Source organism: Thalassophryne amazonica, chromosome 8 (genome assembly GCF_902500255.1).
Source record: "Thalassophryne amazonica chromosome 8, fThaAma1.1, whole genome shotgun sequence".
Lineage (NCBI taxonomy): Eukaryota > Metazoa > Chordata > Actinopteri > Batrachoidiformes > Batrachoididae > Thalassophryne > Thalassophryne amazonica.
The window spans coordinates 61486931-61631109 of NC_047110.1; the positions used below are offsets into that span (position 1 = coordinate 61486931).

Below are 144179 nucleotides of genomic sequence, written 5' to 3' on the forward strand. Positions count from 1 at the left end.
GGTTGGACTAACACAAATGATGGGCACTAATCAACATGATGAAGTCCCCTTTAATCGCTATAGAAACTCCCTGTGGGAAGGACTGAGAAGAAAGTACCCTGAGGTCTTGGATCCCTCTAAATTGGATGATGAGGAGTGGACACCTGAAGAGTGCCCAAAGAAGTTCCTGCACCGATTCCAGAACAGATGGGCGGAGGAAACAGGAAATGCATGGAACCATTCTCCAGCAACTGAAATCCTGTTTAAAATAACTGTAAAAAAGGCTCTACCAGATGAGGTTCAGAAAGCCCTAGATGGAGTCGTGGGACTATCGAAAATGAATTGGGCTTTATACTCTGAGCATATTTGTCACCATCTTGAAATCTACAAGAAAGAAAAACAAAAAGAAGAAGATGCAGCAAAATCCCTGAAGAAAAAATTGGTGCAGATGCAGTTGGGAGAGCTAACCAAAGTCAAGAAAGAAAAAACAAAGACCCAGGCACCAATGATGACCCCTGTTCCTTCTGAGTCGGCAAGCACGGGCCCTACGGCAAACACTGCTGCCACCATACAGGCACCTGTGGTAACAGCCACACAGAGCCCCCAAGGAGCAGCAGGAAGCACTCCTACAGGAGAAGTCTCAGCACCAGTGGAGCATCACTATCACTACCATAGCACTGGCACACCCGGAAATGGACCCACCTACAGTCATGGGTGGAGAGGAGAGTTACGGAACTTTCAAGGTCAAAGAGGAGGGTGGCGAAGAGGATCTCGCCAACCTTCATTTGGAAGCAGATTCCAGAACTCAGCTCCCAGGAACAGTCAAGCGGGACCGCCTATGGGATAAACACCCCCAATAGGGGATCAACCCTCTAATGAGTGTTGGAGCTGTGGACAACCTGGACATCGAATGAGAAATTGTCCGGCCCGACCTTGGGTTGGACCCTCTGCCTATTGGCAATAGGGAGGCCTAGAGAAGACAGAGGGGGAAACGGTGGCATTGGCTATTTCGATGATACCTAAGGAAGAGCCAACCGTCACCGTTAATATACAAAACAGAGATTTTCCTTTCATGGTGGATACAGGGGCAACATACTCTTGCATAGGGAAAATGGGCGCTCATCTCCCCCTCTCTGGGTCTGTAATTAAGACCATCGGCTTCTCTGGGAAAACTCAAATAATACCTTTTACACGCCCACTTCCTGTAACGATTGCAGGAAAAACAATTGAAGCACCCCTGTTATACTCACAAAATACACCTGTGAATTTGCTGGGAAGAGACATTTTATGTAAGCTACAAACCCAGATAGTGTGTACCCATCAAGGACTGCAAATACACTTTCCTGACGAAGCACTCGCCAACATTATGGTGCTTATGGACATGGAAAACAAGGTCCGACCTGTGCAACCCATGGTATACTGGCTGAAGTTACAACCAGAAAATTCAAATCTTCAACTGGAATGGGAAAAATGGAAGCCCTGGGCAGAACAACACTATGAAGCAGTATGTACACCTAGTTTACCTTTACATGTCACCCTGCTGTTCGATGCCAAACAAGAACAAACTGACTATGCATGCTGCTGGGATGCATTGATGAATCAACGGCTGTTTCACATAACCACCACAGAAATTTATTTAGGCCCCCAAGGGGCCGCAGCTTCTGTCAAGCTAACTTCAGCTGAACAACAATGGTATCAAGTGCCGAATGCCACGCCTCATGTGACCCTTTTAGTCTCAGAAAAGTACGAATCCCATGACCTAGGTCCAATGGTAAAGACAGCCTCAGAAGTTGAAGAATGGCAAAACATGGAAAGTCCACAAGTACATCTGTCAAAAGACCAGCAGTTTGTACGAATTAACTTAAAAGTAAATGATGAGGCTATAGCTCAAAAAGTGGAGCTCAATCCTAGACCAGAGGGACAGATGGTGTTATCGGCCCAACAAGAGAAATTGTTAGAGCAAATACCACCAGTGGTGTGGTCCAAAAGCAAAACAGATGTAGGACTAGTAAAAACAGCCTTACCAGTAAAAATAAAAGTAAAACCGGGAGCAAAACTGCCTCACCAAAGGCAGTATCCATTAAAACCTCAGGCTATTGAAGGCATAAAACCAGTAATTAAGGGACTAATGGCAGCTGGAGTTTTAATAAAAACTGCAAGCCCATGCAATACTCCTATCTACCCTATCCCTAAAAACAATACCAAAGAGTATCGGCTGGTACATGATCTGCGTCCTATCAATGCAATAATAGAAATGGATGCACCTATAGTACCTGATCCGCATACTATACTATCAAGCATCCCTGCTGGAGCAAAATGGTACACAGTAATCGATCTGTGTTCAGCCTATTTCAGTGTGCCTGTGCACCCAGACTCACAACATTTGTTTGCATTCACATTTCTGGGACAACAGCTAACGTATACACGGCTACCTCAGGGACTGAACCTGTCCCCAGCCATCTTTAACAAAGTCCTGGCTGAAGATTTACAACACCTTGACATACCCAGTACATTGGTGCAATATATGGATGATCTCCTTATTGCATCAGAGACTCAAGAACAGTGTGAAAAAGATTCATTAATTGTATTGCATGCATTGGCAGATGGAGGTCATAAAGTAAGTAAGGACAAATTGCAGTTCTGCAAACAACAAGTAGAATACTTGGGAAGACAGTTGTGTGGGACCACGCGATGTATAGCCCCAAGCCAAGTGGAGGCTATAATCAAGGCTCCCAAACCCCAAACAGTGGGACAGATGCTTTCATTCCTTGGGATGGCAGGGTACAGTCGGCCGTGGATTTGTGATTATGCTATAAAAACTGCACCTTTGCGTGCCATGATTAGAGCAGTGGGGCAAACAAGCAATGCAGCTCTCCTCGTCTGGACAGATGAGGCAACGGGAGCTTTTGAGGCCCTAAAAACAGACATGCAATCTGCTCCCACGTTAGGTAACCCAGATTATGGGAAACCTTTCCATTTGTATGTTACTGAAAAAGCTGGTTATGATTGTGCTGTACTAATGCAGGAAACAAATGAAGGAAAACAACCATTGGCCTATTATAGTACAAAGCTTGACAACATTGAAACAGGATTGCCACCATGCTATCAGGGTCTAGCAGCAGCTGCCTTTGCATTTCAAAAAGCATCATCCATAATCATGGGACATGCAGTAACGTTGTACACGTCGCATCAGTTACATGCCCTGCTAACCAGTCAACGTTTTGTCTTAACACAAGCTAGACGCACTGGATATGAAGTTGTGTTGTCCGCTCCAGAAATAACAATACAACGTTGTCACACGGTGAATCCCGCCACCAAATTGACCACACCGTTAGATGGTACTCCACATAACTGTGTGGCAGAGACAGAGAAATTTTTGAGAGCCAGAGAACATTTGTATAATCACACCATAGATGCAGATCTAACCCTGTTCGTGGACGGCTCATGCTTTCGGGATGCCGCGGGATTGCATGCGGGTATGGGGATTGTTAAACTAAACACAGATGGCGAGACCTTTGAATTACTGGAGTCCCAAGGAATTGATCAGCCTTGTTCAGCCCAACTGGCAGAAATCAAAGCCTTAACTATGGCTTGCCAGATAGCTAAAGATCAACGTGTTAATATCTACACAGACTCAGCCTACGCTTATGGCGTATGTCATGTACATGCAAACATTTGGAAACAAAGGGGATTCCTGAGAGCAGATGGCACCCCTGTCACTCATGGAGAAGCGATTTCCCAACTGTTACAAGCTCTCCAATTACCGTCTGAGGTAGCCATCATTAAATGTGCAGGTCATCAAAAGAATAATAACATCATAGCTCAAGGTAACAACCTAGCAGATGACGCAGCTCGCAAAGGAGCACAAGGAGAAAATATGTTTCCCCTGCTAACCATCCAAGATTGTGCCCCACTGGTTTCACTTGACGCACTGATAGTGGCTCAAAGTAGGGCCAGTGGAGAAGAAAAACAAATGTGGGTTAAACGAGGCGCTATTGAGACACGCAGTCAGGGGCCAGCGGACAAGCTGTGGCGCAGTAGTCATGGACATTTTGTGTTACCCACCAATTTATTACGACATGCAATCATTTGGGCCCACGGACCCAATCATTGTTCGCGAGTCCAAATTATGAACAAACTAAAAGCTGTCTGGTGGTCACCATATATGGCAGCTACAGTGGACCGTTTGTTGAATGAGTGTGAGGTATGTGCACAGTACAATGTCCGGAAATCATTCACAGCCCCTTTAGCCCACATTCCGGTCCCTGATGGGCCATTCAGACATCTTATGATGGATTTCATAGACATGGGAGCTGAAAATCGAGTTAAACGAATGAGATATGTTTTGGTAGTGATATGCAGATTCAGCCGATGGATTGAGGCAGTAGCCTCTGCAAATCAAGACCATAAAACGGTAGCCAAATTCTTGTGCCGAGATGTCTTTCCAAGATTTGGCATTCCAGATACTATCTCATCTGACAACGGTAGGGCTTTTGTAGCCAAGGTTACACAAGAAACATTCAAACAATTGGGTATCAAACAGAAATTTGGGTGTGTTTATCACCCTCAATCAAATGGGGCGGTGGAACGGGCTAATGGCATTTTAAAGAACAAACTAGCAAAAATCATAGCAGACAGCAATGGCAAACTAACCTGGCTGGATGCGTTGCCGCTTGCTTTATTGTCAATGCGCTCACAAACTAACCGACTAACCCATTTGACACCATTTGAAGCTCTTACAGGTCGGCCGATGCCTATTCCATACCTGAGAGGACCCTACGAAGGACCATCGCTGGAGCAGCTACAAGACGAATGGCATAATTATCTGAGACAGTTAACCCAAATACACAAAACTATCTTTTTGCAGGTCAAAGGTGCTACAGAAGACAGAGAAGCAGAGATTCCACTCGAAAATCACAGCATCCAGCCTGGTGATCTGGTTTACGTCAAAGTGTTCAAAAAGAAGTGGGACAGGCCCCGCCGAGAAGGTCCTTTTAAAGTTATTCTTGCCTCACGTACAGCAGTCAAAGTAGACGGTAAGGACACTTGGTTTCATTTAAACCACTGCTGTAGGGTTGGTGGCCCAGCGCCCCTGCGGCCTCGGCAAGCTCGTCTTGGCAGAGCGGCCGGGCCAAGGGGGGAAGCAAGAGAAGCCAGAGACCCTACAGCAGCACCGAGGGACGGCCACGCCTCCCTGCAGCCAGAAGAAGCACCAAGGGAAGGCCACGCCTCCCTGCAGCCAGGCGAACACCGGCCAAGGCGCTCACAGAGACTGATTGAACAAAGACGACGCACAGCTTCAGAGAGTAGTGGATCCCTGCCAGATAGAGCAGTGACAGACTCAGATGCAGACTCAGAAACAACTGGAGACGCAGGCCAACAGACAGACAGAAATACAGACCGACAGATAGACAGGCCACAGGAGACATCAGACTCGGACAGCAACTTAGAAGATTTACTGACAGAAGAACCACAGGAAGTACAACCCAGACAAAGCACAGATACACCACACATCCCTAGTGACAGCTCATCTAGTGACGGCTCACTCAGTAGCACATCTAGTAGCACATCTCAACAGTCATCAGAGCAATGATTAAGGAATTATTCAAGGGATTGACAATACTACTGGTGGTCAATATGGGAGAAAATAGACATCTAAAACATACAACGGACTGTGCCGTGGCCATGGCCGCAATAGCAGCTAAACAAGGCATTCTAAACACAGGAAAAACATATAATTTGGTATACATTAAATCAAAAGCCTACAAGAACATAGGAATACAGAGAAAGCTGGGGGATTACATATTAGGCGAAGCCATTAGCATCAAATGTGAAGAGGAGGGAACACTCAACATAGAGGTAATTTGTGATAAAAGAGGATGCAGGGAAACCAAGCAAGACGTAACTGTTACAGTACATGAAGCCACAAAATGGGTAAAAATCAAACCAAGGAAAAAGAGGACAATTAGAAGCCTAGAAACAAGCAGTCACTTAGGGAGATGGGATCCCAGTACAGACCTAGCCCGTACACAAGGGTTGAAGACAAATCTATTTTACCAATGGTTGAAATTTTCGGCTAGGCAGATCAGTGAAAAGCCTTGCATAGCCTGTCACCGGAAAGGTGTGATACCTCAGGCTAAACCCCTACCTGATATCAACAACTGTTATAGGAGTCCCCAACATAACTCAGACCAAGCAGAATGCTATACACAATGTGTTATGAAAATGGCAGTAGGTGATGAAAAATATGCTGCCGACAGTAAACTTTGTCCAGTGCCTCTAAGTACAGAAGGAACCGTTCCACCTATGATTAAAATAGAGAAAGGGATGATACACCCATTCTGTATAGCTAAAGGCTTAGTAGCACAATACATAAGCGATTGGCAGGTAGGGACGACCCAGCCAAAACACCACATATGCAAAAGCAGCAAGAATACAAACCGGCCAAAACAGCATGGAACATTACCGTCTGTCACACCCTGCCAGCAGCAGGCATACAGTGTGAACAAATAGTACCGGCCACAGGGGGGTCTGTAATTGGACTGAATCTCACCCATGCTTCATGGGTATCTACTCCAAATTTAGCTAAGGGAACGGTACCCTTAGCTGACATCTTTTGGATATGCGGACAAAGAAGGAAACTCCTGTCATCGCTGTCCCCTAATTGGAAAGGCCTTTGTGCTCCTGTGATGCTCACAGGAGCTATAACAGTAATTGAAATGCCAAATTCATACAACCCATGCCACAGAAACTTCGTAAGAAAAGAGGAATAATGACGTTTAAAACAGACTACAACATCACAGTAAGAAACGGGATACCAGAAGGGATACCCCGACAATTAGAAGCCATAGACAGTAGCAGAGTTAAAGCAGATGAAGACGCGGATAAATGGGGATGGGCATTGGCGCTGTTCGGGGTTACTCCAAAAATCCGTTCTAGGTTCCAGGAGGTGCAGTGGATTAATTACTTGTGGTATAATCAGCAAAGATACCTGAACTGGACATTGGCAGCAGTAGGAGCCTTAACCGAACAACTGCACGCCACCTCGCTAATGACAATGCAAAATAGATTAGCTATCGAGATGATGATGGCTGATGAACAAAGAGTTTGTATTATGATCAAAGCCACCGAATGTTGCACAGCTATTCCCATGCGTACAGGGGAAGACGGAAATTTGACAGAGCTCTTAATCACACTTGAAGAGATGCAACAGGAACTGTTAAGTAACTCCATAGGAGGGAGAAATGAATCTGACGATTCTGGATACATTGTAGGGAATGGAATGAATATTGGCCCACTATTTTCACTGTTTGGGACTCTAAGGAGAGGGTGGATATCATGGAAAGACTGGTTATACCAGATAGGTGTAGTCTTGGCACTAACAGGGGTGGCGGTCTTGCTGGTAATATGTTGTGGTATTCCCTTGATAAAATTTCTGGTCAATAAATTGATTTCATCCACAGTAGGACAGCTCCCACTGTTAGCCATCCGAGCCCTAGAAGAAAGCACAAACGAAACAGACAGAGAACCAGAATATATGGAACTGGATGAAATACCAATTATCCTCCCCGACAGCCCCCAGCTCCCTAATATTGTGGCGTATACCCCAGATAGGGAGGACTGGGATGGACCGTGCTTGGTGATATTGTAGACGAGGAAGAAGACATGCACGCACATTTACATTCACACACATGCACCCACAAAAATGAGGGATAGGATAGACAATATCTGAAAGAATGACATGGAGCTGTAATAATGAACGTATATGTATATTACTAGGACACAAGAGTATGGCTGAGAGACCAGACTCCCCTGATCAGGGACCTATGCCTGATCTGCCTCTATCAAGTCTGATTGGACTCTCAGAACTGTTTGGAGAAGAGGATATACAGGAGGGATGGTCGAGACATGATTGGTCACCACAGCCGCCTTCCATCCAGCAGCTAAACCAGTTGGCAACAGAAGGATCTTCATCGTTCCAGCACCTGGCGATGACGGCTTCACAGAATCTGCCTACAGCAAGAGTCGGCCCGAGGACTCCACCATCACCTGAAGGACCCTTTGGACTCAGGAACACACCCCTTCCGCAGATGCCATGGAGACAGTCACATGTGCCAGTGGCAACGATACCCTCCAGGGGAGGCAGCCAAGGTCGGCCATATGCAGCAACTGCCCGAGTGCATCCTAGACCCAATTCACTGCTAGGACCTGTCCCCAACTTTCCACCCCCAAGGCAGGAGAGATATTCTGATCAGCCCAGTGCCTCTGGAGGAGGATCAGCAGGGGTGGACCTTAGCCGAACTCACCCACCAGGACAGAGGGGAGCTTTGTACAGGCTGCTAAATGCCCAGAGTGTCCCAACCACTTGCCTGTGCGACATCAACAATACTCCGCCCACACATGAAATGCCTTCCCCCTTGTACTTCCTGTCCCCTGGACTGCACAACCTTAATCTGGTCATGGTCACCCCACTGGACATGGCAATCTTGGTTCGAGAGCTTCGTCTTCCACAAGAGTCTGTTCCAAAAACCTTGGAGCAGCTCCTGCCCCTCACAAATCACATTCCCCATGGGCTATTTGAGGAAATCATGCCACAACTGAGTCAGACAGCTGCATACCTGTTAAGGATACACTGTGACAATGCCAACATCTCTTGTGCTCAGGAGGGCCTCCATACTCAACTGTGTGGTCTTCAGTCTAGTATGGACATGCTAGCCAGCATGATGGAGCATATGGAAAGGGAACAGCTAGGGCTGGCCACCACCACCCTGAATGTGGGCAAGAATTCTCTGGGGGCCCTGTACAACCTGGCCAAGCAGCACAAGGAGCTGGAAAGATCCATCAGAGAACTGCACGACTGTCTGAAAGCCAGAATTCCTGATCCTTCCCTCACTACCCCTGAAAGGCCAACCTCCCCATATTCCCCAACTTCTCCCAAAACTTCAGACGCTGAGTAAATGCTGAGGAGCGCGGACTGACGTAATGGCACTGAACACGGACTATGATCTTGGTTCTTGAGTTTGAATTGCGGACTGGTTTCAGAAATCTGAGTGTAAATAAAAACAAAGAAGGATATATGTTAGTAACGAAGGTCGGGTAAATGTCTGTCCTTACCATCATCTGCGTAACACAGATAAAGCTACATGCGTACACATAGATATCACATTGCAAAGTTATAAAAAGGGGACCCTTACACGGCGTGTTTGTAGATTTAGTAGTACAGATGCACCATAGGGACCCCTTTTTTTTTCTTAAATTATAGCATGCCTCAAGAGACATACATCGCCTAAATTTGGCGTCTGGCCAAAAAGGGCATTAGAAAACAAGCTGAAAAAGAAGAATAACAAAGTGGAAAATGTTGAGAAATGGCCTATAATGAAAACCATTATATGATTGACTAAGGCAAATGACTTAAGGACGGACATGAAGGGAAACCATTTATTGTGTTTTATCATTTAACTAGACATAGCTGCGCTAACCTTAGAATAGTTTCTTGATTGGTTGACTAAATAGTGGTAACGTAGGGGTTATTTGATGCATTTAAGTAATAAATGTGTGACTCTTTAACAAAATAATATGTAGAACCAAGTATAATGGGTTGGAGCCTCTGGTTGAGTGAGACAATAGATGCCAGAAGATGATTGGTTGCACTAATGTCAATGTAATGCCTTTACTTTGCCATGATTAAGAGGTTGCTGTAACTTGTTTTATGTGGCCATTTTAAGTGCCTTGAATTACACCAAAACTCAATGTTTGAATGTCACCTTGCGTTGATATAATCCAGCTAATTGCTCACCTTGTGCCTTAGTATGTAGGTTCACCTGCACTTCAATATATTTACCGTGTGAAGTATCACTGATATTCATATCCGCACCAGAGTTATCAGTAAGTCGAGTGATGTGTTTTTCTTTTTTATTGCAATGCACAAATGAGGATGTCTTGTCAGTAAACAACCCAAGAGTATAGTTGATGTAATGGGACTCTTTTGAGTCCCAGAGGAGGGACTGTAGAAGAATTTTTAGGTCCATATTTGAATTGTGATGAACTATCAAGTGTCCTGATCCGAACTGTATGTCCTCTGGTTGAACTAGCAGGTGTTCAACCCAAAAAAAGGGGCTCTATTAGTCATTCAGTCTGTCAGGGGCTTTCCAAGGCCTTTTAGGTGCTTTCCCGCAGGCCACGTGCGAGGGGCCTCGGGCCAGCTGCACCTGTGGCTGAGGCCACGCGCGGGGGGCCTCAGGCCAGCTGCACCTGTGGCTGAAGGTCTTTTAAAAAAATCAGTTGTAAATCCTTCACGTTTTAATGGGAGCGTTTGTCACATTGAAATAATGGCCTAACACCTGCTTAGGGTTCACTAGAGGACGCTTCCAATAGAAAACCATGTCTTGGGAATGAAATAAATAAAAAAGTTGAAGGAGGAGCGATGCCCGCGGGTCTCCAATAAATAGATGAGCGCGGTTGTCATATTCAGTCTCTCTAGAGGACTCAGTTTGTCTAAGCTCTGTGTCGAAGGCTTAAATAAACTTAAAAACTCTGTGCATTTTATCTTGCTTAAGGCTGAATTATTCTAAAGTGTTGTGTCCTTTTCTAGCATATCACTTGCAATTAGTTTGTGTTATCTAAAAGACGACATCCCGAGAAGACTAAAGACGAGCCACGACACTCAGGCAAAAAGAGGGGCAGAGCTGTCAAATGATCACCATCTGGTGGTGAGTTGGATCAGAGGGTGGGGGAGGACTTTGGACAGACCTGGTAAGCCCAAATGGATACTGTGGGTTAACTGGAAACATCTGGAGGAGCCCACTGTCCGACAGATCTTCAAGTCACACCTCTGGTGGAGGTTGGGGGGCACTGAACCAGAATGCGCAATGGTCAAAGCTTGCATTGCTGACGCCACAGTGGGGAGCTTTGGCCTGAAGGTCTTAGGTGCCTCGAATACCATGGTGGACATTGGTGGTCAGGGAAGCTGTCTTAATGAAGGAATTCTTCTGGGATATGTAATCTTGGCGGACTCCAGAGGCAGTTGCAAAGCCTGAAAAGCGGCAGCCTCTGCAGTGAGGGAGGCAAAGCAGCAGGTGTGGGAAAAGTTTGAAGTAACTATGGAAAAGGACTTTCAGTCAACACCAAGGTTCTTCTGACAGACCTTGAGGCACCTCAGGAGGGGAAAACGGTGAACCATCCAACCTGTCTACAGTAACGATGGGACTCTGTTGATCTCAACTGAGAAGGTATTTGGGCGCTGGAAGGATCACTTTGAGGAACGCCTCTATCAGACTGGAGCACGCCCTCTATAGGGCAGAGCTGGAAGCTGATGGGGGATCATCATCAATTTCCCTGGTGAAAGTCACTGCAGTAGTCAAACAATGCCACAGTGGTAAAGCCCTGGGGCTTGATGAGATATGTCGACAAAATGTTGAAGGTTCTGGGCAGGGAGGGACGGTCTTAGATGAGACATCGCTTCAACATTGCCTTGAGGTCGGGACAGTGCCTAAGGAGTGAGAAACTGGGGTGGTGGTCTCCATATTTAAAAAGGGGGACCAGAGAGTGTGTGCCAATTACAGGGGCATGACACTACTCAGCCTCCCTGGTAAAGTCTGCTCCAGGGTGCTGGAAAGGAGGGTTTGGCCGATCGTCGAACCTCGGATTGAAGAGGAACAATGCGAGTTCCGTCCTGGGGGTGGAACAACGACCAGCTCTTCACTCTCACAAGGATCCTGGAGGGGGCCTGAGAGTATGCCCATCCAGTCTGCATGTGTTTTGTGGACTTGGATAAGACATATGATCGAGTGCCCCGGGAGATACTGTGGGAGGTGCTGCGGGAGTATGGAGTGAGGGGGTCCTTTCTCAGGGCTATCCAATCCAGGGCTCTGTACTCACAAAGCGAGAGCTGTGTTTGGCCTTTCAGCCAAACACTCCTTTCTGGTGGGGGTTGGCCTCCTTATCACCAATCCTGTTTGTTATATTCATGGACGGGATATAGAGGCTTAGTCGGGTGTAAACGCTGTTAAAACATAAATAAAATATTGTTTATGACTGATTTTAGTTTATTCTGCATCATCAATAACATACAGAGGTGAATGTATCAATGATCCATGGACAACACAATAAAGCATAAATGATTATTTCCATTGTGGTCCTTGTGAAATTATCATGTGACAAAATAGAGGGGCTTGACTGAACATGTACAAATTATATGTAAGACAATAGGATCTTAATAATTAATGTAAATAATAAATGTGTTCTCTCTCTATATATAAATAAATAATACTCACTTTACACTGGGATACCAATTAAACAAAAGCAAATTATAAAGGCAATGCTCATACGGCCGTTCGTATTTTAGCATTGCATTATATTTTTTGTCAGCAGTGTTATAATGCCTTTACTGTGTGGAAAAAGCCGGAATCTCAATTTTGCTCAAAATACTGGTGCCCTAACATTTCATCCTACCTACAAAACATGGCAGTTTCAAAAAATATCCAAGTCCAAACACTCAATGTTGGATGGACATAACATGAACATCCTCCTCCTCTTACGACCCCTCCCCCTTCCTTCAATTTTCCTCCTTGCAGCAACAGTTGATTTCAACCATCCCTCCAACACATATAACCGAGAAGGAACCAGTATTTAATCTGTAAAATAAACTGTTAATTTCTGAATGTAACAACAGTACCGGACACTGGAGGATTTACTATTTTAATCACTCCTCTGCTTTTCAAACTTTTTTCTCTTTGTTCAACTTTGCTCTGAAATTTGAGACCGAATGCAGTTGCACTCACTTCACAGGGAGACAGAGTGCAAGAAAGTGAGCGTTGCAGGTCTGTTCCCCCTGACATCACAGAGACAAGTGAGGAAGAAAGTGAACAATTAGACAATCAGGTTAATTTATCCTAAAACAATCAGAAAAATGCGTCTGCTGCCGCAGTAATATTACTGAAATATGTTGATTTCACCAGATTTTGTTCTAAATGCGGCTGAAAATTAACACGTCAGGCAAGTGAACCGCTTGTTTCTGGTGCAGAAGGTTCCTTGTTCAAACCCCACCCCTACTCATTCTCCATGTAATATGGAGTTGTGCCAGGAAGGAACTGAGTGAAAAACAAGGGAGAAGCCGAAAGGACTTTTTTATGCTGGGCAAGTGAGGGGGCACGAGTCTGACAGCACTGTTTACTCGCCAGTCTCAAGCAGCCAAATTACTGTCGAGGCCTGTCACACCTCATACAACCCAGTGGGAAGGATTTTGTATGAATGTCACTGAAGCACACTTCCTTTTCTCTGTCTCACACTACAGATCTCATGTTGAAGTTACATGTACCTTAAAATGAGCATGTTTGTCTGTCTTTCACTCCAAAGCCGAGGTGTTTTGGTCACCAAGGCCACTCGTGCAATATAAAGGGTGTAAAATGGGCTTACACTGGTCATTCTGTGATTAAAAGCTGGGGACAGAATAAGCTTACAGATTTCACACTGACCCACTTGTTTATTACAAACTCTGCCTGCCATATTTGTGGCACTGGCCTAATTTGTGTTCTTGCCAGAAATGCATTAATTCAGGTGAAACTATTTGGTCTCTTTCTGCTTCACTGGGCCCAAACAACAGACGGCATAATCAACCAGTGACTGTATTTATTAAAAATAATAATAATTCATTGTGACACATCAACACTGAAACTGTTCCATCTTAAAAAAAAATATATTTCTTGATGACACTTGGACCATGAATATTTATTGTAAACATGCCCCCTATTTTATTTTTAGGACAAACATTGTTACATTCAATAGAAAGAAACTATTTTTGGATGTGGTCATTAATTTATTACCACATTCCATTTTTACATCACATACAAAACACATTCTTGCTTAAAATTCTGAGCTAAAAAAAAACAAACAAACCTAACTGAAATTAAGACATATGGCTCATATTTATATTGACACTATAAATACAACAAAATACACCAAGACCTAAAAACTGCATTAAAATTGCAATTTCACATATAATAGAAACTATAGACTCATCAGGTAAAACACATTCTCCCATTCAACATTAACACTTATTTTCAGGTTATGTGTGATGCAATAAATGAATAATAAAGTGATTGTAAAGTTCATGTAAATCTCTGGTTTCAACCTTCTGCTGCTCTCAGTATTAAATACTTGAGAATACTTTGGGCTGTTGTCACACTGATGTCATAAAGCCGTCGAGGGACTTTTAAGATGACACTTCTGTCTACGCTCGTGTTTGTGCTAACATGTGGCATTTAGTGCCTCTTCGTGCACAAGCCGCTGCCTAAAAATGGGAGAATGTTTTCTAACATTTGGCAGGTGATCGGCTCGCCAGGGCGATCGAAGCTGCCTTCAACATGTAAAAAGTTGCACGCTCAATCAAATACTGCAACTGTTGACTCCAAGCTGCCCTGTGCAATCAATATGCAGCATCACTGTTTTGCAACAGGAACGCCACCTTGCTGACGCATGTCCTCAGGAAGTGCTGCTTCTCTTTCTGCTCCTCGGCCGTCTCTTCAGTATATCTTCTTCTTCTTGGTCACTTTCACAATCTCTCTGAAAGAGTCAAATATTGGACTTCAGTTCAAGGTTGTGATGACTGCGGAGTCAGCTGGCGGTGTGTATCAACAACTTCCATGATTTTTTTTTTCATTCCCAAATCCTGAAGGCACATACAGATTGTTTTCATAAGTCATGTACACTTTAATGGAGTATGTGTGCAAGATGCTTTTCCACTGCAGTTATAAGAGCTACAGTTGTGTTCAAAATAATAGCAGTGTGTTTAAAAAAGTGAGAAAAGGTCAAACTCCTTATAATAGCTTTTACTTCCAACCATGCAAATGCACTGGAAACACTGCAAATTCTACTCCAAATCAAAACATGAAGAACAATTTATCAAATTTGTTATTACTTTACAGAAAGTGAAAAAAAAAAAAAAGGAAAGTTAGGCTGTTCAAAAATAATGTCTGCATTTTTCTTTCTTTGACCCTTATTACACCCTTACAGGTGGCCCTTATTTAAGGATGAAGGCAGCAAATGTTGTACATGTTGGTTGTAGTAAATTTCTGAGTAAAATGGGTCATTCCAGACATTGTTCAGAACAGTGTCTATCACGATAATGTATTGTGATCGTAATGTATTGAATTATTTTTAAAAATGAGTAACCATTAATAGTCTACTAATCCAATGAAGAAATAATGACCTTTTGAAGAAGAATAAATCATTTGTAAAACATACAAATAGGAAACATAACTTCAAGGATTACAACTTATATCGGCTTCAAACCAGAATTTATTTACTTATTTATTTTTTCTCCAGTTGGTTTGTTCAGAGCAGATTTTTAATGTTTCCGATTCTGGGTTCCATCTTAAAATTGTTACATAAATGGACTGCATTTCTACCGTGCTTTTCCAGCTGAAACAGTTGTGGAAAGTATAAAGTCACTGCAATTTGTTCTTTGATGTTAATGTTAATCACTAATTAAATTTCTGCATAATTTATGTGAACAGTGACACAGTAACGTATCGTGACGTGCATCGTATCGTGGAGCTATCGTCTTGCCACTCCTAGTAGCTACTTTTTAATTTCAAAACTGAGTTCTATCATTTTACAAAAACTTCATATTGATCGTCTCAGTCACTGATGTTGGCCATCTGCTTATTGGAAAAGCTCGCTTGGCACTAAACCAACAAAGTAATCAGGTTTTCATAAATTAAAAACATGTTGCTCCCTTTAAGATGACCACAGCTAATAAAACTGACAAACTTTGATGATTTTTAAAAATTAACTTAGAAATGTAAAGTTTTGTTAAAATATTTATGTCGTAAATACTAGAGTGCTTAAACCTTTGCACAGTACTGCATGTCAAAAAATGATGTTTTCTGTTTGTACTAAAGAGGAGAGCATCATACTGGAAAAAATATGTGTTACTAAATGTGGTGTTGCTACTGACAACAAGGGTAGTTCCTCCACAAATCAGGAACACGTTTCTAAGTTCCTTGAATTAAATCTACAAGTCTACGCTACGAGGACATTGTGGTGCAAAATTACAAAAACTGACACACAGTTCAACTACTTGTGGACCTGGCTGTGTTTAGTTTAACTATTGGCATTCCGACACAGTACCGTCAGTCCTCCACTTGTGTCTTCCTACCTCATCCTGCTTGGGCAGCTTCTGGCCCTTCTTCATGATGCGAGTTAAGTGGTTGCACAGAGCCACAATTCTGAACGTCAGCTGTGGAACACAAAAAAAGCAAGGTCCACAGTTACATAAAACCTTTCATTTTTTATCTATGTATACATTGTGTGTGTATATATATATATAAAACACACATATACAGTAGTGCTATGTGACTAAAAAGATTAATCCAGGTTTTGAGTATATTTCTTATTGTTACATGGGAAACAAGGTACCAGTAGATTCAGTAGATTCTCACAAATCCAACAAGACCGAGCATTCATGATATGCACACTCTTAAGGCTATGAAATTGGGCTATTAGTAAAAAAAAAAAAAAAAAGTAGAAAAGGGAGTGTTCATAATAATAGTAGCATCTGCTGTTGACGCTACAAACTCAAAACTATTATGTTCAAACTGCTTTTTTAGCAATCCTGTGAATCACTAAACTAGAATTTAGTTGTATAACCACAGTTTTTCATGATTTCTTCACATCTGCGAGGCATTAATTTTGTTGATTTGGAACCAAGATTTTGCTCGTTTACTAGTGTGCTTGGGGTCTTTGTCTTGTTGAAACACCCATTTCAAGGGCATGTCCTCTTCAGCATAAGGCAACATGACAGCTTCAAGTATTCTGACATATCCAAACTGAACCATGATACCTGGTATGCGATATATAGGCCCAACACCATAGTAGGAGAAACATGCCCATATCATGATGCTTACACCACCATGCTTCACTGTCTTCACTGTGAACTGTGGCTTGAATTCAGAGTTTGGGGGTCGTCTCACAAACTGTCTGCTGCCCTTGGACCCAAAAAGATCAGTTTTACTCTCATCAGTCCACAAAATATTCCTCCATTTCTCTTTAGGCCAGTTGATGGGTTCTTTGGCAAATTGTAACCTCTTCTACACATGTCTTTTATTTAACAGAGGGACTTTGCGGGGGATTCTTGCAAATAAATTAGCTTCACACAGGTGTCTAACTGTCACAGCACTTACAGGTAACTCCAGACATCCTGGAGCTGATCAGTGGGTGAGCCTTTGCCATTCTGGTTTTTCTTCTATCCATTTTGATGGTTGTTTTCCGTTTTCTTCCACGCATCTTTTTTTTTGTCCATTTTAAAGCATTGGAGATCATTGTAGATGAACAGCTTTTTAACTTTTTAAATCAAACTACACTGTTCTTCTGAACAATGTCTTGAACGTCCCATTTTCCTCAGGCTTTCAAAGAGAAAAGCATGTTCAACAGGTGCCGGCTTCATCCTTAAATAGGGGACACCTGATTCACACCTGTTTGTTCCACAAAACTGACGAACTCACTGACTGAATGCCACACTACTATTATTGTGAACACCCCCCTTTCTACTTTTTTTTTTTTTTTTTACTAATAGCCCAATTTCATAGCCTTAAGAGTGTGCATATCATGAATGCTTGGTCTTGTTGGATTTGCGAGAATCTACTGGTACCTTGTTTCCCATGTAACAATAAGAAATATACTCAAAACCTGGATTAATCTTTTTAGTCACATAGCACTATTATTCTGAACACTACTGTGTATATACACACACACACACACACACACACACACACACACACACACACACACACACACACACACACACACACACACACACACACACACACACACACACACACACACACACACACACACACACACACACACACACACACACACACAGTACAAACATGACAACTTTTGGAAACACTGGAATTGTGATCCTGATACTGCACCTTCCACTTGCGCCTGACATATTGCCTCTTGAAATTCTGTAAGTTGACAACCGACAACCTCTTCACCATGGCCTGTCTGGAGTTCATCGGCTGCAGAAACATGAGGAATCAAAACAAAGCGGAACAAACTTAAAAATTATTAATCAAATTTGTGCTGAGATTGTTACCTGACTTTCTGAGGTATAACAGAACAAGTAATGCAAACTTATACATTACAATAATAATAATAATAATAATAAAAAAAAGATACAAGACAATCAAGGAATATTTATTTTTGTGTTTGTGTAGTGCTAGCATACATCAAAAAAAGCAACATTAAGATTTTAAAACATGCATATAAATAGTTGACTGATGTGGAACAGTTAAAGAAATAAAACAAGATACAACTTCAGAAAAAGTCTTATCTACAATGTGTGAAGGAAAAAGAAACTTCATGTGTGACTTCACAACTATAAAAAGTAGACAGCAGCCAATGGAGGGCACAGCTACCCAAAACATTAGCGTCAATAAAGCTAATCCGCTAACTGAAAAGTCAACTGCGACAAAGCTAAACCGACAAACTGCAAAAACATTTAGCTGAAGCTAAAAATAACTGGTAATTGACAATATGAATTTAGTTTTAGCTTAGGTTTTTTTTTTTTGTCTCCAAACAGACCTAAAAAGTTCAAATTTTAATATGTTCTATCATAAAAAAATGGCGGTTCCCCAAACATTTTGTATGCCATGATCAGATAATGATCGAGATTTATGTAAATAATTATATGAACAAGTTAAATTAAACAGTGGTTTACATTCAACAGTTTATTCATTATAGAGAATGTATTAAACAAATATGAAATATTAAGAAATAAAAATACACATAGAAAAAACAATAACTAATACTCTAATTAATGGATTTCATCTGGTTTGACCTCCTACTCCTCCACCTCCTGGAGGTGATGCTTGTCTTAATACGACGTGTTAGCTTTGTTTATTGGATTAGTGTTTAAGACAAGCGGTACACTTCGACTGCCTCACATGAAGCCCTCCCTCCCGGAAGAAGAAAAAGTTACATTCCTTAACTGGCCGCTTGAGGCTGGCTCCAAAACTGAGCAACTTCCCATTCAACTCCATGTTAAAATGATAAACTTTAGAGCAGAAATAAACATGTTTACAGCCAGAAATAAAAAACGGTTTTGGTCTCTATAGTTTCCTCCTTCATGGCAACTCTATTGTGAGTGAATTTTTTTTTCCAACTTCTTAATTAAAGATGTTTTAAACAATAAAATTCTGCAAAATTAGGGGGTTGGTGGATGCTTTGAGTGACAGTGGCTCAGCAGAGTGCCTCTGCCTCTCGTAGCATCTTTAGCTCAGACGTCGCTTGATGTGGTTGTGGAGGCTATCATTTGGAGTATTTTATTACAAACATCTGAAATAATATCTTGTTGTGTGGTGAAACATCCAAATGGATCTTCTAAGATGTCCCTCCTGCAACATTCACACTGAATGAAAGTCTCATCTTAGTTAATGTTGAATGCTAACAGTATTAGCACTTGTAGCAGCTGGTAGCCTGATCAATTTAGCCCCGTTAATGCATGGTTATTGAGAAAATAAGCAGCTCATACTTTTACTGTCTGCACCAGAGCAAATCTTTAGGAGAACCGCCACACAGATCCCAAAAATAGGATTTAATTAAACATGCAAACCAAGATTAGCCTGTTAGCTTAGCTGGTTCAGACTCAAAGAATGGGGTGCGTTCAGGCTTCTTTTGTCACACACGGAGCCACCAACGCTCCACGGCTATTAAATTATGAGTTCATCATGCTGCTGTTGTCAACATGGCGACACCAAGACCGTGACCCAGATACGGGCTTCATATAATCTGTTCTGGGTCTCTTTATAAAACCTATGGGTGATATCATGCAGGCTTTGCTAGGCCGGTATCATAGATTTACGTTGACGCTATCTGGCTATACCCGCCCGCTGTGCATAAACAAATGATGTCATAGCGCGCAGCCCAAGAACTGTCTGCAGAGGAAAAGATGAAAAGGCGAAAAGTGTGTGTTGGTCCCAATATGGATATTCCAGATGATTTTCTCATGGATAGTACGACAATGAACAGCGCAGCCAAAGCAGCCAGCTTGATGAGGACACACTGCCGAATTCAGAGAACAGCGATATTCACCCTCGTCTAACTCGGGCGAATATCGGTCATTTGGGGGACTGGGCGTGAACGTCAGGCCTCTGAAAATGCATACCGCCCTCCAAAAGCATGTTATTGTATTAGTCTATGGTTTATGGTCAAATAGGAACAATCATGTATGAGTTTAGGGATTCCAATCATTTTTGGTCATTAAGCTTTCTTTAAAATGTTAGCCCACTTAAAGTTAGCAAAAATAAATATAGCAGAAGATAACTGGTCTGCTAAATGGTTTTCAAAGTTATCTGCAAAGCTTAATAGGCTAAGCTTTGCTTGTTAGCTGTTAGCTGAACTGTGCCCACCACTGACAGCAGAACACAGAACACAAAAACAGAGTGAAATCACAATAAATAAATAAATAATTCCAGAGAAAGTGTACTTTCTGCTGCGACTCAGCATTCCTCCAGCAGCATTCTGCACCATTATCAAAAATGAAAAGCTTCCAATCCTGCAGTCACATATAAATAAATCAGTTTAGATTTTTTTTTTTTTTTGTTTTTTTGCTTGTGTTCACTCTAATGTGCTGGTTAGCTGAAATGATCACAATGCAAATAAATAATATATTTAAATGTTTGTGCTGTTGAATATTTTGCAGCACCACGTTAGCCGCACTCTGTGGCGGCCTGTTTGGCCTCGGCACGCAGCTCTCCTCCAAGTAGCTCCTGCAGCGCCTCCTTCACCTCCACGTTCACTATACTGCCGTTGGCTCCTTCTGGATTCAGCGAGTCCATCAACTCCTGCAGCCACTGCAGCTCAGAGTTCAGCTCCTGCCTGAGAGCATCCAGCTGGCTCTGCCGGCGCCGGTACCTCCTGTTCATGCTGTCCAGGCTGACGTCCACGGTCTTTAAGTCCTCCTGCAACAGCCTCCTGTTGGCCTCCACCTTGCGGAACTCGTAGCGGACCTGCGAGAGCTGCTTCCTAGTGCTCTCACGCTCCTCCTTGTACCAGGCCTCCTTGTCGTTGTAGATGGACAGAAGAGCCTCAATGTCCCCCTGCAGCACGTTGTGTGTTGCTGTCAACTCTGAGAGCTCTGCCTTCATCAGGCTGATGTCCTCCACCACATGGGAGAAGCGCTCAAAGTTGGCATATGTGTGGTTCTGCAGCATGCTGGAGTGAGACTGGATGGTGTACTCTTTTAAGCGTTTGGTCCTCAGCTGGGGAGACACCGCTTTCTTCCTGGCCCCGAGGGCTGCGCTGTCCTCCATGTGGCCATGGGACTTCAGACAGAAGGGTGGAGGGACATCGAGTAAGTGGTGAACATCCCAGCAGATGTAGGATTAGTGCGTGACAAAGGTCATGGCAGATCAAACTGCTCCCCCCTCCCCCCCCCAATAAATGACATTCTTGCTGAGGATGTTACACTTCCTGACTTCATGCTTTTGTCCAAACAGGATGAAGACGTCACAACAAAATGTTATTTGCATGCAGAAGATGTTGGGCTTCTTCAACATTCCAGACACTTAAAAACACTTCATGCCATAAAAATGCAAATAGCGTGGTCTCACTTCAGTTCGAGTATTCTGGTTTCCGTTAAATAACTTAAGCAAAAATGGGCAATTTCAGGCTGTGAATCACCACAGATACGATAATCTGTAAAAGAATCTGACCCGGTGGGGGGGGGGTGCGGTTAGACGGGAGCCTTCTTCCTGCAACAAACCTACTCCCCTCACGTCACCTTTGACCCTTTTCCCTTACATGGTGTGCTACATATCTGCTAAAGTGCTGACGGCAGTAAAATGCAGCAACATGCAACCATACAACAAAATCTGCACACGTACCTTAATCCAGGGGTGGTTCAACGCCTCGTGTATCGTCAATCGTTTTCTAAAACACACACGAGAGGAAATGCAGCTGAGTAAATACGCACGAACAACTCCCTCAGACATGTTTAGCAAACATGTAAGATGTGAATCTCACAGGAATATGTTCCAGTCCTGCCTAACTTTCACAGGATTATTTGGCTTCCTGGAGGTAATTGTAACTGTATCATCTATATGAATGTTTCTGTTAAATTTATGATTAACCATTAATTACCCAAAAGTACTAATTAACAACTGATCCTCTGGAAAATGAGTTAGCATAGAGGTTTGGCACTGAAGGTAAAAAACAAAACAAACAAACAAAAAAAACAATCAAATATTTAGGAGAAAACATGCTTTTTCAAATTGTGCATTTTTCAAAATAGTTATTTCTGGAACCTGCAAGCTCCTTGGATAAACACTTTATTTAAAAAAACCCTGTGGCATTTGGCATCATCGCCACCACTCTTTTGGAAAAAAAAAATAGACAAAGTGTCTGATTTCCGGTCTAAGTTCTGGCAAGAACAAAGGGGGTGGGGGCGTTATGTATATACATCCACAACAACTGGTGTAACAATACAGTTGTAATGGTAGCCAGCCCATGTTCCCCAGACCTGGAATATTTGACTGTTAAATGCCGACTGTATTACCTTCCTCAGGAGTTTACTGGAGTCTTGCTAACTGCTGGTTACATTATCGTGGGCGATTTTCATTATGTGGAATTAAAATCAGTGCTCCTCAGACTTCATCAACATGTCAAAAGTGCCACAAGAGGAGAAAATACACGGGACAAAGTTTACACCAATATTAAGGTAGACTACAGGAACATACCTGCACCACATACGAGGTCTAGTAGAAAAGTATCCGACCTTATTATTTTTTTCAAAAACCATATGGATTTGAATCACGTGTGATTGCATCAGACAAGCTTGAACCCTCGTGCGCATGTGTGAGTTTTTCCACGCCTGTCGGTTGTGTCATTCGCCTGTGAGCAGGCTTTGAGTGAGGAGTGGTCCACCCCCTCGGCGGATTTTCATTGTCAGGAAATGGCGGAATGATTTGGGCTTTTTTTCCATCAAAATTTTTTCAGAAACTGTTAGAGACTGGCAGCTGGAAACCATTCGAAAAATTTATCTGGCTTTCGGTGAAAATTTTACGGGCTTCACAGAGAATAAGGACTGTTACTACAGCTTTAAGGACGGCTTTAAGGATGCTCGGCGCGCCGCGCTCCGTGCCGCCATCGAGAGCCACAAACCACCGGATCATTTCTAAACGGATGGCTCTGTGGAGCCGGGACCGTCGTGTGCACTTTCTCTGGTTATCACAAGAGCTGGACATCAACCATTTTCCGGCAGATGTCACTTTTAACAAGAGATTTTGTCATGGAAAGCCGAGCGGAGGCTTCGCGCGTCACGATGGATTCGCTACTGGAGCGAGACAAAACCACCTCCGTTTTGGTCTCACAGGACGGCTTTGAGATGGCGTTCAGACAGCTGTCGGTGGTTTTTCCATCGAGTGATTATCCGAGAAATTGTGCCTGGACATGCCAGAACATGTCCCGTGAGGCTTCATCACGGCGCTGCTGTGCGCCATGTGGCACCGCCGCGACACGCGAAGCCTCCGCTCCTCTTTCCATGACAAAAACTCCTGTAACAGTGGAATGTGCCGTTCATTTCCAAACTGGACGCTGTGTTTTATCCGGGACGTCGTCTGACTAGCACAGGAATTGTGAAAAGACGTGGATATCAGCACTTTTTCGGCACATTGAGACAGACGTGCGGAGGAATTCCGTGCGTCGCGGCGGTGCCGCATGGCGCAAAGCAATGCCGTGATGAAGCCTCACGGGACATGTTCTGGCATGTCCAGGCACATCCACAATTTCTCGGATAATCACTCGATGGAAAAACCACAGACAGCTGTCTGAACGCCATCTCAAAGCCGTCCTGTGAGACCAAAACGGAGGTGGTTTTGTCTCGCTCCAGTAGCGAATCCATCGTGACGCGCAAAGCCTCCGCTCGGCTTTCCATGACAAAATCTCTTGTTAAAAGTGACATCTGCCAGAAAATGGTTGATGTCCAGCTCTTGTGATAACCAGAGAAAGTGCACACGACGGTCCCGGCTCCACAGAGCCATCCGTTTAGAAATGATCCGGTGGTTTGTGGCTCTCGATGGTGGCACGGAGCGCGGCGCGCCGAGCGTCCTTAAAGCTGTAGTAACAGTCCTTATTCTCTGTGAAGCCCGTAAAATTTTCACCGAAATCCAGATAAACTTTTCGAATGGTTTCCAGCTGCCAGTCTCTAACAGTTTCTGAAAAAATTCTGATGGAAAAAAAGCCCAAATCATTCCACCATTTCCTGACAATGAAAATCTGCCGAGGGGGTGGACCACTCCTCACTCAAAGCCTGCTCACAGGCGAATGACGCAACCGACAGGCGTGGAAAAACTCACGGATGTGCACGAGGGTTCAAGCTTGTCTGACGCAATCACACGTGATTCAAATCCATATGGTTTTTGAAAAAAATAATAAGGTCGGATACTTTTCTAATAGACCTCGTAAGTTAGACCACATCTCTCTGCAACTCACCCCTGCATATACCCCATTCCGGAAATCCACCCCCACCACCATGAAGACAATCAAAACATGGCCCGATGGTGCTTCTCAGCAGCAGCAAGACTGCTTCAACAGTACCGACTGGGACATCTTTGAAGATGAGGACCTGGACGTATTTACAGTCACTGTACTGTGTTACATTAAGAACTGTGTAGATACGGTCACGGTGGAGAAACACATGTAGGTGTACCCCAATCAGAAACCCTGGATGATTAGGGAGGTGAAGCAGCTACTGAAGGAGAGAAACTCCGCCTTCAGAGCTGGTTATGGGGTTCTCTACAGCACAGCCCGCACAAACCTGAAAAGAGGCATCAGGAAGGCCAAGGAAGATTTCAGGAGGAGGATCGACCACCACCTGACCAGCAACAACAGCAGGCAGGCATGGATGGGGGTCCAGCACTTCACCAACTACAAACCTGGCATCAGAGCTGCTGAAGGTGACCCCGCGTTGGCAGAAGAGTTAAATCTCTTCTTTGCTCGCTTCGAGACTGTGACAGCAGGAGCGGCTACATCGATGCCAGTGGCCGGCAGTAACTTCACAGTGGGGGAACATGAGGTGCCTGAGCACGCTGAGGGGTGTCAACCCATACAAATGTACTTACACCAGTGGTGATGAAGTGTTTTGAAAAACTGGTTAGAAGTCACATCATATCATTCCTAACTCCCACTAAAGACCCATAACAATTCACTTACAAGGCCAACAGGTCAACAAAGGATGCAATCATGCCCTCCACACCATGCTGACCAAGCTGGAGCAACAGGGTAACTATGCTCATCTTCTCTTCGTGGATTATAGTTCAGCATTCAACACCATCCTCCTCCATGGCCTTGTGAGGAAACTGCTGAACCTCGGTCTACCTCATTCCACATGTCTTTAGATTAAGGACTTTTTGTCAGATCGCTTGCAGAGAGTCAGGATTGGCCCCCACATATCCACAGCTCTCACAATCAGCACCAGTTCCCCTCAAGGCTGTGTGTTGAGCCTTGAGGGGCTCACCCTCTACACCTCTGACTGCATTCCTATCCACACCAGCAATACCTTCATTAAATATGCAGATGACACCACAGTGGTAGGCTGTATCACTGGAGGAGATGAGCCCGCCTACTGGGATGAGGTGGAACAGCTGACGGTGTAGAGAATATAACCTTCTCCTGAACACATCCAAAACCAAGGAACTAATTATAGATTTCAGCAGAAACTAAACATATATTCAGCCCATTATCATTGGAGGGACCTGTGTGGAAAGGGTCAGGGACTTATGTTTTCTGGGAGTCCACATAGAGGAGAAACTGACCTGGGACAGGAACACCACACATGTGGTAAAGAAGGTACAGCAAAGATTCCACTTTCTGAGAGTCCTAAGGAAAAATAACATAAACCAGAGATTGCTTGTGTCTTTTTACCGCTCCACCATGGAGAACATCCTCACATACTGTCTCTGTACGTGGTTTGCCAGCTGCACGGTGGCAAACAAGAAAGAGCAGAGGGTTACCAAAATGCCAGAGAAGATCACTGGGTGTCCTCTACCCACACTGGAGGACCTTCATGGCTCTTACTGTCTCAGCAGAGCCAACCCCATCCTAAAGGACTCATCCCTCTCTGTTTGAGCTACTGCCATCAGGCAGATGGTACAGGGCCATTAATGACAAATAAAGTATCTGTATTTGCGCCAAAACTAATGTTTGGCAACGTCCCCCAAAAGAAGTGCATACGTGCATTCTCAGAAACTGTGTCTGTTGCCATGGCTAAATAAAAGCTGAAAAAGCCACCACCATATCTATCAAATCATCTGCTTGGTTGCTGTCAAATTACAGGAAAGAACTTCAAAATTGAAAGCCCCTTTAGCACTGGCATCATTGACAAACAATGACAGTTCCTGCGTTAGCCAGGACGCTATCCTGTGATTTTGTTGGATTCATCATTGGATCGTATGGTCATAAATTTTTTTTGTTGCGATCATTTTTCTCCAGAGAAACATTTTGCACAAAAAAGATGACGATTGCTTTCATTTGATTAATTCTTGTCGGGACTGTGTAGTAAAATTCACAAATGGGAAAACGAATAAAGAACTTGAAATTGAACAATTTTAAGTTGATGTTTAATTTGGCCTTTATTTGAAGAACAAAGTCACTTTCTTGGGGCGTCACAGTGGTAACAAATTTTGCAGGACACCAGACAGTCTTTGCCTGTCAAGAATTTGACCCCTGGTCAAGTCTAATTGATGACCTCCTGCTTCAGATATGCCAGAATACCTTTCGGCTAGATTTAAATCCGGACTGCATGTTTAACTTTTCTAATCTGTTCCAGCGAAGTTGTCCAAACTATATTTTCGTACCTTGTGCTTTTTTCAAGGAGTTGTCTGATAAAGCTCTTGGCCAGCTCGCTGGTACTGCTAAACAACTCTTCGTCAAACTCGTAGTTCATCGCCGAGATATTACCCAGCGTTTCCTGCTTTGTGTCGCCGAGGAAAGGTGACGCTCCACTCAATCTGAAACAGCAGCATGACGATTTACAGACTCACTAAAGGCTTCTGTGGTCATTTTAAAACTATGTCCATCTTAACTTACAGTATGTATGTGATCACACCAATGCTCCTGTAAAAAAAAGGACAGATTTATGGGGTGCAGCCTGCAGTACGGAAGGCCACAATCAAAAATAAAGAAGTCCTTTTACCACATGTCTGCTTCCAGTCCCAGCGGCTCGTAGTTGACTATCTCTGGAGCTGAAAACAGAAACAGCACAACTCCTTATCACAAACAGCACCAGGTCAAACAACAAGACCTGACACGGTCTAGTAGCACCACACAACACACTCACCAACAAATTCAGGAGTCCCAAAGATGTTCTTGAAGTCCATTCCTTCTTGGATTTTGTGCGCCAGACCGAAGTCGATGAGCTTGATACGTGGCAGTGGGACGTTCCGATCCAGCAGCATTATGTTCTCAGGCTGACCGGCAGAAACAGAGAGGCGCATTTTTCAGTAGATTAGCGATCTTCACCCGAGCAAAATGTAACACTGAGCAACACAAGTTACGTGGTTAACGCCGTCAGCTTTGACCGTAGAGAGTCGTATTATAGGCTTCAGGAAGTAAACAAACTGCCAAACAAGCATATTTCACGCCACATGTAATTTCAAAACATCACATATGTTTAAAAAATTAAAATGTTGAGAAAAAGGAAGATGTCTCCAATTCAGCTGTATTCAAACAAAATCCCGTCTGCAGGGTTGTGACGACTTTTGACTGTTATTTGAGTTTTACAACATAGTTGCGGTTAATCAGAAAATAATTATTTATTTCACTGTTTTGGTACATTTCTGTGTGTAAATTGTCTGTCTAATAACTACATATGTGCCTAATGTGTTATCAATCCAGCATCCACTAACCATCCAGCAGGTGGAAGACACGGCTATGGAATGTTACACAGGAAAAGTAAAGTTGCCTTTTTGATTGAGCTGGTGTAGCAAAGTTCACCAGATTTGAAATCATCAGTCCTCATTTTATGCCTTTTTCATCTGGTGATTTACAAGATGGTTAAAAGATGAGTTATCGTGTTAAATTAGACAGGATGAATTAATCCTGTAACTCTGCATCTGGCTGGGTTTAGCCTTTGGGAAAACATTAAGAGAAGTAGGTTGTTTTTTTTTTTTTTACACTTGAAATACCTATTTTAAATTGTTGCTCTGGAGTCCCACAATGTGAAGGTCACAATTTCTGTAATATTTACACTGAGGGACTGACACTTTAAACATTGGCTATCCTGATTTCACAGACAAGTTAATCATTGAACAGCTGCAAGTGACATTTGTTCCATTATCAATTCACCTGTCGATCATTTCTCTCTTTCTCTCTCCACAATTTCATACTTAAATGAGGTCTTTAAACTGAAAAGTCCAAAATTATTCAATTTATGTTGACAAAAAAAAAAACAAACAAAAAAAAAAACAGAAAAAGATGTAAAGTCTTGTATTTATGCCTTTTTCTCACTTCAGAATCAGAAAAATAGTTAAATGAAAACAATAATAATAAAAAATCCTCAACCCTCCCACAGTCATTCTACAGTATAATTTCATTACTACCATAAATCATTTCTGGTACAGGAGAATCAAAGTCAAATTTCGTAATGATGTCTTGAAGTATAAATTCTGCACTTTTACATTTTTAAGTTCACACAAGAAACACAAAAGAGATTCTTAGTTTCCTTTAGTCAATGTTTGCTTGTTCAGTTTTTCTGCATATATCAGATTGATTAGAATGTAACTACAGTCATCATTTCTCTGACAGCACTTTGAACCTCCCTTGTGGTTGGAATCTGTTGCACTAATTGGTTTGATTCAACTAGTACATTTCAAGGCCTGCAGAAGTACTGAAAGGAGCCCTGAGCACTTTTTCCACAAGAACTCTGATAAAAGCGAGGACCCGCAGCGCAGTGACAAACTGAAGCGGTGTGGGTGACACCGCTGTGTGAATGCTAGCTGACAACCTTGTGGTGTTTGTATCACAGTCTGGATCTCAACTTCAGAACACAGGAAGGAGACGTGTTTTAGTTTGATAAGACTCTACCAGTTTTTGCATCAAATACCTCCACAAAAACCTCACATTTGTGCACTCGGCATTCAAGACTTTTCATCAAGCATAATGTAGATTTTGATTTTCTGATAGAATTTGTGAAATGTGGTTCTTTGTTGTACCTTTAGATCAAAATGTGCAATCCTCTTGGAGTGGAGGTAGTGGACTCCATCCAGGATCTGTTTGATAAACTGAGTGGCCTCCTCTTCACTTAGAGACTCCTTCCGAGCCAAGAAATCGAACAGCTCTCCTCCAGAGACCCTGTAACACGCAGACACACTCAGTCACTCATCCGGCGGCCTCAAATCTTCTCAAACACACGTGCTTCCCCATTCTATTTAAAGCAAGTTCTCAAGATTTGAACCGAATTGTCGAGAGTGCCTGAGATACATTTGTTGTCACTTTTTCCCCCCACTGTGGTTCTCCTTTAACACTTTAATTCAACTGCATACTTCAGACAGTGTCCAAATCACCACTATTTCTATAAAATAATTAAATAAATACATAAAAAAAAAAAATTCATTTCCCTCCATTGTATAGATTTTTTTGTAGGATCTGAAAAGTCTAAAATTTGATTTAAACTAGTTATTAGAAAGCTTGTTTTGAGAAATACACCTTTTTGTCAGAAAAGCAATTATTATTATTATCATTGTGCAAATGAATTCTGTTCTACAAGAGACACAAAGTTTCTGTAAGTTTTCTGAAAAGTTGCTCATGTAGTTTAGCATAATCCTCCTTAAAAACAAACAAAAGGTGAAGATGGCCTCTGTGGTGCAGTGAATGAGAAGGTTCCTAAAAAGCTGCTGATGGCACAAAAAATGTACTGAATGACTGAAAAGAGAACCAACTGACTGAGCTTTCAATTAGTGCTCCGTGGGTAGGAATTTGACAGACCCAAACAGCTTCATTTGAGGTCCCTATTCAGCAGAAGAACCACTGAAACACATCTGATTCTTTCTGGCTCACATGATCCTGTCAGAGGACTTCAACAAACAACTTATGTACACAAAACAGCCTCACACTTCACTGCCCTACATACTGATGCAAAGGCAGCAACAACACTGGTCTAAAACAAATTTAAATCTATTCCAAACTCTGTGCAGTTACTGTTCTACAACACTGACTCAGGATTTGACTGAATGGAGAGTTTCTTCAGCTGCAGTGACTCACAGTTCCAGGATGAGCACCACGTCTGTGCGGTTCTCATAAACATCGTGCAGAGATATGATGTTGGGGTGCTGGAGCTGCTGCAGGATGTCAACTTCCCTCTCAATCTCCTCTCTCCTCACGCCGCGCCTGCTGACCCGACTCTGGCGTTTCTTGATGAACTTGGCTGCATATTCCAAATTTGTGCTCTTCTCAGTGCAGCGCTTCACAACAGCAAACTGACCGCTGCAGATGCAAACAACAACAGCGTTAGTGTCGCTCACCTCTGCTCACTGCTAAACAGGAGTGTCTAAAAACAAGATAAAACACTGAATCTGAGGGAAATTATCTTGCTGCATAGACAGATAATTTCACTTGACAAGATCTCTTGAATTAAGATTGTTAAATCTAGAAATAAGCATATCAAACACTTAATATAAGAAATTAACCCTTAAAACAAGATAAATTACCTAATGCCTCTAAAACTAAAGGTTTTTTAATCTTGATACACTGAAGTATTTGGTTCTTCCCAAGATGAAAAAAAAACCTTTAGATTGATTAATTTATCCTGTTTTAAGGGTTAATTTGTCAATGGAACAAGTGAAAATTCAGTTAAGAGTTGTTGAAATTAACAAAAAAAATTATTTTGAGCTATAATTTACTACTATTAGGAAGTTCTCCTTTACAAACAACAGCAACTTGAAAATCTTGAAGTGAGTCAAAAAACTTGTTTCATCTAATAAGATTCAACACAAGATGTTTAAAGACTCTTCCACTTGGCAAGATTTTTAAGATGCATTATCTAAAAAAAAGTCTTTATACCTTACTTGTTAAGTGATTGTGTCTTAAATTAAGTACATATTAGATATTTTGACTAGAAATTAAACAGATGGCTGAGGCCATCACCGCCCCTTTATCAGCCGGACAGAGAACAATCAGTCAAACACACAGTGTGGACAGAACGCCTGTCCTCTCACTCTAACCGACTTCCTGCCAAATTTCCAGTCATTCTCAAGTGTTCAGCGCACTGAAAGAAATCCCAAATACTCAGAGTATTTCACAACAGAGGAGCAGCTTACAGACCACCTCTCAGTGGGCCATTGTTTTCTTTTCTTTTCTTTCTTTTTCACATTTTGGTGCTTTGTTACAAACTGAATATGTTAATGGTTATGACAGACAGATAAGGACAAAATTATCAGCCCCACTATGGAATTTAACATTTTCTCCCAAATCTTCTCAACTGCTTTTTTAAGAGCGAGGAATCTTTAACATAGCATTTCTCAACATCTTAGTTTTATTTTGGATGCTCACATAATTTTACTTTGAACACAGAAACAAAATTATTTCACAAAAAACAAAAAATTATCAGCATCAAAATTATTAAACCCTCAGATGCTAATAGTCAATTGTGTGTCCTTTTTCCTGGATAATGGCCTGCAGTCATTTGTTGTAAGTATTCAACACGTGTCAGACGTGTCTCCTGAGGAATCCCACCACATTCATCTTTGGCAAATCTCTCAAACCCCTTCAGATTTGATGGTCTTCAGCATGGACCTTAATCTTCAGTTCAACCCACAGATTTTCAATGGGATTCAAGGTAGGACTCTGTGCAATCCGGCAATAATATTCACTTTGGTCTTCTGGGGGTAGGTCTTCACCAGGAGCGAAGTATGTTTTGGGTCGTTGTGGTGTTGGAAGGCAAAGCGAAGACCCAGGCCCAGTTTTGCTGCTGACTGCTTAAGGTTTTCTTTCAAAATAGTCGCATATCCTTCTTTCTTTGAGATTCCTTCCACCTTGAGGAGAGTCCCAGCTTTACAAATTTAAAGCACATCATTGCACAACAGTGGTTTGTGCTGTGGTTAAAAGGTCAGTTTTCAAGGCGGCTAATAATTTTGACCCTGCTAGATTTTGTAAAATAATTTTTGCTTCTGTGTGCAAAGCAAAATAAAGTAAATATTCAAAATAAAATTAGGATGTTTAGAAATGCTGTGTTGAAAATCCCTTGCTCTGTTCAAAAAGCACTTGGGAAACCTTTGAAGAAAATGTTAAATTTCATAGGGGGCTATACTGAGATAATATGATCCAACATTCTCGCAGCTCCACATCAGAGAGAAGATTGTATTTTGAACAGTCCTGCATGTCTGTGAGAATGTCCAGTGACTGTGTTTGGCTCAACTCTGGAAAATGTCATTAAATGTCAACAAATATTTAAACTAACCAAAGCCTAAAATGATTTATTCTGGAAACAGTCCAAAATCTAGTGATATTACATTTACAATTACAATAAACACAGAAATGCTGAAAATCTACACATTTGTGAATCTGCAACCAGTCAACCCTTTATTCACAGCTAGAAATAGAAAAGTTCATGTATCCATTTCCTGACTTGCTTTAAGAAAATTGAGTATAAAAATGATGATTTACTTGTTATACTGAAGGGAAAAATTACTTATTCAAACCATCATTCTGGCTTTGACATTTTTATTGACTTTATTCATCCTGTCGAGATTTATTTTTAGTTTGAGGTTCAAGGGAACAATTTTAGGAATTTTAACATAGTCAAGTCTGGGAGCATGCGGTGATGCCAAACTTTGCTGCATCCATCACACCATGAAACCACCATGGGTCCTGGATGTCAACCACCCAGAAAGACAACCAGTCTGTCAACCCAGAAAGACAACCAGTCCATCCCCACTGCCAGTCAGGTGAAGAACGGGGGCTCCACTTGGCCTTCTCCAGCACTCAGAGAAATGTGTCACATGGCCAAAATGTCCAACTCTAAACTCTGTAGCTGCCTTCCTTCAGACGGTACCACACACACACTATGAAGGGGATAGGAAAGTCCATTTGGAACCTCATCTCTGGACAAGGAGAACCCTGAAATATATATTTTTCTCATCCAAACTGGCATAAAGAAATCAAAATGTATAAAGGCTCAAGGGCATGTAGACATTCTACATCCACAGATCTTTGTGATTTAATGAGTGGTTCTTGAAATACACAGAAAGACAAAACTTAATCTTGAAAGAAAGAAAGAAAGAAAGAAAGAAAGAAAGAAATGGGAAATGAATATCTTTTAAAACCAATCCAGATCTGCCTCAATGTTTAACCCACTCTTTGTTACAAAGAACCATTTCTTCTAAGCGTCTGGACAATATCTGCCCACTGGCTCTTGAGTTGCAGTTGACACAACTCTGACAGACTGTTGTGTCTCCTATCAATTAACTGCTACAGCACCTCACCATCTACCAAACTGCTTGAATCAATCTGCGCACGTCGGGGACAAGAACACCATGGAATATCCAGTCACACACAAATCAAGCTAATCTGACATTTTGGAGCAGAAATCTGATTAATGGGCCAAAAAATGTCAATGTGGTGTGGCAGAGGACGACTTTACTAGAGGTGGTTTTGTCGTCCTCTGCTCTGGCAGTGTGAAAATGTTTCCACTCGTGTTGTCAAGTTACGTGGTAAGTGTCAGTGGCATTTTTAATCAGACCATCATTCATAACGTGACACCTGACAGATGGCTGGACTGACCCTCCAAACATTCAGATACTGAAAAGACGCCTCTCAGTCGGTAAGACTTCTGTATCACACCCAGAGTGGGTCACTGTGCGGTCATACTGAGTGAGAAAACTGCAAACAACATTAAGATGAACATTCATACGCTGTTAATACTGTCGTATTAAAGCTACTTACTGTGTGTAGGATTTAGGGGTGTTTATTAACAAAAAATTGAATATTGCATTTATAACCATATGCTCCTATTGTGTTGGAAATTATCAACCAGTTATTAACCTCGGCATATGTTCCCAAATGTTTTAAATCTGCAGTGACTAAGCACTCTCTGAACTTTCTCTAAAGGTGTGATTCTGCCGTTACCGTCCTGTTCACACCATGTGCGCGTCGTATGCTGAATTTATGAGATCATGAGATGAAATAAACGGTCAAATATCTTTAAAAACATATTTAAAAAATGAGAATATATGAATGAACTGAGATACACACACAAAAAAAATGTTCAGACGCACAGATCACAAAAAGCAGGTGAGAACTCTGAACTTTAACAGCTGTTATTTTCCAAAGGTATTTATTTGTTCAGTCTTGAGCTTAATGCAGTGTTTAAGCACGAAACGTGACTGATGAGGAGAAACAATTTCAGAAATGCAACAGAAACAACCACAAATCAGAAAAAGTTGGGACTGTATGTAAAATGAAGATAAAAATAAAAATGTTGCACCATTCCCAGTTTCTCCACTCACAGAAGCCAAACGTTCTTCCAGAGTTGTGTAATTATACTACAATAGTAGAATATAAAGAAGGGGGGAAAAAAAAGACAAAAAAAAAAGACAATATATTCGTCAATCGCAATTATTTGTCTGACAATTAATCGTCTCCAGAAATTTCTAATCGTGACAGCCCTACTTGAGATCAGAGCGCAAAATGCTTGAGGATTTTCGAAATGCGATGTTTTCTGTATCGATTTTCTATTGCGATAATTGGGTTTTGCGCAAAACCAGAGGTAATAGCATTATAATATTATTTTAGTTGGTGGTGTGCCGCAGGATTTTGTAAATATAAAAAGGGTGCCGTGACTCAAAAAAGGTTGAAAAACACTGCTTTAGAGGATTGCCTGGCTTCAGTGAAAAGCTGGATGTCTAGTAACTTCTTGTTTTTTAAATTCAGACAAGACTGAAATGATGGCCCTGGGTCCTGTGAGACATTGGCATCAATTTGAACAGCTAACACTAAAGCTAGATTTGTGTGTTATACATCATAGTGATGAAGTGAGGAACCTTGAGGTGATTTTCAATTCCACGCTGTCCTTTGACTACACATTCGAGAAATCACTAAGATCGCTTTCTTCCATCTTTGTAATATAGTGAGGATTCATCCTATTCATCCAATCTATGGCAGACACAGAGACTCTGATTCATGACTGTGTCTCTACTCGATTGAATTATTGTAACGCCCTATTCTCTGGCTTACCACAGTCCAGCATTAGAGCTATCTGTGTGTGTTGTCATTTCGGCTGCACCCGTCTTGGGACAGGGTCGCCACAGCAGATACAGCCAGATCCGCATTGGTAATTGGAACACGTTTTACGCCGGATGCCCTTCCTGACACAATTCCAGTTTCACGCGGAGAAACACACCCACATCCACTGGGGTTCCAAAGAGGTCTCCCATCCAAGTACTAACCAGATGCTGCACGGCTTAGCTTCTGAGATCTGACGGGATCAGGCTTACACAGAGCAGACCGGCTGCAGCATTAGAGCTCTCTAATTGGTTCAAAATGACACTGCTAGAAACTTGAATAGAAGTAGAATGTTTGACCACATTACCCCAATTTTGGCCTCCCTTCACTGGCTTCTTGTGTCTGTAAGGTCTGATTTTAAGGTTTTATTACCAACCCATAAAATCATTCATGGACTAGTGCCTCCCTACCTAGCTGACCTAATTAAACCTTACATACCAGTCCGAGCTCCGGGTTCTCAGGATGCCAGATTACCATGTGTCCCTAAGGTTAAAAAGAAGTCAGCGGGCCACAGAGCATTCTCTTATCACGCCCCTGTTTTATGAAACGATCTGCCTGTGGAGATAAAACAGTCGGATTCTGTGGAGTCATTCAAGTCCAGATTAAAGACGCATGTGTTTTCCATTTCATATGGCTAACATACATGCATAGTGTCGAACCATTTTTCCTCTCCTCTTAAATTGTATTATTAAAAATGTGACAGGTCTCAGTCTCATTATATCAAAATTCTGGGTTTGTTAGTGAAACACAGGGTTAGCTTATGGTGACTACATTAGTACCCTATCAAACACACTATTGAAACAAATTCCCAAGGTGCTGTTAGTTCTGTGTGATTGATTCTGCTCTTTTTCTCTGTCTGAGGTATTGCTGCTGACAAGTGTTTGAAAGCCACATGCTGAGCGAACGAATAGGGTGTGACCTGCGCCACAAGACGGACAATAAATTGGAGCATCACAGAACTACGATGGCCAGAAGTGCCGCTACCGGAGGTGGGTAGACAAGACTGATGTAGCTGATGCTCCCTACTAAAATTCTAATCAAGAATAGTCCATTACACTGCTGAGGACTCTGAATCATTCCTTCAAGCTCTACACCTTTGAACTCTTGGGCTTTGCCTTAAGATGGTCTTTGCACCTTTATACACTTTTTTGTAACTGCTTGTGACTTTGTAACTATTAGACTGGCCTAAGCAGTGGGTCACTCCTCTGACTCCAGTGTGCTTGAGGTTTCTACCTCAAAACACCAGAGGGAGTTTTTTTCTTACCACCTTCACCTTATATGCTTAGTCAGGGGGGTTGGCAATATTAGGCCTTACCCGTGTGAAGCAACTTGGGGCAGCTTTGTTGCGATTTGGCGACATATAAATAAACTGAAATTGAATGAGCCACCTCAGGGAGGCTGCTATGTTGTGCCGCCATGTTGATACAGTAGCCCAAAAGGGACATACTTTCTCTGCATTGCACATTTTGTAGCATGGCTGGAAGACTGATGAAAAAAGAAGAGGGATCAGAGGTTGCTCCCCTATACACAGTCTACCAGTTGTGAGTGTATGCTACCAACTTTGAGAACCCTCATTTTTGTGATATGGAAGATCATACAATTTCTGAATTGCAAGAAGCAACAACATGCATGGAAACAAAATCGTGACTGGCGACGGCATAATGCAACCTTACCAATAAATAATAATAAAATATTTAATTTACAGTTGCATTTCAAAATTCTCAAGGTCACCTTACATCACATAAACATAATAAAATAAACAAACAAGACTACAATAATCAATCCAGACAAATACAAATTGAAATGACTAAAACAAAGTTTAAAATACATAACATGGATGATACAAAATAGTAGTGAGTGGGGAATGGTCATACGGGGTAAGCTAATCTGAAGAAATACGTTTTGAGCCATGATTTGAAGGTGGGCAGAGATGTTATGTTATTGTACAGAACAGGGGAGCAGAACAGCTAAAAGATCTAAGTCCCATGGTTGTCAAGCAAGCAGGAGGAGACCAGGGAGGCTGAGGAGGATCAAAGTGGACAGGAAGGTGTATAAGTGTCAAGCAGCTCAGTAAGGCATGACGGAGCGAGGTTATGTAGGGCTTTGAAGATTTTGAAGTTATATGAAACGAAACCGGCAGCCAATGAAGTTGCATGAGGACGGGGGTGATGTGTTGCAAGGATGGGGTTCTGGAAATTATGCGATCAACTGAGTTCTGAAGGTTGCTGAAGTTTATGGAGGGATTTGCACAGTTAACCAAAGAAAAGGGCATTGCAGTAATAAAGACAGGCTATAACAAAGGCATTAACCAATATGGCAGTACTTTTGAGGGAGAGCAACAAACGGAGACCATTAATATTACGCAAGTGAAAATAAGCAGACCAGGTGATATTGTTTATGTGAGCTGTAAAAGAGAGGGTGCTATCAAAGATGACACCCGGACTCTTAACTTGCGTGGAGGTATAAACAGCGGAATTATCAGCAGATAATGAAAAACTATCAATTTTGGAAAGAGTAGATGTGGTTCAGACGAGAAGGAATTCAGTTTTATTACCATTAAGTTTAAAAGGTTATGGGAGAACCAGGCTTTCATATCATGTAAACAATTAGATGACACTTAACTTAATCCTACACACTCTAGCCTCAAATAGAAAGCTAGGAATCCAAAGAATCTATGACTGCAGAAATTCTAGAATGTGGCAAAAGAGATGCCAAGGACATTTTGTATTTTCCACACAGAGATTCCGGGGTGTCTGTGACAGCCTGTGTCCAGTATTATCATAGTTAGCTGGCTAAGAATAGTCGTGCGTGCCGGCTCGTTGCCACCCTTTTGTTGCTGGAGGGAAAGACCTGCTGAGGCACGAGGGTGGAAAGCCAGAGAACGGAGAGCAAACAGCTGCTGGACATTAAACAAAGAAGACGTCAGACACACACCGATGTCTGCGTCCCTGCCAGGAGTGTTTCACACGTACACTTCTACCTTGATGGCCACTTCATGTCCACAAAGCCATTTTTTTTTTTTTTTGATTTAACACCAGTGTTTATACTACTGTAAATCACGGTAAATCAAAAATTATTTATTGGTTTATTTTTTTAACCTTTCAAGTGCTGTATGATGGTGGAACAAGTTCAACATGTGCTGTACTTAGTTTTGCAATCACATGTGTGATCAGCTCATTAAAGACATGCCCTTTCATATCAGGACTGACATGGTGATTGACCAATCCATGCTTAGCAATGTTTAAATATTGTCCTGTACTGTTAGCTGAAAACATCATGCACGCTACTGCTGCAAACCCAAGCAAACATAATTAAAAGCAGGCATTAGGGGCCACATGCCACTGGTTCATGGTAACCTGGCCGTATAGACAGCTCGGAATGGGAACTGATACCATTTTCATCAATATCAATGCCTTTATTGATTATCCTTATTTCTGCATCAATGCCACTGTTTAACTTGTTCATAGATGGAGCTTGCCATCATCAGGTCTGATGTCATGAAGCATGTTTTTGCAACACAGAACTTTCAGAAAATCATGCTGGCATTGATAAGAGGAATTTGTAACATTTGATTCGTTTGACTGAACCATTTGGAACTGGTTCTGGATGCCCACCTCTCCATAGGGCAACACACTGGTAACCTTTATTCCCTTTTTATGGCCCAGTCACACGGCACACGACGATTCCTGAACAAAGGCAAAAGTAAAAAAAGTCACAATTCATTGAGAAAAGGTGGACGAAAGAGCTTTATCACCGAACAGCCTGCGAAGCAAGAGCACAAAAGGAACGAAAGAGGAACTAAACAAAACCGAAGCTAACAATCTCAACGCTTGAAATGAAACGCACCTGGTGCCACAGCTGGAGCAGTGTGTCTGCATCTCTGAGTTCAAGGACTTGGCACTGGGACAGAGCTCATAGTGCCTGAGTCCTGGAGAAACTGCAAACAGAAGCTGTGGAGATCTGTGCGCACGTCGGTGGACCCACCTGCTCTGATTCCTCGTCCAGAACAAAAGAGGGATCAGCTCCTTCATCATCAGAATCCTCACTGTCTGTCGACACGCTGTGCGCTCCGTCTGCCTCCAATTTAAAAAAAAAAACCTCTGGTGTGCCGTGGTCACTGCTGTATCACTGGATTATGTTCTAAGATATACATATTGATTATTAACAGAAAACTGCCAAAAGGGGGAATAAATGTAAGTGTAAAGACGATTGACTATATCAGAGCAGTAAATTGATCAGTCCATGTGAACGCCGTGCATTGACTCCCCGTGTGCGGTTATTCCACAAGCTGCAGCTGATCCACAACGTGAATTCTGACCTTCCAGAACAGCTCTTTATATAATCTTTTGAATTATCTACCTGTTGCCACATGTACATGAGGGCTGGATTGTCATTCCTACACTCATATTGTTATATTTAATAAAAAATAATAAGCACACGCAGGAGCTGCTGCTCTCGCTATCGCTGCGTTCAAGCACCGTCGGAAATTACACAACTTTTTTGTTTCAAAGTCAGCAGTTGCTTGTGGCAAAATAATTTATTGTATCCACACAAAAGATTAATTCTCACCTATATAAGGTGCCTGAGCCCACTGAACCTGACTCCCCACCCAGATAAAAAAAAAAAAAAAATCCAAGCAAACAGGCTGAGTTTTCCCTGTAATTGCCGATGGTACATGAACACAACAGCAGCCTCAGCGCTCACAAACCAACTTCTGCACTGTATGAAAACATTCAGCTTTTTGAACGAAGTCAAACTAAACAATAACATTAGAAAAACTAAACAAACGATTAAAAAACATCAAGAACAGCAGCAAAACAAAACACGGACGAATTGAGGTTTTCATTGCCCTTCGTTCAAATTTTTCAACAGTTTAAAAATCCTGATGAAGCGCCAGCTGCAGCAACGAAGCTCAGCGAAGGTTTAACGATGCCAACCAAAGTCCAGATTTCTTGTTTCATCAGGGCTTCGTTGCCAGTCGTTAAGTGCCGTGTGACTGGGCCATAAACCACATTCAAACTCGCTTTTTGCTCTGTAGGAAAACATCCCAGTGAGACTGTTTTATTTTTAAGCATGTGACTACACTAAGCATTAGCAGCACAGCAACCAGATCCAGTGCAGAATTATAGAGAACCATAGTCTCGTTTGAACCCCTGCGTGATACTGTGGGATTTGACCACTTACAGCCTGCACAAACACAGCATCACTTCTAATGCAAAAATGGCGTACTGTTTTGTTTTCAGCTGCAATACCGAAGCAGTCGTGAAAAGTGCAGTTTATTTTCGGTTTCCAGTGGAGAAGGGAAGACGAGGCAGTTGGGAGACGTCGAGTTGGTAAGTTTTAGCCAACACACTTTGACAGAGTAGCTGCGGTCTCTTGCCTGCACAATCGCATCAACATGCTTGCGCTCTGGGTCATAAAAAACCACGACACATGTCCACTTTCCTCCACACCTTCACTTTTTCTTTGGATTTTCACTTTGTTTGGCATGTAATTTGCCAAAAAAACTCAGAGAAAGTGGCATGTTTCTGATGGGGACAGATGAGGGCTGTCCCCGGATGTAGGATTATGCTCTTTCATTTAACCCGTTTACCTTCAAACGAGACTACAGTACTCAATTACAGTGGGTTGTGTCTTTTACGTTTTATACTCAAAGTCTCCTCCAAAATAATTAAGATGATGTGGTGAACAAAATTGCGCAATTTAAATACCAGAAATGACTTCCAGATGTATTACCAAATTTCCAGATTTGGAGAAAGTCCTTCCTTGTAGATTGGTACATCAACACAATGTGTTTGATTATTGACACACCGTAGTAAAGAAAAAACTAACTGCACTTTTTACTCTTTCAATTCATTTTATTAGGAGAGGGAGCATGCCTTGGCCTCAACTTTACCTAAATTATGGGTCTTTTAGTGAAGCTTCGGGCTAGTGGCCGGCGATCACCTTCGCATCATGTTTATCTTGTTGTTTAATGCTGGCAAGTTATACTGTTTTTCTTGTCTTTCTGATGCCTGATTCTGTTTTTTCTCTCTGTTTAAGGTGCAGCTCCATCCAGAGATGGGTGTGGTTTCTGAATCCCTCCTGTCCTGTGCACCAACAGCATTTCTTGTACAACCCCTGGCAATAATTATGGAATCATCGGCCTCGGTTCATTCAGTTGTTTAATTTTGTAGAAAAAAAAGCAGATCACAGACATGACACAAAACTAAAGTAATTTCAAATGGCAACTTTCTGGCTTTAAGAAACACTATAAGAAATCAGGAAAAATAATTGTGGCAGTCAGTAACGGTTACTTTTTTAGACCAAGCAGAGGGAAAAAAAATATGGACTCACTCAATTCTGAGGAATAAATTATGGAATCACCCTGTAAATTTTCATCCACAAAACTAACACCTGCATCAAATCAGACCTGCTCGTTAGTCTGCATCTAAAAAGGAGTGATCACACCTTGGAGAGCTGTTGCACCAAGTGGACTGACATGAATCATGGCTCCAACACGAGAGATGTCAATTGAAACAAAGGAGAGGATTATCAAACTCTTAAAAGAGGGTAAATCATCACACAATGTTGCAAAAGATGTTGGTTGTTCACAGTCAGCTGTGTCTAAACTCTGGACCAAATACAAACAACATGGGAAGGTTGTTAAAGGCAAACATACTGGTAGATCAAGGAAGACATCAAAGCATCAAGACAGAAAACTTAAAGCAATATGTCTCAAAAATCGAAAATGCACAACAAAACAAATGAGGAACGAATGGGAGGAAACTGGAGTCAACGTCTGTGACCAAACTGTAAGAAACCTCCTAAAGGAAATGGAATTTACATACAGAAAAGCTAAACGAAAGCCATCATTAACACCTAAACAGAAAAAAACAAGGTTACAGTGGGCTAAGGAAAAGCAATCGTGGACTGTGGATGACTGGATGAAAGTCATATTCAGTGATGAATCTCGAATCTGCATTGGGCAAGGTGATGATGCTGGAACTTTTGTTTGGTGCCGTTCCAATGAGATTTATAAAGATGACTGCCTGAAGAGAACATGTAAATTTCCACAGTCATTGATGATATGGGGCTGCATGTCAGGTAAAGGCACTGGGGAGATGGATGTCATTACATCATCAATAAATGCACAAGTTTACGTTGATAATTTGGACACTTTTCTTATCCCATCAATTGAAAGGATGTTTGGGGATGATGGAATCATTTTTCAAGATGATAATGCATCTTGCCATAGAGCAAAAACTGTGAAAACATTCCTTGCAAAAAGACACATAGGGTCAATGTCATGGCCTGCAAATAGTCCAGATCTTAATCCAATTGAAAATCTTTGGTGGAAGTTGAAGAAAATGGTCCATGACAAGGCTCCAACCTGCAAAGCTGATCTGGCAACAGCAATCAGAGAAAGTTGGAGCCAGATTGATGAAGAGTACTGTTTGTCACTCATTATGTCCATGCCTCAGAGACTGCAAGCTGTAATAAAAGCCAGAGGTGGTGCAACAAAATACTAGTGATGTGTTGGAGCGTTCTTTTGTTTTTCATGATTCCATAATTTTTTCCTCAGAATTGAGTGATTCCATATTTTTCTCCTCTGCTTGGTCTAAAAAGTAACCGTTACTGACTGCCACAATTATTTTTCCTGATTTCTTATAGTGTTTCTTAAAGCCAGAAAGTTGCCATTTGAAATTACTTTAGTTTTGTGTCATGTCTGTGATCTGCTTTTTTTCTACAAAATTAAACAACTGAATGAACATCCTCCGAGGCCGGTGATTCCATAATTTTTGCCAGGGGTTGTATATTTGTTTTTTGAATTGTTCTGTAAGTTGTGTCTGTAGCATTGCCCAAGCAGAGGGTCACCCCTTTGAGTCTGGTCTGCTTAAGGTTTCTTCCTCAGAGGGAGTTTTTCCTTACCACTGTTGCTCTGGGGGTTAGTAAGGTTAGACCTTACTTGTGTGAAGCACCTAGAGGCAACTCTGTTGTGATTTGGCACTATATAAATGAAAATAAATTGAAACCACAAATGATGCTAACTACAGTTAATGCTAACATTAGCTAACGTCTTTCACAGATAAATAAGAAAAACAGAATGAGTGTGAGGTTTCAAAGGAGAGGCGTGAGGAATGTTAAATGCTCTAGCTGCTCTATTCACAGAACATCCTCCCCTTGAGACATCTCTGACAGGCCAACCCTGTTAAAGATGATGATGATGTGTGAAATGAAGAGGCGGATCAAGCCCCAATTGAATTCCAACTTCCACAGTCCCACAACAGAAGCAACAGCACCCCTCAAGTGTCCATGCATTAATACTGGGCGGAATGTTAACTGGGAGAAATGGCAGTTAAAGGCTTTAGTGTTCCAGAGTGATTTTGTTCAAAGTAGAATGGCCACGGGGACAGCAGAGACACTGGGAACAGTATTCTAATCTAGTAATCTGACCAGAAGCATCTCTCTGCACAGTTTTCCTTTCCAACAGCTGAACGTCATTATCTACAGCCAAGGTTGGAGGAACGCTCTGACAAGCGGCGCCGGCCCAGTGTTTATACACATTCCTCAACTTCTGGGGCAACATGACAAATTCAGACAGATTCATTATTAACCGATCCCGGTCCCTAACCACACAGATACAAATCCCGAGCACATGCAGAGGGAAGATAAAAATCACTCAATTTCTGTGTCGAGAAAGTGGTTTGATTTTTAAACTGCTGAAAACCACGGACGGACTGGTCTGAAACGTTTCTGACGATGCCTCAAACATATCACAGCGCAGTTGTCTCTCCGTGTATCACAGAACACAGAGGAGCCCAGCGGGCATGATTTAAAGAAAACAGCAGTCCAAATAAGGAATTTTGTGATATATGACAAGGAAGTAGAAAATAAAGCATTTTAGGCATAGCAGAGAAGCTTGAATCTTCGACTGGACTGGGTTGCTTGACGCGAGGACGTTTCGCTTCAAATCGCAGAAGCTTCCTCAGCTAAAATTCTTGCTCTGGAAGTCTTGACTTCTGTCCGACTCTTGTAGAAGATTCTTCTCTACAAGAGTCAGACAGAAGTCAGACTTCCAGAGCAAGAATTTTAGCTGAGGAAGTTTCTGCGATTTGAAGCGAAACGTCCTCGCGTCAAGCAACCCAGTCCAGTCGAAGATTCAAGCTTCTCTACTATGGAAACCACCTGGACAACTGAGAGCCTACACAGAAACGTTTTAGGCATAAATTTTGCTAGTAACAAGAGGGTCTCTACACAGGCAGAACTGTGACACTTTCAGAATATTTACCGGTACCATGAATTTTAAATGTATAATTTACAACAAACAAATAAATAAGTAAGTAAATAACTATATTTGCACAATATGACCTCTTTACAAAGTGCTTTAGTAGATAATCAAGATGTCATGTTTTTATGTTCTGAAGCAGTTGTTCCCAAACTTAAGTTACGCACTCTGTATACATCCTGACTAGGTTTGAGCATGCCCCCCCCATGCCCCACCTCCATAATGATAACCAGTGCTGTGCAAAAATGAGTTCTAAGTTCAGTTCACACAGATTATTATGAATAAATTCAACATGGCAGTTCACTATTTCTATTTTTAACTAGTTTACACTCAGTTCATTTAAATTTTTTTTTTTTTTTTTAAAGACTGACAATGAGTGACTCTGAATTTAACTTTTTCAGTAGAAACAGATGATGCCATGTATAAATGTTATGGATATATATGCAGTTAGTCATGGGAATTGCAGGCTACTGGAGAAAGTGTAAAAGAATATAAAGGCTATAGTTATTGGAATTATTGGTTTATGGATCCACCTACTCCGCCAAAACAAAAACTGCAGACTCAACCCCTAGGCACAAAAAAAACAAAACAAAAAACAACAACAACAACAACAAAACCCCAGAAACAAAAACAAACATTCCCGTCAATTGCTTGGTGTGTCGCCCAAAATCGTCAAGACTCAAAGAGTGCTTTCAAGAGTGGCGTTATGTCGTGCGTTTGTGAGTTTTAACTGATACCTTACATTATGCATTAAAAGGACCATTGTGCCTGTGTGTCCTGTTCAGCCACGGAGGAACTGTGCCATTAATGGAATTAAGCTTTAATGCATGATGTGGATGCGCAGTCCGGTTGTGCACACTTGCTCAACATGTCCTGTTTGGCCACAGAGGAGTCGCACAAATCAAATTTATTGTATCTTTCGCTTTTTATTTATGTATTTTTCTGAGGACCGCTGTGGAAATAAGTCTAATGCTGCCGAGCCTGCAACGATCCCTGTGCATGCAGCGACAGCGTGCTTCATCTGTGTGGAGAATGTGGATGAGGCGAACCGGATTATTTTCAGTGTCTGTGAGGATGTCAATGGAAGTTGAGAGCAGATTGTTTACAATAAAAGTATAAAACTTTGGTCTTGGTCCATGATTTTTTTCATTAAAAAGTCAAACCCATTAATTCCCGAAAACAATTATTATTATTAAACTTTGATTATTATTATTAATTAATTTATTTTTTTACTGACTGATCTTTGAAACCATGGTTTTTTTTTCTCACTGAGCCTGACCCTCAACTCAAAGAAAGATCTGTAAACCAATAAATCCAATAACTATGGCCAGAGTAATGTGAAGTAATTTTCTTTGTTTTCACATACGCATGCATATGTCCATCAGCACAAGTAGGCAGTCAATTACTCATCTACCAAAAATGTATAATGCTCTTCAAACAAATGCAACAACTAATTTAAATGTATTCCGCCAAAATAGCAGATATGCAAGCTGCCACACAGTTCAGACCAAAATTTGGGACTAACCAAACGAGGTGGATTCAGAAGAAGAAGGAGAAGAAGAAGAAAAAGAAAGACAAACAAAAAAAATTCAACCATGATCCAGTGTGTTTGTAGTGTGAAAACACTTTTTGGATCATTTGGATTTTCAGAGAAATTGCTGGAAGGAGGCAGGTTATCGTTACCCATGAAACTGGAGAAAACGAAAAGAAACAGCTAAAAAATTAGTTAATTTGCTTGATTAAAGCCACATGACTCTCTGCACCACTCTCAAACTATAAAACATCTGTGTTGCTGAAGCAGGTAGCGGTTATAAATGTTTCCCTTTTGACAGCAAGTGGTGTGAAATCACTCACCGCTTACTCCAAAAAAGAAAACATTCAATATTCACAGAGGTGCTGTCATGTGACCCCCATATCAGCTAATGAGAAAATAAGTAAAAGTAAAATTTTAAAAATTAAAATAGAAACAAGAGCAATCTAAGATTTCTGACATCTGTCAATTCAGATCTGGATCACCTCCAAAATTCAGTGAAGTTTTCCATGTCCTAATATCTATCTGTGGTGTGAATTCGGTGAGAATCCATAAAGTAGTTTTGATGTAATCCTTCAAAGCCTATATAAAGTGAAATCTTGAGCCAGACTCTGGATCTGGATCCAGATCACCTCCAAAATTCATTCGAGTCTTTCATGTCTTAATATCTATCTGTGGTGCATATTTGGTGAGCATCCATGAATTAGGCCAAAGCTGAGGGTCACCCCTTTCAGTCTGGTCTGCTTGAGGTTTCTTCCTCAAATCATAAGAGGGAGTTTTTCCTTACCACTGATGCCTGTGTGCTTGCTCTAGGGGTTGGTAAGGTTAGAGCTTAGTGTAAAGCACCTTGAGGCAGCTTTGTTCTGATTTCGCGCAACATAAATGAAATAAAATGAATTGAAATTCAAAAGCTTTTTTCCTTTCTTTTTTACGTAATCCTTCAAAGCCTATAGTACAACCGGAATTCCAATGAAGTTGGGACGTTGTGTGAAATGCCAATAAAAACTGAATACAATGATTTGCAAATCCTCTTCAACCTACAGTAGTGTTCAGAATAATAGTAGTGCTATGTGACTAAAAAGATTAATCCAGGTTTTGAGTATATTTCTTATTGTTCCATGGGAAACAAGGTACCAGTAGATTCAGTAGATTCTCACAAATCCAACAAGAACAAGCATTCATGATATGCACACTCTTAAGGCTATGAAATTGGGCTATTAGTAAAAAATAAGTAGAAAAGGGGGTGTTCACAATAATAGTAGCATCTGCTGTTGACGCAACAAACTCAGAACTATTATGTTCAAACTGCTTTTTTAGCAATCCTGTGAATCACTAAACTAGTATTTAGTTGTATAACCACAGTTTTTCATGATTTCTTCACATCTGCGAGGCATTAATTTTGTTGGTTTGGAACCAAGATTTTGCTCATTTACTAGTGTGCTTGGGGTCATTGTCTTGTTGAAACACCCACTTCAAGGGTATGTCCTCTTCAGCATAAGGCAACATGACCTCTTCAAGTATTTTGACATATCCAAACTGATCCATGATACCTGGTATGAGATATATAGGCCCAACACCATAGTAAGAGAAACATGCCCATATCATGATGCTTGCACCACCATGCTTCACTGTCTTCACTGTGAACTGTGGCTTGAATTCAGAGTTTGGGGGTCGTCTCACAAACTGTCTGTGGCCCTTGGACCCAAAAAGAACAATTTTACTCTCATCAGTCCACAAAATATTCCTCCATTTCTCTTTAGGCCAGCTGATGTGTTCTTTGGCAAATTGTAACATCTTCTGCACGTCTTTTAACAGAAGGACTTTGCGGGGGATTCTTGCAAATAAAGTAGCTTCACACAGGCGTCTTCTAACTGTCACAGCACTTGCATGTAACTCCAGACTATCTTTGATCATCCTGGAGCTGATCAATGGGTGAGCCTTTGCCATTCTGGCTATTCTTCTATCCATTTTGATGGTTGTTTTCCATTTTCTTCCACGCGTCTCTGGTTTTTGTGTCCATTTTAAAGCATTGGAGATCATTGTAGATGAACAGCCTATAATTTTTTGCACCTGCGTATAAGTTTTCCCCTCTCCAATCAACTTTTTAATCAAACTACACTGTTCTTCTGAACAATGTCTTGAACGTCCCATTTTCCTCAGGCTTTCAAAGAGAAAAGCATGTTCAACAGGTGCTGGCTTCATCCTTAAATAGGGGACACCTGATTTGTTCCACAAAATTGACAAACTCACTGACTGAATGCCACACTACTATTATTGTGAACACCCCCTTTTCTACTTTTTTTTTTTTTTTCCCTAATAGCCCAATTTCATAGCCTTAAAAGTGTGCATATCATGAATGCTTGGTCTTGTTGGATTTGTGAGAATCTACTGAATCTACTGGTACCTTGTTTCCCATGTAACAATAAGAAATATACTCAAAACCTGGATTAATCTTTTTAGTCACATAGCACTACTATTATTCTGAACACTACTGTATGTTCAATTGAATACACCACAAAGACAAGATATTTAATGCTCAAACTGATAGACTTTATTGTTTTGTGCAAATATTTGCTCACTTTGAAATGGATGCCTGCAACACGTTTCCAAAAAGCTGGGACAGTGGTATATTTACCACTGTGTTGCATCACCTTTCCTTCTAACAACACTGAATAAACATTTGTGAACTAAGGACACGAATTGTGAGTGTCATGATTGGGTATAAAAGGAGCATCCCCAAAAGTCTCAGCCGTTCACAAGCAAAGATGGGGTGAGGATTACCACTTTGTGAACAACTGCGTGAAAAAATAGCCCAACAGTTTAAGAACAATGTTTCTCAACATTCAATTGCAAGGAATTTAGGGATTCCATCATCTACAGTCCATAATATAATCAGACGATTCAGAGAATCTGGAGAACTTTCTACACGTCAGTGGCAAGGCCGAAACCCATGACCTTCGATCCATCAGGCGACACTGCATTAAAAACTGACATCATTGTGTAAAGGATCTTACCGCGTGGGCTCAGGAACACTTCAGAAAACCACTGTCAGTTATCACACTTCGTTGCTACATCTACAAGTGCAAGTTAAAACTCTGCCATACATCAACAATATCCAGAAACGCCGCCCCCTTCTCTGGGCCCGGCCTCATTTGAAATGGACAGACGCAAAGTGGAAAAGTGTGCTTTGGTCTGATGAGTCCACATTTCAAATTGTTTTTGGAAATCGTGGACGTCGTGTCCTCTGGACAAAAGAGGAAAAAGACCATCCAGATTGTTACCAGCGCAAAGTTCAAAAGTCAGCATCTGTGATGGTATGGGGGTGTGTTAGTGCCCATGGCATGGGCAACTTACACAACTGTGATGGCACCATCAATGCTGAAAGGTACATCCAGGTTTTGGAGCAACACATGTTGCCATCCAAGCAACATCTTTCAGGGACGTCCCTGCTTATTTCATCAAGACAATGCCAAGCCACATTCTGCACATGTTACAACAGCGTGGCTTCGTAGTAAAAGAGTGCGGGTACTAGACTGGCCTGCCTGCAGTCCAGACCTGTCGCCCACTGAAAATGTGTGGCGCATTATGAAGCGCAAAATACAACAATGGAGACCCCGGACTGTTGAACAACTGAAGTTGTACATCAAGCAAGAATGGGAAAGAATTCCACCTACAAAGCTTCAACAATTAGTGTCCTCAGTTCCCAAACATTTATTGAGTGTTGTTAGAAGGAAAGGTGATGTAACACAGTGGTAAACATACCACTGTCCCAGCTTTTTTAAAATGTGTTGCAGGCATCCATTTCAAAATGAGCAAATATTTGCTCAAAACAAAGTTTATCAGTTTGAACATTAAATATCTTGTCTTTGTGGTGTATTCAATTAAATACAGGTTGAAGAGGATTTGCAAATCATTGTATTCTGTTTTTATTTACATTTTACACAATGTCCCAACTTCATTGGAATTGGGGCTGTATATAAAGTGAAAACTTGATCCAGAATCCAGATCATCTCCACAATTTAATGGGTTCTTCCATGGCCTAATATCTAATGTGGTCAAAATCCGTGCAGTAGTTTTGACGCAATCCTGCTAACAGACAAATAAATAAAGCAACGGTGCTGATTTTATTACATCCTTGGCGGACGTAATAAATAAGACACCAAATTAGCCAGACCAACTAACCTTCCACCATTACAGACTTTCTGTCATGCACCCCTAGTGGCAATCCATGCACCCCAATTTGGGAAACCCTGGTTCTAAAGAATAAACTGATTTTTAAGTAGTTTTTAAAAATACTTGCTCGCACACCTATGGCCAGTTCAGAATCATCTGCATGTCTTTGGAAGTGGGAGGAAGCAGGAACACCCAGAGGGAACCCACGCGAACATGGAGAGAACATGCAAACTCCACAGAGAAATGACCAGGTGGGAAGCGATCCCACAACCTTCTTGAGGCAACAGTGCTAAACACTAAATCAGATTCATACCGAGAAAATTTCTGAAAGTGGACTAGATGCCAAACTGAGTTGAATATCTTTGGATTCTGCATGCAATTAGTGAAAATAAAAATATAACGGAGAGCTAAGATACCCTCGGCCGTATGAGCATTGTATTCTTTATAATTTTCAGGTGTTTAATTGGTATCCCAGTGCAAAGTATATATAAATTAATAATACATTTATTGTTACCTACATCAATTATTAAGATCGTATTGTCTTACGTACAATTTGTAAATGTTCAATAAAGCCCTTCTATCAATCAATCAATCATAAACAATATTTACATTTTAATGTTATTTGCAGGAGAGCATGCATGTGTGCTTCCATGACCGTTTGACAAGAGTGGAAGTTAGCTTTGAGTTAGCGGAAGTTAGCGTGCAAGCCGACGTCCGCGAAATGTCTTGGAAATCACGTTCAGGTTATAAAAACAGCATTTTCATTTTTAGAAGTGTTTATTTCTCGCTACCTTTCCACATAATATATGACAAAGATTATATTTACACACCAACGAAACAGAGTTTGCAGCTAGTTAGACCAGCCACTGACGTCATGGTGCCGCTCTCTGATCGGCTGTCACTCCTGTCCCTCAAACAACAACAAAAAACAAACAAACAAACAAAAAAAAACAGAATGAAACAGAATGTGATTATTTAACCTTTTAAAATACCTCTTAAAATAGGTCATGTTTAGCCATCTTTGAACTTGTCCAAGGTCTGTGTTCCAAGAATGTTCCCTGTGAATTTAAAGACTCTGGCCGTAATAGGACTGGACCTACACTGAGCACAGACAGACAGACGGACAGACGTAAAGTCTTCGCAATACCAGGGTCACCACAGCAAATCCGATGTGGATGTACATGTTGCTCTTACACACGTTACCCGCCCTGAAGCAGTGTTAATTTCGTTGACGAAATATTTTCGTTTTTTTTCGTCATAAATATATTTTTGCGGACGAAAACTGAATGAAAACGAAAATAAAACTCTTTTTTTGAGACGATAACTAGAACTAAATTAATTTATATTCACGTCACGAAAAAAAGACGAGACGGAAATCCAATCAGTAGACAGTTAAGATCATGGTAAGATGGGAGAAACGGCAAAACAACCACTCAACAGATAGAAGAGATGGGAGCAGACGAGAGGAGAACCAATCAGAGCTTAGCTTATTAACCAGTAACAGGAAGTAAGCCACTGTTTCAGCCGCACATGGGAAGACAACGGAGGTAGTTGAAGAGAGTCAAGAGACTATGAGAAAACAACGAGACACGAAAGAAAAAGTGACAAAATGTCCACGGCCGGCAGAAAAAGAAGGGAAGATTTATGGGCCCATTTCATATTCGACAAAGAGAACAAGACAAAGTGTAAAGCATGCGACGCAGTAATCCGCGGCAAGAACACGACAAATCTAAAGAGACATCTACAGAACAACCACCTCGAGATATTCTCAAAGGTAAAATCGCTAAGGCATTATATATATAATTGTATATTGACTACAGTGTGCTCACATATTAGCAATAAATGTGATGAACTGAAATGTACTGTCTGGTGGTCTAGTAAATATCCACATCACCGTGGTCACGTTGGGTTATGCTAACATGTGAACATGTTAATTTGTGTAAAATACAAGTGAAAAACACTGATTAACTGTATATATTTTTACATTGATAATGCATGAACACGCTATCATTATTTACACACTGACCCAGCATAAAATTATGTCACGTCATCTAACTTGCTTTGAAGAAAATACATTTTTTAACTGTAATGTTAAAATGAAAGCACAAGTCTTAACTTTTTTCTTTTTTATTACCCCACAGTGGTGATTGATTTAGTCAACAAAAATTGCTTCCTATTTTAGTTGACTAAAATAGGAAGCAATTTTAGTCTACTAAAATTAGACTAAAATTAATCCAAATTGAATGACTCAAACTAGACTAAAATTTAAAAGAATTTTAGTCAAAAGACTAAGACTAAAACTAAATTAAAATTTCTTGTCAAAATTAACACTGCCCTGAAGCAATTCCACATTATATGGAGAAAGGGCATGGGAACCTTAAACCGGGAACCTTCCACAATGGAAACAAGTGTACGTAGCCCCTTGGCCACCACCCCTGCCCTTTTTGAAGTCAACATCTAGAAATGATAAGTTGTGTAGTCCACCAGTGTTTAGCTCATTGATAGGACCTCTGTCTGTACGGGAACTTGGAGAATGCCCAGGAGGTCAACATGGAGTTCCTCCACTAAGCTGTTCTGAATAAACATATTTTTCACCAACTCAACAGCAGGAACGCCTCATCCTGCAAGTTAACTGCAGACATTCTCATGCTGTTCTCAATATGTACTATAAGTGAATCCCTTAAGAGAAATTCGATCACTTTTCTGTGAGGATCAACACCACCTGTTTTGTCCTGTGCCAGTTCTTCTCACCTCAATGCAATGCGTGCGTGAATAAATACAGACTAAACTGAACTGTGTGTATCCTCTCCAAACTTCTGCAAACTGAAAATAATTCTCCAAACCATTATTGTGAGCAGTACACCTAAACATTTCAGCCTGATGTAACCTTTTCAAGTGTTGTCACATTGTTCATAAATGGTTCATGAATTGGGAATGAAAAGACTCACACATAATTACTGTGGAGAAACAATTTGATATTTAAAGGAAGTGTATTTTCATCTATGTGTATGCAACAACAATGGCACTTCCTGGCCAACTGTGAATTCCTGTCAGAGGCTTAAAATATTCAGTAAACACATTTCATTCAACTCTGGTCCCAGGATCAACACACTAAGAGCATTTCATTGGAGCAGGGTTCCTACTGCTTAAGGCAAAATCGATTAAAGAGTTTTTGGGACTTGACATGAACAAAATCCTCCTTCAAGTCTTTGCATTTTGAATTGCAGGAACCCAGTGGAAATAAATTGTTGTCTCAGTATTAAACTGCTCTCACACCTTCATGGTCACAGTTATTCATTCGATATAGGTCACACTGTACAAGACATTCACACAAGTGACTTTTCTTAGCTTTGCATAAACAGCTCACCACATCCTCCATCACCCCCACCCCACAGAGAATGAATGACAGCTGCAGGCTGACATTTCTGATTGAATGTCATCATCAATGTCATCACTGCGATTGTGCAACACGTACGGACACCACACACCACAAGAAAGACCAATTTACCAAAAACACAGGCTGAAAGAAACGCCAAACTCTCAAAAAACATTAATGACACACTGTGACATGACTGCAACCAACAACTAATTCCATTGTTCATTACTGTGTTGATTATTTATGCAGTTGAGCATTTAGTTTACAAGATACCAGAAAAGGACATTTTTTAGAAACTAAGGCAACATCTGATACCAATTTATTTTGATTAAATTGTCCACAATAATCAGTTTAACATGCAAAACGGGTTTAATCCAAGTTTAACCAGTTTACAAACCCATCACTTTAACTACTTGACCATCACCTCCCCAAACTAAATCTAGATTATGTCTAATCAGATTATAGGCAGTTTAAAACAGTTTGAAGGTGATTTGTTTTATTGTTCTTTGTTCATAACAACCAAAATATGTTTATTACCTCCATCAAGGAGTTATTTTATCAACAGCATGTTTGTTCGTTTGATTGTTAGCAGAATCATTTTAATTAAACCTGGTTGAGGCATGGGGCTGGATTTAGATCCCGAGAACAGGATCAAAGTCCAGCAATCAGGATCAAAGGTCAAGAATTTGAATGTTCTGAGTTTGGGGAGGTGATGGTCTATGTTAGGATGGAGGCTTTGTGATGCTAGGATCCTTGGTTCAACTCCCAGCCAGATAGGAAAAATCACTTAAGTTCTACAATTAAGGGGCTCGTCAACTGCACTCCAAGGAGGAGTAGAAGAACTGTAGAGTTCACGGTTTTCCATCTGCCCTCATGGAACTGGAGTGTCAGCAGGTGTGGGACAATCTCACACTGCATCTTGTCTGAACATGATGCTTCTACTCATAGATGTGTGAAGTCTACATGGGAACTACTGGAACTCCAGAACTTGAATGGGGGCATCTGGTTGGAGGGTTAGAGATGCATCAGGGCTGGGTGAAAACTGGGAATGCCCTATTTTAATGACTCATCAATACAATCACTGATTCACCAATTATAGTCCATTTTACTGAGACTCTGTTCTTCAATTTATTTTTCAATTTATTTTCCTTTATATAGCGCCACATCACAACAGAGTTGCCTCAAGGCGCTTCACACAGGTAAGGTCTAACCTTACCAACCCCCACAGCAACAGTGATAAGGAAAAACTCCCTCTGAGGAAGAAACCTCAAGCAGACCAGACTCAAAGGGGTGACCCTCTGCTTGGGCCATGCTACAAACATAAATTACAGAAATAATTCACAGAACAATTCACAGACGAATATACAAGAATTGCTGTTGGTGCACAGGACAGGAGGGTCGCAAAACCAAACACAACTCCCATCTCTGGATGGAGCTGCACCTTAAACAGAGAAAAAACAGAATCAGGCATCAGAAAGACAAAAAATACTGTATAATTTGCCAGCATTAATCAATAAGAAAAACAGAAGAAATACTAAGGTGATCGCCGGCCGCTAGCCTTAAGCTTCACTAAAAGATCCAGAATTTAGGTGAAGTTGAGGCCTTGGCCCGCTCCGATTACTAATAATATGAATTAAAAGAGTAAAAAGCGTAAAACAAAACTGTACCAGTATGCTAGCCATATGAAAGGGAAAATAAGTGCGTCTTAAGTCTGAACTTGAAAGTCTCCACAGAATCTGATTGTTTTATTGATGCAGGGAGACCATTCCACAGAACAGGGGCACGATAAGAGAAAGCTCTGTGACCCGCAGACTTCTTATTCACCTTAGGGACACAAAGTAGTCCTGCACCCTGAGAACGTAAAGCCTGGCCTGGTACGTAAGGTTTAATTAGGTCAGCTAGGTAGGGAGGTGCCAGTCCATAAATAACTTTATAGGTTAGTAGCAGAACCTTAAAATCTGACCTCACTGGGACAGGAAGCCAGTGAAGACACGCCAAAATAGGTGTAATGTGGTCAAACTTTCTGCTTCGTGTCAAAAGTCTGGCTGCAGCATTCTGAACCAATTGGAGAGCCCTAATGCTAGACTGCGGTAAACCAGAAAATAGAACATTCCAGTAGTCCAATCTAGAACAGATGAACGCATGGATCAGGGTCTCATCATCAGCCATAGACAGGATGGGATGAAACTTCGCTATATTTCGCAGGTGGAAGAAAGCAGTCCCAGTAATATTTCTAATATGGAGGCCAAAAGACGACAAAGGATCAAAAATTACCCCAAGGTTCCTCAGTTTGTCAGTGTGATGTATGACACATGAGCCTAGGCTGAGTGTTAACTGGTCAAATTGATGCCGATGTCTCACTGGACCAAGAACCATCATTTGTCTTTTCAGAGTTTAAAAGTAGGAAGTTTCTAGACATCCAACTTCTCACTGCTGCAAGGCAATCTTCTAAGTATTTTATGCGAACAAGATTACCAGCAGTTATCGGCATATATAACTGAGTATCATCTGCATAGCAGTGAAAGGTAATCCCAAAACGCCGCAATATGTGCCCAAGGCGTGCTATATAAAGGGAGAAAAGCAGGGGGCCTACGACAGACCCCTGCGGAACCCCAAATTTCATGTCACTAAGGTTAGAGGTAGTGTTACTGTACAAAACACAGTGAGAACGACTGGTCAAGTATGACGTCAGCCATGCAAGGGCACTCCCAGTAATCCCAAAATGTTCTTCACTTCCTGGTTGTCTTTTCAGTGTGTGTGAATGGGTGAATATGAGGGAACATTGTAAAGCACTTTAAGCATCTGCATCAGATGGAAAAATGGTCTGCAAATGCATTTCATCTGCCATTTATGAGTGATCAGGAACAAAATTAAGAATCAAAGGTCACTAAGTATCAGAGTTCACTGACTGGGCTTGAACACCAGTGTTCATATGTAAAAATTAGCATCTAAGGTGAGCAATCAGGATCAAACATGAGTTTTCTGGATCTGCTGGTTATACAGTATGTGTACTTTAGTCCAGATCCAGATGATGATCAGGATCTGGTTGAGAGAATTGGACTTCCAGACACGTGTGGTCCAGCAGAGTGGACAAAGAACTGCAATTTGGTTTGCAGCTTAACAAATTACAAGGGACCATGGGGCTGAGTGCCCTTGTAGTTTTGAATACAACCATAAATGGGGAAAACATTCATATATTTTATGATGGAACAAAAAAAAAATGGCCTTATTTGATCAACTAGTCATTTCAGCTTTATTCTAAGATGAATAAACTTTGGTGTTAAGTTTCACTTTGGTTTCAGTTCAACTTTATTGATACTGTAGAGTCCTCTATCCTACCGTTTGATAGGAAATGTCTAATTCATCTGTTTTCTTCTGTCCTTCTACAAGTTCCCTGAACTTCTCTTGCATTGTTCAACCACAGAGAGATTTGTGCTTCACATTTTTTTCCTGTGTCACATCAAATGTCCAGCATCACCGTGTGATGTGATTGACAGAGTTCCACTGCAGCAATACTTTTGACATTTATGCTCAGAAACAGTAGGCGGGGGGTGTTGCATCCTCCTAAACCCCACCGCAAAACCATAAGAGTGAGACTGGAAAAAAAGAAGCAAAACGTCCAGCTGCTGAATAACTGACAACATGCACAGACACGTTGTGGGATATGATAGATTTTTTTCATTTTCATTCACAAACACCCACAGCTTTTAACTACAAGTTCTCATGACATCAACAGCGAGCATATGAAACTCGGCTCACAGTGGACCTCCAAAACTGGCTCAGATTACCTTCTAATGAAATGCTGCTAAATCTTACAGCATTATTAACTACATTTGCTGTACAGGCATGAAAACACAGCTGAGTCGCCTGGTTTCTGCACTCAGGGTGTGTCCGAAAAAGAAAAAAAAAGAAAAAAAAACAAAAGCATATCATCTGCAAACACAGAACACTTGATTAGTAGTCATAGGTAAGAGGTCAGACGTTTTCCATTCACACCCTATACATCTGTTACCAAGTAGTGCACAAGCTGGACCTGCCTTTCCGTGCAAAAAAGATATGTAGCTTCCTCAAGCTAAATGACACTGCGCCAACTTCCTTTAATTTCATTTCCCCCTGAGACATGCTTTCCTTGATGTCTGCTGTGCACAGGTTCTGCTATCACACAGTTATACCTCCACCTCAGTAAGCTATAATGACATGTCATACTCAAAAGAAGCAAATAACTTTGTACGGAAGTCAGCCCTCCCTGTGGGCCATCCTAAAACTGGAACCTTTCAAACAAAAGCACTAAATAAGAGATTAAATCATCAGTTATACAGATATAATACGAGGGCTGTCAATAAAGTAACGGTCCTTTTTATTTTTTTCAAAAACTATATGGATTTCATTCATATGTTTTTACGTCAGACATGCTTGAACCCTCGTGCGCATGCGTGAGTTTTTCCACGCCTGTCGGTGACGTCATTCGCCTGTGAGCACTCCTTGTGGGAGGAGTCATCCAGCCCCTCGTCGGAATTCCTTTGTCTGAGAAGTTGCTGAGAGACTGGCGCGTTGTTTGATCAAAATTTTTTCTAAACCTGTGAGACACATCGAAGTGGACATGGTTCGAAAAATTAAGCTGGTTTTCAGTGAAAATTTTAACGGCTGATGAGAGATTTTGAGGTGATACTGTCGCTTTAAGGACTTTTCACGGTGCGAGACGTCGCGCAGCGCTCTCAGGCGGCGTCATCAGCCTGTTCAAGCTGAAAACCTCCACATTTCAGGCTCTATTGATCCAGGACGTCGTGAGAGAACAGAGAAGTTTCAGAAGAAGTCGGTTTCAGCATTTTATCCGGATATTCCACTGTTAAAGGAGATTTTTTTAATGAAAGACGTGCGGACGGGTCCGCGCGTCGGGACGCAGCCGCCGTGACGCTCCGCCACAGGAAAAACACCTCTGTTGAAAGCCTTAAGGACAAGTTGGAACATGTCCTGCCTGTTAAACAATTTCTCATATACTCACTCCACTGAAAGCCATCAAAAGCCGCCTGGATTTTACAAATGGTTATCAACACGGAGGTGTTTTTCCTGTGCCGCCGTACCGCGCCGGCTGCGTCCCGACGCGCAGATCCGTCCGCACGTCTTTCATTAAAAAAATCTCCTTTAACAGTGGAATATCCGGATAAAATGCTGAAACCGACTTCTTCTGAAACTTCTCTGTTCTCTCACGACGTCCTGGATCAATAGAGCCTGAAATGTGGAGGTTTTCAGCTTGAACAGGCTGATGACGCCGCCTGAGAGCGCTGCGCGACGTCTCGCACCGTGAAAAGTCCTTAAAGCGACAGAATCACCTCAAAATCTCTCATCAGCCGTTAAAATTTTCACTGAAAACCAGCTTAATTTTTCGAACCGTGTCCACTTCAATGTGTCTCACAGGTTTAGAAAAAATTTTGATCAAACAACACGCCAGTCTCTCAGCAACTTCTCAGACAAAGGAATTCCGACGAGGGGCTGGATGACTCCTCCCACAAGGAGTGCTCACAGGCGAATGACGTCACCGACAGGCGTGGAAAAACTCACGCATGCGCACGAGGGTTCAAGCATGTCTGACGTAAAAACATATGAATGAAATCCATATAGTTTTTGAAAAAAATAAAAAGGACCGTTACTTTATTGACAGCCCTCGTAGAGTTAAGATGTCTGATTCTGTTTCAAAATACTTATTCAGTTCCAATGATTAACAAGGCTCACAAATTTAAGGATTTAAGGGCAGGACTTCAGGCAAAAAAAAAAAAACCCACCCACACATACACACCACCACCACCAACAAGGAGTTATTGCCCCTAAACCCCCAAGTTTAGGAGCCAAACTAAATTTTCAGAAACAAACATATGATGTTATATTCTACGTCCCACTGTTTTTTTTCCCCCTCTGTGCTACCTGTCTTGGTTTGCTCTGCTTCCCATCTATAAAATCTATTATTTATACAATATGTGTAAAGTTTAATATATTGCAATCCTGGTAAGTCACGTCTGGGACCATGCATTGGTGCTGCTACATTACCACGTAACCACATAGGCAGACAACTGGACCATCCCCACCTCTCAACAGTAAACATCTATCTGCCACAGCCAAGTGAAATGTGGGCTTCCCTTGGCCTTCTCGAGCCACTGGGGTCATCAGGAACCTATGTGCTGATCGTGCACAGAGAAACAAGCTACACGGCCAAAATGATGACCTTCCCTCACAATGCAAGTGATACTTCTCATGACAGTCTAATTAACTGCTTGTTTGATACAAAGTCATTCCAAAGGTAACCAAGGATCCTTTAAAGTGATCTAGTACTTCGGTCACTGGTTAGTGTGCAAGTATCACAACCATACAGCAAGACAGGTACATGCAATCATATTACCATATTAAATGTCTAATCATATTTTATTTTTTTCATCTTTGATTCAACTATGCACAATTAGTTGTCTCCTGCTAATTCAGGCTCAGATTCTGTGCCTTGTTATTGTTAACCAACTATGCAGTTAGCTAGGCCTACAGCAAACTTCTAAATTCAAACTGAATTACATGAAATTGAATTAACATTTCATCAAGTTCACACCACCAATTTCTAATTCTATTTTGAGACTGTAGTTTTCCACTAAAGCCCAATATGAAGGTTTGTATTGCTTTCCCGTGAATCACATGACTGACACGGTCATTTACTTCGCTCTCCATAGAAGGAAGTCAAGCCTCTCAACATTTCATACATCTATCATAACCCAGACTTTTAATCATTTTCACAATTACATACATATGTGCACATGCGCTGTGACAAAAGTCTTCTGAACTTTAAATCTATACTAAAACATTCATTCACTCATCAAGTTGGTCCATGTGGGGTATAGCATTAGGTTCTTCAGCCACATGCTTGTTGTTCGACCAGCCTCCTCCATACAATAAAGCCTCTGTCCCACCAAATAATAATCCATGAATAATGAGCCACGCATGGGTGTGTCAGCGATTATTTGAAGAATGATCCACGTTTTAAGGTGTCACATATGCGCTATGAAGAAGCCTCTAGTATGTGCCTCTAAGTACCTCACGTGCCAGTTATCAGCCTCTAGTGAGCAACGACCAACCTGTCATTTGAGCCCCATCCAACTTCGAATGGCTTTGGTCGCCGCATATGAGCCACATCAAGCCACATATGATCCATGTAGCTCCATGTTACGTGACATTGGTGCACGTTTAGGGATGGGTTTGGTCCAAACCTCCAGCCCTCTCACACTTGTTCCCTTTAAAGTGTGGGTTTTCAATTCACAGCATCCATTCAAGATGTCACATTTTTTACACGCAGTCCATAAATACACGCTCCAGTACAGTCCGGCGGGTGTGCGCCATACACCAGGCTGCTGTTCACCTGTGTTCCAGAGTCATTAAATTCAAGGATTCAAAAGACGTTTATTGTCATATGCACATAGGAACATGTTCCCTGCACAATGAAATGTGTTTACTGCATTTTACCCATCCTAACTGCCAGTTAGGAGCAGAGGTTGCCTTTTTGGCGCCCGGGGACCAGCTCCATATGTATATCCCTGCCCTAGGTCACGAGCAGGGCTGAGCAAACCTTGACCGGCCTCATGACACACTTAAACAACAATACATATAAGCCGGTCTGGTACATGAACACATATAAAAGCACACACAAGGAAAAAAATGCACCAGACAGCGCTTCATCTTACTGGCTTTATTTCTTCCGCAGCATTTTGACACCGTGATCCAACTTTTAACTTTGTGTTTGTCTGTTAATGTCTGCAAAATTGCTCTTTTGCGCACGTGTTCCTGTCCAGGAGAGGTTTCTTTCCAGCTTCGTCTTCTGGTTAACGTAAAATACTTCATCAGTAGACATGATCTTGAGACAGCTATTCATGCTTTGATTAGCTCTAGACTTGATTCTTGTAATGCACTTTATTCTGGCATTAATCAGTCTTCTCTTGCACGTCTCCAATTGGTGCAGAATGCTGCTGCCCATCTTTTAACAATTTACATGTGAGCATATTACGCATGTCCTGTAGTCACTCCACTGGCTTCCAGTTCATGTTAGAATTGATTTTAAGATTTTAATGTTTGTTTTTAAAGCTATTTATGATCTTGCACCTCCCTACTTAACTGAAATTTTAACTTTGCATATTTATAGCAGGCCACTATGGGCGTCTGGCCAGCTTTACTTAGATGTTCCGAGGTCAAGATATAAATTCTGGGGTGATCGTGCTTTTGCGGTAGCTGCGGCCCCAGACTGTGGAAAAAGCTACCTCCCGATTTACGCACTATTCGTGACCTAACACTTTTTAAATCTAAGTTAAAGACTTATTTATTTCAACTGGCCTTTAACACCTAGTGGGGAGGTGACATGTTCTGTTTTTATGTGCTGTTTTAAATTTATTGTACATGTGTTTTATTTTTGTGAATCTGTGTTTTTACTGTTAAACACTTTGGACACCATTTGGTGCTGTAAAGCGCTTTATAAATAAATGTTGATTGACTGATTGTCACGTCTGCGTTCCTTCTCGCCGGCTTTATTTCTTCTGTGGCTTTAAACACACATTTGACACCGTGATCCAACTTTTATCTTTGCGTTTGTCCATTATTGACTGCAAAATCACTCTTTTGCAAGCTGGCATTTTGTGTAAATGGTCTTGAGCGCGGGTCATTGCGTCAGTGTGCACAGAGTGCGCCTCATCTGATCCATTGACAAGATGTTAAATCTATCATAAACATACTTTTACAGCAGCTTATAAAGAAGGAATGAACATGCAACTGTTTTACCAAGCCATTACAATAAAAAATAATGACATTTTAAGCTGTTCCAAAATACATTCTCCACTTCATGGAGCAGGAGAGAGAGGGGACAAAAAGGGTCCAGATGAAACAGTCCTCTGTGATTCCAGAAGCAATTAGAGGTTTTCAACATCCAAGCTCTGACAGAAAATGATTAATCCGCTACAAAATAATTATTTTATATACAGCGTCCGCCACACAAAGCAGGTGGAATTGTGCGCAAGAGGGCTGAGCCTCTCCAAAACAGCCTATGGGGCCCTCGTAGCTGCCAGGCACTCAGATAATGCGCTTTTAGCAGCCTCGTCCTCATCTCAAACATGCCCCTGAAATCCTCGTTTGCCCTTGTAGTACCCCATACACAAATTGCCCCACGCTATTGTTGCTAAATGTTGAACTTCTTGAAATTAGCGCCATGCTCAGAGATGAGCCTTGTTAGCTGAATATACTGCCTCCAAGAGCCTCTCAGAGCCACTATTCTCCCACGATTATTGAATACCTCCTCTCTTACCAAAAAACATGCTGCATTGGCTCATTATTCACTGTTCATTATTTGGTGGGACTAGGGCTTAAAACTAGAACACGTCAGCCCATAACTGTGGCACTATGGCTAATCAAAATAATAATTTTATCAAATGAAATCCAAGCACACACAATCATGATTGTATGAGGTAGTGTGTACTATACCTGACAAAGGAACAGACACGTATGCCTTTAAGTGACAGAAATGGTCAGCTAGTCACCAAAGCACATTTGATAGCATTAAATATTGTATATGTCCCAAAATTTGAGGTAGGCCTTAATGTTTTACCATTTTCATTAAGATATCAGAAAGGGACTTTTAAATGTTAATACAAGAAAAGATGGCACACTGAATAATCAATCAATCAATCAATCAATCAATCAATCAATCAACCAACATTTATTTCTATAGCCCTTTACAGCAGCCAGACGATGACCAACGTGCTTTACAGTAAAATCAAAGATCAAGAATTCACAAAAATAACATAAACATACCATATAGTTAAAACGGCACATAAAAACAAAACATGTCACAGCACTACTAGGTATTAAAAGCCTGCGTTTGTCGCTGGCGTTTGGCACGTTTGAGAGGTGTTCTCTTCACGGATGAATCCCGGTTCACACTGTCCAGGGCAGATGGTAGACAGCGTGTGTGGCGTCGTGTGGGTGAGCGGTTTTCTGATGTCAATGTTGTGGATCAAGTGGCCCATGGTGGTGGTGGGGTTATGGTATGGGCAGGCGTCTGTTATGGACGAAGAACACAGGTGCATTTTATTGATGGCATTTTGAATGCACAGAGATACCGTGATGAGATCCTGAGGCCCATTGTTGTGCTATCCAAGAACGTCACCTCATGTTGCAGCAGGATAATGCACGGCCCCATGTTGCAAGGATCTGTACACAATTCTTGGAAGCTGAAAATGTCCCAGTTCTTGCATAACCGGCATACTCTCCGGACATGTCATCCATTGAGCATGTTTGGGATGCTCTGGACCGGCATATACGACAGCGTGTACCAGTTCCTGCCAATATCCAGCAACTTCGCACAGCCATTGAAGAGGAGTGGACCAACATTCCACAGGCCACATTTGACAACCTGATCAACTCTATGAGAAGGAGATGTGTTGCACTGCATGAGGCAAATGGTGGTCACACGAGATACTGACTGGTATCCCCCCCCCAATAAAACAAAACTGCACCTTTCAGGGTGGCCTTTTATTGTGGACAGTCTAAGGCACACCTGTGCACTAATCATGGTGTCTAATCGGCATCTTGATATGGCACACCTGTGAGGTGGGATGGATTATCTCAGCAAAGGAGAAGTGCTCACTATCACAGATTTAGACTGGTTTGTGAACAATATTTGAGGGAAATGGTGATATTGTGTATGTGGACAAAGTTTTAGATCTTTGAGTTCATCTCATACAAAATGGGAGCAAAACCAAAAGTGTTGCGTTTATATTTTTGTTGAGTGTACGATCAAGATCAATAATAAGGTGCCTTGACACTTGCATAACCTTGATCCACGCACTTGCACGCACTTTGTTGTGACAATCCTACCCGCTGTGTTCCCAGCTGGATGTCGTGTTTTGTTCCACTAGATGCCAGGCATTGTGCGCTGGATGCTGCGTATATAAAATAATTATTTTGTAGCAGATTAATCATTTTCTCTCAGAGTTTGGTTGTTGAAAACGCCTCTAATCACTTCCGGAATTACAGAGGATCGACCGATCTATCAATAGTAGTGTTCAGGATAATAGTAGTGCAATGTGACTAAAAAGATTAATCCAGGTTTTGAGTATATTTCTTATTGTTACATGGGAAACAAGGTACAGGTAGATTCAGTAGATTCTCACAAATCCAACAAGACCAAGCATTGCATTCATGATATGCACACTCTTAAGGCTATGAAATTGGGCTATTAGTAAAAAAAAGTAGAAAAGGGGGTGTTCACAATAATAGTAGTGTGGCATTCAGTCAGTGAGTTCGTCAATCTTGTGGAACAAACAGGTGTGAATCAGGTGTCCGCTATTTAAGGATGAAACCAGCACCTGTTGAACATGCTTTTCTCTTTGAAAGCCTGAGGAAAATGGGACGTCCTAGACATTGTTCAGAAGAACAGCGTAGTTTGATTAAAAAGTTGACTGGAGAGGGGGAAACATACGCAGGTGCAAAAAATTATAGGCTGTTCATCTAGAATGATCTCCAATGCTGTAAAATGGACAAAAAAAAACAAAAAAAAAACAGAGACGTGTGGAAGAAAACAGAAAACCATCAAAATGGATAGCGGAATAACCAGAATGGCAAAGGCTCATGCATTGATCAGCTCCAGGATGATCAAAGACAGTCTGGAGTTACCTGTAAGTGCTGTGACAGTTAGAAGACGCCTGTGTGAATCTAATTTATTTGCAAAAATCCCCCGCAAAGTCCCTCTGTTAAATAAAAGATGTGCAGAAGAGGTTACAATTTGCCAAAGACATCAACTGGCCTAAAGAGAAATGGAGGAATATTTTGTGGACTGATGAGAGTAAAATTGGTCTTTTTGGGTCCAAGGGCCACAGACAGTTTGTGAGACGACCCCCAAACTCTATCAATCAATCAATTTTTTTTATATAGCGCCAAATCACAACAAACTCTGAATTCAAGCCACAGTTTACAGTGAAGACAGTGAAGCATGGTGGTGCAAGCATCATGATATGGGCATGTTTCTCCTACTATGGTGTTGGGCCTATATATCGCATACCAGGTATCATGGATCAGTTTGGATATGTCAAAATACTTGAAGAGGTCATGTTGCCTTACGCTGAAGAGGACATGCCCTTGAAATGGGTTTTCAACAAGACAATGATCCCAAGCACACTAGTAACCAAGCAAAATCATGGTTCCAAACCAACAAAATTAATGCCTCACAGACGTGAAGAAATCATGAAAAACTGTGGTTATACAACTAAATACTAGTTTAGTGATTAACAGGATTGCTAAAAAAGCAGTTTGAACATAATAGTTTTGAGTTTGTAGCGTCAACAGCAGATGCTACTATTATTGTGAACACCCCCTTTTCTACTTTTTTTTTACTAATAGCCCAATTTCATAGCCTTAAGAGTGTGCATATCATGAATGCTTGGTCTTTTTGGATTTGTGAGAATCTACTGAATCTACTGGTACCTTGTTTCCCATGTAACAGTAAGAAATATACTCAAAACCTGGATTAATCTTCTTAGTCACATAGCACTACTATTATTCTGAACACTACTGTATCTCTCTCTCTCTCACTTAATGAGGTGGAGAACGCATTTGGAACCATCTAAAAATGTAATTATTTGTAATGTTTAAAAAAAGTAGTGGCTTATAGTCTGGAAACTACGGTATTTGAAGCTGTATAAAAAAGTAATTATTTCTCATGATTATATAGTCATGACTGCATGTTCATTCCTTCTTGTCAGCAGCTGTAAAAGTATTCATGAGTATTTATGATAGATTTAACATCTTGTTATAATCGTTCAGACGAACTGTGCTGTGATGAGGTGCGCTGACGCAGTCACTCGCACGCATCATGTTTGCGCAACGTTCACGTGAAGTTCACGTAATTAATGTGTGAAGGAGATTTTGAACATTTCAAAATTTTCTTTGCGCACTTGCACAAAGCCGCACACAGTTTACAATGAGTTTACAACAAGTTTACTGTCCTGCACGGCACAGTGCGTGCAAGTGCATGGATCAAAGTTGGGCAAGTGTCAGGGCACCTTAAGATTGAATAAGACCAGTATACTTCAAGCATGGATGTAAAATAAGAACTTCAAAAGCACTGGGTTTTTAATTATTTCAGTGTAGCAGCTTTTTCATTTACTGACTAAAGCCCTGGTCACACCGAATAAAGAACAATGAATAATTAGCCATGTAGTGTGGTTTTTTGGTACGAGTGGAGTTTTCAAGAAACGTGGGAGAAAAGTGGCTCTTAGAAGCAGATTATTCAGATAATGAGGCTCATCTCTGAGCGTGGCGCTGAGTTCAAGAAGTTCAAAATTTAGCAAAAACAGCGTGGGCTGATTTGTGTACGAGGTACTACGAGGACAAACGAGGGTGTTAGAGGCATGTTCGTGGCGAGTATGAGGCTGTTAGAGACCCATTATCTGAGTACCAGGCAGCTACAAGGACAGGACAGGCTACCTGCAACAGAACAGGTTCCACTCTGAGAAAGCCCTTTTAGCCTTTTTTAACATCCGTTTTCTCCAATTCCTTAAGAACAATATCATACACGTGGCTCATTATTTGAATAATCACTGAAATTTCTGACAAATCCATAAGTGGCTCATTATTCATGACTTCATTATTTGGTCTGACCAGGGCTTTATTCTTTATTCAGTTAAGAAGCTTCCCTGCCACAAGTACAGCTTGTCCCCCGTTATCAGGGCAGAGTAGTACTCATGCACACAGTAAATGTTATATTATGTTGCACATTAGGCCAAAACAGAATGTATTTTCTAGTGTTTTATATTTAAAGAGGAACTCAAAGCAAATTTCCAATGTCCTTGACATAGCGTCGCTCACACACTTAAATTTAAATAAAGCAGATGTTTGCATACCTACATGCCCTCAGGAGGAACACAGACTACTGAGGTATGCAGGGTGTCATGAATCACACTCTCACAGCACAACTTAGAATAAAACTATTCCAGCCAGCTGGGAAAAATACTCACCTTCCTAGTTCTTCTCCAATTTCATAGAAGTCATCCACATTTTGCTGTTTGAACACCGCCATGCCAGATGTCCTCATTGATGTAGTTTCTCTCTTTAACACACACCACTCAAGGCTATGTATCCGTCTTCCTCCTTTTCTCCACAAGTCCAACCCTGCTGAATAACAAGAGGAGTTCCTGACGTTTTCTGACGCGAGCAATGAAAAACTTTACTGCACGTCCCAGCTTGTATGGCATTCCATTTTCACAATTACATTATGGGAGGTTTAACATCTAAATGGCACACGCAAAGCAGATACATTTAACACAGACAGACGCTTGTAAACAATAAAAGTACACATTGTAGGTAGTCTGATGCAAGTGTTGATGAGGTTTTCCTTATTTAACTCACATGTGCCATCCTTATTTGTATAACAAGTTGTTGAGATTATAACTGGATTACAAAGAGCATTTGGTGGAATTGGGACATGCTGTTTGGCAACAAACTGACAAAAGGTTGCAACAAAAGTTCAATGGAATATGAATGCTAATGAGCGAGACATTTAAATAAGTCAGAACACATTACCAGTATGTGTACACCATATAGATAATAATGCAAAAGAGAAAAAAAACCTGCACAAACATAAAATACAGTTCAAGCCACACTATCAAAAGGCTTCACAAAATAACTCGAGGTTATTCTGATTATGTCTTACCTCGTCAGAGCTGGTGACACATTAGTTCCCACTTGTGGTACGGCTGCTGTGTTGACCCACCGGTGGCTGTGGCTCAGTCTTAAACTTCTCCTTCACTCGCTGCTGTTCTGCTTGTGGCAGCACCATCAGGCTTTTGTGTGTGCAGACGTTCCCACCCCCTGACGGCTCCGCTGTGACACTGCTGCGTGACAGAAGCAGGCCATCAATAAACATGACCAGCATAATCATCGGTAGTTATTACCATCAAGCATTTAAGGAAGTGAGCGTTGCTAAATCAAGCTGTGGCTTTTTCTTTTGTTTACAGCACCTGCTGGACCAGACACTTTGCACAGAGCCATTCTTTATTGAATTTGTCTTTTAACTAATATTGAACACAACAGTGGTATGTCATTAACATTTTGCACAAAGATACTAATTAAAAAAATGATCTGCATACAAAGTGAAGTGCACTATATTGTGACGTCACTACATTTGTGCAATATATTGCCGGGAAAAGACAGCTTTAAATGTAGCTTATTCAAGGAAAACAAAAACTGACAGAAATATGAAAATTGAATAAACAAACAGCTGTGTTGAAACAAGACCTCTAAAGCCCTCTACAAAACAAGTGGACTTTAAATGTGAATCACCCGAGAGGACTGCTGTGAAAAATTAAAATTACTGTTCAGCTGATGAAAGCATTTTCCTCTATTTGTTCAGGTGATGCAGGAAAAAAGTAAATAAAAATCCTACATCTGATAATTCTGTAGCTGTAAAAAAAAAACAAAAAAAACTTTGAAATATAAACAGACATTATGCAAAATAAAGTTACAGCAAAATGTAAATATATCAGCAGACAACAGGGAATAAATTAACCAAATCTGAATATTGATTATAATAGGCCAAATTTAAATGTGACAATTGTGAGACGTAAAAAAAAAAAAGTACCTACAAAGGAAGACATTTCAGTACACATAACCACATAAAATACTTTCCTGACAGAATACTAACCAGATTTTCACACAAATCTGACACCATCTTCTGACTAAACAGCTATTTGATTGAAAATAAATCACAGTAGTGCTGATATAAAAACCAGTCATTCTGCGTGGACGGTACCGTACAGTCACTGGGTGCACAAATGCTGCCATCATGAGGACAACAAAGGCATTCAAACCAGCCGTTAAACAGGGCCAGAACAATCACAGCTATAATCCATTTTTATGTTTTGCAAAACCATTTTTCTCTCAAGGGAAAAGGGGTGAGTGAATTTTTTTTGTTAATAGTCATTTTTAACTGCAGTAAACTGGGAGAAATGCTATGACTTACTATTCTATCTTAAAAAATATATATATAAATAAAACGATTTTCTAATATTGAGAATAAAACAGCATAACAGAAAATTTGCAGGATGCACCAACACTTTCTTAAACTGACAATATCCTATGATCTCCACAACAGGTTGGAAACAGGTTGCAATTATGCACTTATTCCTTCAAAAAGGGATAAAATCCCCAACTTATGAAAAGATCAAATCCATATTTTCAATAATACTGATTCGGACTGCAAGTTGGATGAATGACATTGAAAGACGAAGAGTCACAGCACAGCATAAAGCATACAGCATATAAGGCATTCTTTTGGAAAGAAAATGGTGGAATACTGACAGAGAGCTCATTTGGCAGGCAAAGTTTGGTCCTTTAACAAAACTTTGATCAGAAAGGTAGAAAGTTGTTTGCTGAAGCACTGTTGAGCAATTCACGGGGGTGGGGGTGGTCTTGGAGCCCTTTAAACTTCAGCAACGCAGTAAGAAAGTCTGATGGGGTGGAGGTCAGTTATCTTCCTCATCGTCACTGACAAAGGACCGCCTGGCCTGACTGGTGTCTCTCTCCTTCAGGAAGGTCTGCCTGATTGTCTCCAGTTCAGTCAGCTCAAGACGAACTTTCTCCAGGTGGAAGGCACGGCGGCTCTGGATTTGCCTCATGGGGAAGGGGTTCATGTCCACGAAAGCGATGCTCATCAGCTTCCTGAAACAGAGAACAGAATCGGCTCAGCGTTTCCACAACAGTACCATGGGCCTGCTGGGCTGCCAGGCTAGCTAGATTATAATCAATATTTTCCAGAGTATGTTTTCTGAGTAACTTACTACCTTGCACTGTTCTCTCTTCTGAGACAATGTGTACAACTTAATTCATGCAAATGACAAGTGATTTCTTTTGAATTTATGTAATTATTGATAGTTAACACCAATAATTAGTCAATATATATATATGATTTTCTCTCTCACACACACACAAATTTCTGGAACACATTTTCTTGCTCTTGTATGACAGCAGCTGCATTTACTTTTTTGTAAGATATTACAGTGAGGAAATTAAGTATTTGAACACCCTGTGGTTTTGCAAGTTCTCCCACTTAGAAAACATGGAGGGGTCTGAAATTTTCATCTTAGGTGCATGTCCACTGTGAGAAACATAATCTAAAAAAAGTCTGGAAATCACAATGTATGATTTGTTAATAATTTATTTGTATGTTACTGCTGCAAATAAAGTATTTGAACACCTACCAACCATTTATTAGAAAGTGGAAGAAACACAAGTTGACTGTCAATCTCCCTCGGTCTGGGATTCCATGCAAGATATCAATTTGTGGGGTAAGGATGATTCTGAGAAAGCTCAGAACTACACAGGACGACCTGGTCAATGACCTGAAGAGAGCTGGGACCACAGTCACAAAGATTACATTAGTAACACATGATGCTGTCATGGTTTAAAATCCTGCAGGGCAGCCCATTTGAAGTTCACTAGTGACCATCTGGATGATCCAGAGGAAGCATGGGAGAAGGTCATGTGGTCAGATGAGACCAGAATAGAGCTTTTTGGAATCAACTCCACTTACCATGTTTAGAGGATGAGAACAACCCCAAGAAAACCATCCCAACTGTGATGCATTGGGGTGGAAACATCATACTCTGGGGGTGCTCTTCTGCAAATGGGACAGGACGACTGCACCGTATTGAAGGGAGGATGGATGGGGTCATGTATTGTGAGACTTTGGCAAACAACCTCCTTCCCTCAGTAAGAGCATTGAAGATGGGTCATGGCTGGGTCTTCCAGCATGACAATGACCCCAAACACACAGCCAGGGAAACTAAGGAGGGGCTCCGTAAGAAGCATTTCAAGGTCCTGGAGTGGCCTGGCCAGTCTCCAGACCTGAACTCAATAGAAAATCTTTGGAGGGAGCTGAAACTCCAAACCTGAAAGATTTGGAGAAGATCTGTATGGAGGAGTGGACCAAAATCCCTGCTGCAGTGTGTGAAAACCTGGTGAAAAACTACAGGAAACGTTTGACCTCTGTAATTGCAAACAAAGGCTACTGTACCAAATATTAACACTGATTTTCACAGGTGTTCAAATACTTATTTGCAGCAGTAACTTACAAATAAATTATTAAAAAAATCATACTTTGTGATTTCTGGATTTTTTTTTTTAGATTATGTCTCTCACAGTGGACATGCACCTAAGATGAAAATTTCAGACCCTCCATGATTTCTAAATGGGAGAACTTGCAAAACCGCAGGGTGTTCAAATACTTATTTTTCTCACTGTATATGCACCCTTTTCTTGTAAACGTCCATGAGTAGTTGTTGGTCACTGAGTGTAAAATTGTGCAGCTAAAGTATTCTCACTTTCAACATCCACAGATTTGTGATCATCCTCATGGTCTGCTGTGATGACTTGCATCCGGCTTGATCTAGCTGTGCCTCCTTAGCCTGGCGTGGCCACCATGACGCATACAGTGGTTTGCAAAAGCATTCAGCCCCTTGGTATTTCACACATTTAATTTGTTTATGACATTTCAAATACCAAAAGTAGACTAGGCTTCTCAATATAAAAATTTCTAAAATTATCTTCCTTAAACTCAAACTGAAAGTAAGTCTCTACAACCTGACATAAATTAATTAAAAATATAAAAGCCAAGATGATGGGTTGCATAAGTAATGGACCTCTTTAGTATAATACCTGTAAATAAGCAGTTTTATTGCCAGTTTTCTTCAGACAAGTCAGGGGAGGGACACATGAACATTTCCAAGTCACTGAATTATGTCTTGGACTTTATTTACATCAGTTATGAAGAAATACAAACAGTATGACACTCTATGGTAAATCTGTGTGGAGTTGACAATTCTCAAAACTGAGTGACTGTGCAAGAAGGAGAAGAGTGAGGAAAGCCACCAAGACACCTAGACAACCCAGAAGATGTTATGGGCTTCTGTGGTTGTGACTGGAGAAATTGTGCACAGTGCAAGTTTTGGATTTTGTATCCCGTTATACAGCTTCATGATGAAGTGGAGCAGAGGAGGATTTTCTTAAAAAGAAGACCTGAAAGTTCACCTACAATTTGCCAGAAGGTACATCTGAGGTGCTATCCTAGATTTGATGTTTTAGTGAAAGAAGACCCTCCTCTATACCACTTCATCATGAAGCTGTATAACTGGAGATACAAAACGCAGAATTTGCACTGTGCACAGTTTCTTCAATCACGGCCACAGAAGCCTAAAACCTCTTCTGGGTTGTCTGGGGGTCTTGGTGGCTTTCCTCACTGTTCTCCTTCTTGCACAGTCACTCAGTTTTTGAGAACTGTCTACTCCACATAGATTTACCAGAGTGTCATACTGTTTGTATTTCTTCATAACTGATGTAAATAAAGTTCAAGACATATTCAGTGACTTGGAAATGTTCATGTATCCATCCCCTGACTTGTCTGAAGAAAACTGGCAATTAAACTGATTATTTACAGGTATTATACCAAAGGGGCTGATTATTTATGCAACCCATCATCTTGGCTTTTATATTTTTAATTAATTAATATCAAGTTGTAGAGATTTGTTTTCAGTTCGAGTCTAAGGAAGATAATTTTAGAAATTTTTACACTGAGAACCCTGATTTACTTTTTGCATCTGAAATGCCATAAACAAATTAAAATGCGTGAAATACCAAGGGGCTGTATACCTTTGCAAGCCACTGTATTTCGCCAAACTGACTAGGCTAGGTCAAGAGTCTCCTTTTAGCTCATTCTTGATTTCTTCTTCAATTCTTCCTTTGTGAAATACCCCCATGATATTTAAAATCATCTTGTAGCGTGGTATTATGACTTTATTCAATAGGTGAACTTTTAGTTGTGATAACCTCAAAGCAAACAAAACCTTGGACACCCCCTTTGGCACTTAAGCGGGACTCTGACTCCAGGTTAGGAAGTAGGGCATTGAACAGTATATGACAAGTTAGGAAAAGCAGTTCCTTCACCTTGAATCCAAGATTGTGCGTGTGAAACATCTCAGATATTTGAAGATGGCTGTGGAATCTTGTAATTTCAAGAACTCTTCCTCTTTCAACTTGAAGAGAGCAAGGGCAAAGCGAAATATGATCTGTGAAGAAACAGCATCAAAAATGATACAACAGTGTAATAATACATTAACTCGCTGACATACATATTTATTTCAAAGTCTGGCATCTGGCATTACTTCTGAAAAAAGGAACAAAAAAAATTCAGAAAATGTCATCTTCATGATTGAGTAAGCTAATTTTTTTTTACTTTTAATTGATCCTTTCACCTCTAGAATAACCGAAAAGAGCAAAAACTGCCTTCCTGAATCCAATACAACTTTTTCATATCAAAAGTGTTTTTGGACATTAATGGAAACCCAAAGATTTATATCTTATATAAAATGGGGAAAAGAAGCAAGTGTACAGTGAAATAACTTAAAAAAAAAACAATAAAAACACCATCAACAGGACCTGAGAGGGCACCACCCAAGAAAGAATCCACTACAAAACTAACTCAACTAATACTGTATTTGTATTGCTGACCTGATCACATTACCAACATTACAATTCCAATTTCAATGAAGTTGGGACGTTGTGTAAAATGTAAATAAAAACAGAATACAATGATTTGCAAATCCTCTTCAACCTTCAACCAACCTAATTGAATACACCACAAAGACAAAATATTTAATGTTCAAACTGATAGACTTTTTTGTTTTTGTGCAAATATTTGCTCAACATTTCAAAAAAGCTGGGACAGGGGCAACAAAAGACTGGGAAAGTTGATGAATGTTCAAAATATCTTGTCTTTGTGGTGTATTCAATTGAATATAGGTTGAAGAGGATTTGCAAATCATTGTATTATGCTTTTATTTACATTTCACACAACGTTCCAACTTCACTGGAATTGCGGTTGTAGAATTAGGCTAAACAAAACAGAATTGGCAGTTTTGCTTTCAAAATCTAATGTTGGAAGGTTCATAATTTATGTAGACCAAATACTGGTGTGTTGTGTGGATGACTGGTTCGAGTATTGTTATGAGAAATAGGACAGCTGAACCTGAAGAAAAAAAAAACAAAAAAAAAAAACACTACAACAGTTGGAAAATAAATTACAATGATCAATATTCAGTACAGCGGCGGCGGCGGGGTGGGGGGTGGTGGTGGTGGCCCTTGGAGGATCTTGATGAAAGTCAAGCATAATTAAACTGGAACGGGTCTCTATACTCAGGATGAAAATTTAAAATTTGATTGTCAAAGTCCATCCCCACATCCATGACGTGGGACTTGAGCAACAGATTGGGTGGGGGGAACTGCCTGTTGGGGGTCAAATATAGTAGGGACCTTGTGTATCCCATAGCTGCTATAGTAGCCACGAAGTACAACAGGAACCCTGAACATGAGATGGCTAACGGAGTTCTGTTGACAGAGGAGGTCGTCAATGGCAAATCAGGCGGAAGAGGTGATCAGCTGTCTCCCAACAGCTGTGAAGGAAGATGAAGATTTTCTATGCCATGCTACACACCTACAAGTCTTTTGGTGATTGGCAAAGAGTTACAGGGGCAGGATTGTGAATCTGGAAGCCTGTAGCTCAGACCAGGCACAGCAGCAGCAAATATGTGGTTTAGTTGTTAGACCCTTAGAAAAAGCACAAGGGTTTTCGGTAGCTGCATCTGTGACTGAACAGCCCTATTTAGGATCCGCTCTGCTCACCCTAAAAAGGGAGAGGGGGCCCTAGAAAAGGTGCCCTAAACATAAGCTGCTTCACCTTAACCTGTCTGGATTACTCTATCCATAAGGTCACCAGGTTTGTGGTAGAAAAACCAAAACACAAGTGATGAAATATGTTACATGGAACACATGAACCTTGACGGACCACAAAAAGACAGGGCAACCAGAAAGATGAACAGCTCTTATCTCCAGGGCTGTGAAATGAAAACTGTGAAATCCAAGGAACATTTGCAAGGGGTCGAGTCGGGGTTTCGGGCCTGCAGGACCCCAGAAACCAAATTAATTTTGTATCTAATGATACATTTTCAGCATCTCCTGGGAGAAAAAAAATCTCAAAAGAAGTGCATATTAAAATGATCCTAGACTCAATCTTTCATTTAAACAATGATAATGTTGAAATAACAGAATATAACGTGTAAGTTGGACCTGGAATGATTTTCTTTTTTTATTGTAAACCAAATTACACATTAACTCAGAACAATTAAACTACATGAAATTCAAGAAGACTGAAAAGACTGTTCAAAAACCACAGCTAAAGCTTGTAGAATATTTTGAAAATCAGGGTAAAATATCAATAACACATCTTATAGTATAAAGTCACACATTCTTGTGTAAATTCCTGTAAATCCAGTGTCTTTTTTTCCCATGAAAAAAGTCTACATTAATAAAAACTCATTTACATTCTTGTGTAAATTCATGTTAATCCATTCAGTCACAATGTCTGTTCTCCAATAAAAGAAAGTGTTGATTAATAATAAAAAACTCACATCATCTAGTCTAAAATCCAGTTTGAACAGCACAATGTTTATTTTCCAGGGAGAGAAAAATTCTTACCGTGTTTCCTGATGTCACAGTTCACTTTTCCTGTTTATCTTTTAGGTGTGTTCATGAAGTCAGTGACAATTCCATGGATTCTTGTCTTTCTCACCATCTTCTCTCTGTCTGACATCGGTCCGTGACACAGACAGGCTGCACAATTCTTCTTTTAAAAACCTGAGAGCTCTAAAAGTTTGTGATGTCCACATGCTACATTTACCTTAAGCGTCTTACAGGAGCCACACAGCATCACCGCAGCAACCAACCAGTTCCGCTTTACGACAACTGTCATAACAGCTACGCTTTGAGTGGCATTTTTCCTCCGCGAAGTTCCGTGGATCCGAGGACACAGATTTGTATCTGTAACACACAGATCAGTGTCCGCGGCCTTATAAAACTTGCACGCGATGTCACAAAAAAGAAACGCGTTGCGATAGGCATTTTAAAACGTCAGTGATGATGACAATTACAGAGTACAACACTAACACCCCCCCACCCTCCCCATGATGAAATCCGCAGAATTCCTCGAATCCGCAGAGTTTTCACAGCCCTGTATCTCTCGGGAACTCCAGAAACTTGACCTCACCACTGGTACCTCGAGTGTAACAAGAAGAGCAGTCCAAGGCCACCTATGGGAGGAGCAAGGGGGCTACACCTTCTTTCTGGAAAGGGTCTCCTGAGGAGAAACAAAGAATCCACTGTGCCAGTTTTGCCACCAAGAACGCTCTCCTTCCAAAACTGGCTGAATGCCCAGTGGGAGTCAGCAAACAACTGATGACATTCTGTTTACAACTTGCAAGTGAAGGCCATGCCACCATCATCAGTGCTTATGCACCAACATTTGATGCCCACCATGAAGAAAAGGAAACCTTCTATGCCAAGCTGGACACCATTTTATCTGCGATCCCAGCATCTGACAAGACCATACTCCTTGGTGATCAGAAAGGACCACCAGCTCTGGAAAAGAACCACAGGGAGAAACAGAACAGGTAAGTACAACATCAATGGTACACTGCTTCTCACGAAGTGCGCCGAACACGATCTCAACATCACCTACACAATCTTTAGGCAAAAGGAAAATTCAAAGTCTCTTGGCAATACCCTTGTTCAAAGGACTGCTCGACTATACCACCGTCCAAAAGCGCAACCAGAAAGATGTCCTGTCCACAAAGTCAATGACTGGTGTAGACAACTGTTGGACAGATCACTGTCTGATCTGCTCCAGGATCCAACTTAACATCTGCCCAAGCAGAAGCCTGGACACTGCATAACTGTCAAAAGGTTCAACATTGCCAAGCTCGAAAACCTAGAAACAAAAGCGGAGTTTTAACAGTGCCTGATCAAAGAACTCCCTACAAAGTACTCTGTCCCAGCTCCTATGCACTGGGAAGAGCTTAAAGCCCAGGTTACACATAGACGGTTTTGTCTGCGGGTAGTACGTAGACCGAAGTTCGCAGTAGTTCCGGCTGTTTTCGCGGTGGAAAGGGGCGGAGCATTTCGCCGGCGTTTTGAGCGCCGTACTAGCCGCAAATCCGCGGATAAAACACCGCTAAATCCGCCGAATAAAGCAGAGTTTTGACGCCGTAGCATCCGGCACATGTCAGGCAACGGGGGTTAATACTCAGTTCTATCCTTTACAATCGCAGGTTAAGACGCACGTGAGAATGGTGGTGTTCTGCTGCCGCCAATAATGCCCTGTGTACCGCTGGATTTATCCAGGCAAATCCTGCGTTACTCCAGGAACTTTTGCTTACAGGCACCGCCCCCAGAGTATAATAGGCTGAAGCAGCTGTCAGTGCAGGGGGAGGGAGTGACAGGGAGCTCATCTCTCAGCCTTTTCTTTTCTCTCTTTTTCCCCTCCTCAACGTGTTGCTCGTTTCCACCACAGGGCTACCCCTGAACCAGACCTCTTGATAAGTCCTTGCCGCTGCCAATTTTATTTTAGGAGGTATAATGGAGCTTCTCTGCAAAAATATCTGGAGCTGGCCGCGAGTGAGAGACCTGCATGCAGCGCGCTAGCGTTTTTATACTGACCACGCCTATCAGCCGTTTGGAACGCCGTTAACAGGGAGGTGGCGTTTAGAACAGCGTACTGTCTGCTAGCGCCGCCATTTTGTCTGCCTCTGTCGCCGGTTAAAACGCCTTTGAGGACGCCGATGTGGGCTCTATCGCCATTTTACACGCCGTTGGTTAGGAATACAACGCCGGCCGCCAATTACGGCGGTGTAAACTGCGACACTACAGGAAGGGGCGGGATGACACGGCGATTAAAAAGTATCAAACGCCGTTGTTTGCGTTGTCTCCGTCGTCAGGCCACTTCTCCGGGAGCGCTCCCGGAATTATTCGACATGTTGAATAATTTTTTCGATGATTCCCGGTGAAGCCGGAACCAAACCACGCCCCCGTGCGCCGGCGTTAACTACGCGTTTGATCCCTAAAATGGCCCGGAGGGGGCAAAATCTCTGCCGGGACGCTTCCGGGAGAGTTTACCGTCTATGTGTAAACGGGGCTTAAGACAGCCATAACAACAGGATGCCAAGAAACACTTGGGCACCAGAAGAGGAAGCACCAGAACTGGTTTGATATGAATGACCAGATCCTCCAACAACTCATCGCCCAAAAGCAAAAAGTTTTCCTCAACCTCCAGAAAGCTCCAACCTCGCAATAGAAAAAGTCTTGATTACAACAAAGCAAAGCAACTCCGCAAAGTGAAACCAAGCTGAAAACCAAGTCCTCGCTGACAGAAATAACAGCAGGGGCTTTTTGAATACCAACAAAACAATCTATGGCCCCTCCAAACAAGGACAAGCACCTCTTTGAAGCAAGAATGGGCTGAGCCTGCTAATGACCAGAGATGACAGTGTTTGGTGGAAAGAAACCTTTGAAGACCTCTTGATCACCAACCCAACTGTGGAGGAGGAAATGCTCAGCCAACACAAGACAGCATTGAAGAACTTAGCCAAACCCAAACTCTAGAAGAAACTCTTGTCTCCCTTAAAGGCATGAAAAACATCAAAACACATGGGGAAGACAACATTCTCATTAAGCTATTTAAAGAAGGAGGCCCCTTTCTGCAATGCCAACTGCACCAACATCATTGCCCCAGTGCTCTTAATCATCTTCATGGCAACAATATTCCACTTGCTCAAGGACAAGGTGCCACCATTAATTGACAATGTGTATAGAACAGAAGAAAAGCTCTTCAACCTGAGTCAACTGACAGCCAAGAAGAAAATCACCATGACTTTGCTCCTGGATGTCCAGTATGGCAACAAAAGCAGTGTGCCATCCTTTATGGAAAAAGATGCCTACACCAAGCTTGTGCTTCACATCAACTTGAAGAAGCTGCAGATCCTGTACCACTGTCAACCCAAAGCTCCCTGTTGTGAAACTAGACTTGCAGGTCCTGGAGAACGTGACCCACTTTCCATACCCGGGCAGCCATGTGTCATCAAATGCTGACATTGAAGACAAGATCCAACACAGACTCAAGTGTGCAGGCACTGCCTTCTGCCAGCTACACACCCGTGCTTTTAACAATAGTGACCTTTGGCATAAGACAAAACTCCTCACCTGCAACCCTGCTGTATGGATCTGAGACCTGGACCACCTACCATCTCCACCTGAAGCCTACCGTACCAACTTCAGCATCTTGGCTGAAGCCAAGCTACAGAGCATAGAGGACCAGCTTTGGTGGGTGGGTCACATTGTTAAGGTGGACAGCTCACTTCCCAAGCACATCTTCTACTCTCAGCTGAGCAAAACCAAACAGTACAAAGGAAAGCAGAAGAAACGCTAATAGGATCTCCTGAAGCACAACTTCAAGAACTGCTCCACCGACTGGAAGACCTGGGAAGAACACGACGGAACTAACCAGCTGGCGAGCAATGATCCATGATGGAGTGGAAGTCTTCAAAAAACTGCGAATGAATAACACAGAGGAGGAGAAAGAGGAAGGAGAGAGAGAGCAGCACAAGCTTCCCACAGCAACCATGTGCAGCATCTGTAACAAACAGTGTAACACTAAGAAACACTGCAAGACCGGGCCTGTTCAGTGATCTCCACTTCCACATCCTGTCCAGAAAGTGATCAAGAGTATCTTTCTCACCACAGAGGGACAGCCACAATGTCAGATTTGGCAATGATTCAGCTGTATGGCCACAATAACCAGAGGTATGGTTAGAGGAGAAAAGGTCAAGCATTCAACCCCAAGAACACTGTTCCAACTATTTTGCATGTGGCGGTGGTAACATTATGAGCTGTGGCAGTTTTAAAGCCTGGTTAACTGGTGCATTGCACAAAGTGGATGAAATAATGAAGGAGGACTACCATATTTTCTGGAGTAAAAGTCTTGTGATATTTCACTAGTTTGAAAGGTTCTGCGACTTATCGTCTGGCGTGACCTATATACGGAAAAAAAAAAAAAAAAATCATGATTCACGACCACAAATTTTCTTTACACCTGAAATGACAAACACACCATTAAACTACTATCAATTATACCAAGAAGAGTTGTCAAATATCCAATCAAAATTCTGCCAGGAGCTTGTTGATGGTCACCACAAACGTCTGGTCAAAGTGAATCTTGATATCCAACCTAATATGAGGTGTGATTTTCAACAGTAGGTACAAATTTAACCTTGTTATGACCCAAAATAAATGACAACTTGTGCACTAAATTCCTATTTTTTTTCTGTCCTTTCTATTAAAAATGTAAGTTTTACAATTATTAAAAAAGTAAGTCCCTTCGGCTGCTCCCTTGTTTGTACTTGGGGTCGCCACAGCAAATCCGAGGTGGATCTGCCCTTCCTGACGCAACTCCACATTACATGGAGAAATGAGGCAGGGGTGGGATTTGAACCCGGAACCTTCTGCACTGAAACCAAGCGCATTAACCACTTGGCCACCACCCCTGCATACGTTTTACAATTACTCTGGCCCAGAAAAATGTCAAAGTAATAACTGGTAGCTCAATATTACCATGACATTCATGCCCATGAGACATATACTGTACAACCCCAGTTCCAATGAAGTTGGGATGTTGTGTAAAATGTAAATATAAACACAATACAATGATTTGCAAATCCTCTTCAACCTACAGTCAACTAAATACACCACAAAGATAAGATATTTAATGTTCAAACTGATAAACTTTATTGTTTTTGTGCAAATATTTGCTCATTTTGAAATTAAACATTAAATATCTTGTCTTTGTGGTGTATTCAACTGAATATAGGTGGAAGATGATTTGCAAATCATTGTATTCTGTTTTTATTTACATTTCACACAACGTCCCAACGTTATTGGATTTGGGGTTGTACATAAAATTCGGACAACTGTACACACCTGTCATGATGTCTCAAAACTCAGGGAGATCTCTCTTAAATTACTTACTTTGACAGCAGTCCACTAATTTTTGGCAACCGTTTCATCGCAAACTCAGTGAGCCAAGTTGTTTACTAAACTTCTTAAAACCAGAAGAATTTTAATTTAAATGTCAGTGCCTGAAATTTAACTCTTAATGTAGCATTTTTTGCAAATGACAAATTATTCAATAATCAAACTAGTGCAAATTATTTTCCTGTTATCTGACTGTATCCGCTGTGGCGATCCCAAACAAAATGGGAGCAGCCGAAAGGACAACAACATTATTGTTATTTATTCATTTATTTTTTTGCTCTAAAATGTCCTGTAGGTTTCAGGTAAAATATAAAATGTGAGAACTTGAACAGAAAATAATCAGATTAAATTTCCTGAAACAAGCATGTTTAAACTCACAGCTATATCTGAATCTCAACCGTATCCAAATACTACTGGATTTTTGGAAGACTTTACATGTTTATACAACCCATGGCAAAAATTATGGAATCACCGGCCTCGGAGGATGTTCATTCAGTTGTTTAATTTAGTAGAAAAAAAGCAGATCACAGACATGACACAAAACTAATGTCATTTCAAATGGCAACTTTCTGGCTTTAAGAAACACTAAGAAATCAGGAAAAAAAATTGTGGCAGTCAGTAACGGTTACTTTTTTAGACCAAGCAGAGGGAAAAAATACGGAATCACTCAATTCTGAGGAAAAAATTATGGAATTATGAAAAACAAAAGAACGCTCCAACACATCACTAGTATTTTGTTGCACCACCTCTGGCTTTTATAACAGCTTGCAGTCTCTGAGGCATGGACTTAATGAGTGACAAACAGTACTCTTCATCAATCTGGCTCCAACTTTCTCTGATTGCTGTTGCCAGATCAGCTTTGCAGGTTGGAGCCTTGTCATGGACCATTTTCTTCAACTTACACCAAAGATTTTCAATTGGATTAAGATCCGGACTATTTGCAGGCCATGACATTGACCCTATGTGTCTTTTTGCAAGGAATGTTTTCACAGTTTTTGCTCTATGGCAAGATGCATTATCATCTTGAAAAATGATTTCATCATCCCCAAACATCCTTTCAATTGATGGGATAAGAAAAGTGTCCAAAATATCAATGTAAAATTGTGCATTTATTGATGATGTAATGACAGCCATCTCCCCAGTGCCTTTACCTGACATGCAGCCCCATATCATCAATGACTGCGGAAATTTACATGTTCTCTTCAGGCAGTCATCTTTATAAATCTCATTGGAATGGCACCAAAAAACAGTTCCACCATCATCACCTTGCCCAATGCAGATTCGAGATTCATCACTGAATATGACTTTCATCCAGTCATCCACAGTCCACGATTGCTTTTCCTTAGCCCACTGTAACCTTGTTTTTTTTCTGTTCAGGTGTTAATGATGGCTTTCGTTTAGCTTTTCTGTATGTAAATCCCATTTCCTTTAGGTGGTTTCTTACAGTTCGGTCACAGACGTTGACTCCAGTTTCCTCCCATTCGTTCCTCATTTGTTTTGTTGTGCATTTTCGATTTTTGAGACATATTGCTTTAAGTTTTCTGTCTTGACGCTTTGATGTCTTCCTTGGTCTACCAGTATGTTTGCCTTTAACAGCCTTCCCATGTTGTTTGTATTTGGTCCAGAGTTTAGACACAGCTGACTGTGAACAACCAAGATCTTTTGCAACATTGCTTGATGATTTACCCTCTTTTAAGAGTTTGATAATCCTCTCCTTTGTTTCAATTGACATCTCTCGTGTTGGAGCCATGATTCATGTCAGTCCACTTGGTGCAACAGCTCTCCAAGGTGTGATCACTCCTTTTTAGATGCAGACTAATGAGCAGATCTGATTTGATGCAGGTGGTAGTTTTGGGGATGAAAATTTACAGGGTGATTCCATAATTTATTCCTCAGAATTGAGTGAGTCCATATTTTTTTCCCTCTGCTTGGTCTAAAAAAGTAACCGTTACTGACTGCCACAATTTTTTTTCTTGATTTCTTATAGTGTTTCTTAATGCCAGAAAGTTGCCATCTGAAATGACTTTAGTTTTGTGTCATGTCTGTGATCTGCTTTTTTTCTACAAAATTAAACAACTGAATGAACATCCTCCAACGCCAGTGATTCCATAATTATTGCCAGGGGTTGTAAGATAGATAGGACAGACGTGTGAAAATGGATCTCTCCATGGTTGTACCTTTGGACCCTCGTACAAAAAGGCATCCCAAATCTTGAAGAGGATGTCGCTCACCACACTGTCAACAAACACCACCAGGAACCAGTTGAAGGTGATGAGGGAGAAATCCACTTTGTGCTGCTCAAAGTGCGCATGGAGCCGTGGGATTTTCTCACACATGAGGTCTTTGAACACGCGCTGGTCGACCTGCACATATGCAGATAAGCAGGAGATCTTGCATGTTTGCTAACACATAACAATGACATTGTGATGTGGTTTAACAACAGGAAAAAAACAAACACTGCAGATTACTGCACCACCTTCTTGCTATAAATCATGAGCAGGACACAACATAAATCATGAGCAGGACAAGACATTTAAAATGTTTTAAAATATGCAGGAACATCTTCCACGTCTTTTCACAATTCAATATAACCTTTAAGTTTGTTTACCTGGGAACCAAGCAGAGTTTTGGTATAATAGTCTCTTGGCATAAAGACTTCCACAATGGCTATAATGCACCAGAAGGCATCCTCTTGATCAAGATAGAGCAAGGCAATGGCAGCGAGCCTAAAGAAATGACATTCATGATTATAATAAAGTGGAGTCAAGGTTTAAATACTTTGGCACAAACCAAAACCACTCCACTACCTGTTTAGTCCCTGGCAGTATCCGATATCTGGATTCCTCCAAGAGAAAGCAATCAGGATGTTCCTGAGTTTCTGAATGCCTTCTGCACTAGGGCAGGAGTAATGCTTGTTGTTGGGCAACGTGCGCAGCAAGTCCAGCTCAATCTGCTTTGACGCCGGATTGGGCTTCTCCCGGGCCACAGTCAGTAAACTCTCATAATAGCCAGTTGGAAGGGGTTCTCGTAACTTTCTGACATGTAAATTGACACACCAATGCCATAATTTGGATCGGTGCACATGGGGCACACCACTGCGAATCAGGACCTTGAGTTCTGGGGAGCGCACCAAGTCTCTGTTCATTGTGCCGGCCAGGTAGTTCTCCCACTTAACACCGACAGACACCTCCTGATTCGTCATGGACAAAGACTTCAGTTCCAAAGCTCTCACCTTTGCAACCAGCTTCTCCTCCTCTTCCTCCTCTTCAGGAACCGTTTTGAAGCCATAGATGTCATACTCGCTAGCAATCAAAGCAGAGAGGAAGAGCAGACCAATCATCAACCTGTGGTGCCAGTACATTCCAACAGCTATTCATGATGTTCTCCTGACAGTTTTTTTTTTTTTTTTAATATTGGGGGGGGGGGGGGGGGGGGCTCTGCTGTCTTTCCTGATGCTGCTTCATCTAACAAAACTACTCTGACCCAAACATTCAATGCAACACCTAAAAAAAGTAATGTTTCGCTCAAAAACTGATAATTTTGTTCATGCAATGCAACAATGCCAATAATGTGACTGCATTTAGTTATTTCCCCTAAAGCTAATTCCATTAGATTGCAGCTGGAGTAGAATTCCCATGCAATGCTTACAAATTTTCCCTATAATTAGGCACAACATTGTTGTGTTTAAATATACAATGTTTGGCGATGGTATGATGAGGTCAAAATCAGCATGAGAAAGAGCCGTCAGTTTGCTCAACTGCAAATGTAACAGAAACAAGTTGCAATAGCTTTTAATGTCCACATATCTTCAGCTAGATGGCTATTGAGAAAGAGAGAGACAAACATACATACCGTGCATCCAGAAAGTATTCACAGCGCTGTACATTTTTCACATTTTTTATGTTAAAGCCTTATACCAAAATGGATGAAATTGATTTGTTTCCCTCAAAATTCTACACACAATGTGAAAAAAGTTGTTTTTTTTTTTTTTGTTTTTTTTTTTATTTTTACAAATTTATAGAAATAAATAAATAAATAATCACATGTACCTAAGTATTCACAGCCTTTGCCATGAAGCTCAAAATTGAAGCTACGTCCATCCTGTTTCCACTAATCATCCTTGAGATGTTTCATCTTCTTCAACCGCTTATCCGGGATCGGGTTGCGGAGCTTGATATGTTTCTACATCTTAAGTGGAGTCTACCTGGGCCAAATTCAGTTGATTGGACATGATTTGTAAAGGCACACACCGGTCTACATATAAAGTCCGACAGCTGGCAGTGCATGTCAGAGCACAAACCAAGGATGAAGTCAAAGGAATTGTCTGTAGACCTCTGAGACAGGATTGTCTCGAGCCACAAATTTGGAGCAGGGTACAGAAACATTTCTGCTGCTTTGAAGGTCCCAATGAGCACAGTGGCCTTCATCATGCTTAAATGGAAGACATTCCGATCCACCAGGACTCTTCCTACAGCTGGCCGCCCATCAGGAGAAACTTCCAGAAGGACAACCATCTCTGCAGCAATCTACCAATCAGGCTTGTATGGTAGAGCGGCCAGACAGAAGCCACTCCTTAGTAAAGGGCACATGGCAGCCCACCTGGAGTTTGCCTAAAGGCACCAGAAGGACTCTCAGACCATAAGAAACTAAATTCTCTGGTCTGATGAGAGAAAGAATGAACTCTAACGTGAATGCCAGGTGTCATGTTTGGAGGAAACCAGACGCTGCTCATCACCTAACTAATACCATCCCTACAGTGAAGCATGGTGGTGTCAGTATCATGCTGTGGGGATGTTTTTCAGTGGCAGAAACCGGGAGACTAGTCAGGATTGAGGGAAAGATGAATACAGCAATGTACAGAGACATCCTGGATGAAACATGCTACAGAGCGCTCTAAAACTTAGACTGGAACAACAGTTCATCTTTCAGCAGGACAATGACCCTAAGCACACAGCCAAGATATCAAAGGAGTGGCTTCAGGACAACTCTGTGAATGTCCTTGAGTGGCCCAGCCAGAGCCCAGACCTGAATCTGATTGAACATCTCTGGAGAGATCTGAAATTGGCTGTGCACCGACGCTCCCCATCCAACCTGATGGAGCTTGAGAAGTGCTCCAACTGCCCAAAGATAGGTGTGCCAAGCTTGTGGCATCAAATTCAAGAAGGGGGTGGCCAAGTGGTTAGTGCACTTGGTTTCAGTGCGGAAGGTTCACGGTTCAAACCCACCTCTGCCACATTTCTCCAGGAAAAGTGGATTTGCATCCAGTGTAAAACTAGTGCCAATTCAACATCCAGATCCACCCCAGATTTGTTGTGGCGACTCAGAATGCAAACAAGGGAGCAGCCGAAGGGACGTACTTTTATTTGAGGCCACCATTGGTGCCAAAGGTGCATTAACAAAGTACTGAGTAAAGGATGTGAATACTTATGTACATTATTTCTCAGGGTATTTTTAATAAATTTGCACCAAAAAAAAACTTTTTTCATGTTGTCATTATGGGGTGTTGTGAGAGGAATTCTGAGGGAAAAACAATTTACTCCATTTTAGAATAAGGCTGTAACATAACATGTGGACAAAGTGATGCACTGTGAATTCTTTCTGTATGCACTGTGACATTTTGGCCATGTGGCGCACTTCCCTGGGAGGGAAGAAAGAACAGACAGACAGACAGACAGACAGACAATATTTTGTGACTTGAATGAAACACATATTCTCAAGATCTCGATGACTTTGGGATATTCTGGATCATCATGTGAGGAGGTGTGATCCAGAACCATCCAAGCAGCGAGAGTTGTCTCAGGCACTCTAAAGCAGTGATTCTCAACCGGGGTGCCGCGGCACCTTAGGGTGCCATGATCGATCGTCAGGGGTGCCGTGGGCAATTATCAAATATCACCATTATCGGGTGTATGTGCTATAATAGTGTGGCAGATGATGTAATGCTCTTTTATTCCAGTAGATGGCAGCAAAGCGCTGTACTATAGTATAATAGACATACTTTTGCGCATAGCGTTGTGCGTCTCCATGGTTACGGGTTGCTGACTACAGCGTGAATCTCAGCTGCTCACGGAGCATGGCTCCTCTGGGGAAGGAGAAACCGCGTTGGCTGTGGAGGTGTGCAGGGAAGGCGGCCTGACCTCCGTTGATGTCACCGTGGTCAGACTTGGGCCTTCTCGCTCACAACTGGGTTCGCTGAAGGTAGCCTCTGCGCTCCGTGAATATTAGAGTGGCAGAATATTGTGAATAAAAGTGTTGACACGTCTAAAAAAAAACACTTGAGATTAGGGCTGTCACAATTATTACAATATTCTTCAATCGCGATTATTTTTCATATTCGCGATTACCGTGAATTATTTATTTTATCCACAAAGCATAAAACGACTCAGAATCTGACGTCATTGTGCTGCAGCCTCGCTCTCGTCTTAAGGCGGGACAATAACATGGAGGCTGAAGAGCGATCCATCCTGCCGTTTGGATAAGACGGCCGATTAAAACAGTGGCCGTCTTCTTCAAAAGTCGTCTAAAATGCGGAGCTGTGTGTGTGTGTGTCTGTGCGCGCGCGCGCGCACGGAGTCAAGAGGCTGCAGACTGGGAGGGAGGGGGTGCGTGAGGGAGATTCCTGAATGCAGGCGCGACACGTTACAGTCTGAGAACCATCAGTGCACAGCGAGCGCAGAGCAGAGAGAGGATTTTATGTTAACAAAACCAAAACGTATGGCTGCTTTTACTTCTCTCCAAACTTTCTCTGAAGGTGTGATTCTGCCGTTACCATCCTGTTCACACCATGTGCGCGTCATATGCTGAATTTAATGAGATCATGAGATGAAATAAACGGTCAAATAGCTTTAAAAACATATTTAAAAAATGAGAATATATGAATGAACTGAGCCACAAAAAAAAAAAAAAAAAAAAAAAAAAACCCTGACATGGAGAAGCTGTGGTGATGTTCAGATGCACAGATCACAAAAAGCAGGTGAGAACTCTGAACTTTAACAGCTGTTACTTTCCAAAGGTATTTATTTGTTCAATATGGGCTTAATGCAGTGTTTAAGCACAAAACGTGACCGATAAGGAGAAACAATTTCAGAAATGCAACAGAAACAACCACAATTCAGAAAAAGTTGGGATTGTATGTAAAATGAATTTAAAAATAAAAATGTTGCACCATTCCCAGTTTCTCCACTCACAGAAGCCAAACGTTCTTCCAGAGTTGTGTAATTATACTACAATAGTAGAATATAAAGAAGGGGGAAAAAAAAGAAAAAAAAAGAATATATTCGTCAATCGCAATTATTTGTCTGACAATTAATCGTCTCCAGAAATTCCTAATCGTGACAGCCTTACTTGAGATCAGAGCGCAAAATGCTTGAGGATTTTCGAAATACGGTGTTTTCTGTATCGATTTTCTATTGCGATAATTGGGTTTTGCGCAAAACCAGAAGTAATAGAATTATAATATTATTTTGGTTGGTGGTGTGCTGCAGGATTTTGTAAATATAAAAAGGGTGCCGCAGCTCAAAAAAGTTTGAAAATCACTGCTCTAAAGGGACTGGAACAGAATCAAACAGGCAAAAGCCAACAGCTGATCACCTATCTACATCACAAAATTCAAGTTTTGTGTGATGCCAGAGGTGGCCCCACAATGTTCTGGTTTTGATGATCCAGATCTTGACTTGCGCAAATGAACTCTCCACCCATTATAATTTGTTAGTAATATTAGAAAAGTCTAAGACAGCTTTTGTAATTTTTGCAGTGATTCAGTTTTATGTTTGCGCGGAAATTGTTTGTACTTGAATAAACATGGATGCTGCATTAGAAGTGTGGGTCAGCGTACATCAGTTAGGAAATTCCCATAATACCTTATCGTGCCTGAACTTGCAGAAAATCCAAAGCGATAAGCAGCAACAAAGGCACCAACAGTAGAACACATTTTTCATTTCGGAAACATTGTGCATTATGGGTAATTCTCAGTGCAGAAGCTCTCTCTTTTCTGCAACAATTTGTTCCCACATTTCTAGAGAAGAATGGACAGCCCACTCCAACTTTAATAATGTCTCAGACCAGGCACCTAAGTGGCTCTACCCTACTCTTTTCTACTCTCCTATTTTACTATTCCTTTTTAGATATACCTTTATATACTAGCATAGTTCCACCTTAGAATTGGAATATAATATATAAGATATACCTTACTGAATTTTCATGTACTCTGTCAACTGATAAAGAGAAGAAACAGGTTTACTTCTAAAAAAAAAAAAAAAACCCAAACAAACAAACAAACAAACAAAAAAAAAAACAACAAAAAAAAAGTACAACATAAAATTAAATTAGACTTATTTGGGTTCATGTTTTAGCAGAGGTGGTGCCCAAGTGGTTAGTTCACTTGGTTTCGGTGTGGCAGGTTCCCGGTTCAAATCTCACCCCTGCCACATTTCTCCATGTAATGTGGAGTTGGGTCAGGAAGGGCATCTGGTGTAAAACTTGTGCCAATTCAACATGCAGATGTACCTCAGATTTGCTGTGGCGACCGAGTGCAAACAAGGGAGCAGCCGAAGGGACTTACTGGGTTCAAGGTTTGTGTGCTGAATAAAATGGGACAGATAAAGGCTTTCAATGACTTCCCAGATTCATCTGTATGTGGTGAAGGTTTCAAACTTGTAGAGACATTAACTTATCTCTCCATGAAGATGGAGTGACATACAAGTCTCTGGGTCCTCTGCCTTTAAAACAGAAGAGTCATATGATCAGTGGGCCGAGGTGTTTTGGTGATTTGCAGGAGTGTCTTTAGGGTCCTGGTGTTTCCTGTCTTACTACATGGTTGTGAGAATTGGAGGCCAAAGGACCTAAGGAAAGGACTCGATGTCTTTGGTACTCTGTCTCTTTGGAGGATCCTCAAGTATTGCTGGAATGACTATGTCAAATGAACATTTATTCAGGGAGACTAAGATGAGGAGTTTCACTTCCATTGTGAAGGAATGTCAGCTATGACATTTTGGTCATGTGGCATACTTCCCTGGGAATGATCCAGCATGGAGATGCCTCAGCAACTGGAAAAACAATTGCATTATCCAAATTTGTGCTGGATTTCACAAAAGCTACATTTTGTGAAATACATGAATTGCTATACAATAACTGGAGTGAGCAGTTAGCTCCTTATGGTAGCTAGTCATTAACAGCAATAATATTAATAAATGCACTGACTCAGTTAAGTCAGACTTCTCACCTTTAGAGTTCTGACCTACTGAGTCAGTGTATTTATTGTTTCTAAATATATGATTATTCTTAAAAAAAAACTTCTTCTGAATGTAAAGACAAAAGAGTAATTTGGAATGTTTATAGAAACGTGCTGATCAATTTGTCTGCCAGCATCACAGTGCTCTGACACAGAATAGTTGCACAGACGAAAAGAACCCCTGAAGCAGAAAATTTTCCTCAAGGGTTTTTATTACTTGACGGGTTCTGCCAACTTGAAGAGTAAATTCAAATCTGAAAGCATTTATCTTCAACAGGGGTGTAACGTTACATTGTGTATCGTCACAATCCTACCATAGAACTTCTATCAAATTGTAGTGTTGTTCAAAATCAGTACTGTGATACTACTTCACAGAAGAAATGACTTCTTGCAGAAAAATGACAAGTAATTTATAAAATGTACAATTAGAAAACATAACATGAAGGATTACAATTTATACTTAAGGACAATTTGTTTCTCATTCACCACAGATTACTTTCTATATAATTAGTGCGAACAGTGACGCTAAATCTCCACTGTGATATGTAATGAATCGTGATAGGTATACTGCGACATGTATCATATCGTGGAGCTGTGTATCATCCTACACTTATATTCCAACACATTTTAAATGGTTCTTACCTGACACTGTTTGGCTTGAAGATGGGGTGATCTTGTTGGTCAGTGGTCTCTGCCTGCAGTGCATCTTCCAGCAATCTGGAAATGACCTCGCGAGCTGGGCTCTGCTCTGAAGAGGAACACACCGGTGTCTTCACTTCCTGAAGCAGCACCAAATACTTACTCTCCACTTGACACAACTTGGCCTCCAGAGCCGTGCACTGTAAAAAAAAATGGCAAGAATTAGTAAGCGTTATCTTTATTGTCTGACTTAATTTAGCCATTATGTGTAACTGCACCAGCAGATGTCAAAGCAGGACTTCCCTACAAACACTGAAACTTCTTTGTTCTTGTAACACAGTTCTGTATTAACCAACACAATAGTACCTTAGCTTCTAAAGCTTTTTCTCTGCTCTCTGCATTTCTGCGCAACACTGTCAACTCCAGAATTTCTTTGTTCAGAAACCTGTTCTGGGATTTGTATCCTTCAAGACTGTCCTGAAAATGGAGAAACATCACAGGACAAATTAAGTAACCAGAATACAAAGACGCTTAAAAAAAAAAAAAAGCTAAGGATTTTGATGTTCAGAGATAAAGTTGGAGAATAAACTATAAATAGCATTAAGATCTCTTCTACCTCCTTTTACATACTGTGTTTTTGGTCCTGTACCTTAAGAATGTCCAGTTCATGCTGCTCCTTGTTTGGTGAGCTGCTGTCATTTGAACTGTTGCTGTATTCTAAGCCCTGCTGTGACAGCTTCATGATGACTTCATCTTTAGCCTGGATTGTCTCCATCAGCATGCCCAGCTGGTCATTAATGTCTCCCACCTTGATTTTCAGGCCCTTCAGCTCTTGCTGCAGACTCTCTTTCTCCAAGGCGAGGCGTTCCATGTGACCACACAGAGACTGGATTTGTCCATCCTTCTCCTGCAGTAGTGTTTCCAGCTTTGCGATCTCTGGTGGGGTTATGACTGAGGCTTGTGTCTGATCTGTGGGAGATGATAGATCTAGAGCTGAGGCTGGTGTTGGATGGCCCACTTGATATCTATCACACTGGGAGGTCCTTAGAGTCTGCTGCAGAAGTCTCACCAGCTCCTGTGTAGTTCAGAGGATTGTTCAGGACATCATCTGAGAGGTTCAGAATCATGCCTTTGAATTATAAACTTTATAACAGAAACATTGTATCTAAAAATCTCAATCACTCACTCATCTTCACCCGCGTACCCCAATTAAGGGTTGGGGGCTGGAGCCTACCCCAGCAGTCACTGGGCGTGAGGTGGGGTACACCCTGGACACGATGCCAGTCTGTGGCAGGGCCACATATATACAAACAAACACATTCACACTTGAATGCACACCTACAAACAATTTAAAGCTTCCAATTCACCTAGCCTGCATGTCTTTGGATGTGGGAGGAAGCTGGCGCGCCTGGAGGGAACCCACACAAACACGGGAGGAACATTCAAACTCCACACAGAAAGTCCACAGGTGGGAATGGACCCCATGACCTCCTTGCAGTGAGGCAACAGTGTTAACCGCTAAGTCACCATGCTGCCTGTATCTAAAAATCTAACATTTATTATATATTAATTTCATTGTGTCACAAATTCAGAAATTGTTTATATATATAGGATTTACAAAAACACATTTTTTTACCTTTACATTACAGGCGCAATTATTTAATTCAAATGTAATCATGGGTAAAACCGAATATTATTCTCAGAATGTTTCATGCATACACACGCTAAAAACACAGATCAGATATACTATATAGACCACATGTGGAAATAGTCCAGCCAAAAGTGCTGAGAAAAGTTTTTTGTCTCTTAATTTGTCTTGTTCTCTCTACTCAACTCAACCTTTATTTCTAAAGCACTTTTAAAATGACAGCAGTCGACCAAAGTGCTGTACATAATTAAGAAATGGGCACCAAGTTATCCCCAATCATAAATAAATGAATTCAAAATAACAATCAAATTACAACAGGCAATAAAACAGATAAAAGACAAAGTAAAATAAAGAATACAGTAGTTAGGAAATAATTTAATTTGATTTATTTTATTTACATAGCACCAAATCACAACAAAGCTGCCTCAGGCGCAGCACATAAGTAAGATCTAACCTTACGAACCCCTAGAACAAGCACACAGGCAACAGTGTTAAGGAAAAACTCCCTCCAATGATACTGAGGAAAAAACCTCAAGCAGACCAGACTCAAAGGGGTGACCCTCTGCTTGGGCTATGCTACTGAAAGACTACAAATAAGGTATAATTTGTCAGCATTATGCAACAGGAAAAAACAGAAGAAATACTAAGGTGAAACAGAGACATAATTGTTAATTTAGGAAACAGCAGAGAAAAGAAATGGGTTTTTAAAGAGGCTTTAAAAGGCTCTAGAGACAGGGATGATCTACTATTAAAGGGGAGATTATTCCAGAGCCTGGGGGCAGCCGCTGCAAAGGCTGTGATACCGCTCGTCTCAGATCTGGTTTTAGGCACCTCCAGCAACAGTTGGTCAGAAGACCTTAAGGCTCTGGTTGGGGTGGAAGGAAAAGAAAAAAAGAGACAGAAAAGAAAAAAAACAGGGTGGAGTCATGTATATGTCATGTGGAACATAAACACTGGTTTGTAAAAATCAAAGACACCTGTGCTTTGAGCTTACTAGGTGACTTATTACATGTACTTCAAAAGGGTTTGTTAAAATAAATGCGTGTGTGATAACATCAATATGTTCAAGCACCTGGGTTAAGACTCTCTAGCTTTGTTAACTCAACAGAGCAGTGTTCATGCTACTGCTTATACACTACATCACGAAATCTGTTCAGTTGTTAATTTATTTTTCACTCCTGTTAAGATTTAGTGCCATGTGAAGAAAAGACTGAAATGGAAAAAAATTGCAAATACTGACTGCACAGTTAACCTCGCATGCACTTCCATACACAGTGATGTGAAAAAGTTTGTGCACCCTTGAGCATTTACATGTTTGAATGTATTATGACATCAAAAACATAACAAAACAAACACAAATAGTGTCAGAGGCACTGTAGCTCACCTGAATGATATAAGACATCAAAGTTTCAGCTAGAAAAGTGGGCATGGCCAAACTCCAAAGGTTGTATGAAGATCAAAATTAAAAATTTTGCAAAACCCCTCAAGAATATTTTTTGGCTTGATGATAGCTACCCATGTAGCAAATTTCAGCTAAATTGCTGCATAAATGGCTGACAAATGGCTATATATGAGATTTTCAAGACAGCCGCCATGGGGGCCATATTTGAATGCCTCGAACAAACTTTGATGTCCTCACTGGTAGGAACATGCACACCAAATTGCAGTTTCATTGGTAAAGCAGTTGCAGAGAAGAAGTTTACAGACAACACAGAAACGACGGACAGCAATCCATGGCATAGTGGTTTCTGAGAAGAAGATGCTTAAAGTGGCAAATGGAAAAGTGGGTGTGGTCACAGACCAGAGGTCATATCAAGGTCAAAATTGAAAATTTCGCAAAACCTGTCTGTTTTTAGGGTGCTGATTGCTACCCATGTAGCAAATTTCGGCTCAACTGCTGCATAAATGGCTGACAAATGGCTATATATGACATTTTCAAGATGGTGGCCATGGCAGCCATATATGAAATCAGATCAGAATGCCTCAAACAAACTTTGGTGTCCTCATGGGTAGGAACGTACACACCAAGTTTTCAGCTTCATTGGTTCAGTGGTTTCTGAGATGTTTATGCCTTATTCTAAAATGGAGTAATTTTTTTTTTCAAAATTCTACTCACAACACCCCATAATGACAACATGGAAAAAGGTTTTTTTTTGTTGCAAATTTATTAAAAATGACAAATGGCTGTATATGAGATTCTGAAGATGGCTGCCACAGCCACATTTGAAATATGACTGGAACACCTCAAACAAACTTTGGTGTCCTCATGGGTAGGGACATGCACACAAAGTTTCAGCTTCATTGATTCAGCGATTTCTGAGATGATGTTTAAAGTGAAAACTGGAAAAGTGGGCATGATCACAGTCCAGGGGTTATATCAAGATCAAAACTGAAAAATTCGCAGAAATGTTCGTACATGTTTTTAGGCTTGCTGATTGCTACCCATGTAACAAATTCCAGTTCATGGGTAGGAACATGCACATCAAGTTTCAGCTTCATTAGTCCAGGGGTTTCTGAGATGATGTTTACACATGCCAACAATGACGACAACGATGATGGAGGGGCGACCCCTGACATTTTCAGGGTAAAAAATTCAGGCTTTGTGATTAAGTAAGTGCATCTTTTAGCTTAACACATGCAAACCATCATTTTTACATCCAGTCTACTTCAGACAAGTCAGGGGATGAATACATGAACATTTACAAAACACCGCTAATGTCTTGGATTTTACTTGCCTCAGTTATTAAGAAATACAAACGTTCTGGGACTGTACGGTAAATCTGCCGGAGGCGGAAGTACTAAAAACTGAGTGACTGTGCAAGAAGATGACTAAGACTAACGCGACAAACAAGCCTTGAAGATGTTATCAGCTTATGGAGAAATTGCGCACAGTGCAAGTTGTGCATTTTTTTTTTTTTTTAACCACTCAAAGCTTCATAGTGGAGCTGAGCAAAGAAGGAGGTTCATACAACAAAAAAGATCAAATCTACAGCTTGCATTTCTCATGTGCCTTCTGGCAAACTAGCTGAACTTTCAATGGCTCTTTTTAAGAAAATCTTCTCTGTGCCATTTCATGGTAAAGATGGATAACTGGTAAATGCAAAGGGGCATCATTTTTTTTATGTCATAAAATCTTCTAACGTGTAAAAGCTCAAGGTTGCACAAACTTTTTCACATCACTGTAGGTAGGAAAATACTGTCAAGAAAAAAGTATACATAAAGCTTATATTCAGAAATTAATTTCTACTCAAACATATCTATTAATATAGCTAACTTTAACAAAAAATATTTTCAGAGGGGAAAAAAAAAAAACCTGTTAAATGTTAGAAAGCATAGCACTTCCCAAACTACAAAACAGGATCAGCGCGTAAGCAGAGAGGTCCATACAGCTGTGACTACTGTAAACAGAACTACTGTTTCTTAAGTATTACTAATCATATGCAGCCTTCCTGTGCATTTGTCAATGTGTCACAATCAGTGACCTCGGACTTGTGCTGAACAACTGAAAATACAACAGCAGCTAGTCTGAATGTGGATGTGACTTAAAATATAAACAAGTATGTAAAGCAGCTGTACCTTCTGGCACTTTACAATAATTCACTTTTTTACCACATTCATTGTGAAACGCAAGTTCTGCAAAACAGGTAGTTTGAGGCCTAAAACAGGAAACCAGCTGCTTTTGTTCAAGTGGAGAAGAGCTTCGAGTAATGGCAAACAGAGGATAAAGAAGAACTTGTGGAACGCTGCAGAGGGAGGCTGAAGAGTGTCAACACACTTGTATAAGTAACAACAATGGTTAAGACGCAGAACCATATCAAAGTGGTTCCCAACCTTGGTCCTCAGGGACCCTCCCCGTCTAATCTGCATATTTTCCATCTCTCCCTGCTCTGCCAAAAGCTGATTTGCTCACTCAGGTGTGCTCAACCAATCAAGAGCTAAGAGACACATGAGTGGTCTGTTTGAAAGATATCCAACATCTTCTTGGGGATCCCACAAATCCTCAGGATGTCACAGAGACCAGCCCGGTCAACCTAATCAAACACTTCATGAAAATCAACATAGCACTGCAGTGAAGAAAAAAAAAAAAAACAATGCCAACATTCCTCATGATTATTGGTATATATTTATGGGCTTTATGAAAAACAATGAAAATCAATAAATTAAGAGGAATACAAAACTTGAGCTATACGTTTTTCCTGGCCAACAAGCCGAGATGAGAAGAAATAACATTTTCAGAATATAGGCAAATTTTAATATTTTTAACATTACTGGAATTTTGACACATTTGCTCAATTAGTGACAAAACAACTATTTGTGAAAATAGCTAATAAAAATTGATGTTGATCAAGTAATTGTGACAGCACTGACTTGAATTGACAACTTCCCACTGCACATTTTCTGGAGATAACTTCATCCCAAAAGATGATGTCATATAATCCATGTATACACCTTCATGCTTTTCAATTAGAGAAGTATGAATCTTCAAAGTGAAGCACGCATTTCACTCTGAGTATACATCGTACCTTATGACTCGCCAGCTCCTCTCTCAGTTTGGCCTGTTCCTGGTGCATCTGGTTCAGTTCTTCCTGCTGGGTCTGGAGGCGAAGCTGCATCTCTACAGGTTTGCTGCCGTTACACTCCACTGGAGAGTTCTCAGGACTGCGTGATTCAGCACTCCGCCCAAACTTTACAGGGCCCATCATGTCTCGAAGCAATGGTCTCTTGGTTCGTGTTGAATTGCGCCCAAATTCAAAGGAAAACGTTGATCCAAAGGAATCTGAGGAAGACAACCTTTGAATTAATTCGCGATCCCCACCTGCAACTCAAAAATCTCTCTGTTATGGCACAGCCATCAAACTGATGACACATCTGTGATGCTTTGTCATGTTTGGTCTATCATGGTTCATCCTGGAGCAACAGGGTGACCTAGCGGTTGCCTCACACAAGAAGGTTGGGGGGTTTAATCACTGATGGGACTGTACGGACTGTATGCAGTTTGCATGTTCTCCCTGTGTCTGCATGGGCTTCCTCACACCATCAAAACATACTCATTATAGATTCATGCTCCTTTCACTGTTCTTGACCAAGGCATGGTTTCTGAACCTGGAATTGATCCCCTCTTCTGCTTCCAGTAGTTCAGTTGTTTGTAAAAAGACCAAACAAAGAATCTATTTCCTTTGTTGCCTGCGGTCTTCTGGGGCCTCTCATCAGGTACTGTTGCTGTTTTTCACTTCCATCATTCTCAGTGTTCTGCAGTATTGTAACGCTGTGTGGTTCAGCTGTCTGTCTGTCACTGCTAAATCTGGGCTTAGACAACTGCTTAAAATCTGCTCTAAGATAGTGGGACAGTCTCTGGATGGTCAGTATGAAGCCGCATATCACAACAACATGATGCGGTTAGCAAAGAACATTGCCTCTGACCCCAACCATGTCCTAAATTCTGAATATGTGCTCTTACCATCAGGGCGACACTACTGTGTGCCGCGCTATAAAGTCAGGCTTAAGAACTCATTTATACATCAGTCCATCTTGAAACTACATGAGGAGCTTAGTTCATAGAGTCAGAGTGTGAAGGCAAATGGATGACTGTTTATTGTTGTTTTCTTTGTATGATGTAATTGTTTTAATGTATGATGTCTACTGTCCTTGTGTTATACGGAGCTGCTGAACATGTGAAACAAATTTCAGATCCATGATTTGACAATAAAGTTCATATCTATCTATCTATCTATCTATCTATCTATCTATCTAGTTGGTTTGTGTGTCCAAGTATAATTACCAGTAAGATGGGTTAAATGCGGATGACAGATATCATTAAATGTATGTAAAAATGACAAATACTCTTCTTTTTCTTTGTGATCTGTTATTTCCTTGTCTGTCATAAACGGTCCATCATGGCTGGTCACTGTCTGAGCCTGTAAATGGTTTGTCAGAGCCAAACATGGTTCATTCATCATGATTTCACATTGTTTGTCTATCATGCTACATTTTGGTGGACTATGAACAATCTTGGCCTGTCATGGTTTGCACAGTATCAGTCACTGTGTGTCTGTGTTGGTGTGTTACAGTCTGTACTGGACAGTATGGTCATTCATGTGTATTGTACGTTCACACCAGTTATAACCTTTGGTACACTTTTAAGTTAGAATCACACGCACGTGAAATTACTGCATTTTCCAGAGTATAAGTCACATTTTTTTGGCGGTCCTGACTCATACTCTCCAGTGCGATTATACACTGACAAATTAAGCTTTCAGTATTAAAAATAATTATTACAATAACTGTTTATATAAGGCTTTGCCAGGAATCAAAGCACTAAGCAAAATAAACTCAAAAAATAATAAAGAATAAATGCCAATAATAAAAAGCATACCACAACAATGCACAAAAATCTTAAAGAGCTGATAATACAGAAAGAAAAAAAAAAAGGTACAATTTGCACTCCAGTGTGACTTACACTCTGGAAAAATACGCTGAAGGAGGAAACTAATTTGCATATTTTGCAGTGTTCCACTTTACACATGTTTATAAAATTTGGCAATGAAATGTTCAACTGAAAATGGAGTTTGAAGAAAGGTGAGGCAGCAGGGAGTGGACATACGTCTGTGTGTGTCTGAATGGGGTTTTGGCTCAGTGACGTCTTTGGGCGGGTGATCCACCAGCTCCCACTCCTCTGCGGTGTTGCTGGTGTAAAACATGCTGCGTCTGTTCTCGCCTCCTCGGGCCTGCCGCAGATAAGACATGGAGTTCCTGACAGAACAGAAAGCAAGACAACAGGATGAGTAAGATGGAGAAAGCTGGAACACGTTTTAGTGAGTGTAGCTCTCTGCACGGTCTTCAAATCCACAGGAACAAAGAAAGTTCAGGGACAACTGATACCCGGTTACATTGTAAACAGAAATATCAGCCAATATGCCCTTTGCAGAGCTCTGTTTAAATATTTCCTCAAATGCATCAGGGCCCTTTACATGTTTGGATATATACTCTGCATGTGTGATCACGGAAAACACATGGCAAGTCAGTCTCACTACATGCAGGGGAATTAAACTGCACTTAATTTACCAGCATCCCTCTCTGTGAGTTCATTTTGTTATGGTTCCAGCTGCACCCTGGTGCAGATGCCAGCAGACATTTGTGCAAGTTTAGAAATTAACTTTTTATGAGGCACAATGGTTACAAACCAAACTCTAAATCACATTCTTGTTTTTTTTTTCATTTTAATGAGCTACATTATATGAATAGATCCACTGTATGTCCAAGAAGGGGAAGTACTGATGCTTTTTTCTTTCTTCTTCTGTTTGCTCAGAGTCACCACAGCAGATCTGGTAGAGATCCACATTGGGACCCCACACCACATGCTTTTCCTGATGGAACTCCAGCTGTACAGAGAGAAATAAATATCAGCAGCCCCTGGTGTTACTAAGTGGCAGTGATGTGTGGGTCCATTCATGAGCACCCAAGCTCACTTGCCCATTGCTTTAATACAATTCAAACCAAAAATATTTAAAACAGACAACAGGCTATAATGGCATCACAATAACTACACAGAATGTATCCGGCACTGCTGCCTCTGTCAACAATCTCTCCACACCTTACTTTTCTTTGACTTATGTTTTTATATTTCAAATTCTCCAGTCTTCAATTGGGCAGCGCAGTCTCATTTGAGGGTGGGCGCTAGAGGGGTAAAATATGATACATATAACGCAATTTTTCTATTTCCAGGAACAGAAACAGAGCACTTTCTCTGAGTTTTTGGGCAAATTACATGCAAACAAAGTGAACATGTGAAAGAAAACGTGATGATGCGGTGGAAAGTGGACATGTTGTGGTTTGTTTATGACCCGGAGCTCAAACGTGCCCAGGTGAGAGAACACAGCTACTCTGGTTAGCTGTGTAGGCTAACACTTACCGACACAACCTCTCCCATTTGCCTTGTCTTCCATTCTCCACTGGGAACCGAAAAAACTGCACTTTTCTCAGTGACTGCAGTCAAAAACAAAATAGTCCACAATTTTTCCATGTGAAGTTATGCTATATATACACTCAACAAAAATATAAACGCAACACTTTTGGTTTTGCTCCCATTTTGTTTGAGATGAACTCAAAGATCTAAAACTTTTTCCACATACACAATATCACCATTTCCCTCAAATATTGTTCACAAACCAGTCTAAATCTGTGATAGTGAGCACTTCTCCTTTGCTGAGATAATCCATCCCACCTCACAGGTGTGCCATATCAAGATGCTGATTAGACACCATGATTAGTGCACAGGTGTGCCTTAGACTGCCCACAATAAAAGGCCACTCTGAAAGGTGCAGTTTTATCACACAGCACAATGCCACAGATGTTGCAAGATTTGAGGGAGCGTGCAACTGGCATGCTGACAGCAGGAATGTCAACCAGAGCTGTTGCTCGTGTATTGAATGTTCATTTCTCTACCATAAGCCATCTCCAAAGGCGTTTCAGAGAATTTGGCAGTACATCCAACCAGCCTCACAATCGCAGACCACATGTAACCACACCAGCCCAGGACCTCCACATCCAGCATGTTCACCTCCAAGATCATCTGAGACCAGCCACTCGGACAGCTGCTGAAACAATCGGTTTGCATAACCAAAGAATTTCTGCACAAACTGTCAGAAACCATCTCAGGGAAGCTCATCTGCATGCTCGTCGTCCTCATCGGGGTCTCGACCTGACTCCAGTTCATCGTCGTAACCGACTTGAGTGGGCAAATGCTCACATTCGCTGGTGTTTGGCACGTTGGAGAGGTGTTCTCTTCACGGATGATGCGAAGGAGATGTGTTGCACTGCATGAGGCAAATGGTGGTCACACCAGATACTGACTGGTATCCCCCCCCCCCCCAATAAAACAAAACTGCACCTTTCAGAGTGGCCTTTTATTGTGGGCAGTCTAAGGCACACCTGTGCACTAATCATGGTGTCTAATCAGCATCTTGATATGGCACACCTGTGTGGTGGGATGGATTTTCTCAGCAAAGGAGAAGTGCTCACTATCACAGATTTAGACTGGTTTGTGAACAATATTTGAGGGAAATGGTGATATTGTGTATGTGGAAAAAGTTTTAGATCTTTGAGTTCATCTCATACAAAATGGGAGCAAAACCAAAAGTGTTGCATTTATATTTTTGTTGAGTGTATATATATTGTGCAATGGCAGCAGCTGTCCCCATAAGTGGTCAAATCCCACGATACCACACAGGGTTCAAACGAGACTGTGCTGCCCTATTCATCCCGCATAGTCTGCATGTCCACTCTCCAATCACGCCACCACCAGCTGTGGATCTTTCACATGATGACTTACTAAATAATTATTTCTTAAACACTGATATTATGGTAGCCTTTAGGTAATATCTGAATTATATGCTGAAAATTTATTTCACTGTAAATGACCAGAGTTTAAAAATATTTTTCTCTGATTCGTAACTGTGGGTGCCCACTAATTTTGGATCAGCCCACACATCACGGTCTCCCAGCCAGGTTCTCATCAGAACCTACCCTGACTAACTTCTGAGACCTGATGGGATCAGCTGCGCAAAGAGTAGCGCGGCTCCAAACTGCTGATGCCTATTAAAGGAACAAATTTCCTTTAATGGTTCACTCAGGAACTCAAAAGGTACCGCCTTTCATTAATACACTTCAATTTGGGCACATAAGATAGACACCAAAACCAAGTTTCTTTTATTTTTTTTTACTGTTTTTTTTTTTTTTGTTGGGGGGCAGGGAGTATGACAGAGGCAGCAACGGAAGGCAGACTGCTCTGCACATGGCCTCACCTGAGTTCTGTACCGATGTTTTTGATGGAGAAGTTGAGGGGGTTGGTGGACACTCCTGATGACCCTCTGGCTGACTGTGAAGCCACCGCTGCCACACCATCTGTTTCCGTCTCCATGGCAAAGTCGCTACGTACCTTCTCCATGCTCTCGCTTAGATTTTCAAAGATGAAGCCATCTGAAACATGACAGAGTCCATATAACACACTCACATTGTTCATATCACTGCTCTTGATTTCCATCTTCAACAGCTATGCTTAATGTTGGATGAGGAAATGAAAGTGAAATGACCCCAAATAGAATTCAAAGCAGTAACTCTGCAAAGGATGAAGCAATATTTTGACTTAACTGCAGTGCTATTTGTGGGACTGCCTGTGGTTTTCTGACCATCTGTATAACCATTTGAAAATAGAGCATGCAGGTTGTCTGAATAAAGCATAAGAGAAAGACACGAGTGCAGGACATGTACAAGGTCAGTGTGACAGCAGTGAGATGCACAGTAGGAATGACATTCATTCAAGGTGGAGGTGGGATTACACCAAAGATCAGCTCTGACTCCTTTCTTGTTCATGATGGTGATGGACAGGTTCAGACAGGAGTCTTCATGGACTATGATGTTTGCAGATGACACTGTGATCTGTAGTGAGCATGTTAAGTGCCTGGAAATGTGGAGATACGCTCTGAAGAACAGGGGAATGAAAGTCAGCAAGAACAAGACTGAGTACGTGTGTGAATGAGAAGGAGCCAAAGTGGAATAGTGCAGTTACAAGGAGTAGAAGTGGTGAAAGTAGATGAGTTTAAATATTTGGGTCAACTGTCCAAAGTAATAAAGAGTGTGGTAGAGAGGTGAAGAAGAGAGTGCAGGCAGGGTGAAGTTGGTGGCAAAAGGTGGCAGGAGTGATTTGGGATATAAGAATATCAGCAAGAGTGAAGGGGAAAGTTTACAAAACAGTAGTGAGACCAGCTATGTTGTACGGCTTAGAGACGGTGGCATTAACAAAAAGACAGGAGGCAGAGCTGAAGATGTTGAGATTCTCTTTGGGATTGATGAGAATGGACAAGATTAGGAATGAACATATCAGAGGGACAGCTCAGGTGGGACAGTTTGGAGACAAAGTCAGAGAGGCAGGATTGAGATGGTTTGGACATGTGCAGAAGAGGGACCCAGGGTATATAGGGAGAAGGATGCTGAGGATGGAGCCAGGAGAGAAGGGAGACCAAAGAGGAGGTTTATGGATGTGCTGAGGGAGGACATGCAGGAGGTTGGTGTGACAGAGGAAGATACAGAGGACAGGGTGAGATGGAAACGAGTGACCTGCTGTGGCGACCCCTTACGGGAACAGCCGAAAGAATACGAAGAAGAAAAAGACACAACAAAGTCAAGCTCCCAAAAATATGAGCTTAGTCCAACAGAATGTTTCAAAGCGTCAGAGCAACCGGGTATGCGGCGGGTCAAGATGCGGCATACATCTATGATATACCAGTAGAATTTTCTTGAACTTGTCATCCTGCAAGAGTAACTTGCGGGATGACAAGCTGTTTGTGACGTTTTTACATACAGCAGGTCCATACGTATTTGGATAGTGATATCATTTTTGTAATTTTGCTTGTGTACACTACCACAAATGAAATGAAACAATTAAAATGTGCTTGTAGTGTAGACTTTTGACTTTAATTCAAGAGGTTTAACAAAAAAATATTTTTACATTTAGCAATTATAGCCATTTGTAAAAACAGCACCTTTTCAGAGTTTGTAAGTACTTGACCAAACTACACACACACACACACACACACACACACACACACACACACACACACACACACACACACACACACACACAGTCCATCCAGAAAGTACTCACAGCACTTCACTTTTTCCACATTTTGTTATGTTACAGCCTTAATCGAAAATGGATTAAATTCAATGACAAGAGCTGTAATCCAATTAAAAAAATGTTTATTGAAAAAACAGTGTACATTGACACTCACGGTGTTAAAGTGTCTGACGCAACTCTCTGCTGCTCTCAGATTAAAGCTACTGTGTGTAGATTTTTGAACACAGCAGCAAACGCTATATCCATCCAATATAAATTTGTTTTTAACATTTTAAGCATTATTTATGACTAATATACAAAAACAAATGACATAAAATATAACAAAATAATGAAATATGAAGAGTGCATCATATTTAAATTGTCTCAAGTTGTGTTTACACTAGATAAAAAATCAAAATCAAATCAATTTTATTTATATAGCACCAAATCACAACAACAGTTGCCCCAAGGTGCTTTATACTGCAACGCAAAAGCCATACAATAATTACAGAATTAGATTAGATACAATACAACTTTATTTATCTTTTGGGAAGACTCCCTCAGGGAAATTGAGGTTCCAGCAACACTGTATAGCAGCACACAGGGTCAGAAGCACACAGAGACTCAAAAGTGGAAAAAAAAAAAAAATCAATCAATCAATTTTATTTATATAGCGCCAAATCACAACAAACAGTTGCCCCAAGGCGCTTTATATTGTACGGCAAGGCCATACAATAATTATGTAAAAACCCCAATGGTCAAAACGACCCCCTGTGAGCAAGCACTTGGCGACAGTGGGAAGGAAAAACTCCATTTTAACAGGAAGAAACCTCCAGCAGAACCAGGCTCAGGGAGGGGCAGTCTTCTGCTGGGACTGGTTGGGGCTGAGGGAGAGAACCAGGAAAAAGACATGCTGTGGAGGGGAGCAGAGATCAATCACTAATGATTAAATGCAGAGTGGTGCATACAGAGCAAAAAGAGAAAGAAACACTCAGTGCATCATGGGAACCCCCCAGCAGTCTAAGTCTATAGCAGCATAACTAAGGGATGGTTCAGGGTCACGTGATCCAGCCCTAACTATAAGCTTTAGCAAAAAGGAAAGTTTTAAGCCTAATCGTAAAAGTAGAGAGGGCGTCTGTCTCCTTGATCCGAATTGGGAGCTCGTTCCACAGGAGAAGAGCCTGAAAGCTGAAGGCTCTGCCTCCCATTCTACTCTTAAAAACCCTAGGAACTACAAGTAAGCCTGCAGTCTGAGAGCGAAGCGCTCTATTGGGGTGATATGGTACTAAGAGGTCCCTAAGATAAGATGGGACCTGATTATTCAAAACCTTATAAGTAAGAAGAAGAATTTTTATTTCTATTCTAGAATTAACAGGAAGCCAATGAAGAGAGGCCAATATGGGTGAAATATGCTCTCACCCATAAAACATTACAAAACTTGAATTATTTATTTTATTCTGCTTCACTTTAACAAATTTCCAGTCAATTCTAAATTAAAAAAAAAGAATAACTAGATCTAAAGTTGAGGTCTTGGCCTCAACTTTATTTAAATTCTGGGTCTGTTAGTGAAGTTTAGGGCTAACGGTCGGCAATCACCTTAGTAGTTTGTTTGCTTTCCTGTCGCTTAATGCTGATCAATTATACATAGTATATGTAGATGTAGTTTTTCTGGCCATTTAATCTGCTTTTTTTTCCTCTCTGTCCAAGGTGTGGAACATCATGGGCTGGATTTGATGACTGCATAGTTTCTTAAATAGACATGAAACGTGGAACAGACTCTGCCACGGGAACAGGCCCCATGGCATGAGCACTGCTGGATGACACCTGTCTGTGGGGCAAACACCTGCATGGACTTCTCATCAAATTAATCTTTTTTTCTTTTGTAAAGTTGTGTTGTTTGATTTCCTGTTTTCTGTTTCTTCAGTTTTGTTAAAACTTTGCAAAAACCTTCTAACTATTAGAATGGCCTAAACAGAGGGTCACCCCTTTGAGTCTGGTCTGTTTGAGGTTTCTTCCTCAAATCATCAGAGGGAGTTTTTCCTTACCACTGTCACCTGTGTGCTTGCTCTGAGGGTTGGTAGGGTTAGACCTTACTCGTGTGAAGCGCCTTGAGGCAGCTTTGTTGTGATTTTGCGCTTATATAACCGGAAAAAATGAATTTCAAAACACCTGCAGTGTTGTGGATTTACTTTTGTTTACGTTGCCTTTTTCAAATATAAAATGACAATCTTAGACACACTTTGCTTTCATGGCACAATTTTCTTAGCACACTGCAGGACACTTGAGTAGCTCCTGAAATTAACAGCTCTATGTACTGAATTTGGTGCTCGTGCAAGGCAGCAAAGCTGCCTCGAGGTGCTGGGACTCCGTGCTGGGCACTGTGATTCACATTTTCAATACATATAGTGTGGCTCAGGACTCAGCGCCCAAAAATTCTAATGCAAATTCTGATTGCCCATGTCATTGACATTGAAAAATGACCACACCTCCTGTTGTCACCTGCAGTCTATTCTGCTATGATGACTGGCATGATAGTTTTTCTACCACCAACATGTGAACGCAGCATGACACTGCAAACTGTGCATCATGCCTGTTGCATCACCAGTTACACAGCTTCATGGAGGAGTGGCACCAAGAAGTATTTTCTTAAAAAGGTGATAGTTCAGCTACATGGGTGACTTGAGCCTAGATCTTGTCTATTTTCTTAAAATACTTCCACTATGAAGGTGTGAGTAGTGAAAGCATTTTAAGAAAACAAAAAAGTTACACTGTGCACAGTTTTTCCCATCACAGACACATATAACTCCTTCAGAGTTATCATGGATGTTTTGGTGGCTTCCCTCACCAGTCTCCTTTTTCAGACATGTCTGCTCCACACAGATCATAGTGACATACTGTTTGCATTTCATAATGATGATAATACTGATGACTTGTAAATGTTCATGTATCTATCCCTCTGATCTGTCTGATGAAAACTGGCTGTAAAAGTGATGATTTTGTTGTTAAAGGCTGCCCATACTTACGCAGTCCACTATTTTGCCTTTCATACATTTTATTTAACTGATATCATGTTGTAGACATTTGTTTTCCGTGCAAGTTTAAAAGGCATGTAAAATTTTAAAACAGACAAGTTCAAATAATTAAAAAAAAACTGTGACATAAAATTTACATTTCTACATCCCCAAGGGTTCCCAAACATGGTTTCCCAAACACTGTACCTTCAACCTGTAAAAAGGTAAGTAATAAACACAGATTAGTAAAATCCAGTATAATGACATAAAGATGACAAAAACATATCTATTGCCCTTATTTTTTTTAATTCATGCTTGAAAATTCATCTTTTTGTTGAAATGTAGAAACATTCAACATGCCAACAAAACAACTCAAAAATTTTCTTTATCGCTATAATTTAAAAAAATAGGCACTACAAGTTTTTACTCTCAGCTGAGCCCAGATGTGAGAAAACAGAGAAACTTAACAACCACTGTATTCGCAGGTGTACTTGCTTACTATTGTCTTTGCTGACGAGGCCAGTATTGGGGTAGACCAGGGTCGGGGAGCTCCAGCTGTCTCTATGCCCAGAGCCCCGAGTGCTGCTGTACTCCCAGCGTTTCTGCTGCAGCTGCTGCAGCCAGTAATTCATCACCTGCCTGCTGGGAGCCTTGGGAACATGAACACAAACATGCAGGGTTACTCATTGGAGAGGATGAATTCACAATTTGATTATTCAAAATGAAAGTTAAGGCAAGTCCACCATCGTAATCTCACATAAAAGAGAAAGAAAAATTACGCTGGAAACATATGTCATGTGGAATTATTTAAAGTGCATGAAACAGTCTGGTTACTTTAAGGTTTGTCATGTGAATATGCACAGATGCTACTTTCAGTCTCAGTTCCAGCCATGCGAGCTGTTAGCTATTAACCATTCGCACCCTGTCGAGATGAGAGGAATTTTAAAGACTTCATTAGTCATACTACGTACATTACTGAAAAACTACTGTGACGATGGATTCATTGTTAAAACTGCAAACATCCTCTGATTCCAACTTCTCCAAAGTATTCTGTTTTCATTTTCACGTCTTTATTTAATCTTTGACTTTTAGATCGCTGATCAGGAAATAAGAGTCACTGTCATAAACATTATTTGTTTGCTTTTTAGTTTGATAAACTGTAACGTTAATCATGAAACTAAAAACAAATTGACTTCTTTACAATCCTACAGAGTTGAACACTGCATATGCATATGCATCCATTCAAAATAATGTTAAATCAAGTTGATCAACACTAAGAGAGGTAATTTACACAATGACAGAAGAGGACCCTGTGCACATGCTGCAGTGTTAACTCGATCCTGCAAAATTTTCTCTGTACTTGTATTAAAAAGGTCTGAGCACTCAATTCACCTTTTACAATTCCTTCAATTGCACAAAATACTTTTATGAAAAAATTATCTCAGAAAGAATGAATGAGAGGGAATGGGGAAGTGCTAGCAACCTTTTTTGGAAATGTCAGAATGTTAGTGGTATACTGATGTCAGAATAAATATGGCCAGCTAAGTGTATTTTAATCTAATGTCGCATCCCGCAGTTTTTTTTAACCAGAAGCATGGTCACGATAAACAACAAAGGTGTACGATGAATCTTTACACCCCTGTCACAGCTTGACGATTTAGCCAGCATATGCCAACCATATTTAAAATGCTGGTGTATGTCTAATATGTTATAGGTAGGTTTTTTATAAGTTAAGAGCACATTGAAGCACACTGAAGCACGCTGATATATGTTGTAATATGCCAAGTACCTCGAAAAATTTTGGGCACGCACAATATTTTCGACATATGCCAGCATATGACTCATACGTTCATACACGTGGGACATAAGCTGTAAGTAAGTTATGCGATTGTTGACACGTTTCTTGTAATTTACTCATAAGTCGTAATATGCCCATTAATGCTGTCCATTGATTGGCTGAAAGCTGCAGACTGTTTCAAATATTAAAACCATGCACACATGAAGTACATATTAAAGGATTATTAACAGAGCAAGCAAGGTTAATAATTTTTTTATTATATGGCTGTTCTGAGCTGTGTTTTCATCTTATTGGTCTTCATTTTGCATGTCTACATCGAGCTAATTTGCTCTTAATTCCTCCAATTCAAACTTGTCAGTGTAATAAAATTTGTTCAGAGAATGGTTCTCTTCATCGCACATAATTTCTTTGTTCACTTTTTGTTTAGTTTTATTTCACACTGTGAAAACTGGAAACAAAGTTACAAATCTGATACATGGTTTGGACCAACTGTCATGCTAACAGTCTGCAATGGGAAAATATCAGATCAGAAATCAGCCAATCACGCTCTGTTGTTCGCTTCAGTCAGATTCATCATCACAATCCTGACAAAAACTTATCCACATAAAGCATCCTGATTTTGGAAAATTACATCTGAACATACTGTACTTTAATTCCTTGTTGTGGCTGGAAACATAGCATTTTAAAGCAAGTCTCTCAGTGGTTTCTCTGCTCCAGGTGCATTTCTCAGCCTGAGGATACCAGTGTAGTGGTCTGATTCCCCCCGTCTCAGAAGGGGAAAGCACTTCATTCATTCACAGCAGCATTTACCACAGCCATCAGTCAACTCATCAGCATTTTACATGTGATGAAAATAAATCCCATGATCCACAAAGACAAAAATAAAATAAAATACTGTTAAATTATGCGCGACAGCATATGCGCACTCGGTGATGTGCTTGTTAATATTAAGTGTTCCACCTGCCAAATAAAAGGGTTTCTGCTAGCGGTAGAAATGCAAACCAAGCCAGACTACGTTCCGACCCGCACCACGCCATGCAGTACCAACCTGAACCACTCGGTGGAAACGGGGCTGTCAGCATAGGCTGGATAAATCGTCAAGGTGTGACAGCTGCATAATTTATTAGACGTACGCCCACGTTTGCCAGCATTTTTAATACAGTCGGCATACGCTGGCTAAATCCTCAAGGCCTTTAGTAAAGTTTACTGTACGAGTACCACAAGTGGATAAAACCTTTGCTATACAAATGTAATAACCTCACTAAGCATATGCATTATAAGAAATCATAAAATGCAAGAATGTGTTAAGAACTATATTATGCAATTTTAAGGTTGGGAAAAAAACATGATTTGACTTAATTAAGCACTCTCCTGCAGGTGACCTACTGATACAGTCACTTGCCCAGTTCTGGATTATTGCCGGTTCTGGATCACTGCTGTACTATTTGCACCGCCATTTTTCGCAATCGGCACTAATAAGCTAATACTTGGTACCAATGGAAAGACTGATGTTTTGTCTAGAAACGACCACAAGCTCAACCGGATCCAGCCATCTTTGTGATCAGCAGAGGAATCAAAACATCTGGTCTCCGTGGTGTGCGCACGTTTTCTGACTCACTCATTCGTGCAAGTGTGAAAGTGACGATCTCTAAGAAGTAGCAAAGGTGAGTTAGCCATTCGGGTGTCATTGGTTCTAGAGTGGGAAAATACTTACTTACTTGGGTAGAAAATGTCAGTGTGTTATGTGTTGCTGTTTAATTGCTGCACGCATTTATCTCTGATGTGAAAATTTGCCGGTTGTGGATCACTGAAGCAGCAGCCTCGTGTCAGTACTTGTGAGCCATGTGTACTTTGGGGGTCATCTCAACATCACGAATGGCCATGAATGTGGGGGCTTTTACTTTTTAATTCGGGATAAATCTCACCTCCACACATTTAAAACCCTCCTTTGCTCTCCATCTCTAACAATATAAATAAAACATGAAGTGAGCTAATAACCCTTTAAAAAAAGCATTATTTTGTTCATGAAGGTTGAATGGTGGATACACGCTGTTTGCGGTTATATACAGTGTAGTACTACAGAGAAATAAGTTGATCTTTGGTTATGAGGGAACATTTATGCTTTTTCAGAAATAATGTGGAATCTCAATAAACTTATTTCAATTTAGCAACTTTTTACTGACCATATATGGACCAAATAATGCAGGTTTGAAGGTATTTCAAAACACTTCATCTTTTGCTCGTAAAAACGTATAACGGTGCCATTCGAAACTAAGGAAATTCCCATTTAATAAGTAGAATTTATATAATTTTGTGTTCAAAACACATTCTCGGGCACAATGTGTATCATTCTGCATTAGAAGGGTTCCAGCCAGATGCCAGGAATGCCCCCCAAAGTGACACAGAGTGTCGTGATCCAGAACCGGGCAAAGTGATCCATTTCCGGCAAATATATGCACCACACATAATGTGGCTTCACACTTGAAGTAGAAGGGCTACCCCATCCTGACTTTTTCAGCCAGATAACATCCAAATACCCAATACAACAATACCCAATAAAGGATATTCAGTTGCATTATGGCTCCGTATAGTGGAACTTTCAAAAAAGTGACCCAGAACTGTAGTGCAGCGGATAACTGAAAAAAATGCTTCAAATGGTGATGCAAGCACCAAATTAGGCACACATACTCCTTAGACATTACTCTTTTAAAAATGCCGGGTACCCACGTGAACTTTCAATAGGCGGCCAAGAAGGGGTCAATTGAAGTATTACACAGGGGTCAAAATTTAAAAATGCTCCAATCATATTGAAAGATATTCCATATTATTTGTCTGATCATAAAGATTCCAAAAAGGTATAGTTTGGACTATCTGTGAATGAATGGTCTGGAGTTATGGGGTAAAAACAGCAAGAACACTGAGAAAGGTCAATTTCAGTTTGTACAGGGGTCAAAAGATAAAGTTGCTCCAATTTTGGTAAAAAGTGGTGTAAATTACTGGTTGAGCTAACAGGATTAATAAACGGAATAGTTTTGACTGTGTTGGGTGCTTGGTTTGCAAAGTAAAGGTTAAACAATATCAGCATCCATTGGATTCTATGACATGTGACATATGCTACCCTGTAACATGATAACTAAGCATGATACATGATGCAAACTATCCATCCATCCATCCATTTTCTTCCGCTTTATCCGGAGTCGGGTCGCGGGGGCAGCAGCTCAAGCAAAGCCGCCCAGAACTCCCGATCCACACACACCTCCTCCAGCTCCTCCGGGGGAACCCCAAGGCGTTCCCAAGCCAGCCGAGAGATGTAGTCCCTCCAGCGTGTCCTGGGTCTTCCCCGGGGCCTCCTCCCAGTGGGACGTGCCCGGAACACCTCTCCAGCGAGGCGTCCAGGGGGCATCCGGAAAAGATGCCCGAGCCACCTCAACTGACTCCTTTCGACGTGGAGGAGCAGCGGCTGGACTCCGAGCTCCTCCCGAGTGAGCGAGCTCCTCATCCTATCTTTAAAGGAGCGCCCAGCCACCCTGCGGAGGAAACTCATCTCGGCCGCTTGTACTCGCGATCTCGTTCTTTCGGTCATGAGCCAAATCTCACGACCATAGGTGAGGATCGGAACGTAGATCGATCGGTAAATCGAGAGCTTTGCCCCCCTACTTAGCTCTCTCTTCACCACGACGGTCCAATACAGCGACCGCATCACTGCAGATGCTGCACCGATCCGTCTATTGATCTCACGCTCCATCCGTCCCTCACTTGTGAACAAGACCCCGAGATACTTAAACTCCTCCACTTGAGGCAAGGACACTCCAACGACCTGGTCGAGAACCATGGCCTCGGATTTGGAGGTGCCGATTTTCATCCCGGATGCTTCACACTCTGCTGCAAACCGCCCCAGTGCACGCTGAAGGTCCTGATTTGACGAAGCCAACAGAACCACATCGTCCGCAAACAGCAGAGACGAGATTCTGTGGTTCCCAAACCAGACCCCTCTACACCCTGGCTGCGCCTAGAAATTCTGTCCATAAAAATAATGAACAGAACCGGTGACAAAGGGCAGCCCTGGCGGAGGCCAACGTGCACTGGAAACAGGTTTGACTTACTACCGGCAATGCGAACCAAGCTCCTGCTGCGGTCGTACAGGGACCGGATAGCCCTTAGCAAAGGACCCCGGACCCCGTACTCCCGCAGCACTCCCCACAGGGTGTGCCGAGGGACACGGTCGAATGCCTTCTCCAGATCCACAAAACACATGTGGACTGGTTGGGCAAACTCCCATGAACCCTCGAGCACCCGATGGAGCGTGTAGAGCTGGTCCAGTATGCCGCGACCAGGATGAAAACCACACTGCTCCTCCTGAATCCGAGGTTTGACCATGGGTCGAATTCTCCTCTCCAGTACTCTGGAATAGACCTTACTGGGGAGGCTGAGGAGTGTGATCCCATATAGTTGGAACACACCCTCCGGTCCCCGTTCTTAAACAGAGGGACCACCCCGGTCTGCCAATCCAGAGGCACTGTCCCCGATCGCCACGCAATGTTGCAGAGGCGTGTCAGCCAAGACAGCCCCACAACATCCAGAGACTTAAGGTACTCAGGACGGATTTCATCCACCCCAGGAGCCTTGCCACCGAGGAGCTTTCTAACCACCTCGGTGACTTCGGCCTGGGTAATGGATGAGTCTGCCTCCGAGTCCCCAGTCTCTGCTTCCTCTTCGGAAGACGTGACAATGGGATTGAGGAGATCCTCGAAGTACTCCTTCCACCGCCCGACAACATCCCCAATCAGGGTCAACAGAGAGCTGCTTCCGCCTCCTGAGGCGTCGGACGGTTTGCCAGAATCTCTTCGAGACCGACCGATAGTCCTCCTCCATAGCCTCCCCGAACTCCTCCCAGACCCGAGTTTTTGCCTCTGCGACCGCACAGGCTGCGGCACGCTTGGCCTGCCGGTACCTGTCAGCTGCCTCTGGGGTCCTACCTACCAACAAAGATAAATAGGACTCCTTCTTCAGCTTGATGGCATCCCTTACTTCCGGTGTCCACCACCGGGTTTGGGGACTGCCGCCGCGACAGGCACCAGAGACCTTGCGACCACAGCTACGAGCAGCCGCATCGACAATGGAGGTGGAGAACATGGTCCACTCGGACTCTATGTCTCCAACCTCCCCCGGGATCTGGGAGAAGCTCTCCCAGAGGTGGGAGTTGAAGACCTCGCTGACAGAGGGTTCCGCCAGTCGTTCCCAGCAGACCCTCACGATACATTTGGGCCTGCCAGGTCTTACCGGCTTCCTACCCTCCCAGCGGATCCAACTCACCACCAGGTGGTGATCAGTCGACAGCTCTGCCCCTCTCTTCACTCGAGTGTCCGAGACACGTGGCCGAAGGTCAGATGATACGACTACAAAGTCGATCATCGACCTCCGGCTCAGGGTGTCCTGGTGCCACGTGCACTTATGGACACCCTTGTGCTCGAACATGTTGTTTGTGATGGACAAACTGTGTCTAGCACAGAAGTCCAACAACTGAACACCACTCGGGTTCAGATCGGGGAGGCCGTGCTTCCCGATCACCCCCCTCCAGGTCTCACTGTCGCCGCCCACGTGGGCATTGAAATCCCCCAGGAGAATAATGGAGTCCCCAGTCGGAGCGCTATCTAGTACTCCTCCCAGGGACTCCAGGAAGGTCGAGTACTCTGCACTGCCGCTCGGCCCATAGGCCGAGACAACGGTGAGAGACCTGTCCCCGACCCGAAGGCGTAGGGACGCGACCCTCTCGTTCACCAGAGTGAACTCCAACACTTGGCGACTGAGCTGGGGAGCAATAAGCAATGCGACCCCAGCTCTCCGCCTCTCCCCGTGGTTGACGCCAGAAAAATGAAGCGTCCAACCCCTCTCCATAAGTTGGGTACCAGAGCCCAAGCTGTGCGTGGAGGTGAGCCCGACTATCTCTAGTCGGTATCTCTCAACCTCCCGCACAAGCTCAGGCTCCTTCCCCCCTAGCAAGGTGACATTCCATGTCCCAACAGCCAGGGGCTTTGAGCATGGACCGGGCCGCCAGGCCACCCGCCCTCAACCGCCACCCAATCCTCTCTGCACCCGACCCCCATGGCCCCATCTGCAGGTGGTGAACCCACAGGAGGGCGGCACATGTCACTCTTTCGGGCTGAGCCCGGCCGGGCCCCATGGGCTAAGGCCCAACCACCAGGCGCTCGTGCACGAGCCCCAACCCCAGGCCTGGCTCCAGGGTGGGACCCCGGCTCCGCCATACCGGGCGACGTCACGGTCCTTGATCTTTTACTGGTCATGGAGGTTCTGAACTGCCCTTAGTCTGACCCGTCACCTAGGACCTGTTTGCCGTGGGAGACCCTACAGGGAGCACAAAGCCCCCGACAACATAGCTCCTAGGATCATCCGGGTACGCAAACTCCCCCACAACGATAAGGTGGCAGCTACAGGGGGAGAGGACCTTTCCTTCTAACAACACTCAATAAGTGTTTGATGTAAACTATTCCTTTTTAAAACCGTATTCACCCAACTAATAATTTGCATCACTTTTTACCAAAATTGGAGCAACTTTAACTTTTGACCCCTGTACAAATTGAAATTGACCTTTGTCACTGTTCTTGCTGTTTTTACCCCATAACTCTGGAACATTAATTCACAGATAGTCCAAACTATACCTTTTTGGAATCTTTATGATCAGACAAATAATATGGAATACCTTTAAATATGATTGGAGCATTTTTAAATTTTGACCCCTGTGTAATACTTCAATTGACCCCTTCTTGGCCGCCTACTGAAAGTTCACGTGGGTACCTGGCATTTTTAAAAGAGTAATGTCTAAATGAATGTGAATGTGTGCCAAATTTGGTGCTTGCATCACCATTTGAAGGATCCCTCAGTAAATATTCACTTATCTGCTGCACTACTGGGCAACTGACTGTACCCGTGTGTTTCCTTCTCTCAAACGTTTATACTGCGTTGTTTTAGACAGATGAGTTCTCCTCAGGCTCCAAGAACCTTGTGGAGGTAGAGAGAGTGAAATTATTGGCATTTTGACCATCTTAAAAAAATGAACTGATGATTAAAGCTTGGTGTGGGACACCTGAACTGACACTGAAGCCCTCACGGTCACATGACCTCAAAGGAGCCGCCATCATCATCATCATCATCACATGAGATGCTGTGAGGGGGAAAGCTGGTTTTAAAATCAGTGTATAAAGGCGCTGATTGCGCCCTTATTTGGCAACGCGAGTGTCAAATAGCCTTCCCCTTCAGAATTAAAACGATGTGTGACAAACAAATAAATAAACCTGTTCCATTCGAATGGGGCGTGCCTGCGCTGTCACAACGTGAAGGGAAGTTCGCCGCTTACCTTCAGCAGAAACTCTTTATCTGAAGTGCGGATCTCAAACTGGCCCTCGTCGCCTTCCACGTCGTAGTTGAAGCACGCGTCGCTAATTTCGATGTGTCCGAGCGGCAGCGCATCCTGGGGAGTCTTGAAAAAGTACAAGTAGCACCTCCTCGGGTCATACACGAACCACCTCGGCTTGTACCCCCTCAGAGGCCCCTTTCCGCACAGTTTATTCAGGTAGCCGCATAGTTTGGAGCACTGCTCCTTCGCGCCGTCCCCGTCGGTCGAATCCATGGACTTGGAGGGCGCCATCCGCAAAGTAGTGCGCGAGCTCATCTGACCACCATCCTCTTCTTCGTGCATCTTTCCTCCTGTGACTTTTTCTCGTGCACAGCGGATGCCAACTCCCGTCTTCCATCCGCATGACTCCCGACTTCTTGGACCACCGCATCATGGGAGTTGGAGTTTATTAAAGCGATAATTTTTGGTGGGAGGTAAGACGGCCACTAGGTGGCGGTGTTTTACCAACCTGGTGAAGGTGAGGCAGCAAAGCTGCATTTTATTCATTTAGTACAGTAAATGGGGGTTTTATTATAAAGAAGATTTGAAAGTCAGCTACAATTTGCCAGAAGGTACATCCGAGATGCAAAAATAGATTTATTGTTTTGGTGAAAGAAAACCCGCCTCTGTACCACTTCGTCATGAAGCTGTATAACTGGGGATACAAAATACAAAACATGCACTGTGCACAATGTCTCCAATCACACCCAGAGAAACCTGTAACTTCTTCTGGGTTGTCTGGGTGTCTTGGTGGTTTTACTCACTCTTTCTTCTACTCCTCTTCTTTCTTCTTGCACAGTCACTCAGTTTTTGAGAACTGTCTGCTCCTCACAGATATACCATAGAGTGCCATACTGGTTGTATTTCTTCATAACTGATGTAAATGTTCAAGTCATATTCAGTGACTTGGAAATGTTCATGTATCCATCCCCTGACTTGTCTGAAGAAAACTGCCAATAAAATTTATTATTTACAAGTATTATACCAAATTACTTGTGCAATCCACCATCATGGCTTTTATATTTTTAATTCATTTATATCAAGTTGTAGAGATTTACTTTCAGTTTGAGTCTAAGAAAGATAATTTTAGAAATTTTTATATTGAGAAGCCTAATTTACTTTTTGTATTTAAAGTAACATAAACAAATTAAAATATGTGAAATACCAAGGAGCTGAATACTTTTGCATGCCACTGTATGCTGTATGTACAACCCCAATTCCAGTGAAATTGGGACGTTGTGTAGAATGTAAATAAAAACAGAATATAATGATTTGCAAATCTTCTTCAACCTACACTGAATTAAATACACCACAAAGACAAGATATTTAATGTTCAAACTGATCAATTTTATTGTTTTTGTGCAAATATTTGCTCATTTTGAAATGGATGCCTGCAGCATGTTTCAAAAAACCCGGGACAGTAGTACGTTTACCGCTGTGTTACATCACCTTTCCTTCTAACAACACTCAATAAGTGTTTGGGAACTGAGGATACTCATGATTGGGTATAAAAGAAGCTATTCAGCCATTTACAAGCAAAGATGGGGCGAGGATCACCACTTTGTGAACAACTGCATGAAAAAATAGTTTTAAAAAACAGTTTAAGAACAATATTTCTCAACGTTCAATTGCAAGGAATTTAGGGATTCCATCATCTACAGTCCATAATATAAACAGAAAATTCAGAGAATCTGGAGAACTTTCTACATGTAAACGGCAAGGCCAAAAACCAACATTGAATGGCCGTGACCTTCCACCCCTCAGGTGGCACTACATTAAAAACCAACATCATTGTGTAAAGGATCTTACCACTTGGACTCAGGAATACTTCAGAAAACCATTGTCAGTTAACACAGTTCGTCGCTACATCTACAAGTACAAGTTAAAACTCTACCATGCAAAGCGAAAGCCCTACATCAATGGGCCCGAGCTCATTTGAAATGGACAGACGCAAAGTGAAAAAGTGTGCTGTGGTCTGCTGACTCCACATTTCAAATTGTTTTTGGAAATTATGGACGTCGTGTGCTCTGGACAAAAAAGACGAAAAAAAAACCATCCAGAATGTTACCAGCGCTAAGTTCAAAAGCCAGCATCTATGATGATATGGGGGTGTGTTAGTGACCATGGCATGGACAACGTACACATCTGTGATGGCACCATCAATGCTAGAAGGTACAGTAGTGTTCAGAATAATAGTAGTGAAATGTGACTAAAAAGATTAATCCAGGTTTTGAGTACATTTCTTATTGTTACATGGGAAACAAGGTACCAGTAGATTCTCACAAATCCAACAAGACCAAGCATTCATGATATGCACACTCTTAAGGCTATGAAATTGGGCTATTAGTAAAAAAAAGTAGAAAAGGGGGTGTTCACAATAATAGTAGCATCTGCTGTTGATGTTACAAACTCAGAACTATTATGTTCAAACTGCTTTTTTAGCAATCGTGTGAATCACTAAACTAGTATTTAGTTGTATAACCACAGCTTTTCATGATTTCTTCACATCTGCGAGGCATTAATTTTGTTGGTTTGGAACCATGATTTTGCTCGTTTACTAGTGTGCTTGGGGTCATTGTCTTGTTGAAACACCCATTTCAAGGGCATGTCCTCTTCAGCATAATGTAACATGACCTCTTCAAGTATTTTGACATATCCAAACTGATCCATGATACCTGGTATCCGATATATAGGCCCAACACCATACGAGAAACATGCCCATATCATGATGCTTGCACCACCATGCTTCACTGTCTTCACTGTGAACTGTGGCTTGAATTCAGAGTTTGGGGGTCGTCTCACAAACTGTCTGCGGCCCTTGGAGCCAAAAAGAACAATTATACTCTATCAGTCCACAAAATATTCCTCCATTTCTCTTTCGGCCAGTTGATGTGTTCATTGGCAAATTGTAACCTCTTCTGCACATGTCTTTTATTTAACAGAGGGACTTTGCGGGGGATTCTTGCAAATAGATTAGCTTCACACAGGCATCTTCTAACTGTCACAGCACTTACAGGTAACTCCAGACTGTCTTTGATCATCCTGGAGCTGATCAGTGGGTGAGCCTTTGCCATTCTGGTTATTCTTCTATCCATTTTGATGGTTGTTTTCCGTTTTCTTTCACGCGTCTCTGGTTTTTTGTCCATTTTAAAGCATTGGAGATCATTGTAGATGAACAGCCTATAATTTTTTTGCACCTGCATATAAGTTTTCCCCTCTCCAATCAACTTTTTAATCAAACTACGCTGTTCTTCTGAACAATGTCTTGAACGTCCCATTTTCCTCAGGCTTTCAAAGAGAAAAGCATGTTCAACAGGTGCTGGCTTCATCCTTAACTAGGGGACACCTGATTCACACCTGTTTGTTCCACAAATTTGATGAACTCACTGACTGAATGCCACACTACTATTATTGTGAACACCCCCTTTCCTACTTTTCTTTTACTAATAACCCAATTTCATAGCCTTAAGAGTGTGCATATCATGAATGCTTGGTCTTGTTGGATTTGTGGGAATCTACTGAATCTACTGGTACCTTGTTTCCCATGTAACAATAAGAAATATACTCAAAACCTGGATTAATCTTTTTAGTCACATAGCACTACTATTATTCTGAACACTACTGTACATCCAGGTTTTGGAGCAACACATGCTGCCATCCAAAAAACGTATTTTTCAGGGACATCCCTGCTTATTTCAGCAAGACAATGCCAGGTCACATTCTGCATGTGTTACAACAGCGTGGCTTCATAGTAAAAGAGTGCGGGTACTAGACTGGCCTGCCTGCAGTCCAGACCTATATATATATATATATATATATATATATATATATATATATATACGAGGTCTATTAGAAAAGTATCCGACCTTATTATTTTTTTCATCGTTGTTTCATTGTGAGGAAATGGTGGAATGATTTGGGCTTTTTTTCCATCAGAATTTTTTCAGAAACTGTTAGAGACAAGCAGCTGGAAACCATTCAAAAAATTTATCTAGCTTTCGGTGAACATTTTACGGGCTTCACCGAGAATAAGGACTGTTACTACAGCTTTAAGGACGGCCCACAATGGCGCACGGCGCGCCGCGCTCCGAGCCGCCATCGAGAGGCAGAAAACACCACATCATTTCTAAACGGATGGCTGTGTGGAGCTGGGACAATCGTGAGCAATTTCTCTGATTATCACAAGAGCTAGACATCAGCCATTTTCCAGCAGATTTCATTTTTAACAAGAGATTTTGTCATGGAAAGCTGCGCGGAAGCTTCGCGCGTCAGGACCGATTCGCTGATCGAGCGAGACAACAGAACACCTCCGTTTCAGAGTGCCAGGGGACAAGTTGGGACATGCCTATCTCGGGTTTCAATGCTTACCAGCCCAGTGAGTATAAGAGAAATTGTGGAGAGCTGGGATAGACCTCGTATATGTATATATATATATATATATATATATATATATATATATATATATATATACGAGGTCTATTAGAAAGTATCCGACCTTATTATTTTTTTCAAAAACCATATGGATTTGAATCACGTGTGATTACATCAGACATGCTTGAACCCTCGTGGGCATGCAAGAGTTTTTTCACGCCTGTCGGTTACGTCATTCGCCTGTGGGCAGTCTTTGAGTGAGGAGTCGCCCATCCTCTCGTCGATTTTTTTATTGTTTAGGAATGGCTCAGAGACTGCTGCTTTGTTTGATCAAAATTTTTTCAAAACTGTAAGGCAGAACTGAGTGGACACCATTCGATAAATTCAGCTGGTTTTCGGTAAAAATTTTAACGGCTGATGAGAGATTTTGGTCTGGTAGTGTCGCTTTAAGGATGGCCCACGGCGCCTGACGGCGATCTGCGCTTCGAGGCGGCAGCGTCTCGCAGTTTCAAGTTGAAAAATTCCACATTTCAGGCTCTGTTGACCCAGGAAGTCGTCAGAGAACAGAGAACTTTCAGAAGAAGTCGGCATGAGGAGTTTATTCGGCCATTCCATTGTTAACGGACATTTTGTAATGAAAGAACGTGCGGGCAGAGTCGCATGTCGGGCCGGACCCGACCGCGGGGGGTCGCGACAGGAAAAACACCTCCGTTGGAAACCTTAACGGGCAAGTTGGAACATGCCCAAGCTGTTAAACAATTTCTCAGTTACTCACTTGTTGAAAGCCATCAAAAGCCGCCTGAATTTTACAAATGGTTTTCAACACGGAGGTGTTTTCCTGTCGCGGCGCACACAGATTCGCCGAGTCGTCACGGAAACGACTCGGCGAATTTGTGCGCACGTCTTTCATTAAAAAAATGTCCTTAAACAGTGGAATGTCCGCATAAAGTCCTCATGCCGGCCTCTTCTGAATCTTCTCTGTTCTCTCATGACGTCCTGGGTGAATTAAGCCTTAAATCAGGATATTTTCAGGTCGAATCAGGATGTTTTCAGGTCGAAACAGGCTGACGACGGCGCCTGGAAGCGCTGCATGACGTCCCGCTCCGTGGGAAGTCCTTACAGCGACAGAAACACCCCATAATCTCTCATCAGCCATTAAACTTTTCACCGAAAACCAGCTTAATTTCTCGAATAGTGTCCACTCGGATATTCCTCACTGATCCAGAAAAAATTTTGATAAAGCAACGCGCGCCGTCTCGAGCAGCGTGTGAAACAAAGGAATTTAGCCGAGAGGGCGGGACCACATCTCACTCAAGGCCTGCCCACAGGGAAATGACGTCACCGAAATACGTGAAAAAACTCAACGCATGCGCACGAGGGTTCAAGCATGATTGGTGTAATCGCACGTCATTCAAATCCATATAGTTAAAAAAAAAATAAAAGTGTTGGTTTATTATCTAATAGACCTCGTATATATATATATATATATATATATATATACAACCATTTGGAGTTTGCAGTGGTGTCAGGCAGGGATGAATTTTTTTCCCCAGTACTACTTAATTTATAATTTATATGTTGATGATCTGTCTGTGCAACTACGAGCATGTAACACTGGGTGTATGATAAGTGAAATGGTGGTGAACCATCGCATCTACATCGTATGCAGATGATCTTGTATTGATCTTGCTCATTCATATATGTACTAAATATGGAGTCCAATATGATATTAACTATAATGACAGCAAAAGTACTGTTAATAGAGATCACCTTAGTATTTCTTGTTTTTTTCTCGTTGTTTAATGCTGACAAATTATACTGTATTTCTTGTCTTTCTGATGCCTGGTTCTGTTTTTTCTCTCTGTTTAAAGTGCAGCTCCATCCAGAGATGGGAATTGTATTTGTGCTGGAGACCCTCCTGTCCTGTGCACCAACAGCATTTCCTGTATATTTGTTTTGTGAATTGTTTCTGTGAATTGTTCTGTAATTTATGTCTGTAGCATGGCCCAAGCAGAGAGTCACCCTGTTTGAGTCTGGTCTGCTTGAGGTTTCTTCCTCAGAGGAAGGTTTTCCTTATCACTGTTGCTCTGGGTGTTAGTAAGGTTAGACCTTCTTGTGTGAAGCGCCTTGAGGCAACTCTGTTGTGATTTGGCGCTATATAAATGAAAATAAAATGAAATTGAAAATTGAAAATTTTCAATTAATATGTAGAACCAGGTAGACTCAGATTTCCAGCATTCAAATTATCCAACAATAGTCTTGAGGTCTGTAAAAGATTTAAATATCTTGGTAATTTTATAACCGATCAAATGAATGATGATGATCTGCACAGACAATGTTGTATACCATTTCATGCAAATTTAGTCTCTGTTCCACTCAAGTGAAATTGGCTCACTCTACACGGCCCATCTATGGTTAAATTACTATATATATATATATATATATATATATATATATATATATATATATATATATATATATATATATATATATATATATATATAGTCACTGTTGCAATTTCAAATCCCATTGTGAGCTACTCATGCTACTATTCCAGGCTGAGATTCCACTGGTTTAAATGTATGTATTTTTAAATGATTCTTTTATATACATTTTGGAGTTATTCTGTTTTTATATCATTTGTTTTCAATCTATCCGGTTTTATATGCTGTGTGTGTGTGTGTGTACTCAACAAAAATATAAACGCAACACTTTTGGTTTTGCTCCCATTTTGTATGAGATGAACTCAAAGATCTAAAACTTTTTCCACATACACAATATCACCATTTCCCTCAAATATTGTTCACAAACCAGTCTAAATCTGTGATAGTGAGCACTTCTCCTTTGCTGAGATAATCCATCCCACCTCACAGGTGTGCCATATCAAGATGCTGATTAGACACCATGATTAGTGCACAGGTGTGCCTTAGACTGTCCACAATAAAAGGCCACTCTGAAAGGTGCAGTTTTGTTTTACTGGGGGGGGGGGATACCAGTCAGTATCTGGTGTGACCACCATTTGCCTCATGCAGTGCAACACATCTCCTTCGCATCATTCGTGAAGAGAACACCTCTCCAACGTGCCAAACACCAGCGAATGTGAGCATTTGCCCACTCAAGTCGGTCACGACGATGAACTGGAGTCAGGTCGAGACCCCGATGAGGACGAGGAGCATGCAGATGAGCTTCCCTGAGACGGTTTCTGACAGTTTGTGCAGAAATTCTTTGGTTATGCAAACCGATTGTTTCAGCAGCTGTCCGAGTGGCTGGTCTCAGACGATCTTGGAGGTGAACATGCTGGATGTGGAGGTCCTGGGCTGGTGTGGTTACACGTGGTCTGCGGTTGTGAGGCTGGTTGGATGTACTGCCAAATTCTCTGAAACGACTTTGGAGACGGCTTATGGTAGAGACATGAACATTCAATACACGAGCAACAGCTCTGGTTGACATTCCTGCTGTCAGCATGCCAATTGCACGCTCCCTCAAATCTTGTGACATCTGTGGCATTGTGCTGTGTGATAAAACTGCACCTTTCAGAGTGGCCTTTTATTGTGGGCAGTCTAAGGCACACCTGTGCACTAATCATGGTGTCTAATCAGCATCTTGGTATGGCACACCTGTGAGGTGGGATGGATTATCTCAGCAAAGGAGAAGTGCTCACTATCACAGATTTAGACTGGTTTGTGAACAATATTTGAGGGAAATGGTGATATTGTGTATGTGGAAAAAGTTTTAGATCTTTGAGTTCATCTCATACAAAATGGGAGCAAAACCAAAAGTGTTGCGTTTATATTTTTGTATATATACACACACACACACACAGGGCACTGTTGCCTCACAGCAAGAAGGTCATGGGTTCAGTTCCCGCCTGTGGCCTTTCTGTGTGGAGTTTGCATGTTCTTCTCCCTGAGTTTACGTGGGTTTCCTCCGGGTGTTCTGTTTCCTCCCACATCCAAAGACATGCAGGTTAGGTGGATTGGAATCTTTAAATTGTCCATAGGTGTGAGAGTGAGTGTGAATGTGTTTGTTTGTCTGTTTGTGGCCCTGTGGGATGGGCTCCAGCCCCCCTCGACCCTTAAGTGGTCTAAGCGGGTGAAGATGAGTGTGTGTGTGTGTGTGTGTGTGTGTGTATACAGTGAGGAAAATAAGTATTTGAAAACCCTGCGATTTTGCAAGTTCTCCCACTTAGAAATCATGGAGGGGTCTGAAATTTTCATCTTAGGTGCATGTGTTGTGTGGGCCGCTGAAGAGGAGGTACTGCTGGCCCACCACCACCAGTCGGCGCCCTGCTTGGAGTGCGGGCTTCAAGCATGAGAAGGCGTCGAGACAGAGAGTGACAGCTGTCACTCGTTTACACCAGCTGTCACCAATCACCACCATCTCTACAAAAGCCGGATCATTACTCCACCTCCTCGCCGAGAAATCAACTACCGTCGAAGGTAATTCTCTGCAAGTTATATTTTCTGAAGACTAATTATTGTTCTGTGTGCAGCCGGATTCCTGAAATCAGTAGTAATTGGATTGGCGTGCAGTGAGAGTCTGCGACGTCTTCGCCTCTCACTCCATCCAAAGAGCAACTGTCAGGAGCTGCACGGGTGATTCTGTATCGGAGGTGGAGGTTTTCCCTCCGCGAAGATCTGTAGAAGAAGGATTACTGGGTGTGTGGATACACACTCACCATAACTGTTTTGTCATCTTCTGCCAGCAGTACCAGGGTCTGCAACCGAAGACGGTGACCACCTGGGGACTCAGGACTTGGCGGCTCCGGTGTTCTTCAGGCCGTTGGTGGTGGAAGCTGTGTGGGTCCCGGCTCTCCGATCGCCAGAGGTCTCCTATCTTCGAGCCTGCCCGCACGTCACCTTGTGTACAATTGGCATTATCTGTATCTGTATTTAGTTGTGCGATTCACAACATTAAATTGTTACTCTTTGTCTTATCCATTGTCCGTTCATTTGCGCCCCCTGTTGCGGGTCCGTGTTAGGACCCTCTCCCAACACCATGTCCACTGTGAGAGACATAATCTAAAAAAAAATATAAAATCCGGAAATCACAATGTATGAGTTTTTAAATCATTTATTTGTATGTTACTGCTACAAATAAATATTTGAACACCTGTGAAAATCATTGTTAATATTTGGTACAGTAGCCTTTGTTTGCAATTACAGAGGTCAAAAGTTTCCTGTAGTTTTTCACCAGGTTTGCACACACTGCAGCAGGGATTTTGGTCCACTCCTCCATGCAGATCTTCTCCAAATCTTTCAGGTTTGGAGTTTCAGCTCCCTCCAAAGATTTTCTATTGCGTTCAGGTCTGGAGATTAGCCAGGCCACTCCAGGACCTTGAAATGCTTTTTACAGAGCCCCTCCTTAGTTGCCCTGGCTGTGTGTTTGGGGTCATTGTCATGCTGGAAGACCCAGCCATGGCCCATCTTCAATGCTCTTACTGAGGGAAGGAGGTTGTTTGCCAAAATCCCGCAATACATGACCCCATCCATCCTCCCTTCAATACAGTGCAGTCGTCCTGTCCCCTTTGCAGAAGAGCACCCCCAGAGTATGATGTTTCCACCCCCATGCTTCACGGTTGGGATGGTTTTCTTGGGGTTGTTCTCATCCTCTAAACATGGTAAGTGGAGTTGATTCCAAAAAGCTCTATTCTGGTCTCATCTGACCACATGACCTTTTCCCATGCCTCCTCTGGATCATCCAGATGGTCACTGTTGAACTTCAAATGGGCCTGGACATGTGCTGGTTTGACCAGGGGGACCTTGCTGCCCTGCAGGATTTTAAACCACGACAGCATCATGTGTTACTAATGTAATCTTTGTGACTGTGGTCCCAGCTCTCTTCAGGTCATTGACCAGGTCCTCCTGTGTAGTTCTGAGCTTTCTCAGAATCATCCTTACCCCACAAAGTGAGATCTTGCATGGAATCCCAGACTGAGGGAGACTGACAGTCATCTTGTGTTTCTTCCACGTTCTAATAAATAATAACAGTTGTTGTCTTCTACCAAGCTGCTTGCCTGTTGTCCTGTAGTCCATCCCAGCCTTGTGCAGGTCTACAGTTTTGTCCCTGGTGTCCTTAGGCAGCTCTTTGGTCTTGGCTATGGTGGACAGGTTGGAGTGTGATTGTTTGAGTGTGTGAACAGGTGTCTTTTATACAGGTAACAAGTTTAAACAGGTGCAATTAATACAGGTAAAGAGTGCAGAATAAGAGGGCTTCTTAAAGAAAAATTAACAGGTCTGTGAGAGCCAGAATTCTTGCTGGTTGGTAGGGGGTCAAATACTTATTTGCAGCAGTAACATACTAATAAATTATTTAAAAAATCATACATTGTGATTTCCGGATTTTTTTTTTTTTTTTAGATTATGTCTCTGACAGTGGACATGCACCTAAGATGAAAATTTCAGACCCCTCCATGATTTCTAAGTGGGAGAACGTGCAAAATTGCAGGGTGTTCAAATACTTATTTTCCTCACTGCATATATATATGACACTAAATAATTGTGTTATAACAACTATTGCAGCTTATGTTTTGTTTTTTTTTCTGAAGAGTAACACCTTTTTTCAATCAAATTCATAGAAGCCAAAAAGTAGCTGTTCTTCAGTCTTGTTTGTTTATTTGATGTACACAGTTATGTGTACAGAGAGGCCTTCAGATGACTTTTGGGACCAGTTGTTGGATTGTTCCGGCTGACGCCAACATTAGATAATGTATTTTTATTTTGCTCCAAGGGATAGTACGACAGTTCTGATGTGAAGTGACATTTTGTAGGCGTCAAGCAGATCGTGACCTTTTAAAAACATATGTCTCACTCTTATCTGTTTCTAGTCAACTAAAAATATCTTCTCTAGCTGATCCATGTACATGTTGTTCATGTAACAGGTGAAAAGGTTAAGAAAAATGGTGCCAGTAAATGTTGAAGGGATTATTTTCAATACACGGAACCAGTGATGTGACCCAGATGTTCAGACTCCCTCAGAGGAACACAAAGTGACTCACACAGTCTCACACCTCAACAATGTTGCTGCACCTTACTTTAAAGTGGCACCATCTGCAGTCGTGGTTCAAAATGTACAGTTATGTAGAGCGAGGCCTTCAAATGACTTTTGGGACCAGCTGTTGGATTGTCTTGGCTGATGCCAACATTAAATAATGTATTTTTATTTTGCTTCGAGGGATAGTAAAATAACAGTTCTGATGCAGTGACATTTTGTAGGCGTTAAACAGAATGTGATCCCCCTCAGAGGAGCACATAGTGACTCACAAAGTCTCACAACCTCAACAATGTTGCTGCACATTTCTTCAAAGTGGCACCGCCTACAGTTGTGGTTCAAGACGGGGTTCGTTAAAGTTTATGGGCAGGGGTTTGTCTGCTCTGAAAATTAGAAGTGCAGATATTAAACAAAGCCAGACTGACTCACTTATTGATAATCAAATCAAATTAAAAAGACAACCCCACATTCCCCAAATGGACCAAAGAGAAAGTGAGAGAGCTAAAGAGAATTTTTGGTGAATAAACAAACAAACAACAACAAAATAAATCTTTTTGTACATCTTCAGTATGGGGGACTCCAATGGGAAAAGTAAAGGAGTCAGTGTTGGGCACAGTTCAGCTAATCAGCTAAGAGCCAACTATCAAAGCTAACTTTTTATGAACAGATTAGCTTTTCAGCTACGTTTGACAACCATTGTAGTTAGCTTCCGTTAAATGCAGTTCCTCATAATTTAAGTAAGCTAACATTGAAAAAAAAAATTGTTTTATGTTTATGTTTTTATGTTTCACACTGTTAATTTTTCTTTAAGAAGCCCTCTTATTCTGCACTCTTTACCTAGTTCACAATATTGCAGTGTGACACTGTCGGCCAGTTCATTACATCACCACTAAATTCACTATCTGGTATAAGATACGGATCCACTGAACCAACTGCTACACATCTATCACGATAATTAGCTTTATCTCGAGGATTCAAAGCCTCGTAATAACCGTACATTCTCTCCATTTTTCTATCACGCACCAGTCTCCTTGTAATCCAGAATGGAGACAGCACCTGTCCTGCAGCAAATCGGTCACGTGATTGAAAACCCTCTATAGAATATACAACCCCTGGCAAAAATTATGGAATCGCCGGCCTCGGAGGATGTACATTCAGTTGTTTAATTTTGTAGAAAAAAAGCAGATCACAGACATGACACAAAACTAAAGTCATTTCAAATGGCAACTTTCTGGCTTTAAGAAACATTATAAGAAATCAGGAAAAAAAATTGTGGCAGTCAGTAACGGTTACTTTTTTAGACCAAGCAGAGGGAAAAAAAATATGGACTCACTCAATTCTGAGGAAAAAATTATGGAATTATGAAAAACAAACGAACGCTCCAACACATCATGAGTATTTTGATGCACCACCTCTGGCTTTTATAACAGCTTGCAGTCTCTGAGGCATGGACTTAATGAGTGACAAACAGTACTCTTCATCAATCTGGCTCCAACTTTCTCTGATTGCTGTTGCCAGATCAGCTTTGCGGGTTGGAGCCTTGTCATGGACCATTTTCTTCAACTTACACCAAAGATTTTCAATTGGATTAAGATCCGGACTATCTGCAGGCCATGACATTGACCCTATGTGTCTTTTTGCAAGGAATATTTTCACAGTTTTTGCTCTATGGCAAGATGCATCATCATCTTGAAAAATGATTTCATCATCCCCAAACATCCTTTCAATTGATGGGATAAGAAAAGTGTCCAAAATATCAACGTAAACTTGTGCATTTATTGATGAAGTAATGACAGCCATCTCCCCAGTGCCTTTACCTGACATGCAGCCCCATATCATCAATGACTGTGGAAATTTACATGTTCTCTTCAGGCCATCTTTATAAATCTCATTGGAACGGCACCAAACAAAAGTTCCAGCATCATCACCTTGCCCAATGCAGATTTGAGATTCATCACTGAATATGACTTTCATCCAGTCATCCACAGTCCACGATTGCTTTTCCTTAGCCCATTGTAACCTTGTTTTTTTCTGTTTAGGTGTTAATGATGGCTTTCGTTTAGCTTTTCTGTATGTAAATCCCATTTCCTTTAGGCGGTTTCTTACAGTTTGGTCACAGACGTTGACTCCAGTTTCCTCCCATTTGTTCCTATTTGTTTTGTTGTGCATTTTCAATTTTTGAGACATATTGCTTTAAGTTTTCTGTCTTGATGCTTTGATGTCTTCCTTGGTCTACCAGTATGTTTGCCTTTAACAACATTCCCATGTTGTTTGTATTTGGTCCAGAGTTTAGACACAGCTGACTGTGAACAACCAACATCTTTTGCAGCATTGCGTGATGATTTACCCTCTTTTAAGAGTTTGATAATCCTCTCCTTTGTTTCAATTGACATCTCTCGTGTTGGAGCCATGATTCATGTCAGTCCACTTGGTGCAACAGCTCTCCAAGGTGTGATCACTCCTTTTTAGATGCAGACTAACGAGCAGATCTGATTTGATGCAGGTGTTAGTTTGGAGGATGAAAATTTACAGGGTGATTCCATAATTTATTCCTCAGAGTGAGTCTGTATTTTTTCCCTCTGCTTGGTCTAAAAAAGTAACTGTTACTGACTGCCACAATTATTTTTCTTGATTTCTTATAGTGTTTCTTAAAGCCAGAAATTTGCCATTTGAAATGACTTTAGTTTTGTGTCATGTCTGTGATCTGCTTTTTTTCTACAAAATTAAACAACTGAATGAACATCCTCCGAGGCCGGTGATTCCATAATTTTTGCCAGGGGTTGTATTCCAGTAAATAAGTCGTGTTCAGAATAATAGTAGTGCTATGTGACTAAAAAGATTAATCCAGGTTTTGGGTATATTTATTATTGTTACATGGGAAACAAGGTACCAGTAGATTCAGTAGATTCTCACAAATCCAACAAGGCCAAGCATTCATGATATGCACATTCTTAAGGCTATGAAATTGGGCTATTAGCAAAAAAAAAAACAAAAGTAGAAAAGGGGGTGTTCACAATAATAGCAGTGTGGCATTCAGTCAGTGAGTTCGTCAATTTTGTGGAACAAACAGGTGTGAATCAGGTGTCCCCTATTTAAGGATGAAGCTAGCACCTGTTGAACATGCTTTTCTCTTTGAAAGCCTTATACGCAGGTGCAAAACATTATAGGCTGTTATCACTCTACTGGTGGTTGGCTCTCACTGCGGTATTGTATCACTTCCTGTTCCGGAGCACAGCGGTGTTTTTCTGTATCTGTTAGCTGTTTAATCTGCGCAGTTAGATTGGTCTAGTTATCTAGATTACGATTTTCCCAGTGTAATCTTTACGTGCCTTAACTAAAGCACTCCTTCTGCTGAATCACCTCTAAATTATTTACACATTATTCACTTTGCGTGTTTTTAGGAATCCGCTAGCTTAGCGTAGCTACTAGCTCTTAGCCGATTTAGCATGGCGGCTTCTCCTGTCTCTCCCACACTTTTCTGCTCTGGGTGTGAAATGTTTAGTTATTCCTCGGCCTCCTTTAGCAGTAATGGTACTTGTAATAAGTGTAGCTTATTCGTAGCTTTGGAGGCCAGGCTGGGCGAATTGGAGACTCGGCTCCGCACCGTGGAAAATTCTACAGCTAGCAAGGCCCCTGTAGTCGGTGCGGACCAAGGTAGCTTAGCCGCCGTTAGTTCCCCCCTGGCAGATCCCGAGCAGCCGGGAAAGCAGGCTGACTGGGTGACTGTGAGGAGGAAGCGTAGCCCTAAACAGAAGCCCCGTGTACACCGCCAACCCGTTCACATCTCTAACCGTTTTTTCCCCCCTCGACGACACACCCGCCGAGGATCAAACTCTGGTTATTGGCGACTCTGTTTTGAGAAATGTGAAGTTAGCGACACCAGCAACCATAGTCAATTGTCTTCCGGGGGCCAGAGCAGGCGACATTGAAGGAAATTTGAAACTGCTGGCTAAGGCTAAGCGTAAATTTGGTAAGATTGTAATTCACGTCGGCAGTAATGACACCCGGTTACGCCAAACGGAGGTCACTAAAATTAACATTAAATCGGTGTGTAACTTTGCAAAAACAATGTCGGACTCTGTAGTTTTCTCTGGACCCCTCCCCAATCGGACCGGGAGTGACATGTTTAGCCGCATGTTCTCCTTGAATTGCTGGCTGTCTGAGTGGTGTCCAAAAAATGAGGTGGGCTTCATAGATAATTGGCAAAGCTTCTGGGGAAAACCTGGTCTTGTTAGGAGAGACGGCATCCATCCCACTTTGGATGGAGCAGCTCTCATTTCTAGAAATCTGGCCAATTTTCTTAAATCCTCCAAACCGTGACTATCCAGGGTTGGGACCAGGAAGCAGAGTTGTAGTCTTACACACCTCTCTGCAGCTTCTCTCCCCCTGCCATCCCCTCATTACCCCATCCCCGTAGAGACGGTGCCTGCTCCCAGACTACCAATAACCAGCAAAAATCTATTTAAGCATAAAAATTCAAAAAGAAAAAATAATATAGCACCTTCAACTGCACCACAGACTAAAACAGTTAAATGTGGTCTATTAAACATTAGGTCTCTCTCTTCTAAGTCCCTGTTGGTAAATGATATAATAATTGATCAACATATTGATTTATTCTGCCTAACAGAAACCTGGTTACAGCAGGATGAATATGTTAGTTTAAATGAGTCAACACCCCCGAGTCACACTAACTGTCAGAATGCTCGTAGCACGGGCCGGGGTGGAGGATTAGCAGCAATCTTCCATTCCAGCTTATTAATTAATCCAAAACCCAGACAGAGCTTTAATTCATTTGAAAGCTTGTCTCTTAGTCTTGTCCATCCAAATTGGAAGTCCCAAAAAACAGTTTTATTTGTTATTATCTATCGTCCACCTGGTCGTTACTGTGAGTTTCTCTGTGAATTTTCAGACCTTTTGTCTGACTTAGTGCTTAGCTCAGATAAGATAATTATAGTGGGCGATTTTAACATCCACACAGATGCTGAGAATGACAGCCTCAACACTGCATTTAATCTATTATTAGACTCTATTGGCTTTGCTCAAAAAGTAAATGAGTCCACCCACCACTTTAATCATATCTTAGATCTTGTTCTGACTTATGGTATGGAAATAGAAGACTTAACAGTATTCCCTGAAAACTCCCTTCTGTCTGATCATTTCTTAATAACATTTACATTTACTCTGATGGACTACCCAGCAGTGGGGAATAAGTTTCATTACACTAGAAGTCTTTCAGAAAGCGCTGTAACTAGGTTTAAGGATATGATTCCTTCTTTATGTTCTCTAATGCCATATACCAACACAGTGCAGAGTAGCTACCTAAACTCTGTAAGGGAGATAGAGTATCTCGTCAATAGTTTTACATCCTCATTGAAGACAACTTTGGATGCTGTAGCTCCTCTGAAAAAGAGAGCTTTAAATCAGAAGTGTCTGACTCCGTGGTATAACTCACAAACTCGTAGCTTAAAGCAGATAACCCGTAAGTTGGAGAGGAAATGGCGTCTCACTAATTTAGAAGATCTTCACTTAGCCTGGAAAAAGAGTCTGTTGCTCTATAAAAAAGCCCTCCGTAAAGCTAGGACATCTTTCTACTCATCACTAATTGAAGAAAATAAGAACAACCCCAGGTTTCTTTTCAGCACTGTAGCCAGGCTGACAAAGAGTCAGAGCTCTATTGAGCTGAGTATTCCATTAACTTTAACTAGTAATGACTTCATGACTTTCTTTGCTAACAAAATTTTAACTATTAGAGATAAAATTACTCATAACCATCCCAAAGACGTATCGTTATCTTTGGCTGCTTTCAGTGATGCCGGTATTTGGTTAGACTCTTTCTCTCCGATTGTTCTGTCTGAGTTATTCTCATTAGTTACTTCATCCAAACCATCAACATGTTTATTAGACCCCATTCCTACCAGGCTGCTCAAGGAAGCCCTACCATTATTTAATGCTTCGATCTTAAATATGATCAATCTATCTTTGTTAGTTGGCTATGTACCACAGGCTTTTAAGGTGGCAGTAATTAAACCATTACTTAAAAAGCCATCACTTGACCCAGCTATCTTAGCTAATTATAGGCCAATCTCCAACCTTCCTTTTCTCTCAAAAATTCTTGAAAGGGTAGTTGTAAAACAGCTAACTGATCATCTGCAGAGGAATGGTCTATTTGAAGAGTTTCAGTCAGGTTTTAGAATTCATCATAGTACAGAAACAGCATTAGTGAAGGTTACAAATGATCTTCTTATGGCCTCAGACAGTGGACTCATCTCTGTGCTTGTTCTGTTAGACCTCAGTGCTGCTTTTGATACTGTTGACCATAAAATTTTATTACAGAGATTAGAGCATGCCATAGGTATTAAAGGCACTGCGCTGCGGTGGTTTGAATCATATTTGTCTAATAGATTACAATTTGTTCATGTAAATGGGGAATCTTCTTCACAGACTAAAGTTAATTATGGAGTTCCACAAGGTTCTGTGCTAGGACCAATTTTATTCACTTTATACATGCTTCCCTTAGGCAGTATTATTAGACGGTATTGCTTAAATTTTCATTGTTACGCAGATGATACCCAGCTTTATCTATCCATGAAGCCAGAGGACACACACCAATTAGCTAAACTGCAGGATTGTCTTACAGACATAAAGACATGGATGACCTCTAATTTCCTGCTTTTAAACTCAGATAAAACTGAAGTTATTGTACTTGGCCCCACAAATCTTAGAAACATGGTGTCTAACCAGATCCTTACTCTGGATGGCATTACCCTGACCTCTAGTAATACTGTGAGAAATCTTGGAGTCATTTTTGATCAGGATATGTCATTCAAAGCGCATATTAAACAAATATGTAGGACTGCCTTTTTGCATTTACGCAATATCTCTAAAATCAGAAAGGTCTTGTCTCAGAGTGATGCTGAAAAACTAATTCATGCATTTATTTCCTCTAGGCTGGACTATTGTAATTCATTATTATCAGGTTGTCCTAAAAGTTCCCTAAAAAGCCTTCAGTTAATTCAAAATGCTGCAGCTAGAGTACTGACGGGGACTAGAAGGAGAGAGCATATCTCACCCATATTGGCCTCTCTTCATTGGCTTCCTGTTAATTCTAGAATAGAATTTAAAATTCTTCTTCTTACTTATAAGGTTTTGAATAATCAGGTCCCATCTTATCTTAGGGACCTCGTAGTACCATATCACCCCAATAGAGCGCTTCGCTCTCAGACTGCAGGCTTACTTGTAGTTCCTAGGGTTTGTAAGAGTAGAATGGGAGGCAGAGCCTTCAGCTTTCAGGCTCCTCTCCTGTGGAACCAGCTCCCAATTCAGATCAGGGAGACAGACACCCTCTCTACTTTTAAGATTAGGCTTAAAACTTTCCTTTTTGCTAAAGCTTATAGTTAGGGCTGGATCAGGTGACCCTGAACCATCCCTTAGTTATGCTGCTATAGACGTAGACTGCTGGGGGGTTCCCATGATGCACTGTTTCTTTCTCTTTTTGCTCTGTATGCACCACTCTGCATTTAATCATTAGTGATCGATCTCTGCTCCCCTCCACAGCATGTCTTTTTCCTGGTTCTCTCCCTCAGCCCCAACCAGTCCCAGCAGAAGACTGCCCCTCCCTGAGCCTGGTTCTGCTGGAGGTTTCTTCCTGTTAAAAGGGAGTTTTTCCTTCCCACTGTAGCCAAGTGCTTGCTCACAGGGGGTCGTTTTGACCGTTGGGGTTTTACATAATTATTGTATGGCCTTGCCTTACAATATAAAGCGCCTTGGGGCAACTGTTTGTTGTGATTTGGCGCTATATAAAAAAATTGATTGATTGATTGATCTACAGTGATCTCCAATGCTTTAAAATGGACAAAAAAAACAAAAAACAAAACAGAGACGCGTGGAAGAAAATGGAAAACAACCATCAAAATGGATAGAAGAATAACCAGAATGGCAAAGGCTCACCCATTGATCAGCTCCAGGATGATCAAAGACAGTCTGGAGTTACCTGTAAGTGCTGTGACAGTTAGAAGACACCTGTGTGAAGCTAATTTATTTGCAAGAATCCCCCGCAAAGTCCCTCTGTTAAATAAAAGACATGTGCAGAAGAGGTTACAATTTGCCAAAGAACACATCAACTGGCCTAAAGAGAAATGGAGGAATATTTTGTGGACTGATGAGAGTAAAATTGTTCTTTTTGGGTCCAAGGGCTGCAGACAGTTTGTAAGACAACCCCCAAACTCTGAATTCAAGCCACAGTTCACAGTGAAGACAGTGAAGCATGGTGGTGCAAGCATCATGATATGGGCATGTTTCTCCTACTATGGTGTTGGGCCTATATATCACATACCAGGTATCATGGATCAGTTTGGATATGTCAAAATACTGGAAGAGGTCATGTTTGCCTTATGCTGAAGAGGACATGCCCTTGAAATGGGTGTTTCAACATGACAGTGACCCCAAGCACACTAGTAAATGAGCAAAATCTTGGTTCCAAACCAACAAAATTAATGCCTCGCAGATGTGAAGAAATTATGAAAAACTGTGGTTATACAACTAAATACTAGTTTAGTGATTCACAGGATTGCTAAAAAAGCAGTTTGAACATAATAGTTTTGAGTTTGTAGCGTCAACAGCAGATGCTACTATTATTGTGAACACCCCCTTTTCTACTTTTTTTTACTAATAGCCCAATTTCATAGCCTTAAGAGTGTGCATATCATGAATGCTTGAGCTTGTTGGATTTGTGAGAATCTACTGAATCTACTGGTACCTTGTTTCCCATGTAACAAAAAGAAATATACTCAAAACCTGGATTAATCTTTTTAGTCACATAGCACTACTACAGTATTATTCTGAACACTACTGTATGTCTGTATATTGTAATCCTCTGAAATTGGGGCTGTCAGATGGAACAGTGTCATCCCAGGTAAGAAGTGAAATGAAATGGGAGATATCGCTCATCACAGAGCAGAAACAATGAATGTGAATGTTCTGCCGATTAGTACCCTCTTGAATGTGATTCATGACTGCTGTCTCAACCATGTGGGGGAATAAGGCACCCATTGTTTATTACAAAACAAAACTGTAAACAGCTTTAGTTACTGCCCCCATCAACCTCTGTAAACATGGCGAATCTTCCCAAATATTTCCATTCTTGCGCACATTAGCTGTGAATGACTGCAGAACTAGACCAGAGCACACAAGATCAAACGATGACGCCACTTTTTTGCCGTCATTGCTGTAAACACAAAGACTGTGGGCAAAGTTTCTCTTCTTGCAAACCCATGTAACCCGTGTGCAAACAAACCACAGTTTCTGCGTAGCTTACTTTCCGTTTCTCTTCAGGAAACACAGCCACCGGCTCTCTCATGCAAATGAGCTGCGTGAACTGTGCCGTGCCGGTACAGGGTGCAAGTGCTTTCCAAGCTGGTGGAAAAATGTGTGTAATTGTAAATGTCAACTGTCTATATCTCCCGTGTACAGTCATACAGCCCTCAGAACACCTTCGCTTACAGATAAAGGCGGTTAAGAAGTTGAGAGAAGCTCTTTAATGTTTGCTGAAATGACACCAGGCACAAAACACTCACTGTTAGTCTCAAAAGGTAGGTATAGTCCATGTGAAGTCAACACTGACTTAGAATATACATGTGTCATTCTCATTTTTGTCCAATTCTATTTCTAGGGTTTGAACAGAACTGCAGACCTGAGAAGCTCTGCCACATTTCAGGGTCAAGGTCTGAGAACCAGAACCATCGGAAAGCATTCTGCTTCAGGAACCGCCTGATGTTTTGCTTCAAGGTAAATACGATCAGTGGACTTTGCACTCCATATTGTGTCTCTTTCCATTTCTGTGAAACTAATTTTAATATTGTAAATGGGATCATAAAGGCTTTACGTGAAATAAATAAAAAGCACAATGGAGCACACAGCTTCACTGTTGATGTGCCTTATCAGAAGTTAACTCTGCACATGAATGACATATAGAGAAGAGCTCTTTCTACTCCACCAGCACCAAGTACAACAAGAACATAGATCGGTTTTATTCCAACACTGGCAATAACTGGAAAATAAACAAAGTAGACTGTTCAAGTCCATTGTGACTCACTGCTGGTTGTTTGTCTGTTTTTGACAACAGGAACGACGAAGGATGAAGCAAAGAGAAACACCTGTGCAGTCTGTCACTAACGCGACAGAAGGTCAACTCAGAGAACTGGCATCAAAGTGGTTCATCGAGACTCAAGCACCGCTCATTACCCACAATGGCTTCTTCCCATCTTGGTTCCTGGGCTTCATCTCTAGAGTGTGAGTGTTTTTATTGTATTTATTTGTAAATAGTTGGATATCCACGTGTAAGTTCCTGTATACAACATATACTCACTTACCTTATAAGATGAGATGGAAAGGATGTGTTGCATGTTTATTAGAGGTTTAATCATTTGTCATATCATAAGACATTTATGGAGATGAACTGAAAACAATTCTGCCACAAGTTTAATTAAAAAGAATGAAAGAAAAAAAGATATGACTGTAGTGATTTTTCATTTTAAAATAGGTAATAATTTTAATGTGCTTACAATGTCTTAAAAATAAGGAAAAGCTACTATATAGCTAACATTTTTAAAGTAAATCCAGCTAAGTAAAATGTTTGAATGTTTTTTAATTACATATACTTTATTTGCCTATAACATATCAAAAAAAGTGAAAGGTTGCTATGCAGCTTATATTTATGAATACATATGAATTGGGAAATATGTAATGATTTTTATTTTTCAAGTAAATAATGCATTTAATGTGCTGACAATGTATAAAAATAACAAAACACCGCTATATAGGTTATATTTATAATTAAAGTTTATTAAAATGTGCATTTTTTTAATTTTTAAAATAAACCTTTAAAATATGTATAATCATATGAGGTGATTTCCTAAGGTTTATAATATTGTCTCATATTTAATCAAGTGTTTGTCATCATTCTCTTAGGTTTTTTTATGCAGTTTGTAATTGAACTTTTTTTAATCACATTTGTGTTTGACTGAAATCAAAATGTTTGGACCTTGTTTTTCAGTTGACTCGCTGATATGAGTTTTTTTTAAACAATATATTATGAAAATTTTATTTTGCATAAAACATTAGCATATTACTGTACATGATTAATTAAATTATTAATTAATAACCCCTTTTTTAATATGAGCAGTAAGTTACTCAACATTGAGTTGTTTTACACTTAATTATCACAGTGAACAGCTCAGTGATATTTGAGCTGTACAGGTTTGTTAAGACTGAACTCAACCAAAATGTACCACTTGTCGTTATTTTGTGGTATTATCTAAACTTATGTCAACACCGTTAAATGTGGAAATTAAAAAGTTTGAACAGTGATTTGAAGTGCGCATATTTACCTTTTTGACATTTTTTTTTTTTTTTGTAGATTTCTGTGTTGTTATTGTGCTAAAAAACTTTTTAAATATATTCTTGATTACTTATCAGGGATGCTGAAGAAATCCTCAGAGAGAAGGAGCTGGGCACTTTCTTGATCCGTCTCAGCGATAAGGCCATTGGATACATACTCTCCTACAAGTGAGTAGTTTTACTCCAATAGATGTGGTAGTGAAAATTATTTTTGTACCTGGAAATTAGTGCCAATATATAACACTAATACCAATCCAATCTCACGGCAGTTGTAATACCAGCTACAACAAAGTATCCATGTTCTTAAAAGTTCATTCTGCCAATTGCGGGAAATTAGCTCTTTATTTAGAACTTACAATGTTAAGGTTAGTTTCTTTGGGCAATTTCCACAAATCAGAAATGACATTGAAATGTGTTTTAAAATTTGAAGCACTGAACTTTTGATAAGCCAAATCCACTGGATGCAGTAAAATCTCAAATTTCAGCTCAATATATGCAACTGTTTTTGAAATACAGCACATCAAAATTTTGTTCTTGGGATGGGGGGGTTGCAATGCATTTTCATCCAATTTTGAACTTCTATTGGTTCACCTTTTGCATGTAGCTGTTTGAACTTTAATTTCTTGGGCTGACATTCCTAAGAGACTCCTAAGAGTCTGATCATTTCATCAGATTCCATGTAACTTCAACTGCGATGTCACAACGTGGCACTGAAAATTGCCGAAAACAATAAAACATTAAAAAAAGGCATTATCTTTTACCAGCAACTGTTTCTAAACCAGGCAAAGATGTGAAATTAGCCAGGCTAGATAAAGATGTGAAATTTGGTTTCTAAACGGTTAAACTTTCTGCTTATAGCTTTTGTTTGTTATAGTTGTTATAAATTAATATTTGCTGAGAGCAAATTTTTAGATTTTTGCAAAAAAAAAAAAAAAAAAAAAAAAGAAAGAAAAAAAAAAAAGCCATTTTTCAAAATCTGTTGACATGTTGACATTAATTCATCCCTGAAATTTTTACCATGTATTCCTACACATGCCAAGACTGGGAGCATGCAGTGGTGCTGCCACATCCACCACACCTGGACCTGCCTTGGGTCCTGGATGGCAACCACACAGGCAGACAACCAATGAATTTACATCTGAATATAATCTGAACAAAAGTCAGTGTTCATGTTCAACTCCCTTACATTTTTTTTCCAAGAATGCGTCTTTTTAATTTCTGAGAAGATTAAAATTGTGGCATTTGCCAATTTTTAAGATTTTACTTTTGCATTTAAGTCAGTATGCTGGTGAAACAGTGACTTCTATTTTTTATGTTTCTTGACCATTGAAGTGACACTGAATTTGATGAAATGATCAGATTATATGACGAAAGTTCACAAAAGAAGCTAAATTTCAAACTTTTACAGACAGAAGCTGTAAAGCAAGAGTAGTTCAAAGTTGGACAAAAATTTATTTGCAAACTGCATTAGCAAAGAAAAAAAAAAAAAAAAGCAAACATAAAATTTTGATGTGCTGCTTTTATTTACTTATTTTTAAAATTGCAGTCAACCTAAAATGTGGGATTTGCAGGCTGTTTTTTTTTGGCCTGGGACAAAATTTGCTGTTCATTTATTGATTTATTGGTATGTTTTTTTTGTTTTTGTTTTTTCTGTTACAGAGGTAGGAATCGGTGTCGACACTTTGTGATTAACCAAAGCAAATCAGGACAGTTCGTAGTCTGTGGAGAAAGTGAAGGCCACAGCACAGTCTCTGATCTAATAGAACACTACAAGATGAACCCCATTGAGCCATTTGGGGAGTATCTGACATCTCCATGTTCTGAGGTGAGACAAAACTTATTGCTGCTGTAACTTCTTTACATAGTGTCAATGAAAGGCTAAAGATATAAATGTTTTGTTTATCCAGATGCTGAATGAAGACCTTTATGATGTCATTCAGGTTAGTCCAAGAGAAAAGTCTGCTTCTGCTATCAGAAAGCAACAGATCAACTCCTCGAATCAACTGCCTACACGACCGCCAAGGGCCAGCAGGACACTCCAGGTACGTTTCATGTTTTACGGCTTATTCTAATTAGTACGTTATCCTGGAATAACATCTCCGAACCAGAGTTTAACAAGGTGGCTTGTTTTGCAGGACATCCCACCTCTACCCCAGAGGAGCAAACATCTAGAGGTCGGTTCCCCAAATGATCGCAAACCTGAGCAGGGTGGCGTCATGTACACTGAGCTGCAGAAAAAGCTACACAGGGAGCTGACACACATTTGTCAGAACAGCTCATCTGAGCAATACTCAGCCACATCTGGGAGGGAGAAGATGCAGGATCAGTCCATCAACAGGTGTAGTCCTATTCCTGCTGAAAATTGTGTCTACTCTTTGCTACTGGACAACAAGACCAGGTCTCTTCCTCTCCTGGACAGCAGCTGTGATGGAGCTCAGTCTTACAGGCTGAGTGCAACCTCACTCACCCCACTACAACGCTCCCCCATGCCCCTCAGACAAGCCACTAGCTACAACCCACTGCCTCAGAATCCAAACTCGCACTGCAGGCCAAACAGCAACATCCTGGACTACAGGTCTAAGGAAGCTGTCTATCACCTCGCTGGCAGACCTGGGAGCCCTCATGCTGTCACGGATTATAGATTTATGATATCTGAAGAAGATACAACATACGCAGAGGTCTCCCCTGAATTCCTGTCATGCCACTTCCACTATGAAAACACATACGAACAGATTCCTGGACACGAGGACATGGATCAGTCTAAATGCAGCAGCAACACCTATGAGTCTCTGGATGACCACAGACACAAGCCTCATCTTTTAAACCTGAGGCTGAAGGTGGGTAAAGCTGCTACAATGCTTTGATCTCAGTAGCAAGTCTTTGAACATGTTGAAAGTGTTCATTAATGAAATCTCCTCCACTTCCCACAGAATAACAAATGCAAATGGCTGTTCCCCGAGGCTAAGAGGAAATGATGCATGTCCAGGCTGCAAAGAACTTTTTAAAATTTAATTTACCACTTATACTAACACTATTACTGCCTAATTTATATTATAAAAAGTATGATTATTGTCACTGTTATTATTAGTATTATTGTTGTCATGTGCTACCCTGCATTGTATTTATGTATTCTGCATATCTCCGCTTATTGTGTTTATTATAAGCAGACAGTGTCTTCAGGTTTGTTTTTTGCTGAGCAATGTACTGAATTAAAGACAAAATTGATACAAACATTAAGCAAAATTTGTCATTATTCAGATTTTTTTGTGGTCTCTAGTTACAGAGCCATATGTTGTGTGTTTTTATATCAGTAATACCACACGGGGCATTAAGTCCGTAAGGGCTACAGCAGTATGAAATTTGACCCCAGTGACCTTGACCTTCATCGAAATGTTTGACCTCTGCCTGACCTTGCCAGAGCCATTCTGGAGTCCACCTACATATATGCCACATTTGGTCCAAATCGGGTTGAAAATCCAGTTTCTTCACCTTGATCTTTGGCTAATGGCAATTTCATGGTCAACCTTCACTGATGTACTAAATGTGCTGGGAATCAGCAAAAGGACCTAGGAGTAGGCCAACAAACAGATAGGCTGACATGATATTGACCCCAGTGACTGTCCTTTGGCAAAGTTTACCTTGCTGGGTAATTCTAGAACCTTCCTCTATATGTGTACCAAGTTTGGTGTAAAGTGGAATTAAAAAAACAAAAAACAACAACAAAAAGCCTTCAGCACAAGTGACCATGACCCTTAGATTAGATTAGATACGATACAACTTTATTGATCTTTTGGGAAGACTCCCTCAGGGAAATTGAGGTTCCAGCAACACTGTATAGCAGCACACAGGGTCAGAAGCACACAGAGACTCAAAAGTGGAAAAAAAAAAGAAAATCAGTTTCCAAATATAACTACAAACACACAATATAAATACCAGACATGCTGATCAATACTAGTTTACTGGCTACTGTTCCTCTCCTTCTCTGGGTGGGACTGTAATTTTCTCGACCCCCCAGAATTTTAAAGATGCTGGAGAGCCATGACCAGCCTGTTTATAATGCCTCGCCATGGCATAAATTAGATCCTGAGTACGGATTGCTGTTTTATGTTCAGCTATCCATAATTTGATTTGACATTTTGTTTAGCCAATATATGCCAATCCACAAGGACATTTTAGAAGGTATACTACATGTGTAGTGTTACAGTTGATAAAAGAAGAAATGGAATATTGCTTACCAGTATGGGGATGAGATGAGAGAAGCATTTCGCACTGGTGGAAATAGAACATTGTGCACAATTACTGCATCTAAAGAAACCTTTCGGTGGGCTGGAGAGCCAAGTAGGTGAGACAGGAGTGGTCATATCTGAATGAACCAGTCGATCACGAATATTATGGGCACGTCTGAATATAAATTTGGGCAGCTCAGCACAGATGTCTTTAACTGTCGGATCACTCTTAAGAACGTGACAATATTTGTAAATTGTGTTTTTTATTCTTCCCG

General features: G+C 41.3%; 3 protein-coding genes across 4 annotated transcripts; 1 reads left to right on the forward strand and 2 right to left on the reverse strand.

The window, feature by feature from the left end:
- Positions 1 to 20204: 20204 nt before the first annotated feature.
- On the reverse strand, positions 20205 to 67755 carry dapk2b (death-associated protein kinase 2b). The gene is made up of 9 exons (XM_034176451.1): positions 67629 to 67755; positions 30241 to 30462; positions 29193 to 29331; positions 27320 to 27449; positions 27176 to 27224; positions 27070 to 27096; positions 26838 to 26990; positions 21870 to 21915; positions 20205 to 21308 (listed from the first exon to the last, which is right to left on the reverse strand). Exons 1-9 carry the CDS (start codon positions 67703 to 67705, stop codon positions 20694 to 20696), a joined length of 1458 nt encoding a protein of 485 aa, XP_034032342.1. The 5' UTR covers positions 67706 to 67755; the 3' UTR covers positions 20205 to 20693.
- tbc1d2b (TBC1 domain family, member 2B) lies at positions 30343 to 117296 on the reverse strand. 2 transcript variants are annotated; one of them, XM_034176449.1, is made up of 15 exons: positions 116885 to 117296; positions 108214 to 108364; positions 102893 to 103067; positions 99694 to 99842; positions 97616 to 97869; positions 92094 to 92519; positions 91811 to 91921; positions 91448 to 91644; positions 84384 to 84878; positions 84185 to 84302; positions 83754 to 83939; positions 73609 to 73730; positions 68324 to 70329; positions 67629 to 67782; positions 30343 to 30462 (listed from the first exon to the last, which is right to left on the reverse strand). In XM_034176449.1, exons 1-13 carry the CDS (start codon positions 117224 to 117226, stop codon positions 70134 to 70136), a joined length of 2922 nt encoding a protein of 973 aa, XP_034032340.1. In that variant the 5' UTR covers positions 117227 to 117296; the 3' UTR covers positions 30343 to 30462; positions 67629 to 67782; positions 68324 to 70133. The 2 variants fall into 2 exon arrangements, with proteins under 2 accessions (XP_034032340.1, XP_034032341.1); XM_034176450.1 differs by having other exon boundaries at positions 67629 to 67785.
- A 20421-nt stretch (positions 117297 to 137717) lies between these two features.
- Positions 137718 to 142817, forward strand: LOC117515110 (SH2 domain-containing protein 7-like). Its single transcript, XM_034175617.1, has 8 exons — positions 137718 to 137871; positions 137952 to 138067; positions 138405 to 138571; positions 139757 to 139846; positions 141338 to 141503; positions 141586 to 141720; positions 141814 to 142515; positions 142609 to 142817. Exons 1-8 carry the CDS (start codon positions 137820 to 137822, stop codon positions 142651 to 142653), a joined length of 1473 nt encoding a protein of 490 aa, XP_034031508.1. The 5' UTR covers positions 137718 to 137819; the 3' UTR covers positions 142654 to 142817.
- The last annotated feature ends 1362 nt before the right edge of the window (positions 142818 to 144179 follow it).

Coding starts and splice junctions, on each gene's coding strand:
- dapk2b (XM_034176451.1), bottom strand. CDS start 67,705: ATGAGGACATCTGGCATGGCGGTGTTCAAACAGCAAAATGTGGATGAC. Junction 30,463..67,628: donor ATTGGAGAAGAACTAGGAAG/GTGAGTATTTTT, acceptor TTGCATCTGCAG/CGGTCAGTTTGCTGTTGTGA. Junction 27,225..27,319: donor TGGGACTCCTGAATTTGTTG/GTGAGTGTGTTG, acceptor TTCTGTTTTCAG/CTCCAGAGATAGTCAACTAC.
- tbc1d2b (XM_034176449.1), bottom strand. CDS start 117,226: ATGCACGAAGAAGAGGATGGTGGTCAGATGAGCTCGCGCACTACTTTG. Junction 108,365..116,884: donor ATAAAGAGTTTCTGCTGAAG/GTAAGCGGCGAA, acceptor CATGTTCCCAAG/GCTCCCAGCAGGCAGGTGAT. Junction 70,330..73,608: donor CGCACAATCTTGGATTCAAG/GTGAAGGAACTG, acceptor TCTCTGTTTCAG/GAAGCTGATGAGCATCGCTT.
- LOC117515110 (XM_034175617.1), top strand. CDS start 137,820: ATGTTTGCTGAAATGACACCAGGCACAAAACACTCACTGTTAGTCTCA. Junction 141,504..141,585: donor TGACATCTCCATGTTCTGAG/GTGAGACAAAAC, acceptor TTGTTTATCCAG/ATGCTGAATGAAGACCTTTA. Junction 142,516..142,608: donor TTTTAAACCTGAGGCTGAAG/GTGGGTAAAGCT, acceptor CACTTCCCACAG/AATAACAAATGCAAATGGCT.